The 144179-nt window shown below is 38.5% G+C and overlaps 2 protein-coding genes across 7 annotated transcripts; one reads left to right on the forward strand and one right to left on the reverse strand.

Moving 5' to 3' along the window:
* The first annotated feature begins 238 nt into the window (after window positions 1–238).
* On the forward strand, window positions 239–36278 carry camkvb (CaM kinase-like vesicle-associated b). 3 transcript variants are annotated; one of them, XM_079482555.1, is made up of 11 exons: window positions 239–613; window positions 29162–29269; window positions 29431–29562; window positions 30642–30716; window positions 31226–31364; window positions 31840–31960; window positions 32216–32291; window positions 32500–32636; window positions 32776–32854; window positions 33137–33224; window positions 33298–36275. In XM_079482555.1, exons 1-11 carry the CDS (start codon window positions 462–464, stop codon window positions 33607–33609), a joined length of 1419 nt encoding a protein of 472 aa, XP_079338681.1. In that variant the 5' UTR covers window positions 239–461; the 3' UTR covers window positions 33610–36275. The 3 variants fall into 3 exon arrangements, with proteins under 3 accessions (XP_079338681.1, XP_079338682.1, XP_079338683.1); XM_079482556.1 differs by having other exon boundaries at window positions 249–613; window positions 29167–29269; XM_079482557.1 differs by lacking the exon at window positions 239–613 and adding an exon at window positions 9996–10173 and having other exon boundaries at window positions 29167–29269; window positions 33298–36278.
* A 2331-nt stretch (window positions 36279–38609) lies between these two features.
* Window positions 38610–86971, reverse strand: sema3fb (sema domain, immunoglobulin domain (Ig), short basic domain, secreted, (semaphorin) 3Fb). Of its 4 annotated transcripts, none has more exons than XM_079483302.1 (19): window positions 86578–86892; window positions 84236–84386; window positions 56855–57015; window positions 56440–56502; window positions 55182–55301; window positions 53832–53921; window positions 51920–52013; window positions 49594–49713; window positions 49099–49238; window positions 47108–47222; window positions 44772–44841; window positions 44386–44530; window positions 43957–44179; window positions 43025–43113; window positions 42737–42778; window positions 42081–42217; window positions 41447–41514; window positions 40946–41079; window positions 38610–40822 (listed from the first exon to the last, which is right to left on the reverse strand). In XM_079483302.1, the coding sequence occupies exons 2-19, from the start codon at window positions 84345–84347 to the stop codon at window positions 40403–40405; spliced, it is 2343 nt and encodes a 780-aa protein (XP_079339428.1). In that variant the 5' UTR covers window positions 84348–84386; window positions 86578–86892; the 3' UTR covers window positions 38610–40402. The 4 variants fall into 4 exon arrangements, with proteins under 4 accessions (XP_079339428.1, XP_079339427.1, XP_079339429.1 ...); XM_079483301.1 differs by having other exon boundaries at window positions 42060–42217; XM_079483303.1 differs by lacking the exon at window positions 53832–53921 and having other exon boundaries at window positions 42060–42217; window positions 86578–86971.
* Window positions 86972–144179: the final 57208 nt, after the last annotated feature.

Below are 144179 nucleotides of genomic sequence, written 5' to 3' on the forward strand. Positions count from 1 at the left end.
ATGCCGCCGCTTGCCAGAACCTATGACTAGGAAACCATATGACTACACATTCAATAACCAACAAGCGATACAAGAAACACAGGCACCATATATACACAAGATAACAAGACACAAGTGAAGTGGCAAAGAATCAATTAATAGCTATGGTAACAGATGAGATGGGTGTGGTCTATGATCAAAGTCCATGGTAACAAACAAGGGGGCGGAACGACATTGGAACAAGAGGGAAACTAGGTGCACTTCAAAACAGGCGAGAGACAGACAGGACACACACACAAACACACCGCTGCGTGCTTGCCAAATAAAAAAACATAGTCCTCACATGTCCCTTAACCCAGTTGTTGGCATTAAGCTGAATTGGAATATCGGTAAAGATGCAGAACGTGTCGGGTTAGACATATTTTCCAACTTTTCATTACAAGATGTCAGCTTAGTTGCGGCTCACTTAACTGCTTTGTAAGATGAAGTACTGTATGTGGGTGTCGACGGCACTCAATCTGAGATGGGACGCCGCGCCACTCTCCTCCCCAGATGATAACAGGCACGCATGTGGAACTGCTGAAGCAGCTAGACCTACTGTATCTCCCCGTCACGGCAGCGCCCGCGGCTCACGGTAATCACCTGCATCTCAAATATTCATGGCCCGTCTTCTACTCTGAAAAACTAAAATAACGGATTTCTAACGCAGTGGAAAGAGAAGGGTGATGGATTTCTTTTATGACTTTATAAATGAGAAAAATGGAGTATGCACCTGCGCTGTATTGTCTGTTTCACTTTTTAGTTTTATTTGTTAATCTGCAGTCTGACTCATTGTCCCTAAAAGGCCTAAAAAGAAAAATGTATAAAAAAATATGAAACATTGATCCAAGATTGGGCACATAGCATAATTTAAAAAGACAGTTCACTAAAAAAGTCATCTATTCCTCCTCACATCAATTCAAATTCAAGAGTTGTGAATGTGAATGGTATTCTTAAATTAAACTGCCCCTAAACCTATCCTTAAAAGAAGGTCCACCTCTGATGTTGGCAGGTCTGTCCCCATAATGCACTTCCAGCGGGATTACAGAGACTTAATTGGGCTTCTCACTGTCTTCCCTACAGCAGTCATGTGTTTTCACAAGCTCACGCTCTTTGGGATAATAGAGTAGGCGTTGCTGCATAGGAAAGTCTACAGGAATAATAAAGGAAACAGGGACATATGGGGGATGTGGAAGGAGTAAATGAACTGCAATAAAGAGCATCATTAGCGCCTGGGACGTACTTATGCTGATTGGGTTAAAACAAGAGCCTGCGGACAGCCTTTTGCAACTCGACCCTTAATGATGCTCAGAAACTGGAAGGAACCAAGTGGTGCCTACCCATATAAACATCACAGGCATGATGCTGAGGTGGAATGGGTGGTTGTAGTGTGTTACTTGCTTGGCCAGACAAATTTCAGTGCAATTTGAAATAGTCAATGTTGATCTATAAGCAGAGGAGATACTTACATATGGTTTATATTGGTTATATAGCTGCTGTAATTCATCAAATTATAAATAAAATAATTATTAGGATGCATGTATACAAACGTATACAGATTCAGGTCTAGATTGCAGTGGTGAAGGGATGCTAAGCAGGTAAAGTTTAAAGGAATTTTATAGATTTCAGCGCTTCATTTACACTACACGACCACAATGATTCAGGGCCTTGAAATAGCAAACTTTTTTTGCTGCTATCGACTGTGTAAACTATTAAAAACATACATTTCTGAAAATGGTGAAATGTGCAATTATGTGCGTATTACGCATTTCCTTATCCGTGTAAACTTGGATCCCTTTGACAACATTGCCATCTGTAAGCAAAATGAGGCTGTTTATAATAAAGTGTTTCTAAAACTAAAAACTGAAAACCTTTTATGGGTTTTAGATGTCCGTTTATATGACAACAGCATTTTGGGGGACTATAAACATTTGAAAACCACCTTTCTAAAAAAATACAGATCCTGCCCAAAACACAACGGAAAATGTAATGGATTTAATGGTGTAAAGGGGAATTGTATTGTTTTTAATTGAAACTTTAATGGTCTCTACTGGTATGTGATATCTGGCAATATTGGAACAATGCCCAAAACACAACAAAAATAAACTTGGTAATAATAAACATTTTTGTGATGGTTTCAACTGAGTTACTATTGTATTTTTTCAGCAGGGCACACTTTTTTTTAGTACACCATTGTCATTTAAATGTACACTTTATTCAATCCCTGAAATCCAGGCGTTGTAATAAAACACATTTAACAAACATATTGCTATCCTAATCTGCTCTCCACAAAGCCTAAAACCTGCATGTTGACGTACAGATGCAAATGCTATTATATTTTATCTGTGCTTTGCATGTAGATGAGCAATGGATATGAGAAAGAAGCGATTCTGATAGATCTCTTTGTAGCGTTTTCTCGAAAGGCTTGAAGTAGAGCCCCCGGGGAGCTGAAAATCTCATTTAGATAGATCTATCCCCTAACCTTAAAATCTCTTTCAAATAATGTTTAATAAAGATTGTGAGCAGTTTGTTCTAATACGACCGATGTAGGATTTAATTAGCTACGAGCAATAATAAGCACAGCTTAGTAAAGATGATCGCTCGAGCGAAAGTATTGAAGTGTAATGCTCTTCACCATATTTACATTATCTGCAGTGTGGCAACATAAAGTCACCACGCTGTTGAGTGTCCTTGAAACTTTTCATCTCACCTGTGCGATGCATTCATGTGGAATGCTTGTTTTTAGAGACTGAGGGTTATAATGCTCTGACTGTATTTTGAATGTGCTTTGAATGTTTTCATTTCAGGCTATTTGCACATCTCTGACGTCCTCAGACACTTGAGGAGAAAAGAAAGATGCTTTTCAGCACAGAGACTTCAACCATAGCAACCATTCTTGGAGACAAGATTAAAGAAAAAGATTTCCGTTTTGGCTTTCCTTTTTTAAGAAGAAACAGATTGTGCTGCATTTTAACAACGTTTATAGCCAATGTGCCCCATCCTACGCAAATTACATTTGCAAAAACAGATTTTCCATCTGCAAGTCACGTCATTTGATGGTTGAATTGGAGACATCAGTTACGGAAGGCCGGGAATGTTATTGTGGTCATGATGTCATTCCTCTGGGACAGAGGGACATCGCTGACAAACGAACTGATTTCTGGACCTCTGCCTGAGCAACAGAAGGCAGACGAGTGACTGTTTGGTTATGCAAATACTGATATGCTGCCCAAGATGATGTCAGTGGCTTTAAATGTCCTTTACATTTAGAACCCCAATGAATGACATCACATAATTGGCTTGGCCTAAATCACTCGGGATTTAAACGCCACAGTTCCTGTGAACGATGGTGGTACATTTGTTTTAAAGACTGACCGTGATGTGACCATAAGTTTAGTGATTGGGCATCTATTTTTTATTTTGTTTTGATCTGGTAAACATTGTTTGGGTTTTTGGTCAACTGTTTTGTAGCTTGATGCTATTGTATGAAGATAAAGTCTATTATGACTCCTGCTGAACAATGATGCTGAATGCTGCAGAAAATAAGCTCGGAGATATTTGCGTATATTCTACATGCTGGATTTTAGGCTATAGATAGCACTGTTTTGCTCTCCCTAACGTGTCAGACAGATTCATTTTTTTTCTGCCACAAGATGTTTAGATGTGAAATGTCGCTCAGACTCTAATGGCAAAGCCCGGACTTAACAGCTGGTGCACTTTTTGGATTTCCACATGGTTTCACACTTACACCATCACTTTTTCTCAGACGCAGTTGTGAATTTTGTGTGCATGTTTGACTAAATGTGCTAATGCAGTCAAGCATTCACATGGATAACAGAAAAACAAAAAAAATCTATGTTTCCCTGTAAAAAACAATCATTATGTGCATTACAGTATAGATTTAGTTTGTGATTGATTGAGCAAATACATCTTTAAAAAAGGAATCATGCGTTGGGTCCAGGGCTTCACTGATTCATTAAATCCTCTAGAATATTACGTGCTGTTCTTGTCAAGCTTTGATTTGTCATTTAAAGAAGGCAGTAGGGAGACAGGTTCGTCCCATTTTGACAGTGACATACCTTCACAAAGACAACTTAACACAGTTGTCAAAGTGACATGAATTTTAATGCTCCAAAGGAAGTCACAAATCTGTCAACAACATTAGCGAGCGAGTGCTAGATTTAAAATGAATTGTACCACCTAAAAAGTATTGGCATCAAATTTTATTTGCCGTACACTTTTTAACTTCTAAAATCAGAATACGTATCCAGTATATAGCTGTTAGTTGGGATTACCAGATTTTCAGCTTTTTGCACATTTTGAAAGCATTGCCAAAACTGATGTTCAAAATCCTTTTAATGTTAAAGAGTTTCCTCTTGTTCCAGTTTAATATACAAAAACAATGTTGAAGTCCCTCAAAAAAGTAAACATTGTGAGCTCTTCAAAAATATCAAAGTAGAAACCTGTATAAAAACAATAATATTTTTTAGGGCTGTTAAACGACTTATCCCGATTAATCACATCCAGAATAAAAAATCTTGTTTACATAACATATGTCTTTGTACTGTGCAGATTCATTTTTATTAATAAAAACAAAAACATAGAAAAAAGATGGATTTTTTTATTTTGAAATTATATATAAAGGTTTGTTTATTTTTATATTTTTCTTAAATATATGCGTGTATGTGTTTATTAATACAAAATAAATATGCATTGTACACAGACATAATTAAAGTATTATCTATATATCTGACCTATCTGATCTACAGTCGTCTACTAATTTTCTACTTTCCCCAATAAATATCTTAACTTGGTATACTGTGGTAGGCTAACTGACCTATGCATAGTAGTTCTTCTCTTGCACAAATTGTTTCTATTGTTTTGCCCTACTTTGTTAGTCGCTTTAGATAAAAGCATCTGCAAAATGTCTAAATGTAAATAAACTTATTTCGGATGCGATTAATCGGTTAATAGATTGACAGCCCTATATTCTTTTCAATTCCGTTCGGTTCCATCATATTATTTTATTAGTATTCATTTTACTTTCTTTTTTCCCACAAAAGCTGACCAGGCTACATCCACACGCTGACACTTTATGCCGGTTTGATATATTATGGTATGTTTTGCAGTACACTGAAATACAGGTGCTATTTTTGGAGGTTGTTGAAAATGTTTCTGGGCTTTATTTAACTGTCCTGTGAATCACGGTTGTGTGTAGAGGAGGGGGTGTATTCATCTGGGGTTTATTACACTGCGGTGATTTCTCTAGCAGTTGTAGGGTCTCTCTGGAGATTTGTGTTGGCAGGCTGTGGGTTAAAAAGTGCCTTTTCGCTCACACTTTTAATGAGGCTAAGATCTCCATCACAAATCTGTCCCCGATAAGTGGCCTTTTATTTTGAAAATCTATCTGTGAGTTAGCTTTAATCCGTTTTAAATATACTTATTTAGTCAATGGCACTTTGAAAAGATACACCGATGATGCAATAACATACTGGAGGGAAAGATATAGTCTAGATATCTGTTAAGCAGTCATAGTCTAATCACTGTTTTAATTGTTATGATGCTCCTTTTTCACCGTTAAAGATAAATCAGTGTATTACTGAACTAAATAAAAACCCTACATATTATTGTAATAAATCTATTGTTTATTTATACATTTTCAGAATGGTCCAGAAGCACCTCCGGTTTCAGTTTATTTACAGTATATTCCTTATACATTTTTTATTGTATTTTATGTTTGATTGTAAGGCAAAAATCAAAGTCGGATAAATTAAAAGCACACTTAGTTAGCATCTTTCTCTTGATCCTGATCATTTGCTTTAGCAAATACCAATAGTCATTTTAAAAATTTATCTATATGTGTTTCGGTATTTTCGCACACCGCTATCAGCTGCCAATGCAGAACAGGAGAGGAAAAGGAGGCCTTTATTTGATATGCGGTGGATAAAAATAGACCAGATGATCTTGGCTGTGAATACCTGCAGTGTATAAGCACACTGTGACAGATTTCAGTGATTTGTGTTAGCCGGCTGGTACAAGTTTGCCAGGATGGAACGTTGCGAACTTTATCATTTTTATAGTCGATACAAATAAGCATATCTGCAGAATGTAAATGAGCCTTGATGATGACACTGGAAGCTGGAGAAGGTCTGTCAGCAGACAACAAGTCTGCTGCGGTGACTATTACTTACATCCTAGGCGACGTTTACTCTGTATTTTAGCATTTCATAGAGATAACGGTGGAATTTTCGACCCTTAATGACTATTAACGATTTTGAAATGAGAAAAAATTATTTCCTTTTGACGTATCTTGTCACTGGAATTTGTGGTGTTTATTCGGTTCTTCTTCTTGTGTTATAAATATGGTGCATTTTGTTGTTGTCTTAGACGCGTTGTTTGAACAGGTCCTGTGAAGATCATATCTATGTGGACTACCTTGAGCCTTGTCTTTGCTCACTGTGAAATGCTGCAGGCACATAAACAATGTCAGTGAGTTTCAGGGTGATGCTAACTTAGTCGTTTCTGTTATGCTGTAAATCCCTTTGTACCTACTAGAATTCAACACAAGCATGTTTTGTTTTTAAATTGTTTTGTTTTTAATTCTATAAAATGCACGCTACTTTATCACTTAGAGCTTTTTTGCTTAATTTTACCGCTTTAATATTCAATATATTATTCATTATATGACGTATAAAGACAATTCTCCATGGGCAATGTTTATTTATATCTATAAATTACTGTGACACAGACCCTGACTCAGGTCAACCCATCAATGAAATATTGACTTCTACAAACAATTTGTTTTGTTGGGAGAAATATCTCTCCAATTACAGGCTTAAAGTGCTGATGTATGATATTTTTTTAATTGAAACTTAAATATAAGTTTTTAAAGACACCTAATTGAGCGCTATTTGAGAAAATGGCTGTGGATGATTATAATAGTCAATGCTTGTGTCGAGACCAAACCATCTAAGGTTTGAAGAAGCATTTGAAGAAATGTTTTAAAAACAATACATCTCTTGCAATTGCATTTTATTTCAAGATCAAATCTCTTACAGAGGAAAGAAATTATGATCTGGAGTTTCAGAGGAAATAGTGTGGCACGATAGACTGGCCCAGAGTGATACACTGTGGAGTGGATGATAGAAGGAGAATAATGTTCAGAAATTAGATTTCTAAAATGGGGAGACTGCAGACATCTAAAGTGAAACTTATATCACTTCACAACTCAGCTCACATTTATTCTTTTCCGTACACATTTTGAATTGTGAAAGTTTGAAAAATTGGCTTCTTTCACATGCACAGAAGGTGACAGGTGAGGTAGTTTTATTCACTGAATGCCATGATATGCCTTAAGTGTTGTGTTGTGAAACTCAGTTTCTCTAGATACACAGGAAATCGGTCTCTCAGCAACGTTATTTAGATTTTTTTTGCTTCCACACCACCTATACTATAGTGGTAGTTATTGAATCATTGGCATATGGTTGGCTGTGATTCACAGGGTCAAAGTTGAATTGTTCGTCACAGCTTGTGACCTACATGTAATGTGGCATGGGGGTAGTGCTTTAAATTGCCTTGTAGTTTAATGCATTGCAGATGTATGTGCAGAAGTGACATAATAATGTAAATTCCATATCTACCTAGCTTTCAGTTGAAGCTTTCATTTATGCTTCATGTATTTTTTACCAAGCATTACCTTTGGTTTGCAGTATTGCAAGATCTATTACATAATGTATAATATATCCACAAGTGACCCAACCATAGGTTGCAACAACCCAACACGACAAATCAATCTTAGTGTATTATTATCAGCAAATCATGGATGAACAACTGCTCCCAAATAAGTTTTCCTGTTTTGGCTTTCATAGAAAAGAATCCTTGCACGCAACAGTCCCCAGGGATTGCGATCATGTTGCACACGTTGTTTGGTGGGTTTACAAAATCAAGACGTACACGGAATGTAGTTTAGGAGTGGTGCACATGGGACAGCGGAGCATCTCCCTGAGGCAGATTTCACATGTTTTCCTCATAAATTCAAACAATCTCTTCTATACTACATTCCCCGCAGCTGCTCTTTCACATGGTGATTACGGACTAAGTGAATTCAGGTCGAATTACTAGACATCCAATACGTGGATACTAACTGCATATGCATGAGCTTAAGGCACGTGTGCCGTTTTAATCGTGATAGGCTACAAAACACTTGTGACTTCATCAGAAACTGAAGTATAACATGTAGGACTGAATAAAATAATTTTGGAGGGTTCTCAACTTTGGATTCGAACTCTTTAATTCTGCAATGTGATGCACTTCCAAATAAGACATTTCGATGGCCATTCTATAATCTTGTTGTGAACACTTTTGCAGTAATACAGACAGTCACAATCATCGCATTATATTTCTGAGATGAAAATGTATGATGAAAAAACTATTTTGTCTCCCTTCCATTTCACCAGTCATGATATCCATGCTGTGCATATTTGCCTGTGATAATCCGTAACCATAGTAACACAGGCTTGTGTAATGTGGTGATGTTAACAGTGCATGAGCACTGTAATGCAACAAAAGCACTACCCTATATTGAAAAGCAGCGAGTTAATTCCATCTCTGCTCCACGGTGAGATTTTAAAAGAAAAATTAGGTTTACATCACGACCACAGTCCTAATAAAGTTATTATGGGTCAGATTTCTGGTTTCAGTTCCTATTGGACCTATAGTTATATAGGCCTATTGTTAAATCTGCCCTATATGTAGACGCTAGTGTAGCTGTCCATGGTGCTGAAGTGTAGCTGCCATCAAAGGGGAAGCGCATGAGATCAGAACTAAAGCCAACAGCTGTCCGGTAAACCAGATTGTTGCACCGACACTGTGAAATAAACTGTCCTTTTCTTTCTCCATGTTTAACACGTTTAGCTGTTAGTGTGGATATAAAAATCTGCGATAAACAAATTCAGCTTCAGTGGTAGGAGACGTTGCAAGCTAGCATTGTGACTTGATGTTAAAGACATCATGGATGGACTTACCTTAGCGTAAGGCAAGGTAGCATTCACATGTCTGACTCATGTTCCTTTTGTCCGATTGTACTTTTCTATTGTGAAATGCGATGCATTTCGGTGAACACGAGAAACCACTCAAGCAGACACTATGCACATGTGTTTCATCTAAGTCTTTTAGACACCGAGACCCCGAGGGCCAAGCTCTGCTGCGAAAAGCATAGCTTATTCAGTGAACAATTCCCAATGGAAGCTGCGTTCGACCCCCTCTGCTCAATGTGGTGGCTTTAAAGGAGTAGTTCGCCTTCAAAATAAAAATGATGTCATAATTAATACGCCCTCCTGTGCTTTTAAACCTGTATGACTTTCTTTCTTCTGTAGAAAAGAAGATGCCTTCCATTCACTTCCATGGACACAAAACCAATGCAGGTGAATCGTGGGCGGTTTACTGCATTCTTCATATCATCTTCTTTTGTGTTCCGATGAAGAAAGAAAGTCATTCAGGTTTGAAATGACAAATGATGACAGAATTTTCAATTTGAAGGTTAACAACTCCTTTAAGTTTATATGCCATTGTATATGCTCAATCAATCCTATTTCAATCCAATTGAAGTATCTGCTTGAATCATTTATTTTGCTAAGTAGCCTGTTTTTCTTTGTGCATTTCAAATTGTCCTAAATGTCATCCAAAACGTCATTTGTTATCATATTTTTAGTCAGAAATGAGTGCTAAAGTTCTCAAATAGTGAAAAAAACGACCTTAATGAAATTTAACTTCAGGACAAATATCATTCAAATTAAAATATCCGCGGTTAATTAGATGGACACACCCCTACATACTCCAGTCAGATTAACTCTCGTTATTATCTCCCCCCTCTCTCTCTCTCTCTCTCTCTCTCTCTCTCTCTCTCTCTCTCTCTCTCTCTCTCTCTCTCTCTCTCTCTCTCTCTCCTTGCTCTCGCGCATCTCTATCATCCCTCTCGCGACTGAGAAAAAACCGCCGGCGCCAAACAGATGGGTGAACATCCGCGGAATTCGCGAGCAGTACCGCGCACAGAATAACCGTCAAAACTCAACGTTCACCGACAACAACTTCCGTCCGTCCGAAACACTTGTGGACTGAGGACTTGAGGACATTTTTACGACTCATACGACTAGAAAAGTAAGTTTTTGCAGTCGCGGAGGGCGTTTATGAAAGCTGGGATAAATGTAAGTCTGTGACGTGTATATGCACGTTAAGTGTAATACGTTCAAGAAATCAGTTTAGTAGGCTTTATTCGATAACTTTAAAGTTGCAAAACAACCAGCGTCATTTTGTCTCATACTTTTAATGTGCAGGTTTGCAAAAGAAGGTGCTAAATAATGCAACAAACAACTTCATGGATATGTTGTGAAGCTTCTCTTGATAGGCGTTGATATTACATTTAGTCATAGTAATGTGACACGCACACAAAAGAAAAAGTGTAAATCTCTTGAATTCGTAATAATAGATTTCTTTAAATGAGAAAATATGGTTTAACAATCCTGGTTATCTTTATTGAATGATGTATGTATTTGCTTGTTGTTTGATGCGCTGCGGAAAGACGCACTGCTGCAGATTGCTGCCCATTGCGCGTCTGTACCTGTAATGAGACAATAATATGAGTTGCGATATTCCCAAAGACTGTTATCTGTGTATTATTAGAACAAAACTAATGCCTTGCAGTATGATAATATCAGTATCTTGATAACATTTTGAAATTAGATGAGATCTGATGAGATTACTAATAACTGTTAAAATATGTATTAGGTTATTCATAATAGGTGGTGAACATATAGTCCACTTGTTGAAATCGTGTGAAACTCGTCAGCCATCATTGGGGAATATGTTAACAGACACATGCATTAATTTACAATGAAACCAGTTACCTGTGGAAGTTTCTTTGAGATATTCTGCATATTATGCATTCATGCATGATGCATAAAAGTGGATCGACTGTTTACACAAATAGGATTTTTCTCAAAATTAGGTGCTTTAAAGAAACATTTGTTGATAGATTTACATCAAACAGTAGATGTAGCTACATATAGTAGATATACAGTATACTATATATGATGTCTTAATACAGTACAGTATATAAGTCAGATTGTCTGGCACCAATACCATTTATATATAATTACTCATTCTTATATTTACGGTTTTTATATGTCGAAAAATGGACAGGTCATAATGTGTATACCATTTGTGAAAGCATGTACATTTAAAGTGTTTGTATAAAACTAGCGGTGATATTTGGTGTCAAATAATCAGGTTGCACATAACAACGGTGATTCACTGTACTTACACCTCATTACGGAAAAATGAACTGTGCTTAGTGGGTTAGCACATTCATGATTTTTTTTCTTAAAGATCGCGTATCACAGTCAGTTTCTGCCAATCTCACATAAATCTTGAGTGCCTATACAGTAGTATTGCATACGTTATATCTTCGAAGAGTATTTCGTTTGATCAAAATTTATGAAAGAGTAATATAGCTGTACGATTATTTCCGGGAAAACACGAGGTTTTAGAGGTGGGACAAGTGGGGAGAGTGGGATGGAACCGCAGCACGAGCAAGCAACATATCACATTAACGCCTTCGTGTTTTTTACATTATGCACGTATGCGCGATTGCCAACAAAACACAGACGTATGACTTAGTTTGACTTACCCCGTGCTGTTCATGTCCGGCAACTTTTAGCGCTGGGACCGCGCCATCTATCAGTTTCAAACGATCTTCAAATCATATTATATCCACCATTTATATAACACCCATCACTGAAATGCAGTGAACAAACAAACACACCCAAACTTAACTATCGCAAGAGTAACGAGCTGCAGCGCAGTCCAGTTTGATGCAGCGCCGATATTCTTGATGGTAAGCAGGCTCTTTCTTTCGCTTGCCGTGCTTTTCCGGGAGCATGGCCAAAAAAGGAATAGGATCCCTTTGACGACACAAGGATCCAGAATTATAAAAAAACTTTACGAAAGTTGGAGTGCTGGGGGATTGTATTAAGTACAGAAATAACACGTCATATGTCCAACTCATTTTTTAACAAGTTGACCATGTTAAAGCGTGAGAAGCGAGCATGTTTAACAGCGTAAAGAAGTCAGAATGCATGACACAGCTTGATTCCCAATCTTTAAATGTGTGCAGATGATGTGATGTACTTCTATGCTCCGTGTCATGTGTTTGGCCCCTTAGAACAGATGGGGTCCAACTCAAGTGGTGTTTAGCAAATGCTTGTAGAAATCTGTTGACCGCTTTTGTCACTTTGTGCATGGTGCTTAATGAGTTCCCATGCACAATGTGACAGATGTGAAGAAAACATTGTTTTAAATACATTACATATGCCCATAATTAAATTTCATTGACTGGGAGAAATATTTTTTCCAGTGCTCATTATCTTCTGATGTTCTGTGAGGTCTTGTGCCAAAACACAATCTCTCACTATCACTTCCCTTGTGAAATGGGCCATGACATTCTGACAAAGGTTGTCACAGGAGCAAAGAGATATTACAATAATCACCTTTTGGGTCTTTTGTTTAATTGACATTTGAAATGTGGGCGTTGGGAATGCAGGGAAGTTATGTAATTAGGATTTAAAGGTTTGCTCGGAAGAGGCCACCAATGCAACGCCACCAATGGCAACATGACTTTTGTGAAGATGTTCGAGGATATATGCTTGCCAATAGGCCATGGCTCCAGAGAGTTTTGTGGTTTCATTGACTGAAAGAGTATGCTTAGACAAATGTTCCTTTAGAGTGGACTGCATTTAAGCTTCAGATACCTTTATTATATTTGCTTGCTGGGAGTTGTGCTGGCCAGTTCAGGGATTCGAATATGCACTTTTCACATTACAGTACAAACACACATAGTGTTTATTATTAAAGTCTTGATTTATTGGAATGCGAAAGCTTTAGACTGTACGTATAAGGCTCAAAAGATCATACTTAATTAATCATATCTCTGCAAATGTCTTGCCTTGCTTTTCAAAACTGTGATGAAAGCATTTTAACCTTGTAGTCATTGATAAAGAAAAGTAAACTGAAAACTGCTTTGGCTTCAAAGAGCAACTACAGTATGCATGAGTCCACTGAATAGCAAATAGCTTTCTATCTCTAGATGGATGGAAGTGGTACACTTATGCATATCCCTTTGTTGGTCATTAGTGTTCAGAACCTCAATCAATAAGTAGCTAACCCCCAAGATACCCTGTTTGTTTATTTTTTACCTTTCCGGGGAGAGAACAAACAGAATGATTTACTTTTTCAGTACAGCTCTCTCTCAAACAGTGGATTGATTTTGTGGAAGGAAAAAGACCTCCACGAGCTGAAAAAGTGATATCATCAGCCAATTTTTCGTCTCACTGAATGATTTTGTGTACAGTAGCTTCACCCTTTTATCAAAATAAATATTTTTTGCATTAGTTGGCCAGAATCATATTTGCTTTAGAAACTCATTGAACGTGTTGTTGCTGGTACACCCAGGTATCAGCATTTACATTCATTATTTAGCATTCTGTCAGGGATGTTGGGGGGGTTGTGCTGTAAGTAGTGTCCCTCTAATACATTTCGGTCACCCTCCAATATTTTTTGTATTTTTAGTAACTTAAAGAGCCATCATCACATCACGTATATCCAGGGAAGGAACAACAAGTCCAACGTCTTTGTCAAAGTGATTGTGACAAATTACTGTACTGTATTTCTGTGGCAGGTTAAATTAAAAGAATGATACCTCTGAGCTTCGCTTCATTCACCAGTAGAAAAGATAGAGCTTTGTGGTATTAAATATGTCCCAGCTGCAAGATTTTTTGAAGACTGCAGGATTTGCCACCTCCGGGGACAATGAGCCCGAATTGATCCAAAGTGCGTCAGTCATCTTTTGGCAGACCACCCCTTCCTCCAATGTAAGAAAGCACAATAACAAGAAATAGCCACACAGTTGCATTAACTGTGGATGGATTCCTTTCTTTTCTAGAAAAAGTAATGCAGCCCGCAATGACATCAAGCCCTTCCAGAGACAAAAGGAAAGTAGACTCAAGCATGGCTTTCTGCTGAAAGGGTTACTGGTGGCATCAAGCAACTTCAAAGCCCCACTCCAGCTGATAGCCCCCATAAATAGCGAATTTGAAGGGGAATTTTAAATCAAAAATGGATTAATATTTCACCTCCGCATTGATTCATGCTGCCACGAAAGACATTTTTATTTCTCTCTTGAATTGTTTGTATGAATTATGATAACTTTACTCCAGTGATCAAACGCATTATATGATCTTCTCCATATGGTTTAAAACCTTTTATTTTACGCTGTAAAATTCAGTTACATTAATTCATTTTGCTCACACTTTCATCCAGAGCGACATACAAATGAGAAAGCATTTAACATTTTGTCAATGAGCTAACAATAAGAAGCAAGAGTTGAAACTAGGACAAGAATGTATACTTTGTAACCAAGGCTCCCAAATCAATAAAAGCTTTAAAATTTGACAGAAGTAGAATGAATTGTATACTGTAGATATAATGGTAACTACACTGTAGATTGTTTTACAAAACCGACTGTCTTCGATTGAATTACCACATTGTAGCACATTGAGATGCTCGCCTCTTGACATTTAAAGGGTAAACTGTCTTTTTCCCCCAGTGTTTTTGAGAAGAGATTGATATTGTTTTACTAGAAGTGTCTTGCACTGTCTCTACTGGTGTTCTTCTTCAATGAAAATGTTCTTTGATTGACAGAGAGCTAGCATTAAAATGTCCCTGTAAGTTATTGCCTGTCCTTTTTGTTTTTCTTATGGTTGGCTGTCAACAGATGGTGTGTTTTCATTTCATTTGCAGAAGGACAGTGTAACAGCACTCAATAATCCAGTAGCCAGAGAGTCAACCTTTCAGGTGAAGAACAGTGTAAATTAATTTCCATTACAATGGCCAAGACTCGAGCATTCTGCCTGTGTTAGCACTAATGTGTGTGTAGAGATCAATATGGGGCAATATCCTCAAGCACTGACAGGCTGCGTGTTTGTACGAATTCTTGATGGAGTTACAGCCAACCCCACCCAAGTGTGTAGAAGCTGAGTGAAGTGCCCAGGTTTCACTCTAGCCAATAATTAATACATGCCTACCTGCCCTAGTCTAGCCAAAGGCGATTTTATGGTTCTAGACCTTGCCATGTAGCATAAATGAAAAGTTCTTGTTTGAATCGTGTCATGATTTCATTCTGAGACAGGCCTCTATGCATGCTAAGCCGTGCTTACTTTTGACTAGTATCTCTTGTCTGTTATCATTCATCTATGCTGAATGTTTAAAGGTAATTAATTCAAAGAGGAATAAGACAGATGCACAGTTATGTTTTGAGAAGGAGCCATTTCGATGATTTATAAAGATGTGGTCGACTGTGTCAGGCTGAACATACATCCACAGATGAATTAAGTGTGCGTGGGATATGTCGTCGAATACTTCCAAATCTATTTTAAAGCAAGCACTAGCTCTAATTCAGTAGGATTTCATTCACGTGGTGGTTTGCTTCGTTTCCACTTACCCACACAAGATCTCATCTCATGTGCCTGTCTATGTAAATGTACTATTTTAACCGTCTGATGTTAGATAAAAAGCAAGACATTTTTCGAGAGATAAGTGCTGAAACAGGCGGCTCCTAAATTTAGCCGTGTATAACATCATGCTCCCAAACCATGTGGGTTTTCTTTTTTTCGCTCTCTGATTTACTGGAACAGTAGAGTGAAATGCCATTGAGGGACTTTGTAACCAAGGCAACAAACAATAGCAGAGTGGAATGGTCAGATTAGGATGTAAGAAGTGAGGCGCTTCAACTTAATCGTTTTTTTATATGGGGAGCCATGCTGTGACACTTATTGCTGGCACATTCAGGACCACACCTCACCCGCGGGGGATATATTTGATCAGGACTTGAAAATATCCGTTTGTAATTTTAAACCTTCAAGGAATTCAAGATAATTAAATTGGATGGAAACGGTGACACTGGTTTTTAAGGGCTTATTAGGCAGCAATCGATGCCCGGTTGATGTATTCTTGCGTAGAGAAAAGTTTTTTTTTGTAAGGGGTGTAATTCAGCGATTTTATTGATTTTAATAAATATTAAATATTTATTTCTCTTTAAAGGCCAATCGTCTATCTCAGCTTTTACAAAAATATTAGTATTATTTTCAGACACAAATAATACAATTGTTGACATACAATGAAAGTGTGTTGTAATAAAATTAAAATGGATAGATAAGCTTTAATATTTCATATTGAAATTACACTTTTGAATGAATTTGATACACATTTACATTTATGTATTTGGCAGACACTTACAAAACGACTTACATTGCATTATACTTTACATTTGTATCAAAGTATGTCCATTTACAAAACTTTGTGGGATGTGTTATACCATGTGCTGATCGCCTTTTGTGCTCATTCATGCCATAGAGATTGAACTAGGGATGCAATCGGTCTGCCGCAGATCCGTATCGGAGGATAATCATATTTTGTGACATGATCGGTACTCGCTAAACTTGGACGATCTCACTAACCGTTCGCAGTTTGGTCAACGCATGAGGACATATATGATGCGTGGGGACGTAAAATGTTATGTTTCATGAATAATGTATTATTTGCCCTGTATGTTCTAAAGAATTCTCTCGTTTAGGAGCAGTATCCATATCATTTAATATGACGAACTTGGTATTACTTTATCATTAATTTATCTGGAAAAAGGTTAACATTGATCAGAGAGCTAACATATCAGTTATATAAAGCTTGAAGCATCAGAATCGGGATCCATATCAGCCATCAAGAACAAGAAATCGGTACTCGGAATCGGCTGCAAAAATCGTGATCGGAGCATCCCTATATACGACTGATTATTTTTGGACACAAATGAAAAAATTGCTGAAATACAATGAGAGTGTGGTTTATAGTAGATTTTGGAAACTGATAGATTTGCAAACTTTGTGAGATGTGTGTTTCCACATGTTGATCCCCACTTGAGTGCTGCCTTTGAGAAAAAATATTAAAGAGATTCCATTTTCTTTTTTTCTTCCTGTTGTGATTTTTTTTGGCAGACTTTCCACAGTGTTATTCTAAAGTGCGACCAAACCGTTTCAAAAGATGCTTTTGCATAAGCAACAGCAAAAAAAGCACACTTCCAGGTTGCACACAGCGTGCTAGATCAACTGGAGTGCAGTCAAACGCACACACACAAACACACGCGATGCAATGGTATTAGTGTAGCACGACTAACGGGGGCGTTCTCCACCATTAACCAAGCTGTTTCTCACCTTCATCACTCAGCACCCCTGATCCTCCCACTGTTCTGACCTCTGTCATCCCTTCAGTGACTCATCCCTCTCTTTCCCTCTCTTTCTGCAGAGCCGCGTGCTCCAATCACACTGTACGCTGACAAAAAACACAGACGAGTCACTGTCCAGTTCATCCCAGCACCACAGCAATGCAACGCCGTTTATATTTAGGCAGCGGAAAAGAAAACAGCTCTCACACGCAATTGACTGGGAGAGATAATCGAGCGTGGTGGGCTCTTTCACCCATGTGGGTGTGAGGATGTTGGAATTCAGCCTTTGTAAAGCCTGGTGGGGTTGTTTTGAGCGGTGAAACTGCTTTCAGCTCTATTAACATATGCTGGAGAGGGCATTTTTGTTGGCTCACAATGCCAGTCTAAAAGCTTATGAGAGCGTCTGTCCTTCTTTCATCCCTGCATTCTGCCTCTAATGGCCTTAAATTGCCTCGCTAATAGATAAGACACATTTAACAGCATAAAAGATTGTGATTTATGTTTTTACTTTCCATTGTATGATGGTTTCTTAAAACAGCAGGATGTGCTGGGGAAAACTATGGAGCCACTGTTCTTGTTTGAATGCTGGCAGTCAACCTTTTGAGAATTAAGGACAGATTCATGCAGACAGCATGTGTGAGACATGCATCAGTTCCCAGAACAGTGCGTGTGTGTGCGCATTCGTGTGTTAAATATGGTAAAATGGAGCAGGACACCAGATGAGTGTTTGTGCATCTTTTCGTGATACTCTAATACTGCCTGCCATTTTTAATTAACAATATACTTATTGATAGTACTCCCCAGGACCATAAGCATGAGTCAGTTTTAGTATATACTTCTTTACTCAAAATATGTATATTAAAATATGTATATTAATATTCCCACATTACTGTGAATGTGAAAGGCACATAAGCAACAGTAGAGCTTGCAGAGAAGAGAAACATAAATGTGTTGGCTTGCCTCTGAGGTGCAATAACACTGCAGAAATAATCATGCTTTGAGAATACATAAAAGCTCCAGAAACTTTGTACATTTTGGTCTTAGGCTGTTTTTTGGTTGGTAATGTGTTTGTGGGCTGTGTCCAATCTAAAAAAGCATGTTGCAGCATCCTGGTATGTTCAAAGACAGAACACTTGAGTAGATGTCGACCGATTGATTGGACAGGTGATTGATCGGACAGGTGATTAATCAGGCCTTTTTTGGCGATTATTTTATTAATCACATCGGCCGATTGTGCCACACAAAATTATCTTGCTGCACAAAGATTATCACCGGCATAACACTGTTATGTCCCCCCTCTGCCTGCTAACTTTCCAAGAAAACGGTAAGACTGAAATTATTTTTATCCTTCGTCCTTAATCTAACCTTGTATATTTCATTGATTAAATATGATGCTACTTGAGAATGCAAGTAACCTTTTGGAACTCAATTCTCAGCGAGCCTTCAACCACATAGTTTAGGCTACATGTATGCACGAGTACCAAAATCTGGTGACGAGCCCAGCTGTTCAATTATTTCAGTTGTCCGCATTGTATAGAAGCTAGGTAAACCCTGACGTATCAATACTGTTTCTGTACCAGATCATTTCTCTCCCTCTGACACAGAAACTCACAGGCTGCAGCCATGCCTTGTTAAAAGACGAAACTTGTGGCTAAAACGTGCAAGTTAACTTTCCTTCTTAAATGTGTCTGTGGATCGATCTTTTTATCAAATGGATTAATTAAGTACAAATAAATGTGACTGGGGCAGATAAACATACAGAGAGAAGTGTTTTTTATCTGCTCTGACAGCCGCGAGACACTGTAAATGTGTCATAGAAATCTGAAATGGAGAGAATTCATTCTGCTTGCTTGGCACGTTGTTCATCATTAAACCAAACTTTTAAGTCTTCAGCCAAAGTTTAAATCCTGACTTGTTGTTTCCTCTCGTTCACGCATTATGCCCGTAGGCGTTCTTTTGTGGCTGTTTAAAAGCATTCGACCAAAAGAGCGTCTACTCTACTGTCAGGCTAGAAAACGTCTAGGGCTAAATATAACTAAAAACGCAGTTATGAGCAGCAGGCTGTGTAATTTGAGAGATTTCATTTTAACTTTGATTTTGACCATTTGTCACATTTCTTCTTTATATTAGTGATTAAACATGAAAGTCAATGCAGACAAGAAGGCAAAACCAATGAGTGGCCAGAATGCAGAATTCTATTTTAAAACTAGTTTCTGGAACATGCTCTTTGCAAAGCTGGTGCCATACTCTTAAAACTCAAAGAACATCTTCTGTATGACTCTCTTCAGTTCTGATTTCCACAACTTAAAGATATCAGAATGAAAGCTATGGGGCAACGCTTTCAAGATTACACTGTGGAGATATAGCACATGGCTGCTTCATCTCCTTTTGAAGGGAAAGGCCAGTAACCCTATAATTTGGACCACTGCCAGTTATCACATTGACTCCAGGACATATTTTTGACTTTGAGACAACAAGGGGCTAAACATGCAAATTCACAATGGGACATGATGATCTGCTGTTGTTCTAATAAAAGAACTGTGTAATTTAAGTGATTTTTCACCTCACAAATGCACAAAATACATCTGCGTTTAAAGTGATTTCCAGGTAAATTAATATTTGACACAAAGAGGCAGTTGTTATCAGTTGTTACAGAAACTGTTATAAGGTGTGTATGTCAAGGAGAAACAACTGTGCCCTGTGAAAAATTCCCTTTGTGCTTGACAAGCTAAGATGTATTAGGGGTGCATATTGAACAGGGCAAATGGCAGTGCAATTACCACTGAACAAACTAGAATAGCTATTGATTAGTCATAATATTGACTTCCTCATATGGGACTTTTACCAAAGTGGATGCTTAGATGGAAATGAATACAATTCTTCTTTTAACAGTATCAAACAAACCTTCTTAGATAGCTACACAGGTGAATGGAATAGAGTTTGTGCTGTCAAATCGATTAATTGTAATTCGTGGATTTCAAAATAAAGGTTTGCTTATAATGTATATGGGTGTGTTGTGTATATTTAAGAAATATGTGTTATCGACACTATGCTTATATTTATAAATACGTAGTATTTATGATATTTAAATACAAATGTATATATATTTACATACATATTTGTTAAACAGTATGTTCTTGTGCATGTGTGTACATTAAATATAAATGCACATGCACACTCACACATATTATATAAACACAGACATTTATGTAAGAATCGATTAATCACGAGTAATCAATTTGACAGAACTAAGAATCGAATAGAATACAATAGAACAGAATAGAATCTACCAATAAATGTACGACCCCACATTTGTTCATGCAGTTGTATGAACAACTGTTGTAGTTATATGGTCTAGTCTTTGCCATCTGACACTGTAAAGCACATCTAACTATATATAGAATGTGAGAGACAGATTGTACTATAAAACAGAGGACAGCAATCGGGAAAGAGGCACAGTGTACTATAGCGCTCCTGTCATCTGTATACACACCTGAATAAGGGCATGTATGTGAAATTCACTTTAATTGGAAGAATATTCCATCTTGAATTTTGCAGCCTCGTCAGGTATGGTACAAAACCCTCTTTTGTGCAGTTCCATTCAATACTGTAATATGATGGATGTATCCGTTGTTTTCCTGTGTTGCAGAGAACGATGAAGGGATTATGCTGAGTACATGCGTGAACTTTTATTGTGAAAATTATATTTGAAAGTATATTCCCCGCGCACACACTTTTCATTTGGATGGCAAGCACACCAGAATTTACAGCCTGTAATTTGTCTCCTCCGCATGCAACTACAGCAGTCAGCATTCCAACTGGACCTTCAATTACCGCGCTGCTTGCGTTCACACAGATTTCATTACTATTTATCGGCAGCAGGAGCTGAAAATATTTCTCGTAATATACATTTTATGCAAGCCAATTAAATAGTCTGTAGCTGAAGCATATTAGAAATGGGCCTTTGATGAGATTAGAGCGTGCACACGGTTGTTTAGGCAGGGTGGGGGCATGCTCATAAATATACACTTCGTACTATAATGAAGAGACGTATTTATGGCGGCCGTTTTGGAAAATGTCCTCAGGAGAACCAGAAAATATGCACACATCACTCCTCGATGACCTGAAAGATTAATATGGCCATCCTGCAGTAAAATTGCAGTCAATATTGAGTGCAGCCAAAGATGTGAGAAGGCACATAAAAACAAAGTGAATGCATAACTCTTTCAAATGAGCATGTAAAGTTTGAAAGTAGATTATACATGAGAAGAAAAATGATCCCTTGCAACATGTTACTTGGAAATGTGCTTCTTGTACAAATGGTGTTTAGAAAGCATAGCTAAAGGAAGTATGTTGTTGTCATGGTAATACATGTAAACCATAGAATTATACTGTAACAGTATATTCTGCAGCATAAAATCAGGGCATCTGTCACAGATCTCAGAATTCAAATGATGTTGGTCATGACACAATGTAATGGTTCAGATCTATATTTTGGACCAGCCAAGTTAGAGTCCTGACCTCAATTTCATCTGAATGCTTTGGTGTAAATTGAAACGGGCCAGTCAAGCGAGGCGCCCCAGAAACACACATAAATTGAAACTATTGCTTATTGGGAAATGAGAACAAACTTCTGAAAAACGTTTTACAGTATCATCACAAAGTATCTGATCAGCAGCTACAGGAAATTTAATGTGGGTTTAAATACATAAATTTTCATGTACACTGCCAGTCAAAGTTTAGAATCACTTGACAAAAATGTTGCTCATGATCTTGAAAATCGAAAGGTGTATGTTTGAAAAAACTTCTAGAGACAAAAATATAACTATGCCAAAATATTAATTTATTCAGATTATTAATTTAGATGTTTTTATTTTAAAAGATATTTTTGAAATGGACCAAATAATGAATAAGAACCAGCCAGTTAGAGTGCGGCATAAATTGAAATTCCTTCAATGTTTTTTTATAGGTTTAGCAGGTTGAGTTTATGCTATTTTATGGTTTTGATGGGTTAATGATCCTCCTTTGTTGAAAAAATATAAATATATATAGATACGTTTTCCTAAACTTTACGTTTGCTTTTAAAGGGATAGTTCACCCAAAAATTTATCACTTTTAAGTTGTTCTAAACTTAACTAAAATAAATATCTTTGTTCTGATGAACAGAGCGAATGCTTGTAACCAAACAGTTCTGGGACCCCATTGACTTTTGAAAATTACATTTGTAGTCAAAAGTGCGCCAGAACTGTTGCTGTCCAACTTTCTTCAAAATATACTATTTTATGTTCATCAGAACAAAGAAATGTATACAGATTTGAAACAACTCGAAGGTGAGTAAATGATGACAGAATTTTCATTTTTGAGATCTCTCATTAACCATTATTACATAATTGTAACGGAACGCTACCAAGAAATGCAGACGAGGGCCGGTCCACAGGCAAAACACTTTAAATCGTAGTGACTGTGTAAGACAGATGAAGACGCAAAACAAGAGCATTACATTTAAGACTAGACAATGAAGGCGAGAACAGAGCGATAATATATACGAGTCCATGATGAGGCAGATGACGGGCAGGTGTGAAGATTAGACACGAAACAGGTGAGGGAGCGTGGAGGATTACATTTGGATGTCTTTTCTTACACCGATATACACAGAAACATTTAAAATGCACAAGTATGCAAAGTCCACATAGGTCTATATACAGTATATTTGAGCACACATGTAGGCAACACAAACATATAACCTTATGTGAAGAATTTTCCCTATAGATCACTCTTGTACGGTCAGAGCATATGCCTTTCACACAACTCCCTGCACTCATAACCATATAAAGGATACAGCTGAATTAGAGGATGTTGGATGATTTAAATATGCGGTTCCCATGCATTATTGACAGCTGAACTATACATAACCCTGCAATATTCAAATGATATAAAATCCTTTAAAAGCTTGTAGCTGTAGATTGTTAACCTTAAAAATCACTGATTTTAACAGTGGTGTTGACATGGTATATAACAATGATTTAGAGAAATACTTCCATCCACCGGTCGACTCACATAGAAGTTGACAGAAGCTTGTGCTGCTGTACTCTAGCGATACTTTGATCTTTCACAAAAACAAGAGGAAGCCTGAGAAAAAAGTGAGATTTTCTGTGTTTGATAAACCCACGAAGGTGTTGTTTGTAAATGTGCTTCATGATGCATGAGTTTTATTTTAACAAAACGATCACTGATGATGGAGTTCACCACACCAAAATCAGACAGCGAGACGGAGTGAAAGACATGCCAAAAGAGGGAATACCAATGAGAATTTGGAGGGTTTGACAATGCACAGGGAATAACTGACTGTAGGAGCAAAGGAATGTTCAAGAATCCAGAGGCAGAGAGCTGCACTAGACAGAAATAATTGATAGAGCATCGCTCTTTTATTTCCCCCGGCTCATTATTTTGTTTTGTGCCTTTGTTGGCCCAAAAATGCAATGAGGATTGGAGCTTGACGTGGAGGCAGCGACTCTTTTTGTACCCTGACTCAAACTCATCGCACATTTAAGGATGAGCGACTTTCATTTAAAACTGGCCTCAAAATCTCTGAAAACACACTAATGGGGAAACAAGATAGAATGAAGCGCAAACAAGTGTGTTGATGGACTGTTTACTGGTTTGTGGAAGTACAAATTCGTCAAAGGGAGCTGAGATCTGAGACTTAAACAGTAGACAAAGCTGGTTGAAGATCTTGACATTGTGAGAGCGATGTCGACAGCCTGTCTAGGAGTTTGGAGGAAAGACTACCGTTGTTTAGTCTTAATATGTTTTGTTTTTCTCTGCAACAAATACTTTGAGGCCTTCCTTATTTTACAGGGCATGGATATCTGAACCCTGTAATTAATTTTCACAGACAATGTGCAGGTTTATGAAAATGTTTTTCTAATACATTTATTTTGATAATGTATAATTAATTGTAATGCAATCTTAGCTGCCAACACTAAAATGAAAGTATTTGCAAATGGGTTTAAAAAATAAAGTTGCTTTTCATTTTACATTTTGAAATGTTAAAAACGCCCTAAATTATTTGGAATGAGATGACAATTGGTGACTTTTATTGCCTAAGCTTTGCGAACACAAAAAAGTATTCATATGTTAAAGGGTTAAAGAAATGTGATTACACACGTTTGACCTTTTTTTACAACCAGGTGGCTCTAATCTGCTTTTCAAAGGGGGGATGGATGTAAAACCTTATCTTACCTTACCTCACACGATGCTATAGAAAAAGCTTTTTTGTCTAAATGTTTCCATAAAGAACCTGTAACAAGGTTCAATAGAAGGGAAGGAAGGAAACGGGAACTGGCGAACATAAAATAACCTTTAATTAATAAAATCAAACGTAAATAAGCACACACAAACCATAAAATCCAGGCCTGGTCATTCGTCCTCTTATATGCTCCAGAATCTCCTCCGGGATACGAGACCGGTGCGTGTAGTGTCTGTATAGTGTACAAGTGTCTGTATATATATTATATATTATAGTATCTGTAGAACTGCTAAACTAACAACATGCCTTAAAACGAAGAGTCAAATGCCAGATAACAGATTACAAAATCAAGGGAAATCACTACTGGAGCATTTCCGGCTCCCACACTTTCATTTCTGAGTCATTTTTGTTGGCATTTTCTCAAATTCTGCTTAATTTCCGACCCTGCCCAGTGTGCAAAAGGATCTCACTGCGTCTGGGGATCAGATGTCTGAACCCACCTGCTGTAAAGCAATCTGTGGGTCATCATCACAGACTCGATGATCTCTGTCTCCCCATGTCCTCGGCCATTGATGATCTAGAAACTATAGGCAGATGGGGCTGATGGAGGGAGTCATAGGTTTTGCCAGCTCAGAAATACTATGGATGGTGAATTTATGGGAGGAAGGTAGCCATTGGTTATGTAGTAAGCAGGTTTCCCTGTGCTGATGATTACTATTGTTTCTGTGATCATCAGCAGTTTATTGTTTCAGTTTCTTTCCCTCTGATCAATCCTCCCAACACACTCTTTCTTTTTCACTGTAATACTATACATGAGATTATTATTGCTGTCTTTCTCCCAGTCTGTGTTCCTCTATGCTCTCCAGAAAGGTTGAAACAGAGTCTAATGTATCAGGCACTGGGTTTAATTAGCATTCACAGTGCCTTTGGGATAACCAAGGAGCTTTCATTTCTCTGTCTTAGAAGTTTCCCGTTTCGAATTAAGTTCTGGATCGCCTGATTCCTTTCGAGAGGCAGTAATGAGGAGATGATGTTGCAAAATGCAGTCCTACCACGCTGTGCTCTCTCTCTCACTCTCTCTCTCTCTCTCTCTCTCTCTCTCTCTCTCTCTCTCTCTCTCTCTCTCTCTCTCTCTCTCTCTCACTTTCTCACCGCCCTTGCTTCCTCAAGAACCTCATGAGTTTTTAGTCAATTAAGTTCTTTGCTTGTTACACAGAGGAACGCTTCATGAAAAGAGATGAATACTCTGTGGATTCTAATGTGTTCGGATAGGAACTGGTCTTGCAATTATACAAGCTGTATTATGAATTACTTCATTGTAATTGCATCGTATAAGCAATAAAACTAGGCCGACAAATTGAAGACAAATCACTTTGTTTGTTTATGTTGTTATCTGTAAATCTCTATTTACAGTAAATGCATAATAACATGTTTTTATTATTTATGAAACGGAACTGTACCTGATGTAAATAAATGTAGAAGAGGAATATGAAGATTAATGGGACATTTTTTATAAATTAGGAACGTCGGAATTAGGGCTGTGACGGTGGCAGTTTTTTACCATTTTTTGGGGGGGGAAATATATATTATTTACATAAATAATATTAATATTACTATAGTTGCATGTAGCAACCACATCATGAGTGGAAGAGAAATATAGACCTTTTTTAAATACTTTTAAAAATATTATACTGAAAATACTGAAAACTTATATAATATAAGAAAGTTACATATCAAATAAAAAAGCTTTTTGCAGTGACAACTTGTCCTTAAAAATTCCATTTGAAACAAACTGTTTGAACCGACCTTGCGTTCCTATTCAGATTGACATAAAAACTTTTCCTACTCGTTGATGGAAAACTAACATGTCGACATTGTTCAGATTAAGATGTTCACCGAGGGGAGGTCACAGGTTCGCCGACAGGTAAACCAGGATTGAGAGAGCATCAGATGATCACTAAGAATTATAATTCTGTCATTTTCATTTCATTACAAAGAATATGACCAAGGACTACTATTTTTATTTAAGGAAATTTTGATCAGCACTGTCTAGCTAAGATGGTTTAAACAGCTTTAACACATTTATTGATGCACGCTGTTAAGTCTCAATCATAATAACTGCCATGCTTTACACCAGCAAATAATTTCTGTCCGGACACAATGTTTCATCTGATCCACATCCTTCCTTTTACTCAACCAAGATTGCTCAGAAGAGCTTATCGATTTGAGAAAAAATTTGATTTGAACATTATGCACCAAAAAGGAAAAAATGAATCATAAGAGTGCCAGATAAACCATTTTTTCCAAGTGTGGTCGGCAAGAAATTGCTAATGGTATTGGCTGGAGTTCACAGGCGTCTCAGAAACATCTTAGAGTATTGATCGACATATCTGCTCCTTCTTAAGAAGTGCAGCCCATATTCCTAGATGACAATGCTGCATATATATGTTGTTACGCTTATGCCAAATGGTCCATTACGCAATGTTTATAACATCAAAGGTGTGGAAGGGGTGTGCTATAAATGTGCTTTAAGAGCACAGCCCAGTATAACAGAATGTTTTAGTGCCAAAGAATAAAATAAATGATAGTCAGCAAAAGAACCAGAGAGAAACAGAATGCATCAGAAATGGAAAGCACCTGCTTAGTGAGTCAGTGCCTTAACAGTGTGATTCCTAAAGATCGGGTAACATGCTATTTCATGCATTCTGACTTCTTTATACTGTCAAATGTGCTGGCTTCTCGTCCTTAACATTGTCAACTTGTCAACGGGCTCTCATCCCGCCTTCCTCACCACAGTCTGGATCCCTGTTTCGTAACAGGGATCCTATTACTTTTATTGGACAACTCTCGCGGAAAAGCAAAGCAAGGCGAAAGAAATAGCCTGCCAACCGACAAGTGAAAGTAAGACCCGCTTATCAAGATTGGTTGCGCTGCGTCAAGATCGGCTGCACTGTGGTCCTGCAGCTGCAGCTCGTTACTCTTGCGATATATCATTGATGGATGTTATATAAACAGTGGATATATCGTTTGAAACAGATAGATGCCGTGGTCCCGGTGCTAAAATATGCCTCACTCAGTAAATCAAACTAAGTCATATGTCTGTGTTTGGTTGACAATCGCCGCGTACGTGCATAATGTAAAAAACAAGAAGGGATTAATGCGATGATGTTGTATGCTCATGCTGTAGTTCCGTCCCCCCCTGCCTGCGTCCAGGAGCTCGTCTTTTTCCGGAAATAATCGTACAGCAGGAATTTCTCTTTTATAAATTTGATGAAACTAAATAAACTTCGAAGATACAACGTATGCAATACTAATGAATAGGCAATCAAGATTTATATGAGATTGTCAGAAACTTGTTTCTTTGGTGGATTATTTGCAGGTTATCATTGGCCATTTAAAAATGAACCAGATGGAGACATTGCACAAACACTCGGTTCAGACTTGGCCCGATGCCTTCCTCACCATCAGATACAGTACAGCACCTTATTTAACAGCCAGATAAAATTAAGCTTTAAATCAAACTGACGATCATTACGACTAAAACGTGTTGTTTATATGTGTGACAAATCTCAGTTTAACTGCTTGGAGTTTGCCATTTTTATGAGATCAAACAGAAAAATGTAAGTGTAGAGAACTTCATCACTTGCGCAAAAAACAAAGAAAGTGAAGCCTATGAGAAGGGAGATACGTGTGAGGCAAGAATTGTATATTTCACTTTTTTTTATATAACCAGTATTGACGGTTTCTGCAGCAACAACATAAACAGATGTTATGTGTCGCAAGAATTACAATTGACATATAATAAAATATTCATATAAATTAAAAATAAACTAATTGTTATATTATAACCAACATTTTTGGGCCAGGCACATGTTTCCGCCTTTAACCATCTACAACCAGGACTGAATTCCTGATAAAAAAAATATCTTTGTGTTCAGCAGTGTTCAGGGTTTACATTACAAGAGGGTGAGTAAATGGGTGAACTATTCCTTAAAGCAGTTTAAAATATGAATACGCAATCACTTTTCAAGTTGATGAAAATCTCTTCATCTTTATTACTTTTAATTGCTCTTTTTATTCATATAAAGAATGGGAGATCTCTACTCAGCAGAAATCCAAAAGTTATTTTGTTTCTAATTTTCTATGTACGTTTTCATAAAGGCAGATGCATCTTCTGCCAATTAGTCTGGCTATCAACTAGTCCCACTTGCAGCACAAGAGAGAGAGAGCGTCATGTCTAATTTAATTTATCCTTTCTCTCGAGAGAGAGGAGAAGTACAGTGATTTAGTCTGTAAGTGTGGTAAAAAGCACCCAAAGACCTTTCATTTGTCTTCATCTTACTTTGTCCATCATCACTCAGCAGTTGCTCTTGGCTTGACTTGCTGCTACACTGGAAATTGCATTTTCTCTTTGACTGCTTAACCTCAAATAAACAGTATTTATCTTTTACATCTCTCAATGGCACTCTTAATGTTTGGGACACCAAATTAGTGTGTCACAAAAGATGATAAAAAGTGAACATGCATATAACGTTTTGTCCTAAACCCTCTCCCTTTCTCGCTCCTTCGAGGGCAGGGTGGGCCATGCCATTCGGCTGTTTAAAACCTGGCGAGAAGAAGGACTACACCAGTCCCACAGAAATCACAGACAAATATGATCTGGGGCAAATTGTTAAATCGTAAGTGACGTTTGATAATTGCATAATTCATTCCCTGTATAGATTTTTCATAAATAATACGTAATTTAACGTCTCATACACATAACAAAATATTTATTTAAGTGGGTTCAAATGTACCTTAAATGCAGTTTAGATTAAAGCCAGATTGATTTCTCCTCAAGGGAGGAGTTCAGCGAGATCTTCAGGGCGAAGGATAAGAACACGCTGAAAATGTTCACCTGCAAAAAATTCCTCAAGAAAGACGGAAGAAAAGTGCGGAAGGCTGCAAAGAATGAGATTCTCATCCTGAAGATGTGAGTTAGAAACAGTTTCCTTGAAATGAATAATAGTCTACACCTTTAGAATCATAATCTCATTTGGTTTAAAAAGCACGGGATCATGCCTTTTTCACTTGCAAATAATGTTCCTTAAAGCTCCATTAACCACTCTTTTCCCTCCAGGATGATTGTGCACAGTTAAGCTCACAAATCTATATTGTGCTGATTTAGTTTGTCCTCATTTTCACAACTACACAAAAGATGCATTAAAATATTAGGGGCCCTATCTTACACCCAGCGCAATGTTTTAGCTAGTTTCAGCCCGATCGGCGTGCTGGTCTAAAAAAGTTGTTGCCACATTGCTATCTTGAGGAACTGAAAATAGACTGCGCCATAGACCAACTCAAGTCAAACCTGGCCAAAAGTCAACAGCGCAATATTTTTTTGTTATTAAAAGAGCGTGTTAGTTGAAAATGCGCCTCTGGGATTTGTTTATTTTTTATTTGGTAAGATCTAAAAAATATTGTACTAAAGTATGCCAGTGCACACTAGCTACAGAAGCTTGATTTTACATTAAGACATAGCGTTAAACATCAAAACATTTTAAAGCCTTGAGATGGTGCCAATAATATAAAACATGAATACAATCAGCATCTCTCATGGCACTCAGATCCTGCGGTGGTGCGATTCTGTCCCATCACAACGGCTCATGAATAACACAATAAGTCATTTTTAGACTGAGCATTTTTAATACACTCACCTTTAGTTGCCCTTCTCTTTTGATTGCATAAACACATATAAGAATCTTCAATGCATGAAATCAGCGTATTTAATTAATTTTCTATATACACTGGACTGATTCATTTCCCTTCCCACGGCCACATATTATTGGGGAGCTACACGCTAAAAAGAGAAAGTTGAATGGGCTATATAGTATACAGTCAGTACTATATAAATACATAGATTTCAAATATATACTTTATATTATTATAGAGTTTCGTTGGTTGTAATATTAAAACTGCTTAAATGTTTTGGTCTGCTACATCTGCTATGTGTATATTCCAGGTGTGTATTCTAGCACAAACTTTCTTTTAATGTCAATTTGTCTTCAACAGGGTAAAACATGCCAACATCCTCCAGCTGGTGGACGTCTACGAGACAAGGAAAGAGTACTACCTGTTCCTTGAGCTGTAAGTCCAGACATATGTTTCATATGTGTTATGCACCTGAACTAGATTCCACCGGGCCAATAAAGTTCATATTTTTATATCATCGCAAACTTCATGAGACCAAAGCAGCAGCTATACTTCAAGTTGAGACACATCAGAAATAAACCTTGAGCTCAGACTGTCCTAGCGTGATTATACCACAGCGTCCCTGTCACACTCTTACCTGTCTGTTTGGATTTGCATTCATTATTTTAATTCTTTGTCCCTGCTGTACAGTATATGCGGCATGGATTGGCTGATCCGTGCCTGTTAGAGATGCACAAGTTAATATCTTGAAGGTGCAAATATTGCAGCAAATCAGAATGAATCATTTAGATTTCCACAGAAATAGCCGCTCAGCATGTTGTGTGCACTTGATGTGTACACGATATGCTGTTAAAGGGGGTTGGGTGGTCTGAGCCATCTCCTTTGCTTAGAAAAAATAAACAGGAGTAAAATAATTGATATGTCCTTTTGTCCTGAATCAACAGAGCTACAGGTCGAGAGGTGTTTGACTGGATATTGGATCAAGGCTATTACTCTGAGAAAGACACCAGCAATGTGATCAGACAGGTGATGGAGGCTGTGGCTTACCTGCACAGCCTGAAGATTGTTCACAGGAACCTAAAGGTACTTATGTAGAACTACGTATACTTTTCTATTCAGACTACAAACAACTAAGGATTTGCTGTGAATCCTATTTTTAGTGTGTCTTTCCTTTCATTCTGTTGATTAGGTCATGTTTAAAAATTAATTGTCGTCTTACACCGTATCTACACTGGACGCGACAGGCGTGATGCGACATGACAACCTGCTTGTTCTTAATGGGTTTGTCGCGTCTTGCGGCACCGCAAAGAATGTGGACAACATTTTTAATTATAATGGGTTCTAATGCGATTCTAACGTCTTTTGTCGTGTCGCATCGCGCCAGTCGCGTCTGGCTGACATGGTGTTATTTTTCAGTAAACAGCATTCATAAACTTAGCTCAAGTAAGCGTTGTTTGGTTTACATTTAGATTTTCTTGGAACACAAATGGAAGGTTTAAGACAGACTTTTTTGAGAAAAGGGACTAGCATGTCATCTTGTCATTCCTATTCCCTGTAGCTTGAGAATCTGGTGTACTACAACCGACTGAAACATTCTAAAATAGTCATCAGTGATTTCCATCTGGCAAAACTGGAAAATGGACTCATCAAGGAGCCTTGTGGAACCCCAGAGTATCTGGGTAAGATGCTCTTCAAAACAGACAAAGCCTTTTTGAAAGCTCTCGGGACACTTGCTGCAGATGGTGTTGTTGTTTTATCTTTTTTTTCAACAAAGTGTATAGAGAGAGCCAATACAATTGTCTGCAAAGTATACGATCGTAAAAGGTTAGAATAGACATAGTAGAATAGTAGACAATGGTAACTAGAGTTCTCATGCTGTTAAAAATGATTTGGACGATGTCCTGACTTTTATACCTGTAAATTTCTTCATCCAGCTCCAGAGGTTGTTGGGAGACAGAGATACGGGCGACCTGTGGATTGCTGGGCTCTTGGTGTGATTATGTACATACTGTAAGTTAACACATTTCTTTACATTTTCCTAAAAAACTAAAACACACTTTTGGACTCTTTGTGTGATTTAAATGGTGTCAACTGATGTTTTTTGTAGATATTATGTAAGTTTGTATGCAGTTTGCATGAGACAATCGGCGGGCTATCTGTGGGCACGCCATCTGTAGCTGAGACTACCATTAACTGCAATGATTTCATCCGTGCACAGGCTATCCGGAAATCCTCCATTCTATGATGAAATGGATGAAGATGATTATGAAAACCACGATAAGAACCTCTTCCGGAAGATTCTTGCTGGAGACTATGAGTTTGACTCACCATACTGGGATGATATTTCAGAATCCGGTACATTTAATGACTAACACAGATAAACCTCATGAACTTAGTAGAGGACAAATCTTTCATATTTAAACCTTGACTTCAATGCAATTGTTAAAGATTGTACTTAGGTTTGTTTTCAATCATTGCTGTTACATCTTTTCAGCTAAAAATTTAGTGTCACGGCTGATGGAGGTGGACCAAGATCAGAGATTAACTGCTCAAGAGGCCATCAACCATGAATGGTACTGTAGTTCTAGTATTAAAGGAAAAGTTTACCCCAAAATAATCATTTTTTTCACTTTCATTAAATTCCAAATCTCTATGACTTTTTCTGCAAAACACAAAAGAAGATATTTTGAAGAATGTTTGTAACAAAACAACATGATCCACACTGACTTTTTTAAAAGACATTAGGGTGAATAAATAATGACAGAATTATACAACACATTGCCGTTCCTGTAAAGAAAAGGTTGTTTTTTTCCTTTGTTGGTGTCAGATTTACTTAAACACTTTTTGCGGTTAAGGATTTCTGGAAATGCTGCCTCTGACAAGAACATCAAAGAAAACGTGTGCGCTCAAATCGAGAAGAACTTTGCTAAAGCAAAGTGGAAGGTAACTTGTCGAACAATCTACTGTTGCTTTCTTAGAATGCTCACATTTACCCAAAAAAACTTTTGCTTTATAGAAAGCCGTACGAGTCACGACCATGATGAAGCGTTTGAGAGCTCCGGAACATCAGACTGCAACAGCGACCGCACCAGCTACCGCCAACCCTGCACCAAGCACCCAGGAAAACCCTCAATCTCCATCGGAGGCCTCCGCAGCCCCTTTGGCCACAGCCGAAATCAAGCCCCCTGAGATTCCTAGCACCCAACCAGAACCGGCAACTGGTGCCCCTGAACCACCGGTTGCCGAACAGCCCAATCCCACTTCGAGGTGCAACGGAGAAGCTTCCCCCGTCCCGGCGCCAGACACGGGCGAGGAACCAAGCGGTTAATATCACTTCCTGTCAAATCATGCACACTGTACATAAGCAGCTAGCATGCTAATACTGAATCTGCAGCACAAAGCCTTACACACTTTTAAGAGTTGACTAAAAACACCGGGAGCTCTGCAAACATCGTTTGTTTTGTGTGACTTGTATTGAAGGCTTTGACCACTTTGTAAATGTTGCATAAAATGAAGTAAAAAGCTGTTTTCTGCTTACATTAAGCCAAGATTGGGAACTTTAGCACAGATCTGCTTATACATGTATGTTTTAGGATAGGTAGCAGCAGACATCTATACAGTTCATTTTAGAGAAGTTTGTCCAGCTTATTAGTTATTTTTAGTTAAGTAGTGATGCACCAACATTTTTGGCTGGCAAATAATTTCACTTGCCATGCACATTTATTTATTCTCCAATATTCTTTTTTGTGAAGTGTAAAGTTTCTGTAAATAACTTACTAACCTCTGTAGACTAGACAAAACCAAGACCAGCATGCTTTTTTTTAATCTGCCGTTCAAACCATGAACACATACGTCTATATTTTAGCTTCACAAGTATATTTGACAGCGTGAACAAACACACTGTTTGTTTAACACGGTTTATATGTCAAGTATTATTGCAGCATTTTGCAGCAACAAAAGGCAGAGTTTATCTTTAGTTACTGATGACGGTGTAATGGTTGAGACATGTGGCCCAATAAATGGAGCAGAATAGGTAAATGTACCACATACCTCAAAACTGCTTGGTAGCTATAGCCACATGGACAGTGGAAACAGTAAAGTGATCTTATACTGTATTATAAAATAATTTGCATACACTGTACATGTTTTGCATAATATACCTGTTCATCGTAAAGTACAGATCCACACACATGCAATAGTGATGTTTCGGATATCTGGCTTTCATCCGAGGTGTAAATGCATCTAAAATACAGAGAGGCCATTTTATACCTGCTTTAAAAAACATCTGTTGATTTGAATATATGCTCATATTCATTATTTGATGAATATTCTCTTTAACATTTCTTTAAAAAAGCCATGATGTATTTAAATATATTCTAAGATATATCGAATATATTGTTTTAAAAAACAGAATTACGTATTATCACAGTGTATATCACAGTCAAACACAAAGCTTTTGAATTTGTAAATGCACATAATTTATATTAAATATTTTTTCTCTCTCACTTTAAGAAAGTAATTTAACGTAAATTAAAAATAAGTGACAGTATATTTCGGAATGTAAATTTCTCTGCATTTTTCTTAACAAACATTGTATGCTGATGTACACATTTACTGGTCTGTATGATATGCGACAAGTCTGTATGATATGCGACAATATCCTAACAATTTCAACACAAATAACCATAATCTAACATCAATTATTAAAATATACCTCCTAATTCTAACTTAATCTTTTTAAACCTTTAAAACACAGTCCTTAATAATTATCATTTGTTTTGACTTATGCGAATAATATTACCTTTGCCTATAATATTTTACCGTATAGATATGTCGGTTTCTTCAGCAAACAACATTTTCACTATTTTATACAGATGTTTTATGTACTTTCTCATTTACTGTAAGTAATTCTACCACTGTAAACACATCTGTCACTCACAATTGTAATTTATCTACTACCTGGTTTATTTGAGAGCTGTTTTAAAAACGAAATCTGATTTCGTGCTGTCAGACTTTATATATTTTTGATTTAATTTTTTTATACAAATATCTAATTTAGATTTTTCGCACAAGGGAAAGACAGGTAGGATTTTAGGAAGTTTGAGAAACGGATGCCATCTCATGAGCAATAGTCTACAACTGCGATACTGTGATGCTTTTCTCAATGTGTCAGTGTGTCCGTGTGAACACACGATCTTTGATTGGTCTGTCTGTTAAAGTGTCATAGTGATGTCATAGAGGAAGGCAAGCATTGGTTTAAGACCTGTTTAAATGCCTGTCCTCACACCAATTTAAAATCCTTGCTAATAATAAGTCTTTATAAAAAAATGGATGTAGCCTGTCACAAAAAATTAAAATGACATTACAGGTTTCCCCTCCAGTGGCCAACAATTTGTACAGTCAAGTTGCTTCAAAATCAAGAAGGCCTTGATATGCAATTATGTTCTGTCAGCTGTCTATTGATTTCAGAAAGATACAAGACAACTGTTTGTGTTTGTGCTGTCACAGGTTTCTGCTAAAGTCGGCTTTGATGAAATATTCTTTAGATCTTGGAAGCGTCATGTCATTTTGTTTTTTTCCTAATAAAATATTTCACAATCGGTATAATGCTTTTGTTCTATCTAATCTAAGACTTTTGAGATGTGATTTGTTGTTCTGTTTTTGCTTTTGCTTGTCACATATAACTACTAAAAGCTAAAAGACCTCAAATACAAACATGATAAGCAGTGTTATATTGTATGTAGGTCTGAAGAACTTATTTCTAGCATCCATGTGTACTTAAACCGCAACTAGATACTGTGTACCACGATTAAAAGCAATTTTTTTAATAGTGCTTCACAATTGCCTTTGGTGTTCTGGTGGTCTGTTGGTTTACGCATATTTTCTCTGATGTTCTTCTCAGTGTGGTTGAATGTGAATACACTCCTCCTTCCACCTCTGTATTCTTTCAACTGACTGTCATGCTTTTAAGAAAATAAACACATTCTGAATGATCATATGAGTTGTAATCCTCTGTTGCTGTTCTGCACACATTCCTGTTCTCTTCCTGTACTTTATGTCTTAATATAATGGGTATTAAACTAGTTTGTGTTTTAAAAGATAAAGTTATGCTAAAGGTGACACTGGTGTCTTTAAAAGTTAACAGGCAACATTAGTCGCTCATTAACACTGAGCTAATATCGATATGGTGTTGCCTTGCACTTTAGGTTATTAGGAAATATAATTGTAGTTGAAAATGAAAATGTATCAAGGAAAACATGTTTATGGATGTATGTTGTTTTAATGTTTAATCCTAAATGACATCGTCCATCAGAAAGTGACAATTTATGAGGGAAACAGCATTAACATCAGCCAGTATTTCTACTGTAAAATATTAAAACATTTTGAGAAGCAATAATATATGATTAGTGGCATTAGTTTGTTGGAAGTGTTTGATAAACCCAATCTCGTTTCTTTTTTTGCTCCTTGCTGTCCTGAAATCGATGATGGAATCTTTTGTTCTTTCTATTCTCCTTCCAAATCCAAGTTGTCTTGACAAAAAGGCAGTATACATACAGAAAAAAATATTTAATCTAAATTTTCAGTACTGACTAAACTCATTTCTTTCAATAGAATGTTTAAAAGAAGGTAGATTCACAGGAGAGTGTCCTTGTGTTCATTATTGTATCTAATTGCTTGGTTTTATTCTACATTCTAAATCGAATAAAGAATTCCCATTAAACTTATTTGCAAAATGTATACAGCATTAGGGCAAGACCCAACTAATAGATCTAGCCAAGTTTGCCCTCTACTGGTTGACATTATTTACTACACACGTGAGCCTTAAAATCAAAGAAGCAATGACGCAAGCTGTGATAAATACAGATGCTTTTCGGTCTCTTTGTTGATAAATAATGTTTAATTGTCTACAGCTCCAATAAACCTTCAAATCTTTTTGGTCTCCACCAAACTTTAAGGGATTTGCTATGACATCAGAGACTGCTTATGTCCTGACCACAATACATTTAGGTTTTGTGTTTTGCAGTTTCCCGGACAGGGCTTAAGGCTAGTCCCAGACTGAAATGTTAGAGTTGTCTTTAACGAAAACAATTTACACTGGCATATCTTAAAATATATCAGTGAGATTGTTTCGTCTCGAGATGCACACCAGTGATGTTTAACTAGTGATTTAACTATAAGGCCTAGTCCTGGTTTAAACTAATCCTTGTTTGGGAAGCCGGCCCTAAATGTGATATGAAATTTCCCACCAGTCAATTTCCTGTACACATTTCCTCCCCCTTTGACATCTGTGTCTTTATCTAAAGTCCTTTCTCAAAAGATCTGCACACTCTGGAGGTTCTGCTGTAATGGCGTTGCTGGTAAGTAGATCATTGGCCTCCACTGCGGCCCTGATTCCAGACAGATTAGACCCGTAAATGTCTCTTTCTTCAGATGTGCTTGTCCAAGCTTTTATTGCTACACTTCTAAAAACATCTGCTTGGACAAAATATCAACCAGCAAAAGTTATTCAGGCCCTTTTACCGACCTCAGATGACACGTTTTTGAAACTGTTAACAAGAGTCTTTGTAGCCGTGAATAAAGCCTTTCCAAAATAATGACAGCCATGATGGCACGTTGAAAGGATGAGACCTCCCCACCTCCTCTTCAGATGGGCAGGGAAGATAAGCGTGTGGGTTTTTCGAGCTCAATGTGTTCTGCTATTCGCTCTGATAATCGGCCATAACCCCAGTGGGTGAGAACAGGCAGCCATTGGTGACAGACAGGACTGTGCCCACCATTGGCACCGAAGCACCAGAAACGGCGAATCACGGGAGTCATCAGATAAGACAGAGACAGTAGATTGTCTGTTGAGGGGAACACACGCGTGACAAAAGAGCCCAGTGATGATGAAATGTGGGGGTAACAAGGTTCTTTTTCAGCCTAAATGTGATGCTCGTGCTCTCGAGGAAGAACAATGCGGTGACATGCAGACGCCTGACATTCCGGTACACCGCGGCCGCTGAGGAAACCGATTTCTTTTATAATTTTGTATTACTTTGTATAACATTGTTCACAAAAACATGCATTAAATACCCCCAGAGGAACGATGACTTAAACAAAATATAGTCGAAAATACGAGCTGCTAAATCTTTAGCAACTAAATATGCAAGAATTTGATTGGCTGTTAATGCGTCATCGTTTAGCAGATAGAAAATATATTTTCATTAAAAATATATATTTAGTTTCTCTGTACCATCATTTTTATTTATAGGTTTTTTAAATTAAGTTTTGGGGTAGTCGAAGAAAAAACAACCCGATTAATAAAAAAAACAACAGCGGCATTACTATAAAATATAGAGCTTTAATTTATTAGTTAGCAACAGCCAGAGGGAAAAGAAAAGCATTTACACAATTATCACAGTAACGTCACCTGTGCTTTTTAGTCTCAAACCGATGACAAAATAAAAACACAAACATTTCTAAAGACATCTTAAAAATACCATTAAATTGTACAACCCTTTTTTCTCAATGTAAGACATTGCATTAATGGAAGAAGAACTGGGGTTTATTCTGGCATTTCGCCGGGAACGTGACGATGCCATCATTGTCATTTCGATGTGAGGGGTTGCACTGTAAGCATCTCAGAGGAGGATTCTGCCCCGGCCAACACTGACCTCACAATAAAATATAGGAACAGAAAGAACTGCAACATAGCTATCTTTAATTTTACGACACCACTACATAATCATGCACACAATGAAAAGCCAGCTTTCCCAAGACCTTGAGTAAACTCTGACAAATGTTCTATACAGTGTGGACACGTTTTGAAAATGAAATGTTGCTTGTGTCATATTTCACCCCAAAAGCATAAAAAAGAGCTGAATGTTTTTCCTTTACCACAAACAAATAAAAAAATGAAGCACTTTGCGAGGTTGTATTAACAATAATAGGAGGATGCATTGTATTAACTAACAACGGATAATCGTTTTTCAGCCGTTGTTAATCTTTAATGTTGTTGGTTAATGCCGGCAATAGTTTCATTTAGTTCATTGTACATTAACTAACAGATACAGCTTTGGAATTAAAAAATTAGGCCTATTAGCAATTGCTGAAATGAACTAAGAATAATAAATACTGTGTATGTATTGTTTATTGTTAGTTCATGTTAACTAAACACAACTTATAGTAAAGTGTTACCCAAATACTGTATAACAGTAATGAGAATCACCTCTGAAAATAAAAAAAATGCCCAAATGAATTGGATCCGAGAAAAGTCCCTATAACGACCCGAAACGGATTTCACTGTCTTTTCGGAAAAACAATTCTTGTTTTCTTTCCAGTTTAGGGGTGAAATGTGACTTTATATTCACCCAACTGTGAATTGATGACGTGTGACATCATGGTGGGTTGGTTTGTGCTTTTAGTCTTTTCAAAATTGACGAAGAAACAAACAAAAAGAAGCTTACTAAAAACCCTCAGCAGCACTTTTACATATCCGACTAAACATGTTAGAATCCGTTCACATCGCAAATGACACCTTAACATTTGTGCAATGAAACCAGATGTGCATTTAGTGACATCAGGGAAGACATTATGAGCTGGTGTATCATTGAAATCAATGAGGGACCAGAATGCACTTGGAACTAGTGGTGAGGAGCGTTAAGATGTCCCTTTTTCATGCTTGGCCTTTTTCAAATGTCTTTCTGTATATAGCCATTTAGAGTCCAGTGGGCAACTTCTGCCCAGCCGCTCTTTTTTAACACTTCTTCACCATCTTCGCTCAACTCAGTTCGTAGTCTATGGAGTTATGTCAGTATACGCAACAGTCATCAATGCCCGGAAGATGGAAATCTTTTTTTCTCTTTTGTTTTCTTGTTGTTGCGACAATAAAAATATTACAATAATATTTGCCCGTTTGGTACTTATACACAAAGAGCATTCTTTTTTTCCTATTTAAGTACAAAGAAATCCACAGAATGGTACTATATACAACCTACAATAAATACTGTGTATGATATCATCTTTGTGTTAAAAGGGAATTCCAAAGTTCGGTTGATGGAAGTTTATATTTTCCTTTTCTTTTCTCTAGGTTTTTCTTTTTTAAGAAAGTCCTATAGGGGGCCGCATGTGGCAGACACCCCTCATGTTTCCTCTTCGTCCCCGTGATGTCTGCGATTCCTCGGTTTCTTTTGTTCCTTGAGCTCTTTCAGGTCTTTGGACTTGATGCCTCCTGTCAGCGGGTCTCCGTACTGCCAATAGTCCTGGCAGTACTGATTTATGAGGCCCATCTCGGGCTGACTAAGGATGGTCAGAAGGTCTTTGTACTGTCCGGCGCTGGTGGTCAAAGCGCTGGACTGGAGTGAAGACGCTGCTGGTCGGCCTGTTTCGACAAGTATGTTATTGACGGCCTGGTTGGTCAAAACCACCAGCTGAAGTTTGACCAAGGTGTGCTTGAAGTTCTTCTCCGTGGCTGTGCAGACGTAGATTCCGGAATCAGAGGTCTGCAGGGATCGGAGGAGTAAGCCCTGGTCTGTCTTTAAAACACGGCCATCGCTGCGAACCTGCAGAGAGAAAGCACAACTGTATGATTACTCAAGCCATGTGAAATCTCTTTCTAGTTGAAAGAATACATTTTGGCCAATACCTATCAGTCCCTATCATATATATGTGTGTTCTGTACTTGCCTCTCGTCTCCGGTCACTGTTGTCTCTATGGAGATGCCATTTAATGGCTGCGTGAGGAGATCTGGCCTGGCATTCCAGAAACGTGCTGCTGCCCTCCACCCCATACTGTACAGACTCCAGTGTGTTCTTATTGGCTGGAGAAAAAACAACATGTCATATCTTACACTCCACCACAGAGAGAATGAGAACTGATGATGTAGAATAAGAGAGCTGTCAATCAGACTGCAAAACTATTTCAAATATGCATTACTAGATAATGCGGAAAAAAATTTGCTGTTGTAAAAATGAATGTCCTGGTAAAATTATTTTTCCTTACAAATGTATTTCTTTTGAATGCACGTCTTAAAGATACATAAACTGAAATAATATGCCTCCATCGTCAATGTTTCATTTGTTTGTACAAACTGGTACGAGTTCAAATGACTACAGATGTTGTCAATAAGTCTTAAAACTAACTCGGAACATTACATAAGTTGGCTTTATTGGAGATATTGGGCTTACAGTTGGAGTTGTATCCTCTGCATTGCCGTATGGGGTTCCCGTACTTCACATCCTGCCGGCGACTGCGTCTATAAGACAGCCAACATACAAAACACTTTAACACAAATTGATTCCACCTGTCTCTTGAGCAGATAAATAATAAAATACACTACACAGATGATTTTGGTAAATGAGGTCCCCACATATTTATATTTCGTCAAATAAGGATATCGTGAGATCTGTACAGAACCTGTTGATCCAGATATGGATTACATGAAGTGGACCGGCCAACACCGAGCTCTGACATCAATTCCACTTAATAAAGATGTATTAACTGTGACGTGTCAACATCAGTACACAGCATGACTAATGCTTCTGACTGCACGGAGGTTAAATCAACACTGTTACAACATCTGATACACAATATAGAGGTTTTTTGATTGTAAATAATAACCAAATCAACGTAAATGCTCATGATTGTGGAATGTGATCCGATTACGAGCAGGTGCTTTTAAAATTATTCTTGTTCCTTGAGAGAAAGTTCGCACCGAAACATATGACGTTCTTTCACGGGACACAAAATGAAATGTTAGTTAGAATAATGGCTGATTCAAGTATATTTTGTAATATTTACCTCTTCTGAGAGGCTGAGTACCTAGAGCACGAGGATCCGTCCCAGGCACAGTAAGGGTCCCGGGCCAGACAGCAGTCTGCACAAGCCTCACCATAAACATCACACCTGTGCAGGGCCAGGTGAGTCACTCCCACCTCAGAAGCCACATACAGTTGTTGCTGCAATAAAACATAAACATGGACTGTAATTCAGAATGTTATTCACTAAGAACTGCAATCACCCCTTTTTTGATTTACCGTAATTTAAGAATAAACATTTCAAGATGTAACCATCTTTCCTGTAAAACCAAAAATTCAACCCTACTGTATCTCCACAGTCATGAATTAAAGGTGCGAGCAGGTTTTTAAGATCGGCTGTTCCGAATCAGTTATTCTGGCAGTGCGCTGAGCTGAAATTATGACTTTGAAATGATGTCATACTGTAGCACATCTGCCAACGATCCTAATCGTGATGAAAGGCAAAACTCAAATGAAATGTGCACTTTTCCCCTAACTATTCATATAAATGTTACTCTCATATGAGTGGGGTGCATGAATTATGAGGGGCCATTTCTAGACAGTTTAGCTCAACGCTGCCATAAACCTGTTCATTGTTACCCTTCACATGCATTCATGACTTTAGAAATATCCAATACTATATAAACAAGTCATCAAGTATAGTGACAAGCCAATTCTTACCCTTTTCGAAGAAATCTTCATGGTTGTGATAGCGGTAGGTACCTGGCAGAATAACACGGAAAAATTCCCTTTTTAAAATGAGCCACATGTCAACGACAAAACACATACACTGTACAGTTGATCCATCTTCATCTCAAAATAAGACCCCAACGCAAAGTGTTAGGGGTCCTGAAATGGTTTTCTGACACACTGTATAAAACTTGTTTCTTTATTCGTTTTGATCAATTTGCTAATCTGAAGTGAAGAGAATGGTGCAAAGTTTCCGCTCACTTCAAGAGTTTCTCTCACCTTAAAGACCTCCAATTCCTCCAGGACGAGTTCTTCTGTCTGCAGATCATCTTTAGGCAGTACAATGACCTTATGCACTGTACCTCTGTCTGTTGGCCAAAAGAAAGACACATAAAGAACCAAGTAAGAACTCAAACTTTTCAAGTGCAATGTTATGTTGACGTCTTAAACGCTTAACAAAATCAAATACACCATTTTCAACTACCATTTCCAGTTGTCGTGCATTTAACATCTTTATAAAACTACAAGTCAAAAGAAGCTTCGCCTCACCTAAGCCAGTCTTTCATTACAACCCATTTACCTTTTCCAGCCTTCCTATTTTTCATCCAACCAGCCCTTACTTTCCCAATCCCTCTTTTGTCTTTTGTTTTCACAGCTTTTCACGGCACTCTCCTCTTTCCGTTCAGCTGTACCCTGTCAAACACTGTCTCTGCTGAAACTCAGCACTCGACCGAAGGGCATGTTTGATTCATGCGTGCCCGCTGCATTCCTCTGTGAGATTTATTGCGAATGCAGCAGCACATCTACCCCGAGCTCTGGATGCACTGTTGTTGCAAGTGTTGATATTTAAAAGGTATTATCTTCTCGTACACAAACCAGAAAACCACGAATGAAAGTCGAGCGAATTTTTTCGAGAGAAACAGAATACTTTTTTGGAGTTTGACAACCAAAAGAAGCGTCAGATCTGTTTTACTCCTTTCTTATATTACATCAACTAAAAGGAATGAGACTATTTTTCCTATCATGCTCCATTTTTCTGAAATCTTCAGAATTTCTGAATTTTAGGTAGAAGGTAAGACGATAGATCACTAACAACCCCCTGCCTTTATTTTGTTCCTTGTACAATGCATCTTACTTATAGATTAGGTCCGTGCATAGCAGGTTAAACAAATGTGCACAGATCGAAACATGACTGGTGTTCACAAACTCACCTGTACCCAAGAAGAGCACTTCATAGCTTCCATCAGCAGCAGTCACCTGGTCCACAGCAATGGTGGTGAACTCATAGTCAACATTGGTCCTGACCACCAGGGGGCGCTTGTGCACTGGATACACCGCATTGTACATGGTGGGATGGTTCCTCATGAAGTTGATGACCTCGTCTGGGTAGTCTTTCGTGGACTTCATGTTGGGGGTGAAAGTCCCACCGGGACACTAATGAAGATACAGCAAAATAAAAGCATTAAGCAAAGGTGATTCTTCGAAGACAAAAAAACCCACAATCATCTGTGCTTCTGAAAGGCAGGAGCATCTTGTTTTGATGTTTATTAAGATCAGGTTAATGCAGGTTAATATTAATAAATGCTCTTGCATTGGTCAACAGTATTATTATTATTATGGTTTATAAAGTGGAAACTCACTGTTCCTGGACGAGGGTATGGGATTTTGCCAGTGTAGGCCACCCATTGATAATTGGGGCCTTCTTTGTGTGCAAAAGGTCCGTTGAACACCATCCGAATGTCCGCCATTGAGTACACGCAAACAGCGGAGCCTTTGAATACAGAACTGAAAAAAATACACACAAATTTGTTTTTAAATAGGTGAAGTTGCTATTGAAGCATTCTACTGAAAGTGATGTTTCTAAACTGTTTGATGCGGCGTCACCGAGACTTTTCCGTGAGTTTTGTATGTCATAAACAGTTTAAGAGGTAAACGGGTAAACCTCCCGTGCTAAACGACATCTTGAGTGTTTACACATAACTAAAGCATGTGGCGGAAGACACATTCGTGACACATTCAAACTCACCCAGAGACAGAGAAGACTCCGTAGATGACCGGACTTTTAGTGTCCTGAGTGGGCTGTATATACACATCCCCTAAAACACACAAACAAAGAACAGCTCGGTTATAAAGCCGGAACGCTTTGCTAATATTTGCAGAGCCTAAATGAAACGCATCTACGGATCCGTTCCTCGTGTTTGTAAAACAAAACTTACTGTGACTCATTACATTTCCCCATCATCTCTGATGCAGCGTAACATTTATTTCCCTCTCGTTTCAATTAAGGCTTTTATTTGCAACTTTTGGAGGCTTTGACATATTACATGCATGCTTGCAATATAGAGGAAACAAACAATTTCCTATAAACCTTAAATCAGTGATGCGGATGCATTTAAATTCTTATACAAATAACAGAAAGATTTGATCCAAAGTGCATTCTACAAATGCATTTTGATCAGCATGCGTTTTCCCTGAGAACCAAACCCATGTAAGTCAGCATTAGAAGACATTATGTGTCATTATCGTGAAACGTGCTGTGCTAGCTTGCATAAACACGCATGTGCGTATAAGGATGTTTGTGTGTAGGGGAGAAGCGAGCGTGTTTAAGTGCCCGTAAAGTGCTCCTCAGGGACAACTCGGAGGATAACAATGATGAGGATAGCAAAACATATGGCGCTGTTACCTCACACACACTCATACTGTACAACCTGACATATCTGAGTGTAGCTGTGTGTGCAAAGCAGGGCGAATAGTGTGTGTCTGGATACAGACAAGACAGATTTATAAGACTCATGCGCATTAACACTCGCAGTGATGCACCAGAGCTGTAGTCCAGTGGTTAGCACATATGCCACACTTTTTACCTTTTATGATTACATTTTGATTACATTTATGATTGCTTTTTCTTCTATGTGTCAAAATGAATTTCATTTGATCAAAATAAAGTCGAATTGGGTAAAAAGATCACATTCTCTGCATTTCATGCAATGAAAATGAATAGCAATATCTAATATTTCAATATTAACATTAAAAACATGATGCTGTAAGTTGATATTAATTAAAGGAATAGTTCAACCGAAATTGACAATTTTGTCATAATTTCAGTTATTCATGTATACTGTACACCCCTTCTGTTCTGCTGAACACAAATAAAGATATTTTACTAAAAGTTTGTCCCCAAGCCATTTCGGGTCACCATTGACTCCCATGGTAGTCTTTAGTCCCACTATAGTAGTCAATGGTGATCCAAAACGGCTTAGTAACAAACTTTCATATAAAATCTTCATTTGTGTTCAGCACAACAAAGAAATGTATACAGGTTTTTTAACAACTGGAGGGTGAGCAAATAATGACAACATTTTAATTTTTTGGGTGAACTACTCTAAGCTCTCTCTCTCTCAAATAAAAGCTTAATCTTGTTCATTAGCAGTCTGCCACAACTCATAATCAACTACAGATTTACTACCCTATTAAAATATGTCGACATCCCTCCTTCAACATACACACACCCACCCAGTTAAATCCTCACCTCTCCGTTTGCCTGTATAAACATCCTTCCCACTAATAAAAGAGGCAAACTTGTTTATAAGCACTGAGTGGCACTGCTCGGGAGCCCAGATCTGCTCTCTTTCTATTAGTAACAGCAATAAATTCCAGGCCGTGATCATACCCCGCTATTTCCCTACATCACTGGGGCCAAATAGTCTGGAAATGACTGTAAGTGAAAGAAAAAGAGACCCTTAGGACCGTAATGAACCCAACATTCTGCAGTCCACTTGATCCATCCACAGGGCACGGCCTTCTCACTGGACGACACTAGAACTCCCTGTAGCTCATGGCACATCTCCCACAACTAAACCATAACCACCCCTCTCAAAAAGAACCTTTTGTCCAGACTCAGAGAGGGGGGGGATTCTTCAAAAGGGTTTTAAATAAGCTATTATCCACCTCGGCATATGGAGAGAGTGTGATCCAGGTGCCATATGGTGGAGGTTGAACGCGTCACCTGGTGCTGGACAGACGCAGACTCAGGGGCCCAGGATGTGGTGGGTTGGATGCGGTTTTGTAGTAGGGTGTGTGGGCGATGCTGGACGGGGTCATTGAAACCTGACTAAGCTGGAGTGTATCTTTCTCGTTCACACACTGCTCAAGTGATCCCCGCCTGGCCACCAGCCAATGTAAACCTTCCACTTAAGTATCCAAGATGAAACCTTCCTAATGAAGACTCGAAACTGCAAAAACCAATAGCTTGGAATGGGACGCTTACGTTTGACCAATGGCAGGCTTCATCTTTAACATGAACCGCTGAAGGGTTGTGCGGATGGCATGAGCATACAGAGACAGAAGACCTTAGTGACTTACAGAGCTCGTCGAAGTGCGTTTCAATCCCATCTACCCCCGGGACGGAGCAGATGAGACGGGCTTTCAGGAACGTGCTCCACTTGTTGACCAAACAGCAGTGACCGCCGTCATCGTTCTGTAAACACACATTGAGACACGTCGATTTAAAACAAAACCAAAGGCAGACGAAACGGTTTGGCAGTGAGCCCCTCCACAGGAGGAGAGAGACGAAGGGCAATGTAAAGTGAGCTGTTAATAGACTAATGGCACACAATGTCTCATCTGATCCACATGATGCACTCATCTCCTCTGAAGTCTAGCCAAATTTTTCAAAGAGAGGGTTTTGAGGTTTACGTACTTTCTGACTTCTTAAATCACAATTCATTTGTTTTTAAACTTTAAAGAACATTTAACATTTGAACAGCGGGCCGCTTGCGGCAAACACTCGGCCACTCTTTATCCGTCAGCAAATTTCACATTTGATTTCATGACTCCTAATTATTCAAGTCAACGTGAAATTCGCAACCCATTTTGCTTCTGTAAAGTGACAAAGAATGTGACAGAACCGGGTCATGAAAAGTGGACATTCCATAACCAATTGAACCAAATGAAAGTTTAAGAATAAGGGTTTGGTGACATCAGTTAAAACAGGAGAGTGGTTTAGTCGATTTTGATGGATTACAAAAACAATAAAAAATGTATTTCAAGTGATGGTAATGATAAAGCGTGCACAATTAAAGCGTTTCGTGTATTGCAGCAAGAGTTGTGAGAACGTGGATGGTGACCAGATGGGTGCATATCAGCCGGTTCTCCAGAGGGTGATCCATAAAGTCCGGAGAGCAGGGGGATGTTTACCACATGACCCCGACTCATAAACAAAGACTTTGTGGGGGGGGCACGCACGACGGATACACGCACAAACACAAAACATAATGCATAAACACAAAAAACCCACCCACACACAAAACGCATGCAATGACGTTTAATTTAACACTGACGCACACAAATAAACCACAATGTGGCCACACATATGTAAGAGCTCAATGAACACATGCACATATTACAAAAACATAAAAACATGCACCAACATACACCCAAACCTATCTATACTTGTGGAAACACTACAATGAATGGTCAATTGTAACTTAAATGCTAGACCACCTTTTGATAAATTTACATTCGTTCTATAATGCAACTCAATATTTTTAGTAAATACTGACCTGGACTGTTCGTTGCACATCTGGAAGATTTGACAATATTTCACTGACTATTTTTTTTTCCACTTTTATTTAGTTTTTTTGTTTTTGGACAGCTCCAGTCCCTATTCACTTTCAGTGTATGGAAAATACATTTGTTGCTTTCTGTCATTATGGTGAAAAGAGAGTTCACCTAAATATTTAAATCTAATCTCTTTAACCCTTTTCAGACACATTTGACATTTTAAGAAATGCCATTTGACCCATTCAATTTTTTATCATTTTAATAGTTTCACGATATATTTCAGGACATTGTCAAAACTTTGGCCCACCCAGGTACAACAAACAAACAAAAACCTAAATTAAGACAAATAAGAGTCACCAAACAGCTTTACCCCGTCACTGTGGGCTTCCTCTCCATGTTTGTTTGTATTGCCCTGCTCAATTTGCAGTTGTGGTCTGGCACTACTCTCATTAAAAACTTGTGGTTAAGCTTCACACTTGGGACAAAACGCAGCGATGCTGGCATTTGCGATCGTTTCCACAGCATGCTTTCCTCATCGACAGACTTCTGTCATAGTTAGAACGGCTGACCTGACGGGTCAACAGGTCACAGGTTCAGGGGTCACACGGATAGAGAGACGTATTGTACGCAGGGAGGTCAAATATGTGAGGATTTCAGCACGTCAGCGACAAGCAAACAGAAACGGAACAGTCTAGTAGCCAGAAAGAGAGTTTGGAAGGAATCTCTTTCACAAATGCTGCAGAATTTGATTCAATGACTTTTTGACTGAAAGTGATTTTACAGTAGCTTACCATGCAGATTCGGCCGATGCGAGACTGGGATTTGGGACTCTGGCCCATCCCGGAAGACTTCTCGCGGAAGAAAAAGTAAAGCTTGTCGTCGTTTTTCTCGTTGCTGTCAGGGATGAGGTGCACATGTACAAATGAGGGATCTAAGGAGGAGAAAAAAACATCACATGTCATTTTTCGGTTCAGATGATATTGCCATTAGCAGGCATATATTTGCGACAACATTGAATAGCTATCGTCTGTAAGGCTAAAGTATTTATGTAAAATGCAAAAGGTAATCAAAATAACTATAACAAAAAGTGACGACATAAATGTCCACTTACATAAATACAACAGAAAAATATTATATTATTGTTTAGCTAATTAAAGTCCCTTTGATGAATGTCAGAAAGCATCTACCTAAAGATTTTATAAAGCTGAAAATATTTTTGATTTTGAAATTTCTGATGTCAAAAAAGTTTGTTATTTGTCAGGCAAGTATAGACTTTTTTTATTTACCATTCAGCCATCTGGAGTTGTACTGGTCAGTTCGCATGACAGCGTTTTTTCCCAAAGTTCGGAAAATAGCCGAGTCGGTGCCCATGAAGTCAATGTACACCCCGGCATAGAGCTCTCCATCTATGCGTTACAGAAAAAGAAAATATTACAGAGAAAAAGACCGACATCTTTGAACATGTCAGGATGATAGATTTATAAGCTTTAAATGCCTTTGATAAACCTGCAGTCACACCCTTAACTAAACGTGGGTGTCTCTTAAGCCCAAACATTGTGCCAGGAGATCAATCAGAACGCAGGGCACATAAGGCTGTATATCTGTCAAACGCACCCTACACGCTTTATCATTAACCGACACATTCATCCAAAGTGACTTATGTCCTTGTAGTACAGTCACAGGGGCAAACCCCTAAGAATAACCCCCGTACGGTATCCTGCCAAGGGGAACAAAGGCGAGTTCATAAATCAAACTGTACATTGTTCAAACCTGCAACCTTTTGGTTACCGGCACAGATCTTTCAACCCTAGGTTACACCCCTTTGATCTGCGGCCCTATAAATCCACAGATGCACATAAAAACACAAACAAATACAAGTGAAAACCTGACTACATCTTAATCCTGTGTCAGCCACCGTGAGCCATTGGTTGCAATTCACAACCTCACCGCTTGATGTCGCTAAATTTCATACACTGGACCTTTAAAGAAATCTTAATAATGGCCTTTCAAGAAAATGCGAACTTGCATTATAAAGCGCAGCAGATTAATGCCCGCTGGTTTTCACATGCACGGGTCATTATGTGTATGCATGTGAGTGGTTATTATTGCCTCCGGAGGAATTCGTTCCTTGTTAAGTAGAAGCCAGGCCAAGTGTGTGTGCGTGTGCAGGTCATCTGAGCAGGTGTCCCAGCGTGTAGCTGGCAGCATCCATGGTTATTAAGGAGGGGCAGAGGAACCACGGCCAGGCGGGACGCTGTCCCTGCGCTCATGATTAATTCTCCCTCTGTGGAACCCAGAACACGGGGCCTGTCTGTTTTTGCCCACACTTGTTTCTGTGTACAGTGAGATAGGAGTTCAGTCGGAGCGGTTTGGACAGGAAGCCGACTGGAGTGGAATGACTTGACGGTGTATTTGCTTGGTCCAACTGCGTTTTTTTCCAGTGGCTGGGGAAGTCTAGGTGCCAACCTGTCAGACTGTCTTGTAAATTCGAGCAAACAACTATAACATATGAGGTGGTGGTTAAACATTACCAGGCGACTAAAGTGTTCCTGGAGGACCGGCGAGCTAAACAGTTTGTTAAAACCGGCGTGTCATGTTTGTTGTGGCGTTTAAGGTCATTCCTTGTGTTGGACTGAGATAAATAGCTTTGCAGGCTAAGCTAAGTGGTTTTACTGGTTGTGGGTTTGCGAAGCCGTGCTGTTAAGACTGTTCAGTCAGTTGTTTTTATGGTTCAGGGTTTTGCTGAATAAACTGCTGTGTGAGTGTTGCCAGATTGGGCCTTCGCAGAGTTGTTTGGTCTAGTTCAGGGATTTAGTCAGAAAAATCATCGTCCGCTAGGGAAAAATCTAATCACAGCAAAGTAGAAACAAGCTGCGTGAATTGGGTTTATTATATGCCAAAGTGTAATACCTAAGGTTAAAGATTTGTTCGAATCCCTAAACAACATCACTGCCAAGTACAAGCAATGGTACAATAATTGTGATGCATGCCAAACTAATAAAACAGGCTGCTTTACTTTGAAAATGATCTTTTGAAATTTAACAGATTACAGATAACCCCGGCAAATGCGCAGACTTTATCCAATATTCTGAAATGAACTGTTACCAAATGGTCTATAAAGAGTTTAGTTGGATAGACCATGAATAGTCGAGAATCCGCCGTAGAAGAATTGTTAAGAGATTCCTTACAATTTATTTTACTGCTCAGCTTTCTTTGCCATCTGAATTTTCCATTCTCTTTGTGAGATATCGTGGTTGCTGAAGCGCATCTGATTTCTGCATTTCGTTTAATTTCCACTTTGGTGAAATGATGTGCCGTCTCATGACAACGTGACAAGTTCCACCTCACCTCATGTTGTGCCAGTAAAACAAAGAACAGGGAGGCCTCTCGCTCTTTTAGGCCACAATGAAGCAAGAAAGCGAAGTGGATTGATTCAAAGTGGTTGTTAAAATGAGCAATGCTTGAAGACGAGAGGCGATGGTGCTTTCAACAGCAGGATATAAAAAGGTTAAAAAAAACTCCATGAGAACCTCTTCATGAACTCCACTGAGGTGGAAACACATTTGACAAAGTTTTGAATGGAAAATGGGACCAATTACAGGTGGAACTTACTGATCAAAGCAGAGACGCTGTTCAACTTTGGGTCATATGGACATTTTCCTTTTCCAGAATCCTCTCTGCCAGGCTCTAAGTGGAAGACGGATTCCTTAAAAAGGAAATTGAAAGCAAAGATGCATGTCAATATTTTTATAGAAGCGTTAACACGTTTTTATATCACAGCAAGCATTTAGTTGAGACAATACTGTATGGCGGTGAAGCAAGACTGAATGACAAATAAGAAATGATTATGGAAAATCTAATCTCTACATCGTCACATTCTGCTCGGCTGTATTTTTAAGTTTGATTTGTTTTGCTGTCCAAACTTCTCTGCTCACAAGTAACCTAACTAGTGTGCGCACTTGCACCTGTCTAATCCTGCTCGGAGAACGTGGCGGAATGGCTTACTGACACCGGCCCGTTTGTTCCAGCATCCCTCGGGCGTGATGCAGAAACTCTGACTGACAGGTATTTGGATGTGAGCTTAAAGAATTGCCACCAGCGTGTGCTGACATGCCCTTAAGACTCACCATGAGCCAGATCTCCAACCTCACCCTCCAAGAGAGCAACTTTTTCATCTTATCTATCAACATTCATATGAGGGAAAGTAAAACGGCTGTCAAGCTATTCAGAGCTGTCCAACATTAATAAAAAGCAATAGATAATCTGTCAAAGTCAACACATAGAAATGACGCCTGTTAGCAGCTCCTGCAAACCAAACAGTCAGGGGACGAAGTCCCTTAAAGATGAAGCTAGTCATTATTTATACGTTTGATGTCCAGTTTGAGGTTAAAATAAAGAGATAATTACAAGCAACCAATCGGAAGGCCGATTTGGCTAACTCTCTCTGTGGTGTTATTAAAATCACTTTGTTTGTTGAGCAGATAAGACATTAACGTCAACTTTAAATTAGAAATGTAAAAATTCCAGATTTAAGATTTTAGTGAGGCGCTATAAGTTTCTGAATCGAAGTTTGCACACAGAGAAAACTCAGGTCACAAGAGGGTTAAACGCTTCTACCTGTGATGTGAAATGTACAGTAGGACGGCAGAGGTATTTGAGTAATGTTTAGCTCTGTAGCTCTATTTCTTTGGTTCCTTGCATTTGCTACTGCATTCTTGTGTTTGCGCTGGATCAACTGTCCGAGAGTAAAGGAGGGTGAAGAAATGTGTAGGTCAGAGAGAGAAAGTGTGTGTTTGGCCTTCATTCCATTTCATTGACAGGACCACTGGGGTGGATTATCAAGCTTAAACTGAGAAAGTTGTGTATAGTTCAAATTTACACTTAAATTATAAAACTATAAAAATATGAAATAATATATAAAAACATGATATAAAATGTATACTGTATAGTAAATAAAAGGAAGCATTATTACTAGTGGCCTCATTTTTTTTATCCAAACTGAATAATGCATGACAAACCATAAGACATCCAGTAAATCAAGGAACAAAGCTTTAGAAACAAGAAAAGACATTGCAGTCCAAACATCAGACAGAGATGTGTTAGAACACATGTGACACAGGACAAGCAAACCAGCCTTATCTGTAAATTTTTTTAAATTGAGATTTTTACATAATCTGAAAGCGGAATAGTTCAGTTTTGTTAGGATATGTAGCAGGCCATCCACTCACAAAAATAAAGGTTTTATTTATTTATTGAAGAAAATTTACAAAATTGCTTCATCAAACATGACCTGTACTTCATTTCCTCATGATTTTGCCATAAAAATACAAGTCGAAATTTTGATCCATACACTGTATTTTCGGCTTTTACAAAAAATGTTACCTTAAGCTACTTAAGACTGGTTTTGTGATCCAGGGTCACACATGTGGTGGAACAAAGAAAAACACAAAGAGGAACAAAGAGCATGCAAGTTAGTGTCTATGGACGACAGGAGCTCCAATGGACGCCCAAACGCGGGTCCCACCTGTAGTCCTGTCTCATCAAACACTACTTCGGGTTCGGCCGCACGACTAGTTCTTCCTTTGGTATCGGGCATCTGAAGACTCATGGCCGTCTAAAACAAAACACAGTCACATGACCTGAGTTTTCATCCTCTTAAAACAAAATCCATTTATCCCCAACTAGGCCTCAACCTGTGAAAACGTCTTCCACAATACCTTTATGGTCAAACTATAATGCATTTCAATTAACTTCTCCCAAAATGCACTGCAAGAAAAAGTATCTAGGCAATAGAAAAAGGAGTTACACTGATTTAACGTGTGAAAGATATCAGGCACTATAGATACGCTTAGGTGTAAATCAAAACCCTATTGGGATTATGGAATCATGTGTTTGAGTAGATGTTGGAGTTAACTGTGTTATTATAGCATCCTGCAGTCGGATGGTTTAGGTGTGATGGGATACACATCTAGGTCTCTGAAAAACCCAAAAATCAACACAGAGTCAGCACGTCTGCTGTGGCCACATCTGTTTTCTCGGGTGCAGTCTGAACACGAAGACTGCTAACAAACCAAAGCGTCAACTGCGCAGAGACCTGCCACATCTGGATGTCTTTGGGTTTATGCGTGTCTAAATGTTGGACATGATGTGTGTTGTGCTCATTGGGGCAGACGTTGGGGATGTTTGCTTGGAAGGAGTGCATTGTGGACACAGTCTGTGACCCGGGCTTCCTGTCTGAAAGGAACAGGGAGTTAAGAGGGTGCTATTCCAACTTTGTGCTCGTTTAGCCATATTCACACACATAGGGCATTAAAATAATTCCTGGGAAATGTTCATTTCAGTGGACTCTGGACCTCCGAGACCCTGCTGGCACTCTATAATGGGAGCTCCCATATCACAACCAGCCAACATAAAGCAGCTTTCAGACTTGAATGAGAGGGTAACTGTAGCTTTGGCATAACTGTGTGTTAAAAAAATAGAGGTAGAGAAATTGATTGTTCCCAAACTGTGACTCACTAATACCAAAATCCCAGGACCACCATTAGAAAACAAGAGTCATTTTTGGAGCAACAGGAGCAAAAATGAGGGTCCTGAAAAGGCAAAGTGGGTCTGGAGAGTGATGCCTGACTCGAGCTGAGAAACTCAATCTCTCCAATTAAAGAGTAAAACTAAACATGAGAGTTATAGTGCGTTTGGGAAGGCAGCTGCTTGGCAGCCGACACCTGGAGGGTTTTACTGAAAGGTAAGTGACAAAAGATGGTTGATGAACTGTAAGAGACAGATGTGTGCACATTTCTGGAAAATGGATGTGCATGTCCAGGTGTACCCGCCAATGTTTAAGCCACATCTCCCATATTCCCCTGCGCATATTCACCATGGGTTTGCGTCCACGGTTCACGTAGGTGCACACAGGGTTGTAGGCGCCCGTCCCGCACACGTACAGGTGTGTCCTGTTCCACGGCTCGATCAGACGGACGAAATTACCGCACTCGCCCTGATAGGGGAAATAATGGTGTTAATTATTTTCACAAACTTCTGTGGAACACAACAAATGAGCCAATAGAATGAATATTAAGACCAGATGAAAAGTCTGAAATGTGTATATTTTAACACAGCTACTGTATGTTGGGTTAGCTATATGTTCAACTTTAGGGGACGGTTGAGCAAGCACGGCTTGAGCCTAATAGCATAGAAGACTATTAGCTTGCACACTTGCATTGACATTTAAAATAAGTCAGCATTATTATTATTATCAATATTGTGATGGATATCGTCATAATCATCATCACCACCTATTATTCGTTATTTTGCATGGGACAAATAATAAAGTAGACATCATTTAACTTCAACCCACGTAAAGCCAAAAAGTGTATGCCACCCGCAATTTTATGTTTCAAACAGAGATGCATTGTAAAGGCCAAAGCTTTAAAAGAATCGAACTAAAATGAATAATGCATTTTTTTAATAAGATTCTAAGGACATAACGCAACATGTTTGAGATCAGCATCCTGACCTTTTCAACAATAATGTTATGTTCAAAGAAACGCAAGGGTCAAATCACAAATGTCCTATAGTCCACATGGATACATTTCACAGGATAACCATGTTAATAATTCATGAGCTGTGGTTGAAACCTGTCACGTCCCACGCTGACACAGTGACACTAAGTATCCTACCAGTAAAAAATCCACACCAACCGCCCCCAAGAAACAAACCCAGCAGATGTGCAGACGATCAGGTGATGCATAAATGGACATGTCCTACACTTTTACAGGCCCCCAAAACCACATGTCTAATTCAACATATGAATCTAGAAAGCTGACAGGTTTGAGTAGGTTTCACACTGAATCCGGCATCTGTTTTCCGTGTGTGTGCATTGCTTACGTGTGTGTGGTTTTGGACCAAGCAGATTTCTAACACATACATCGAGACATAGCTACAGCTGTAAATATATACCGGCGGGACTACTGCATGATCTCCAAATATTGACTAATGATAAAGAGAATTTGTGATGGGGTTATTAGGATGATGTCAGAAAAGGGGTTGATTTCAATTTGGGTGCGAAAATAGCCTCACAATTCCAGGTCAAAACAAGCGAAATAGTTTGAGAATAAAAATAAAAACAAACTCACGTGTGTGTCTTTGCCACTTAAAACACACTCCGTCTTCCTCTGTGGCGAAACACCCCAGTGTATCTAAAACGGAGAGAATACGAGAGAGAAGCAAGAGGTCAATCTCATTTGTCACAACAATGACACACTACCTCAGAAAAAAATCCCATTAAACTCAACAACCTATCAATGTAATGAGCTCAACTAGCCAGTGATTGTTCAGCCCGTTCCTTTATAAGACCCCTGGGTTCCCCACATCTAGGCTTTGGTTTTGGATCATTTAAGCTACTTCCCTGCATTACTATAGCAGAGTATCTAAAACAGAAACTACCTTACGGTTCAACCAAAATGTATGACAAATATCTTAACCATAAAATTATTAGGATCTCTACTCTATGTAGGAAGGAGGAAGAGGATAAATTGGTTTGGCTCTTACAATGAGGGGCTCTCGGTTGATGTCGTGGAGGTCGAGGGACAAGATGTAGTCTTTGCAGCCCACGTACATGCGGTCGTGATCCTCGTCCATGCGCAAGATGCGATAGTCTGATGTGTTCAACAGGAAGGAGAAATGATGCGCTGTCTCTGTAGACCTCAGATCTGCAGAATACAGAAAGGCAAAGACGTGTCAGTCATCAAAGAGACAACCCATTTACTGCCATAACTTTGTTTTGAGGAAAATATTAAACGAAAAAAGTGAGTGAAAAGACAGATGGATAGCAATTATTTCCCAATCTCATTCCATTCTTAAATCTTTTATACAGTAATTGGCAAAATAAAAATGCTAGCTTATAACAATTGTCTTGGCCACAATCCACAACAAAGTCTATAATTCACCTCATCAGATAATAGGAAGTTTATTGCTGCAATTACAAAACAATGCAACCGAATCTATAATTATGTATTTTTCCATTGAATCTGACGGAAACAAAAAACATTTGAATCTGAGGTCTAACAGACGCACACTCAAACCTCATTTTATCACATATTTTACAAATACTACGTTTCTAAAGCACACAACACACACTGATAAAGACAGCAATAAATAAAACAAACAAACATTATTTGTTGGAATATCTATACACCAGTGCATGGTCATTGTGTCTACACACCTCTTCAGTATCTCTGCCACTCAGGGAGACCCATCCAGAAATAACCCAATCAGAGATAATGAATACATTTAAACTCTTATCTTAGTAACTTATCAAAACAAATAGAACATAAAATAAGGTCTTTATCTGCCTGACTCAGGGTCTGTGCTTATTACAACAATACACGTGAAATCAATTATATTACAACTGATGTATTTGTATAGTTTGATTGAATAAATGCACAAGCGAGAGTTGGTTATACATGTCAGGGTTTGATTGACAGCTGTCAATGCGTGTGCAGACTCTGTGAGACTATTTGTGTTTAAGCTCAAAACTAAAAAATGTGTCCCTTCACTGAAAAATAGACCATGTGCACTAAAAATGAGACTGAGGCTTTGCAGAAAATTGGCCATTTCAATAAAGCACACTGGAGCGAGAGATGTGCTTACTGCATGTCTGTCAACATCTCCTAAACATCTGTTTGTTTTAAGAGCCCTTCTGACAGACCATCTGCTGGGGTGGATCTCAGTCCGAAAACTTTGTGTGTTTGCAATGGAAGACACGGTTGAGGGATTGACACACAAGTCATTTTATAAAGTTTTCACCATGATGCCAAGGGTTTTTGCTAGATGGCTGATTAAGTCTATTATATTCTGGTCTTTACATATGATTTTGTCAATGTACGTATTATAGTGTACAGTATATGCTTAGAAAAGTAGAAGCACACCTTTCTTTATTAGTCACAAATTTAAAGCACAAAAACATCTGCGGTGGAAGTCCCTCAAACTACATGAGCGAATGCAAGCTACACTAAGAAGTCAGGAGGATTTAAAGGTAAGACCATTCGGCTATTCTATAATAACACATAACCTAAATATAACACGTCTACAGGATATTCACAGTGTCTACTCAATGATTTTTGCAGGGCCAAGCAGCATATCCAGTTCCTGTAACTCTCGAAGAAAACACTTCTGTTCAAAGTCTGGAATGTTCAAAAGGGAGGGGGAAATGCACGTTTACTATTGAAGGAATTCAAGTATGCACTTTGTGTCTTTAAGCGCACAAAACTCAGTTTAGCTCTAAGGCTTGGCATATGGTCGGGGCTGACGAAACCAAAGTAAATATGGAGCCGAGACTGTGCATGCCAAAAGCTAAATGCTACCCCTTATCTCTGTCTTCTCGCGTTCTCCAATTCAACCCCCGTTCTGGTTCGACCTCTTTCTATCCTGAAAGACAGAAAACCACCTGTGGAAACAAGAGCGACTGGCTGAAGATCTTTGTATTCGGAGACCAACAATACCAACAGCTACGTGTCTATCTGAAATCCATCCGGTCACATGATCCAAAATGTTCTCTATTACCGTTTTAAAATAACAAATATTAAATGGGACTTTGAACCTCCAGGCAAAAATACACCCAACAAAAACAGTGTGTCGCAGTTTAACATGTTAAAAAATAGATTTGCCAAATAATTTGAACAAAATTTTCTCTTAAGATTTTCTCTTAACTCCGTACATAATTCGAATTGAATTGCCTTTATTTTAAAAGTGCACCTAATACCTTGCAATATTGTCTAGGTAGGTACCACACTAGTGCCATACAGTGTGAGAGTTATAGAAATATCAGACAGATAGAAAACAAGATACAAGTGCGAAAATATCCTGAAACTTTACAAAAACAAAACCGGTCTCAATGTAAGCTAAGCACTGCCAAACCCACAGCTCTCCTTGACACATTTACTTTCAACCTTTTGGTACAAGACCTGTGAAAATCCAGTCAAGTTAATCCAGCCAGATAACGCCATACCCTACATCATCATACTGTGCAGTCTAAGTAACTCACGACTGGGGGGTCTGATCAACACACACACACACACACACACACAAGAAATGGCCTTTTTTTCTTCACTCCTCTAGCATGAAATGGCCTGTTGGGGAGAAACTAGAACTTGGTGTTGCGAATGACTAGTAACCTGAGCCATACTTTTGCTTTTCAGCCTTTTTTCCACTTTCCACTCTCACGGTTGCATGCATGCCCTGTTTCCCCGCATGAGCGGTGTAGCAGGAAGAATCCACTATGTTCAACAGCAGCGCTACTGTTTTGCTTCCTCTCTTGCACCTTCTCACACGGCCTGTCTTTCTCTGCACCCTACTGACATTTCGGTTCGTTCTGCTGGTGTCCGACCAGCTGTGAACCTTTTCACATCCTTCACGTTGTGTGCCCTGTTAAACCCTGAGAACATGGTAATGGAATCTGGTGCGACTCTGGTGTGGGTGATCAGGACTAATCCTTTGCATGCTCCAGGTGATGGTGCAGTACCAAGATTTCACATCTTCCCTGTACACTTTCTTTCTCTGTGGCTTTGCCAGTTGCTGGTCATGTATGATCACATTTATATCCAAAGACTGAACTTCAGGTCAGCCCTGTTTAGATAGCAGTGGCGGAGCCAGGAATTCTTCATAGGGGTGGCCAGGCAGGGGCCAGTAGTTACTTTGGGGTGGCACAAAAAACATAATTTTGCAAACTTATCCAACCTTAAAATACTTTTTAAAGTATTGTATGTGCCCAAATCACAATGATGTATAATGTACAATAGCTAGTCTACAATGGCCTTTTTTTATTAAAGTTTACCAAAATCCTGAGGTCATAATCTTACTCACCCTCAAGTTATTTAATAAAAGAAAACTTAGGAAATTCACTTTGAAAACAGAATAAATATCTCCCAATGATAATAAAAAGTTTAAAAAGGACCAGAAATGATTTACTGAAGTGAATTTTATTTCAAGTGCAAACTATGAAAATTCAGCAAATTTACAAGCTGTTTCCAAATTACATGTCACTAGTTACACTAGAACAAACAACCTTCAATAGTTTGATTCTACGGTTATTGTGCTTTAAAGCAAATAAGTTTACAAATTCATCAAAGTTCAGAGACTTGGCTCTCCTGGACTCCACACTTAAGACACCTAGATTGCTCAGTCTCTCATCATTCATGGTTGAGCGCAGGTAACTCTTCACTAGTTTGAGAGTAGAGAAGCTGCGTTCACATCCAGCTGTACTCACAGGAATGGCAACAGCAATTTTGCACAATCTAAAGAGCTTGTGAAATACCTCTTTAAGTACAGTCAAATCTACAACACTAGTGGGATACTGTATGCCAGCTTGCACTTTTCTCTCCAGAATTATTTTCATTTGGTTCATCCGATAGTTTCGCAGTCCGAACGTAATCGTTTTGCCATGATCGATCGAGGTAATTTTGATCAAAATCTAAGCAACTATTATTTATTATTTATAATTGATCGCAATTACGATCGGGGTGGCCGTGATTATTTCCATGGTGGCCATGGCCACCTCTGGCCACCCCCTAGCTCCGCCCCTGATAGATAGGCTACAATGAGGTTTATATTCCTATAGCATTACAAGCTGCCAAAGTCAAGCTTAGCGTTCTATAACCTAGTCACATTTAATGCTGATATGATTTTGACATAAAAGTTGGGTGACACAGAGTATAAAAGAAGTACTGTACATACTAAAGGACTTAAATGTTATTGAAAAGCATGCATTAGCTAATTTTCAGAAGTAAAAAAAACTTGTCACCCAAGTAATACCTTCCTTCAAAATAAAAGTCAAGACTTATTTCTTTACTGTTGATAGGTGTCTATCAACACTTTTTACTTTTTCTATGCTAACTAATCTAGAAATTTATGTAAAATGAAACGAAACCTGAAACTAATATCAGGCAGCAATACACGAAGACGACAAAATTGCTATAATATTAACACCTGAACAAAATACACATATATAAAAATAAACAAAAGACCAAAACATCTTATCTAATAAAAAAGTTTGGATGAGAAATTGAAGTTTGCATAAATTGCAATCAAATTCAAATAGTACTGTATCAGACATTATTTGGGAGATAAATTGGCAATATGTGCAACAATATCCTTTATGCCTTTTGCACTGCAGGAACTGTCCTGCTGCGCATTTCTCAAGTTTCAAATTTGGTTAAATAAAAAAGCGTTTGCCAAGTCCTGTGGAGCAAGTTCCTACACGAAACTCAGCTCCCGGGACAAGAGCCGCAAGAAAAAGGAAGAGAAGGATGAGGGCGGTTTGGGATTAGCGTGACACTGATGTATGCAGGCGGACCGCGGACAAAGCCAGAGCCCACATCATCGCTCTCCGCAGCATATGCGTATTTATGCTGGCCCGCTCGCTTGCACGCAAGCTTGACATAATCGAGAGTCACAGGGTGATAACTGGAGTGTTACACACAGTTGTAAGAAAGCCCTCATTTAAACAACAGGTTCCACCTAATGATAAACATCATCAACACCATGTCAATACCTCTAGCGCATGCAGGGTATCCTTTGAACCTTAAAGTCTATCTGGCAATAGTTAAACTGTCATATGGGTGTGTTTGTCAAATGTAAAAAAAAGGAAAAGTAGCCAAAGTGAACAGCTCCACTAGTGATGTATAAATGTATAAAGTATAAAGTGTGTATAAAGAAATCTGGCGTTGCTGTCACCTATTTATGAGACTGGATTAAACATTGGGTAGACAGCTGTGTTTAAGAGCTTGCCTAGCATCTGTTTCAATTTGCTGATTTTAACATTCATGTTATAAAAAAATGCTTTGCATAAGTTATAGTGCAAACTGACATTTTGGAGAGAGAAGCATCGCTTTCTACGACACTGCAACTGCCAACATTTTAGTCGTCATTTTTCAAGGCAAATAGACAAGGGAAGGGAGGCCAAAGGGAGAAATACAAAAACACAACCCAATGAATGCCCTAAAGTGTGTTTACTGTATGTGCATGTGACCCTTATCCATGCACAGTTTATAACAGCTTACTTTGAGTCTGTGTGTGGTAAAGAGAGCATACACACACACACACAGTTGAGATGGCATCAGTCCAGCACATTGCATGCCGCAGTGCACTTGTAGCTCTCATTGTCCTGACAACTCACACATGCTGATTTCCTGTAAGACCCAGATAAGAGCTCAGGGTTTAGAGAAAGGGTGACAGAGGGAGAGAGACCCACACCCAGGGAGAGAGACCCACACCCAGGGAGAGAGACCCACACCCAGGGAGAGAGACCCACACCCAGGGAGAAAAGAGAGCGAGAGATAGCAGTTTTATCACAGATATAGTCTGTCCGGATGTTGCACCTAATTCATATCTAAAGTTGAGGCAGTATGATGTAAGCGGTATCTTTATCAGCTTTTTTTTCATTTATCACAATGCTATGACTTTTTGAGTCAAAAGTTGATTTTAAACCAACAGCATGAACGCCATAAATGAACATGCACTTCTCCCTCTTCTTTATATGCACGCACAGATACGGTTTTGTTGGCCTACGGGATCTAAAGATGACACAACTGTGAAGAAATGCATCCATAACTACTGAAAAGCTTGTTTGGCTTTCTTCTGCTGTTTAGCTTGGACTTGTTTAATCGCAGCGGAGAGCCACTGAAAGACAAAAACAGCGGAATAGACCAAAACCCTTCAAAGAAAATAATTTATGAGCGAGGTTGTGATTTATATGCATGTTCGTGCCGAAGGTTCCAGTTTAAAGGATCCATATTCCATACTTTTGCAGCAAGTACATTTTTCCCTGGAGTTGTATGATTGTTCTTGGTGCAAGAATCCTTTGTTAACTTCATAATAAAGTTTTGCATGACCACAGCTGTCTCTGTGATGCATCAAGAAATGACAGAAATCTTTTTTAAGCTACATACTGCATAGAGAAGAACTTGCTTTCAGGACAAAAAATATCCATAATGAACTCATTTCAAACCACTTCTTCTTGTTTCACATTGAAGGTGAAATGAACGACAGATGGATTGAATATAATCTCAGTAGTGTTTAAAAAACGAACATCTGATGGAAAACCCATTTCCTACACGAAAAGCCTTAATGTCAATAAACCACAGATAGCTTTCTGTCACGGCGTGCAGTATATGTTAAGATGCTCTGATTTGTGATGAAAGGGAATGAGGGACGGCTTGTTCTAAATCAGAGACATCTGTAAAAACACAGCTCTCTATCACCACAGACATGTTTTATTAACAAGCATTCTCTCAACAGCAATCAATCTCGGGCGTAGGCCTCTCACTCATTCTGCCCTCTCGTGCCCTGACCCCAGGAGGGTGGGCTGCCTCAGCTGTCCGGGCATCAGGTGTATGCTAAGAAGAGCCCCCCATCTTTATGATCGGCATTAATATTGCAGAGCACAAAAAGCTTAGATTTGGATTCAAATTTCATTTGATATAGTAAGCAAAAACTGAGACACGAGTCAAGACCAGTTGTCTGACTCTCTCATTCTCAATCTCAGAGTAACACACATTCCCTATAACGCTGCCAATGTAAATACATAAAACCTTCGGCAGCAGGCCTAAGAGGTCACGAGGAGCTCCAGATTAATCCGGGATTAACCCCGGGGTCAGGGTCGCTGGCCCTGATCAGAGCGGAACCAGGAAGCAGACATTGCCGAAGCAAATTGCCATTAATACAAGAAATACAATTGAGGTTTATAAAAGGAAAATTAGATGAACAGAGAATACAACTTTCAATATGCATGCAATATGCAATGTTTTCATTTCCAAAATCAAGCGCCAATATTTTAATTTAATTAAAAAAACACATAAATGTGCTGCCTATGTATTGATTTGCAGCACTTCTTGTTAAAACACAATAAAAAGAATGAAGTATTAAAAGGATTCAAAGAAGATTGAACACTATTCAAGGTACTTAGATCCAAGTTGCACAACAACTGCCAAGCGTTTACAGATCACATCCATTTAAACGGAAGTAAAAGCAGATCATGTGAATCTATAACGATTTAGTTCACTAGAATAAATATTGTTACAGTAAAAACCACACATTAAAGGTACAGTTCACCCTAAAATTTAAATTTGCTCACCCTCCAGTTGTGAAGGTATTTTAATAAAAGTTTGTAACTAAACCGTTTTGGGTCCCCATTGACTCCCATAGTAGGAGGACAAACGAAACCTATGGGAGTCAATGGTGACCTAAACTGGTTTAGTTACAAAATTTGATTAAAAAAACGCTTATTTGTGTTCAGCACAACAAAGAAATGTAGACAGGTTTGTAACAACTGGAGGGTGAGCAAATTCTGACATTTACATTTTTGGGTGAACTGTTCCTTTAAATGTCAATGTTTCAGTTGCTTCGTTGGTAAAAACAGCGTTCAGTACAAACATGATTTATATAAAAAATAAGACGTACATATACTTGAATATGAAAAGACTGCCTTTAAAGAATATATTGTTTTGAAATTCAGCTGCTGTTTTGAATTAGAGCTGCGCATTTAAACAAATAAAATTCCTTACTGCAGCTGACAAGGTTCTGACCGCAAACAGATTTGAATCCTAATGAACAGAGTCATAACTGGAGTACTTCTAGGATGTTATTTGGTCATCTAATATGTCAGGCCATCCTTCATTTACCCTACTTACTCCCAAAACCCAAACACCACCATATCAGTATGAAGATGTTTGACTTGGCCTGGAGCAGAGGGAAGTTTTAATTCAGCAAAAACCATCCTGCAAGCTTCACTGAGGTTTGTTATGAATAAAGAAGTTGTGAAGACTGCTCTGGACGGGTTCAGCCTCAAAAATGTTCTTTTTCCATCAAGGTGTCCAATATGAGGCACTAATATCATTTTGAGTTCGACATGAGAGTCAAGGGGCCGGTTTGAGTCTACATTGAAGCCTATATAAAGAAAAACAGATGACGTCAACACCATAGCCAACAAGAGGCAAAAATGCAGCATCACCAATAGATGAAAACAATGCACCCTATAAATTACAACCGAAGCCTCTAAGAAACAGGAAAAAAACACTTTATCAGCAGCAGAGAATGGGGACACGCGACGCTGAATGTCTGACACAAGCAGGTTTTCCGCGAGAGCTCCTGTCTGTATCCTGAGACATGTCATCGGATAATTTACAGTCCTGGACATCCAGGAAGGTGATCTTTAGTCGCCCTCAAGACGATGGGAACATGCACACCCTGGTGAGAGCTGCAGACTGCCGGGCTATCATAACAGAGGTCAGGGGTCACGGTGAGGCAGAGGTGGCTGAGGAATTGTTCCCCACTTCCTCTGAGGCACGGAATGGAATGCAAAAACTGACAGCAGCCATTGTGAGAGAGTTTTTTCCTCCAACCACACCGCCCGCTGCGAAGTCTTTATAGCGCTGGCTCAGTGTTTGCCGCCCCAACCTATGGGACCTGAAGAGCCTGTATGGCTGGCTGTGGCTTTTGTAAGCGGAAAAGTCTACATATAGAACGGGCTCTCTGGACACACTCTTTTCACAACATTCAATGTATAAGACACGGAGGAGCCAATCAGAAAAGACCTGTGCGAGAAAAAGCCAACGGCTGTGTTGCATTTGGCAAACGCTTTGGTTACGTTCGGTGCTGCATATGTTCCGTTTCCCAGGCCAGACAGGAAGGAAGTGGGATTAGGATTGAGCGTTGGTTTTCTCAGGCTTATGTCAACACGCTCATCTATTTCGCTCTGTTGCATTTCCTTTGCTTAACACGAGTGCTCATCTATGAGCAAGGCGATTAGCCGCAAACAAACATTATTGAGTTTTGGTGCAACGTTCACCCGGCAGCACATACACACTCGCCCCCATGGGAATAATAAGGGCAGATGGTTAACCCTTTCAGGACCGGCTCCGTCACGGCGGGAGGGAACTGATTTTGACAAGAGTTGAACGGACAGGTGTCACAATGACCAAGAGGCCTCTCTTGACCAGTTACGATATGATGGGTTCACAAGACTCTTGCCTTGACTGTGTTAACTTTCAGGACAAACATTTAAGAACTATACTGAATGCATTTGCTAAAACAAATACAACCTGATTTTACAGTGTTACTAATACAATTAGTAAAAGCAAAAATTTCCATCATGTCATTCTAAAAACGTACCATATACATCACAACTCCTCAACGGACATGAACATTTAGCAAACGTAGAGGGAATTTAGCTTTGGCTATAAGAAAGCAGAGAAATGCATTTCTTATCTTTTCATAGCTTGCAACTTGTATTCGATTGTAAATATTAATATAAATGCACCAGGATTTTCATAGAAGCATTCTAACCTGAAGGGCTTTGTCACATCTTTGGTTAATATGCAGAGGGAGATTTTTAACAAAATGCCAAATAGCTATAAGGTACGTTTTCAACCCGGACAAAAGTTTACACCCCACAAGACTTTCCAACCTTACAGCCCTGAGCCTAATGCCGTCAATCTCATATACGCTTTTTGACAAAAAGTTCTCCATTTCCGACACACATGGGAAAAAGAAGCTTGAATCGCGTCCAACTGTGAAACTCAATTATAATCAGAGAAAATGAATTAAACGCTCACATTGAGGGACGGTAGAGACGAAAGAGAACCATTTAAATTACAGGTAGGGAAAATTCAGCCCTATGAATAGTTTACAGTACTGGAGGCGAATGATGTAACCGTGCAATCAGACCTGGCATGGAAGGTAACCGTCATATGATTTACAACCCAGGCTTTGCCAGCTTCAAGACAGAGTGTTGAACAAATACTTCTGCGGCTAAGAAATGATGTGATGCCATCAGTATACCGGGCAGAGAAACATTGCGAAAACAGCGCATTTCAAGATTAGTTGAAATGTAGGATATTTCCTGTTGTTCACCATCAGTTCAGTGTGTTTTAAATGTAGTTTTCAATGAGTAATGAGCAATGAAATGTTTATAAACTTTTATAAAACTAATTCTTTTTAAAACAGGCGTTGAATGAAAGTACAGTAATGTGCAGCTGTGTGGCACTGATGCAGGCGATTCATTCTTTATGGACATAAAGCTTCATTTGTTTCCTGTCAAATAACAGCCAAACAGTCTTTGCAGAGGGCAACAAATCACTCTCCTGTTCTTTGATTCCCGCTGGGTGCTTCCAGAGTCAATCCAGGTTTCTAAAAGCTGCTTTAATCGATGATGTGAAAAGCAATTTCATGACATCTTTTGATTTATCAATACAAGCCCCAGAGCCTAAACAGGACACGTTAAACTCACTAACCTTCTCATCCAGAAACTCAGAATTACTATCGATTTTCCCCATTGCAATGCTACGGCATCAAATAGGGGTTTTATTTTGCTTAAAGGAAGCGTAACACAAAACACTGAAAAGTACAGACGATCTTTCCTCAGCAAGACAACGACTAGAGCATCAACGTTCATTGAGATTTCTTTAAAAACAAAAATACATAAGAAAAATGTATAAATGGTTATGTATTTAAAGTATTTGCTAAACATATGTATGTGTATACGTTTATAAATACAAAATGTATATGCACAGTACACAAAGGTCTTTTATGTAAATACAAACTTTTATTCTGGATGCGAATAAATCTTCATAAATCGTTTGATAGACGTAAATGTTATATATTTAAATAAACAATTAACATTCATGTAAGACTATTGTAGGGCAAGTTAGTGCCACAACTGAAATAAGGGTTTAGTGATAAACAATAAATAAAAAGTATAAAGTGATATTGCTTTATATGGCAAAGAAGTTTATGTTATCTACACGTTTCCAGACAGTAACACGTGGCTATATCAGGGGGGAAAGTTGCAAAATGCCTTTTTAAACATATGGTTTAGGCATGATTTATGCATGTAAATTGACTAACAAGCACTCCCTCATTTAGAATAAACTAGATCCATCAACTTTAAAACAAGGGAAACTTTATGTGTGGACACCTTGTGGAAATTTTGACTGCCCTTTTTGTCCAAGTCAGTAAGAACAGTTGTACATGTGTGTTAGCATATGAGATCCAATGTTGTTGGATAAACTCGATAAATTTACCTCAATCCACGGGACTCTGCGAGTCTCACATTTAATTTTAGATATACAACCCCATTGGCTGTCAGTGAAAGTGAGGTCATTGGGTTATCAAAGTGATGCGTTATGACAGGAGACAGGCAGGGTCACCAGCTAACCCACCCTCGTCCACAGCACATTTACAATAATAGCAGTGTGCTCGCATTACAATCACATCTGCTTATACTGCTGTCTGCTATAGATAAACAGGCTCCATCTTCAACTTTAGCTTTAGATAAAGAATCATCCAGAATGCACTGGGCCGCCGCAATCGCTGCAGGCGCATTAACAAGTGCCAAACAAATCGAAAGACAAATTAGAGGCATATAGTATTACGTTGCCTTTAGTTTTACACAGGAAAAATAACTGTTATGAGATTCACACCTCGATTTGAAAACGTTGCTTGCCTGATACTAGTGATACTTGGATATCTACTGAGCTCCGTGTCTCCCAACATAGTGCTCTTACTGGCCTGTTCTCTGGAAAGAAGAGAGCCAAAAAGGTCTCATCCATCATCAATGGTCTGTCTGGATTAACCAGGCCTCATAACTTCTCAGTGCCGAGCATTGGTGTAAACCTTCCCTCCCCTGCTTCTATCATCCAAATCCCAAACATCCATTATCCGTATCAGTCATTAATGCAGCCCGCCGCTGACCTCACACTTCCAATTATTAACAAAAGAATAAGTCAACACTGCCTTCTTTAAGTGCATGCACAGATGTAATCTATAACCCGAGGTGCAATGGGAGTAGCTGGTAGTTATGAAAAACAGGACCGGTAGAACATGGAGAAGGAGGTGTCCATATGAAAATATGGCTTTGTAGACTCGTTGCTCCCTGGACTCATTACAACACAGGAAGTGTGGGTTCACATGAACCAAAAAGTATGAAAACTTTATAGTAAGATAATATTTAGGAGGTTGACCTAAGAGACTTGCTATAATTCTAGCACACTTTTGCGATAATTATTCGATTTTTTAAATGTTCAAAAATAATCTATTTTATTGTGCCTTCCATGTCATTTAAATAAACTGTTGGGTTGGTTTTAAGTAATAATAACTCAAAATTACAGCAAAAAATATATTTTTATAGAGTTATCCGTTTTTCAAATATACTCTAATATAATGACAAAAATAATTCTCCGCTTGTTAAAAAGATGAGCACACATCTTTTAAACATAATATATGAACATGTATTTGCATTTATAGTATTTATTATACATCTAAGTAAATCATGTAAATAATATATATTTATATAAATATATGTATATAAATATTAATCACACTTAAATAAAACATGCACTATATAACATATATAAATAAACAAGAATAGTTTTGTCTGTTTAAAAACTGCATTCAAAACAATAAATAAAGGAAATAATTTTGTACATTGAAGTAAAGGAAACTTTTGAAATAAAAGGAAGAGTCATATGAGATACAAATAATCTAGCAAAAGTTTTAACCACCACGATACATTCTTTCATACAAATAAGTCATCAGCTTTATTAGAAACCCATCATTAGTCAGAGGAAACATAATTCAGTCCTACAATCTCATATTTAACTTCACATCACTAAACACACTAAAATTTAAACAATACCCATTCAACTGAACTCAACTAAATTCAGCCAGAAACAGTTAACCTTGGTTGGCCCTGTCAGCCATCCCAAAACAAATGCCCCGACTCATAAACCTCCAACCCCTGAGGCTTAAGTCTTGCACGTTTGAGGTGAAAGATAAACAGTGAGGGAAAAGACTGACAGTGCAATAAATTAACACCATCTAAGGAGCTTGTGTATCTCTCCCATCTTTCCCCTACCGGCCATTTTAACCTCCACAAAGCCACGAACCTGTCAGAGCTCATTCCGGCTACATGACTGACAGATGAAACGCCCAATCATGCTTGACTGGCAGGCAGGACATCCTAAACCGTGACCTTACTGTCGACCTTTCACCCCAGCAGTCAGGTTGCCAGACGTAAGGTTGAGAGAACGTTTCAAGTTAGCGTCTCGGTTAACAAGAAAATATTGAAATTCAACCATGCAGGGTTCCTGTCTCATACCGAGCTTTTAATCTATAGACATTCACCTCGGTGTAAGGTTTTCGAACATCTGACACTCATAGAAACAATCAACGAGCCAATATGTGGTGAAAAAGTCAAAGACTTTCAATTAAAAGTGTACTACGATATATAATGAAGTACCTATGGGTAAGATTCCCCAAAGCCCATTGAGATCCAGCGGAGGGGAAAATTAGAGGCGTTTGGAAATCTTGGAGGCGACGATCTCTCTATCTGGATCTCTGGTCACGGTTCAGCAAGATCAAGTGAAGAAGAACCTCCCTCTTTCTCACACTCTTTTGTGGGCTCCAGGTTTTTGAGAATTAAGCATAAAATAAGCGTAACCGGCTCCATTGAGCATGCCCTCTTGTTCATGGAACGAGATTAATGAAATTCCCACACAGTGCCAAAGTGAACAAATGCCTACCATCACTGTGTTAGCCATTAATATGGCTTGTTATTGTTGGCTCGGTTTTGACAACAAAAGACAAAGAGCCTCATAAAAATTTCCATCACAACGCTAATAAAAAGAGGCCATGTCAAGGTAATTGGTGGGACTGACTGCTGTCAAACTAAGTAGCATTGGAAATCTAAACAACTATGAAATAAGAGTCATGATCCTTGATCAATATTGACAAGATCAAGAAAAAAGAGAAACTCTCTGCACTAAACCTGAAATCTCCAAAGTGATCTTCGAAGGTGATATCAGCAAAGCCGCCAGCCGCATCGACTTGTAATCTGTTTTACTCTTTTCATGTTAACATCTTGGCTACATCCATCAGTCAAGATAGCTGTGCACAAAGTGGAAGTTTCTCTGAAGGCTGGGTAATATGCTAATCTGATTTGGGTAAGAGCCAATGATGTTTGTTGTTTTTCAAGCCTTTCCTTTCCAGCTCTTTCAAAGATAACTGTGAGCTACAACACAGAAAAAAAGAAACGGAGAGAGAAAGAGAGGGGGAGAATAAAGACAGAGGGAGGGAAAGAGGGAGCGGGAGAGGCGCCACCCCATGATGTTCAGCAGAAAACATTTTAATTGCTTCGGCAATTAAGCAAGACGAGTCAAAAGCCGAGCACGTCTGAAAACTCCCCGCAGCAAGACGTTAATCTGCTTCCTCGGGCAAACTGTTCCTCAATGGAAAACACGGCAAAAGAAAATCTCACCAAGAAATTAATAATGAGACAATGAAGGCACACAAACGTTCTGTCAAAACTGAAATATGTGCATTAACAAGGTGTTACGGGTTAAGATCTGTTTTATTAAGAAGATATACTCGGGAACTATTGCTGGCAAAAGTAACGTATTATATGTAAAAACCTTCTCCCACTATGCAGGATGCATTTAAGAGCAGTTGTCAAATTTAAATTGAAACCAAATGAACCTCCGAGTCGTGTTAAAATATTTAAACATGGAAGGATTTCACATATGAATTTCACCTGTAAAGTTAAATTGGCCCTACTCAGCCAAGGTGTCATGAAAACACACGAATCGGCTGCTTTAAACGTGCGTATTACAAATGAGCGAGAGAATTAAGGCTAGCCTTAACAGATCGAGTTTGTGGATGTTGGCTATGGATCCTAAATTCAAGCTATTCCAAGAGAGCTCAAATGTGCCATTATGACACTTCTGTATACAGATCAAATACAACCTAGCCATAACATTAACTCTACAAAATGTAATGAAAGACCTAAAAAGGAAACGATTTTTGGTCTGAGGATTTCAATGAAGATATCACGGCTGCTGCCGTGCACTCACACACATGCTACATACACACAGATCTGGATGGTACATTAGAGAGAGGGGAATGATATCGGTCTCCAACATCTTGTTCAGGAGATTACAGCATAAAGCATTTCATTAAAGGGATTAAGCGGTAATTTAATCCTCCGTGGATTCACTGCGGGATCAAGATTATGGAATAAAAAAAGAGCTTTTGGCTGAACATCTTTAAACTGTCATTTGCTTAAGCATTTATACAATATAAAGCTTACGTTTCTCCAAACATGTGACAGCTAAACTTTGTGATGTGACTGTTTTGTCAGTGAATGTTATTCTACAGAAAACACAAAATCAATCCTAACCAAAAACAACTTTATAATCTAAATTAATTTCTCAATTTAACATTCTCTTTTCAAAAGCTGTTTTTAAGTTAAAGACTTAGGATTTATAAAATCTGTTTTGAAGCATCCACTTTTACTCCTGAAGATGTGAGAAATTACTAGTACAACTACTATATCCACATAATGGCCATTTTTGTAAAAGAAAAGATGCCTTGTAGACAACTTTGTAAGATGTAAACACTGATCAAGAGCACTTGCTGTTTCCCTTTCATGTATGGCATTCTTAATACTTACCATTACATACATTTATTAATTTTGCAGACGCTTTTATCCAAAGCAGGAGGATTAAAGATGGAGTAAGCAAGGGAGAGAATGAACAATTGTTTTTTTACAAGACATAAGACAGACCTGTTTTATTTGACTAGGCAATTTTTTTGACAAACCAATAACTGTCTGTCTTGTGTCTTGAAAAAAAGACACTGTTTAGCGTGTTGACAAAACATACACTCCTACTTGTAAGTCGCTTAGGATAAAAGCGTCTGCCAAATTAATAAATGTATGTAAAGGTAAGTATTAAAAATGCAATAAATGAAAGAGAAAGCGGAAATGCTTCTGGACCAGTGTTAACATGTCTTACAAAGTTGTCTACAAGGCATTTTATCTTCTTTTAAATGGCCATTATGTGGATATAGTATTTATATTAGTAATGTCTCACATCTTCAGGAGTATAAGTGGATGCTTCAAAACAGATTTTATAAATCCTAAATCTTTAACTTGTCTTCAAAAACAGCATTAAATTTGCATTTATTTGACTTACCAATAACTATGAAAAAACAGCTCAAAACAAAGTTGTGAAGGATCCTGGTGCTCGGGTGGAGGCTGGCAGTTCATTCCCTCACGGGGGAACCGAATGAGTTAAAGTGATGGAACAACCAGGCGTCGCTCATTTTCAGACCGAAGATGATGGGAGGGGATGTAGACCTGAAGTACTTACACATATAATCTTAAAGATATTCAATCTTATCAATTAAAAGCACGTTCATACAGACTATGGGAGAAAACCGCTCTTGTTCAAATCAAAACAAGAAATGGGTGAACTCTAAATCAGGTCGGCCTCCGACTGAGAAAAGATCTCCCCCAGAACCTGAAGTCTAATCCAAAACAAACCTCCTTTTCAGCGTATGGCCGAGCCATTAAAAAGCTTGACTGGAAACAATACACTCACCTTCTGAGAAAAGCATATTGAATCCTAAGAAACGTACAAACTTAAATTGACAAGTTTTAAAAGCATCACGCTTTCCGCTCCTTTCTGTGACCTCTCACGCTCGGTCTGACAGTCACATGTGATGTGATGCACATTATACAGTTCACACAGCTGGACATTTGTTAACATCGGATTGTAACAACCACAGCATAGGCGATCCATCCAGCTGCATTTGGAGTTTCAACGTGCAGTCACTTCTGTCAGATGGACTAAAGCGGGACGAGGACCTTGGCTAAAGCGGACCGGCACAGGATTTGTGATTTTTCCTGAATTCTAATGAAATGCCATAAATCAGAGCAGACGATGCTTGTTAACGTTTCCTCTCGGCTATTAGAAGGGCTCTGCTGATGCCAGCTTCACAGCTTCCAGTCATTTGTTAGTTTTTCCAGGCAGCTGCCACATGACCTTGAGAGGGCCACATGCTGCCCAAATGTGCCCTGATCACGGAGCAGGCTTTCTGCTTCATCTAAGAGATTTACATGGAAAACCTGATATAAAAATAAACATGTATGCATCCTTCTGTCATACTTTCTATATATATGCGTCAGCACATACATTTATCCAAAGCAAGTATATAATATAAAATACTTGAATGAGCTGACCTCTAAAATTCGACCATAATCGAGAGATCATAAAGAAAGTGTATAAACATGTTCTACTGGAAGTCTTGAGCTTAAGCTAAACCAGATATAGAGCACACCAACACAAACCCATGAATAAACCATGACCTTTAAAGGAGTTCCTCTGACATCATTTCCCCTTGAGTGTCGTTATCTGTTGAATCTCTGCTCATCCATGATCTGCTAATTAGTTACAATCAATTACAGCCGCTCAGTTCTGCATCACCGTGCTGCTATTTTACTCCATGTATTATGAATAAAGGCTGTATGGTTATAGGTCAAATGATAATCACAGTTATTTTGCTCAAAATTGTAATCACTATTAATAACCATGACTATTCTGTCAGTTTAGCATTGGAGATAGATATAAATGTGCTAGTGCAAGTTTGTGCATATACGTGTGAATGTGCAGTAAGGGTTTAAGCAGCAACAACAACAACAAAAAAGTTATATTATGTGGCCCAAACGTAACTTCCGGTAAACCTATTCAAGAATCAATAACTTGAGTAGTTCTAATTTAATGTACAGTAACATTTATATAAATGAATACTAATATGAAATACATTTTTATTATACTAGCCAGACCGATAACCAAACACAGACCAGAAGTTAACATCGGGCCAGGTGCATGTGTCCCATGACACGGTTTATACACTTCATGTATAAACAAAACAAATGTAGTTATTTGTCGCTTTTACAGGTACCTTTCATAAAGGAAAGAAAAAGTAAGTGTAGCCAATGTCTCTACTGTAGCTAGGACCAGTTGACATTATTATTTCGGTCTGGGGAGTTGAAATGTTGCAATGGGTCTCACATTTCTCCAAACATGAGGACATACAGTATCTGACACCCTTGAACTTGATGCAACATGCGAGTAATGACGGAAAAAGTCTTTCTGAAAGTGTTGGAGTGTTTAAACAGCCCACCATCATCACTCCAGCTGTTCAGCCCGCTAATTGATGCCGTTATTACTCATTTCGTACAGAAAATAAACCAAAAGAAGTGGGTGATGACATTCACAATCCCTTGGTAATGGTCACACGCTCACACGTTCACACAAACGCAATCCCTCTGAGTCAGGACGTGTTCTTAATGGGAGCTTGAATAAAAACCACGGCTTACGCGCACATCTGGAGCGCAGCCTGATTATACACTTGCTTCACGGCACCCAAGAGTCACGACCACACGTCCATTCGGCAGCTCGGTATCGTACTGTGTGGATGATAAATTCTAAACATGTCCAGACGGGACGCGAAGAAAACTGAGGCATCAACCTTTGGGTCTAGGGGGAAATCTGACACCGACTGTATCCCCATCCTGGACAACCGCACAAACACACAGCACAGCACAGGGAGCGGACAGACTCAGAGGGCGTGCAAATCAAACTCCTGCCCCCTTCTGTGCATTAACCCTCTCTCGCTGCGTGCATGCGAGTCTATTGCAGTCTTCTCTCTTGCACTCAACCCACGTTTGTCTTTTCCACAAAAAAGGACATGCAAATGCACCGTTTCCCCTCTTCTCTGGGAAACGCCACGGGGCGCTGGGATAGAGAAATGAAACAAAGTCGCTGTGATGCATGCGGCAAAGTGGCAATAAAGTATTCATTAACAGCCATTCAGACGCTAAGCGAGGCGACAAGTGGTCGAGTTAAGAAGTTAAACAGAGACTTTATGCGCTAAAACCTCCCCTGGGCTTATATATTTACAAAACAAAGGAGCTCCATTGACGGGTCCTGCGGTGCGGTGCACCTTGCTCGGGGGGAGACGGGCTCGTGCAAATGGGACGCAGAATCAAGAGCGTTTACCTAAAGAGCGGCCTCACTTTGATGTCAGAGGAGTGGGTAAACAAATACGCACAGGCAAGATTAGCATTTGAAGGACTTAAATGAGTAGATATTGGACCTCTCTAAAGAATTCCTTTAAACTGTATTTCATGCACATGCTGTATGACTTTCTTTCTTTTGCAGACACAAAAGAAGATATTTTGAAGAACGTTGGTAACCAAACAACATTTGCTCCTATTGACTTTCATTGTATGGACAGAACACAAAACCCCTCTTTTGTGTTTCACTAAAGAAAGTAAGCTAAACAGGTTTAACAACACGAGGGTGAACAAATGACGACGTCATTTTTATTTTTGTGTGAATCCCTTGTGTGAATCAACAATTTCCATATATAGCACAACTTCTGCATTCTTTATAAACGTATGCTTATTGTGTGCTTCAAAGTGTGTGTGTGTGTGTGTGTGTGTGTGTGTGTGTGTGTGTGGCACTCATTGATGGCAAAATAATGGCCCAATGCCAGTCACAAGCCCACCCCCAGGTCTCCCAGAACGTGAATGAACTGTTGTGAATGGAACGATGAACCCACACAAATACCCTCTTCCCACTCACGCCCGCTCGCCCGCCTTATGGGATGAAGTGCGGGGGCAAGACGCACCACAAGGACCACAATACGCCCCCCACTCCTGACCAATTCCACAGCCCGCAGGGAACTTGAACAGTTATTGTGGTCACAAAGCCAAACCTCCAACCTTTTCCACCAGGAAGAGGGGTGGGATGTGGGTGAAGGGTTAATGGTAAAGAAGGAGGGCCTGGCACGGCTTCAATAAGAGCAGATGAGAGCTCATCTCCTTCCATGACAATTGCCACCCACCCGAAAAGCACGCAGTGTCGGGTGACCGAAGAATGCAAATCAGCATCTCAATGAGGGCATCAAAGACTCTTGAAGAAGGGGCAGATGAGGAGTTCCTCTTTGGAGGACACTTTACAAACGTTGTGTCATCTCCGCACCCATGGTTGAAATTGAAGGAACATGTTAAGGAAGGTGAAAGAACATTTGAAATTGTGAACAAATTATAGATGCCTGTATGATATTATTACAATTCAAAGGTACGAAGTAAGTAATGAAGATAGACAGATCTAGTGAAAGCATTGATAAATGACTGACACTTTGCTGATTAATGATGCTGAGCTCATTAAATACAGCTTCTCTCGACCCCAACCCACGGAGGGGTCAGACCCTCTCCACATCATCTCTGGAGGGTGTTTACAAAATTACGGAACAGCTCTCGGGAAACAGACTCGAGAACTGGGTTGTGGTGAAGAACTTATAATAGCATATGTTCTGCTCGACAGTTCACAAGTGATACGCTTTGTTTATCATGTAGATGTTATGGAATGATTTTTGGTCCTGTTCATATCTACAGTACAAACTCAACAGATGTGAAAAATCTAAGCACACAATTCAATGAGTTTCGAAGCGTTTAATTTTATGCGTTTCAGAGAATAAGAGCCAAGCCATAGACTTCCACTAAAACCCGAGCCATATCTACAGACTTGAAGAAATAGTTCAGGGGAATAAAAAAAGCCCTTATAATCGATACAATCCTTATGCCATCCCAGATGTACATTGTAAAAACAAAAGTTCTCAAGCTGTGTTCTTCACATCAATGCCAAAGGAGTATCATTTTTTTCACTAAAATAGTCAATTGTTCTTAAAATAACCATTTCTTTCTTAGGTTTTTATTTAAAGAAACCTTAAAAGACAAAAATGTTCTTCTAAGTCAATGTTTAGCATCTTTATTCCGTCCTGCTTGGTTACTTTACATTCTCTTAGAGATTACCATAAGATTTTTTTTTCAAAATTCCCTTTTAGAATTCCATTTGTTTTAAATTGCAATTGAGAAACAAATAATGTTGAATTTATATTCAACTCCGCAGACACAGTAACTGCTGATCAGCCCTGTGGTGGCTGTTAGCCAATGCCCTGGTCAAGACCCAATTAACTCTATTTACGTCTATTTTCCACACAAACACGCACAACACGTGTCTGTCACACACTCTTAATCCAACTGGACCATCATTCCATTCGACACTTTAATCTGAGAACATTAGCATTAAATCTAAATATACTCTGTGTACGGTTGAATTCAGGGGCACATGCGTTTATTTTCAATATTTGAGTATTTGCTTAGGTTTCTTAGACCTCTATAACCAACTACTGTACTGTATAATGCAGCCATTTGATTTAGTTTAAGTCATAGTTCACTTTAAAATAAACGACAATTTACGTTAATTTATTAAGGATACATTAACATTTCATTGAGAATTTTGACTAATGACAATTCTTCTCATCTAAAATGTGCTCTGGAAACATAACTATCTGTTTTCATGGGAATTAGGCTACTTTTATTTGCTAAATATATGGCTAATACAATACAATACAATACAAGCCCTGCTGCCACCCCAAGAATTCTGAATATTATACCTTCCTGAGAATACCCCGTCAACACATCAGATGTGAGGAGACAAAGAGAGAAAGTCACAGACAGCAAGTCCAAATTCTTATTGCTGCAGTTTTGCAACACATCAGACAAGAGGACTGGAATAAACTTGAATAAATTTAGCTGACAGTCACCGATAATTTCTGTCCCCTCAACAGTAATAAACACTTCAGCAAGCAAAATCTGGAGAGTACAAGAAGGAAAATACTGATTTTATTCTCTCCAGGTGCTCGCAATCACATACACATCAACCTCTAGCATCTGCGAACCGACCATCAGTAACTGCTGTGGAACACACAAACAGATCTATGTGCACAACCCAAGACGGAATGAGGACCACCCATGTGACATCTAAAATGCAGTTGCACAGCCACATGTCATATCCCACAATTCCAGCGTCACACAACAGGGAGATCTTCCTCTCTTTCTCTCTCTCTCTCTCTCTACACTCGAGTTGAACCTGCTGACCTGAAGCTCATGTGAAAGGGCGTGATAATCCACTGACCTCACTCCCAACGTTCGCGATGCATGCTCTGGTTTGTGAGGGGTTTTAAATGTCCAGCTGCTGTTATGTCCATGCGCAGACTGATGAGATTCAAACGGGATGCATTACAATGCAGCTGCAGGGATTACGGCAGAGATCGGTGGGAACCCTGAGCTCATCATCATATCACTTTAGATTACTCAATCACGTCGACTGGTGCAGTCAGATACACTACAGAGAATGTGGGTCAAAACGACAAGGAGAAATAAAAACACAAAGGTCATATTTTATATTCCTCTGCTATCAAGTGGCTTAAGCAAGGGTGTTAGAATTAGTGACAAACTATTGTTTTATTCAATTCTCAGAACACCAACTATAGTTTCAAAGCATATTCAGACATATAAAATCAATGATTAGATAAAGTTTTAATCATCAACCAACTGCATTATTGTTAGATACCTTCAACCAACTCAAGGTCTTCAGAACGACTCTTTTTACCTGTTTACGTGCCAGCAAGTTCGTGCTACCTATCTTTATCAACAGCAGCTATTTTAATACCAGGACTATGACCTGGCCCATTTTGCGTGTGAAGGGCAGAAACACCCTCGCAGGGTTAATGCTCTCCCTGTTTGGAATGCCAAAGGCCCTTAAAGTAGATCTGAGCGTCCTGAAACCTGAAGAGCCTCTGAGGAAATGATTTAGCCATTAAGAAGAATCTCCTTCTCTCCATCTCTTTTCTTCTTATCGTGCATCTGTCTATTCATCCGCTACAGATCCCTTCTTGCGATCTGCTTGCAAACTCAGGTCTGAGCGATCTTTACCTTCCCAAACACAATAAGTCCAGTGTTCCTCTTCTGAAAACCGGATACTTTAAGACCTGGAGAACAAATCATCCTCAACTGACTTCATTTCAAATGACCTGATTTAACATGACAGTTCGCAAGGATTGGATGTCGTTCGACACGTATTTGAAGGACAAAAGTAATCACTGTCAAATGGGATGTTTTCAAGAGTAATGTGAAATTGTCAAATGTACAAGCGGCAAGCAAGAGTTGTTAGGTTGGGTAATCCATAAATATTCTAACTTGCCTATAAACTGTCCATATGCGGTAATGTTTTTGACCATAAAAGTGCTCTTTCCTGGCTGGCATACATACGGGTAATGGGCTGAGCACATCAATTATACTGTATTACAGCTATATTTGTTATTGCTGTATTGGCTGTAAATGCCAATGAGACGTGTAATGTTCACGAGCGCTCCGGCCAAAACCTCACGCCTCAAAACCCACTGCTGCTATTTTAAGAAATTAAAAGTGTTAGCGGACAAATATGAGCGCCACACGTTTAGGATACAGAGGTTAACCGAATAAGCAAAAACATGCTGTGGTATTGGGTTTCATTTATTGCACAGAATTTGATGGACAAAACTGATGTCTGTTAATGCAGGAATACAAAATACTTTACTAGCATAAGAAAAGACTAAAACATTTAATAGAAATGTTCATAGTGTCTATTTAAATGAAAGATAAAATAAAGTATGCACACTTCAGGCGACTTATTCGGAAGAATGTTGGTTAACGAACTATGGAGGTACCCATTCACTTATATTATACAGACACAAAACCAATGACAATGGGCACTATTGCTGTTCGGTTACCAACTTTCTTTAAAATGTATTTTGTGTTCTGCAGAAGAAAGTTATACAAGTTTGACAAGAGGCTGAATAAATGATGACAGATGTTTTTTCTACAGGTAATCTAAACTGCAATGACGTTTTCAACAATAAAAACGAAAATGTTTCCTCCCGAATAACATCCTCCATGACCCCAAACCAAAGCATATTTCATGTCATTAAAAGCTTTGTTGGCTATGAAGTAAACTTTGAGCCCTGGTATTGCAGCACAACAGAGTGAACTCAAAGGTGCCACCCATCTCCTTGAGAATGTGTCTTCTCTTTAACCCTATCCTGAACAAGACTTATTCTGATCACCGTCTTGGCCACGGCTTTGAGCCAGCGTGAGGGGGTAACGCCAGACCAAACACTCTGTGGGGTGTACGAGTGTGTGTGTGCAGTTAAAGGGGCCGATAACCCCCTGGAGGTTGGTTGGCGACAGAGATTCCTATGGCTTTAAATCAATTGTGCATGCTGGTTCACCTTTCAGTCTCACCTTTGTGATGCGTGCTATGGTGAGGAATTGGTTTCATTAGGATAAATCACACACTTAAACATTGGACAAGCTTTTATCCTTTTGTTGAAATTGTAGACGATAACCCCAGTTGCTTCAAAATTAACCGTGCATACAGCACAAACAAAAACGGATGTCTGGATGCAATCACCTGAAAATGTATCGTCACCGTATCAGTGACACTTCGGTCACCATGCTAATCCATTTCTACACCAGACCAAACAGGATTGGATTTCTCCTAAACCTGATATGGAAAGGTACCACACATCTGCCTCTGGTTTGGAAGCCCTCACCATTGGCATCACAGGAAGTTTGCCCAGGGGAGCGTGCACAACGAGGGGGGAAGGAAGTTGTGAAGCTCAAAGAACAATTAAGATGTTTTCAATTTACTCTCCGAGTGGGTTAAGGCCGCTTTACTAGAAAAGTGAGCCCCACTCGTGTGAGGGGTCACAACTCCTGACCCCTAAAGTGGGTTGACAGAGCAAATCGATTTGGAATGGCATCGTAGACTGTCGGACGCAAACCTCTTGTTACAACGGCAAACATATCAACTTAACGACAAAAATAGGTTCAGTTTAGCCGTATTTATGAGTCCCAAAATTCTTAAATTATAGCATTGTAAAGTGGAAAGCAAACCTAAAGGTGATAACTTTTTTAAAACCAGTCGACTTTCTGACATGACTTAATGAAACCTAGAGGGGTTGGGTTTTACATCTTGAAAACTTCGGAAGTGGTTAAATGATCATATAATGTGTTTGGACCGATCTCATATGAGATGAGAAGTTTGTACGTCTGGTACCGTGTGTGGTTTTGACATTAATTAGCACATTCCTGTTTGTTCTGCGAGGCGTTATGAAGGGAAAACAGTTGGCCTGCACTTTGGGTGGACGGCAGGTGCTGTCTTATGATGAGGTTTGCGCTCGCTCTCCAAACCAATTAAAAGACCCAAATGTGTGATTGGCTCAGGACCTCTGTGGCTGCAAAACCCAAACTGCTGCGACCAACCTAACAGCACAAAAACAGGCAAGCAAGCAATGCATCAGCTTTTCTTGACAAACACAACTATAAATCCAGTCTCTCGGACGGAAAAGATAGATTACCCCAAAACAAAAAATCTGATCATTAGGTTTTCACTCTCATGTTTCTCCAAACCTGTATGCCATTATTTTTCCCCATGAACAAAAAAAACGCTTAGGTCTCTTGATTGGTTTGGAGAGCGGTAGGCTTCCAAGCAACAAAAGTGCTATAAAATGACAAATATACAACGTTTGCCATGGCTTTCGTTGTAGAAATGTGACAATCACAAATGTAATTTTTGCAATTTACTGTATTTTCTACATAAAGTCATCTTACACAATGTAAAGAATAAAAACTTGATATATTTAATAGTAGTAGATTAAGGCCAAAGATGGAAATTGTAATGAAATTAATATTTGAAATTGAAATCAAACTTCGATGTTCAATTTTGAGACTTCAGTCTAGTTTTCACAGACTGGGTCATACAGAAAATGATCTGTCAATATTCTTATCTGCAAAAATTCCAAAAAAAATGAACGATGAACACAGGTGAGTAAATAATAATAATTAAATTCTCATTTTTACATGACCTATTTCTTTAACCATATTAGATCGCCTATAGCTAAATACAGTACCTTACATTAAAAACCCAGTTTGTACATTGCAGAACTTTCTAATCAAAGACTGCGAGCCGTGTAATGGGCGTTCACAGACATGAAGCGGGTTCCAGCGTCTCACAGCGCCAAATGAGAGACCAATATTTCTAAATCCTTCAAAAATGACTGGATCTACAAACATGCTCAGTGGAGTGTTAAATCCATCTTGATTAAAGCGGAAAAAGCCTTGAATACGAACTGCCCCGGTCTCCGTAATTAAGTCTGCCAGTGCATTCTGGTCTGAGCTTGGCAAACAGTCGTATATCCTGCTCCTTGATCTCAAACATCTAATCGTAGACCTGATCTCCAGCAGTGCAGACCCGCTGCGTATTGATGTGCATGGCTGATCTAGACAATCTATCTCTAGACTGAATTTTTAATAATATGAGCCTCCCATATTATGACTCTATGCATTGACATTGCAATATATCTTACTCATATTGGTTCATACGTCTAATTTTTGTTTTGCCATTGAAATTTGGTGTAAAAGAGGCCAGGCTTTGTAATTCGAATGAGTGAAAATGACTGCAATTTTCCAGACTGCTTTCCAAAACTAGTGGACTGGAACTAGTCAACCATTGTTGTATTATGAACCACAGACTTCAAAAGGTTCACTTAACGGCAAAACACTACCTGGAATATGTATTTTATGGACAATATTCACTATGTGTACTCTATATATCTGTGGAAATCAGTCCCTGAAGGCTCATCTGAAATTATTTCCTCTCCTGCTTTTCATCTGCTATTGGTTATTTCAGAAATGTGCTTAAATACATACTACTGAAATAACTGACGAAGCATGTTCAGTGTTCTGTACATTTTTGTGACCCATGTTGAAGGTTAGGAATGATGTTATTACATCACTTGTTTGTGTTTTTAATTACTCTGACAAAGAATGAAAGCGGATGCAGCTGGATTTAAAATAAACCAACGTTTAACGGCAAAGCCATTAGAGGCGCACCGACAGTTTCCACTCATTCAGCGTTGTCTGCTGAACTGAAGAATCCGTCTACGCTGTACATTTACGTGAACCCAAAACATTTCACCGCCTGCGCTCATTTATCAACTCATCAAATTCATTCATGAAAACCAGAAGGTACCGTGTGGGAAAATTATATTCCAGAACGTCTGCACGGTTCATCAGAAACCACAGGCCCAGACACAAAAAACAAAAGAGCAGTTATAAGAGTCAAAAAGAATTATGCATGCACTTACCTTTGAAGGACAGATAGACCCGGGGGGCATTCTGAGGGTCATTTTCCAAACCCAATGTCAGGACACATAGAGCCAGGAGAATCTGGACTACCCAAGGACTCTCCAGCAGCATGGTGCATCCGTTCAGGCCCGACACGATTCACAAAGGTCACTGAAAAAAACACAATACTCTCAGTTTCATAAACTTCATAACAGAAACAGACGATACAAATAAAGATATTTATTCTAGTTTATTTCTGTCATTTGATCATCTTACTAAGCAGCCACGATCCAGTTTAACAAGTTAAACATTATAATGCATGCCATGTATCATAAATCCACAGCAATATGTCACAAACAAGACTTTCACCCATATACGTTCCAGAGAATTTTAAATGTAAATGTTTTAACTCTGTGATCCGGTGCGCTTTAATAAAAGAATGTAGGAGGCCCTGTACAGTAAACACTTCACCCAAAAACAGGGTTTTGGTTACATTTGTTTGAAACATACAGTAAAGGGATATTCCCCACAGGAGGCAGTTGACAAAGCTCAGTGCCGTCACATACTCCATCTCTTTCAGATGGAGAAGAACAAGCCTGCCACCCATAGAGGGGCCGCGCTCACGTTGCTGAAGGCTGATGTGACATTAACCTTAAAACCCTAATTCTGCGCGGAGATAGTTGAATCAACGTTACCAACCCCACAGTACTGGCATTCATCACGGCTGTAAACCTGATGCGTTTTAAAAAGCAGTGCTGGTGGAAGACGAGTCGTCCAAAAAAACACTGCCGAGCGTTTATGATTGGAAGCAGCTGTTTAAACCTCAGCTATTTGAAGGCAATTTGTTAACTGTCCCGCTGTTTATCTAAATTCTCTGCCTCTTTACCTCACACAAGCCAGTGAAATTAAACAACAATTATATGGACACAAGTGCACAGACACACATTCTCACAAATACACAGAGAGAATTGGACCATACATGCACCAAAGCTTGCTGTTTTAAATACATCCGTAAAGACACTTTATGCAGTGGCTAGTGAATTTGTGGGATCATAGCATACTTTTGAGTTTAAAGTCTCTTTCATTTCAATTTATTTTTTAAAAAACAGCTCTAAGTTTAAAAATGATTGGTTTTCAAATATTCTGCATTTATTCAGAGTATTCCGATATAATAAACTTATTTTATTGCACTTTATTAAATATACAAACTATTTGAATGGATCTAGTAGGCTATTTTATGACACGTTGGACTCCTAATAAATAAATTAGATTAGCAACTAATCAAACTTTCCACAATGCACGCAGTTATTCTAATGCTAAACACTTTGAACAAAAAAAGCACACTGCAGAAGTGCATGATCCACTTTTATCTGATATAACGTAATAAAGCTCCCATGTACACATTAGCTTGCATCTTTTAACAAAGCTGAAAGACTCAGAACTCAATGGACTTAAAATGAACTCTTCTGTACTTGGCTTCATTCCACTTTTCTAGAACATGTTAAGAGTTAACAACTTTAAAGTCTCTTGACTGAGAGATCTGGATATTTTTCAACACGATCATTCGCTCTTATTTTCTACATGTATTGTCAGAGTGTCATTTGTGTCTTATCATAAAGCCACTGCACATGTTATGCACCCTGGTTTTTAAAGTGTATTCGGTCTCGTTCCCTGCCACCCAGGCGAGAATTGGAAATAAACAACATTGACTTAAGTGGCTATTGTGCAGCTAGTTTATATAGAGATGTAAACACGCTGTGCCAGCGCGGATATAATCTTTAATGTTTGAAGAACAGAAGGAACTGAAATGAAAACAGAAGATGAGTCCGAAGTGAAGAAATTACGCAGAAAGAAATATCGCACGATTTAGGAGTCGTTTTGTATGCAGTAATATTGTGATATTGCGCGCAATTCCAGAAAGCCTGCATATTTTCTTTACCGAATAAATATATTATAAAGTATCATAAGAGGGACAACAAACAATACGCGCAATTCTTAAATGAGATTTGCGCGTTACAGTTTTCATATGCGCCAACAAATCATGAAGACGATTAACGTCGTCATTCATTTTGCCCCATTTGACTGATGGGAAATCCATTATTATGACAACACAGGCAGGAGATAAAAAAAACACAGTAAATCCAAATAGTCTAGAAATACAATTTGTGCGTAAAAGTGTCCCGCAATGAAACAATCCTATGCAAATGCGCTTTCCACCAAATTAACCTTGGCTTCACTACAGTTTAAACACGATATCTGTAGTAAAACAATGGCCATACAAATGAAAATCAATAAAGAAAAGACATATATACTATAATAAAACCATCACAACTGTGACATAAAATACGTGCATGCGTTTTACCTGACTGCTCCAAACTGCCCAAAGAAACTTTGAGTCCAGGAGTGAATACAATGAAACGCAGTTGAGTTCTCTGTAGCCTATATGTCCCAGAAGTTATAGTCCTATAGTGAGCACCTGAGCGCGGGGTGCTTCCTATCTATTATAGGTTTCATCTGGTACAATTGTTATAAAATCCGTTTGATATTGGTCTAAGATGCGTCATGGAAGCGTAAAAGCCACTGACAACTCCGCGTTCTTCTTCAGCGCGAGGAATATCCCCAAAGACAAGCACCCTTCTGAGTCCACGCGTTCTCTCGCCCTGACTGCTGCTCATACAGCTTGGCAGGTGGATGCAATGTCCGTCATTTGCATGTGGCACGCCCACGGGGCGGGGATTTCACCTTGGAGCGCCACCCCTTCACCGCAACTGCTGTTATCTTTGAAGCGCCGTGTAGTCGACTCGAGTGGTCCACTAAGGACTGTGGTGAATCATGTACCTTTTCATTACTGTAGGTTAAAGAAACTTAGTAGTTATTCACGACAATGATGATTTCATAAAACCATTTTTTCCTAAAATAATGTTCCTTCAAACTAATATTCTTATACATCTATCTTGGCCAAAACTATTTATATTTTGTCATAAGATACATTATTCATATTTGCAATTTCAACATGATTTTGTGTTGATATTTTGCGTTTGTTTAAATTTAAACTGTTTCGTTGTGACAACTTTAACTTACCCCATATAAAGTATCTGCCATCGAAGTAAAAAGTGTGAAAGTAAAGACTCTTAAAACAAATTCACTTTAAGGTTTGCATGCGCATCCGTTGTGTTGTGAGGGCAGTGGAAATTTCCCATGACCAAAAATGCATTTGTTTACATATTAAAGGTCAGAACATGAGAATATTGTGCAAAATATGAGAGGCTTTTAAACTGCAACAATTTCCCTAAATGGACTGCAGCAGTGACTCCCATGAAACTTTCTGTACTTTGAAAATCAGTATTGTGACTTGAGTTTGTGACAGTAAAATCATTTCCAGTTTTTCTGCTTCTCACAAACAGGTTTTCATTTTGATGAATAAGCAATTATTTAGGCATTAACAGTTTAAAGCCTTAGGTTTAGTTTGTACATGACCGTTTTGCAATAAAATCTTTCTCCGACTTTGCGCTGTCTCTGAGAAAGGAACGAGGCATTATTTTCTTTGATATTAGCGATGTAACACATGCAGAGACGACAACATTCATCTATTGCAAATGATCAAAAAGAGATATCAGAATGCATCTGGTGATATGTATTTTAACTGCAACACATACAATGAAATTAGTTTATTTATTGTGTGTCCATGGTGCTCCAATTCAGTTGTATTTCTCGACATGCACATGGAAAAATTCTAGGTTGTAAGCTAGATTTTGTGATAACTTATTAAAGACAAACATCAATTTTTTTCAGGTCATTGGCAGAGTCCTTACAGAAAATAGCACTTCATTAGGACTGTTGAATTACATGCTTTAATGCAAAATCACTCAACATGTTCAAAAACTAAACTCCCTATAATTCTTCAAACTTTTTAAATGGAACCAATGACCAATTCTGAGTCAGCACATTGTATAGGATGCTCACAGAGTCTTCCAGGCATCCGTAGGATGAAGGTTTTCTAAACTGGCAGTGTACCAAAACAACGTTGTGAAATGATTTGCAAACTTCAACTCGTAAAAAGTCACTTACTATTCTCAAAATAGATGAAAAAAGTGCCGCATGTCTAATGCTACCCACATTCACTTCCAGCTTCCAATTTAATCTACATTATCCTAAAAATTCACATTACAGTCACAATGCGGACTAGATTTGGGCTGAAGAACGTTGAATGGACAGAAGCGGAGAATGCAGGAGAATCTGTCCTTTTCAGTATCGTCGGACCATTCACGACCCTTTCTCACTCTCTCTCCGACCTGCAATAAAACTGCTTTGAAAAAAGACTTGGCAGAGGTCAAATGGAAGAACTCTTTGAATGAAAGCAGAGACTCTGTTTCTCCAGGCGAACTTTGACAACTTCAACAACTTATCTTTTCAGCTCAGGGCAGAGAGGAACTCTGGAGGAGAGGCGGATTCTACAAGACTGTCTCTGTACCCTTCACCTCATCCTTTATGTCTAAATAAAAGACATTTCAGATGTCAGGACTGGATGTGGAGTCTGAACGGGCATGTGAACCTGTTTCCATCAGGCTGTTGTCTTTGATCCGGTTGTGCGGCATCGACTTTGAGTCTTACCTCTTGGGCTCGGCCTCTGATGTGGCTGCAGAAATATTAGGGAAATGTGGCATGACTAAGGCAACAGAAATAATAGGCCTGCGTTCCTGTGGTGCTGTAAACCCCTGAGGCCTCAGGTGTTATTGTGCCTTCGTGTATCTGTGAACTGTGGCTGATAATGAAGGGTGCAGACACTTTAGACACAAGTGCTCACGCTATGATTACCTGAGGGGTCAATAACCTGACACCTTTTCCCACACTGAAGGTGGGTGTAGAAATCCGAGGGCCTCAAAGGTGTGTGCCTGTGAGTTGATACCATGTGTATGGGAGGCATGTTTTAAATCTGTACATCCCCGGTAAAAAAATACACTTTCATAATGTACTTTGTCACACATACATTTTAAAGAGACACCCAAAAATGTGTAAACTTTTTAAAACATCTGAAGTCATCTTTTATTGCATTTGACCATATTGTCATGCATACCAAATCGCTTCGTAAATCTATATATTAGATGTAAAACTACACACTCTTTGTGCTTCTGTTAAGCCTATTTTGTAATTATTGAATCCAACCCCCAGGTCACTTGGTTGACCTTCTTGAAACATCAATCCATTTTCTCATCTCTCTTCGAGTGTCCTCCGGTGATCAGGACAGATAAAGATCTCAATTATGCTCGGTCTTATACAACCTTCTGTCCCCTTACAGAAGTAATGTAGAAAGCAACATTTGTTCACTGCATCATTCTTCTGGACCGGTCTCTTCACTAATGGTCCCGATTAGTCTCCTGTACTGGTTTCCCTCAGATGCCGGGAGATTTGGAAACCAACCTGTGGCCTTTCTCATTCAGAGGTCTGAAAAGTCACTCTTGTCTCAGTGCTTAAGAGGTTTTGGTAAACGGGGGTTTATTTGTATCCGATCAAAGACGATGTATCACACCAGTCATCTGAGTCACTCAGGAGGCATTAGCACTATGAGTGCTCGAAAATAAACACAGCGCTCAAGGCTTTTCTGTGGGGAATACCTATTTTCTTTAGCTTGTGGATATCAAACTCTGTCTCCCGCAGAACATCACTCACTTTTGTGAGTAGGAAAAAAGCATTCCAAGCTCAAGAAAGCTCTCAAAGGTTCTCATCCTTTGGGTCAATACCATTGTGCTATTGTCATAACAATGGATATGGTTGGAAGTTGGAACAGAACAGTCTTTGTTTTTTTAGACACAGCAGAGCTGCTGAGAAACCAATTGTAACCAATCATCGTTTACTTGTGTCGCATTATTGAACTACATTTTAAATGCATGAAACACCTGTTTAAATGAGAAAATATGGCGAAGAAGAGGAAGATATTCTGCAAACCTTTAATGCTTGCTTTAATTCTTTTCTTCAAACAAAGCAATCACATTGTGCATGAGAATGACAGAAGAACAGATTTTCTTTTTAGAGCTTGGCTCTTGTAGTCCCGTCGGGTTTTCTTTTGTTGTGTGATAAAAAGGCGCCTGGAGATTTAGAAAAACATCACATAAGAAGCCATGAGTTTAGAACAACATGATGATTGAAGTTTTATATGTGGGTGAACTATTGCTTCAATATGGATCACAGCTCTTTGTATCTTCTAATGCACGGACCAAAAAAAGATCATTAAAGCATTCTTCAATGATGGACACACATTGAGACACATTCAAGAACTTCAGACACACACAGCCTCAGCAGTACAACAGATTAAATTGTTGAATTAATGAGTGAACATGTAGTAATCTCACAGCCTCAATAGGAACCTTATGCTTTGACAAGATATGACATAAAAAGCCACCTGGCAGCCCGGCGGTGAAGCCGATGTCCTCTCTTTCTCATTAGCATATATATGAGAAAAGTTCTCTCCTCTGCCTCTCACCTTGAGCATTCACAGGTCTTCAAATCTGCTCCAAATAACTCAAAGCAGAGTTTATACATCATTCACAAAGTTCTGATTTTTTTGTCTCATTTTCTCACCGCAGCTGCTTGTCGACTTTCAAATATAAGAAGTTTTATAGAGGCTGTTCTGGCTTGGCAGAATTAAATGTTATGAGTCACTATCACCAAGGTCCAGCGTTCAGGGCAGGAACGTGAAATGTTGGACCTTCAAGGAGGAGAACACTATAGTCATTATGTTTCATCTACGTGGCACAATATTCAAATGAAGAAAATAGAGCTTTAATATCCTTCCAATGGAATTAAGTGTGAGGTCAGTGGATTTGAGTGAGCAACAGAATCATTTGTCATTTTGTGGCACTGTGAACACAGAGTAGGTCTTTCACTCAAAACTGTGTGTTGACATTTAATGCAAATTAATTAATATACTCAGAATGGAGTACAAGCTTACTGAATACTGCGCAATGTCCACTATATACTGCTTACTAAAAACAGTATGTGAAATAGAACACATTGCGACACTAAACATGTTTTGGAAGCATTGCATCATGGGATATTGTAACTTGTTACATGCTGTCTCATTTGTAAACTGTTTTGAATAACAGTGTCTGCAAATATGAATACATTTAAATGTAATTATGAACAAAGCCTTTGTTTTAGACATTTTAAAAACACTTGACTTGGGGCTATGGCCAATTGTTGGTGGACTTGATACATTTATTGAGAATGGATTAAAACCAAAAGAATTCTGGCATTTGAGAGCTGGAATTTTAACGGATAGTTATAAAATCTAATTGGAGAATGTGAAAAGTTCAGATTGCCTTAAATGTTTTCTCTTTCTGGTTCCCCCTGAAGGAAAGAACATCACTGTCCACAGACCAGCACAAACAAACCACACTCCAAAAAAACTAAAACCAGGTCACTGAATGTGTGTATATGTGTGTGTTTAAGTTCAAATGTACAACTTAGTACAGCTACATCAGTGTTTAAAAATCTCTTCAATAAATACACCTTAATTGAATAAAACCACAACTAACTCAACATTTATCTGTAATGTTTTGTTTCAGACCTCATTTTGTGGGATCACACACGATCGGGTTGAAGGTTCACATACACTCATTCTGTGAAGTTGAACACTGATTTATTTCAGTGGAAGTGGAACAACCTTGACAGACAGAGGAAAACACATTTTCTCACTTGTATAAATCCTAGTGGTTTATATTATGATTCATTTATGTGTCATGGTTTGGGTTCAGTCCAACAGAGTCTCCGTTTTATAGCAATCACTTGCCCACTTTGTCCACTGAGCACAAAAATATTCTGTTATTTTATCATCGAGCATAATAGCAGCTGTATTCACTCATGTCAAAGTTTCACCAAATGACCCACACTTAAAGCAGATGTATGCTTGTGACAAATATAAAGAAAACATTCATTTTATAGTAATTGTCGTTTTTAAATGAAAATAAATGTATATTAAATTAATATCATTACCCAGTTTAAGAGGATCGTGTACATGTTAAATGGATAGTTCACCCCAAAGATAAAAATCTTTCATCATTTACTCACCCTCAAGTCATTCCAAACGTGTACAAAATATTTTGAAGAAAGTTAACAAACAAGACTGACCCTCGTTTACTTCTGTATAACAGGGGAGGTCACATCATGTGCCCAATTCATAGCTTAAACAAGATTTGTGCAAGATTTTTAAAACTTTGTCAAGATCAAATTGCAGAAACCGCTTTGCAAATCCCCGTAAAACAAACAAGAGAGTTTGGCAAAATAGGCCTGGGATACATGTGTAATTCTCCCCAAAACATTTCAAGCTTCAACTCAATTGCACGTGTTTATAGAAATGAACAAAAAGCATGTAGGCAAAGGCAACCAGGGTTTTGATGGCTTGTTCAAAATAAACCGACTGAAATAAAAACACTTGGACATGGCTGTGGAAAGCATAATTACCAATTATTATTTTAGCTCTCTTGGTAATACAAAACAACTAGTATATACAACAAGTATATTGCAAAAAACCCCGGGGGAACTCGAGGTGAAACATCTTGCTCAAAGCAATATTTGTGACACATTTGATCACCAAGCTCTAAAAAGGCTATACCACCATACTGAAAATGTTGAGGTTCAAAAAGGCAGGGACAGTTCACCCAAAAATAAAAAGTCTGTCATCATTCACTCACCCTCGAGTTCCAAATCTGTGTTCATTTCTTTGTTCTGATGAACACAGAAAAACATATTTAGAAGAATGCTTGCAACCAAACAGTTCTTGATGTCCATCGACTACCATAGTAGGAATAATGACAATGGTAGTCAGAAGTGCCCCAGAACTGTTTGCTTTCCTACATTCTGCAAAATATCATCTTTTGTGTTGGACAGAACAAAGAAATGTATAAAGTATTTTTTTCTTACTATGGTAGTCAATGGATACCAACAACTGTTTGGTTACAAGCATTCTTCCAAATATCAACACAATTCATCAAAACAAAGAAATGTATCCAGATTTGAGTGTAAGTAAATGATGACAGAATTTTATTTTTTCACGCTGAACTGTTCCTTTAACTACTTAACTTACTTTATTCTTACAATCTATTTTCCTCTATGACTTTCGCATTCAATGCTCCATTAACATGCACCTCCCAAACTCCTCATAGAAACTGCAGGCCGCTCCGTCTCCACTTTCATCTAAACTGCGATAATCTCATCAATAAGAGTTTAAAAAAGGGTGGAGAACACTGTATCAAACAATGTTTTTGGCATCTTGTACCCGTGTGTCATCAGTACAATCTCCCCCATGTGAAGTATAAACAAACAAAGATCTACCTGTATAGAAATTTCATGTGCCATGTGGGTCTTATCAAATCATACTTCATCCCTAAAAGCCTTTTAATTGTAGAGATGGGGCGATTAATGTAAGTCATAAGAAAAAATAAAAGTGCATTACAGAAATTCAAGTAAAGACTTGGGCACGCTCAGCAGGTACTAATGAATTAAATGTGTGTGTGGTCTAAAAATGTTCTTGCTCGGACAAGCAATATAGCATAGTTTACAGTAATGTTTAGATAGATAGATAGATAGAGAGAGAGAGAGAGAGAGAGAGAGAGAGAGAGAGAGAGAGAGAGAGAGAATGAGAGCGATACATTAAAATCAAAGAGGAAAATGGAATATTTCCCCTTTGTGCCTATTCTGTTGCAGTCCTGGCACAGCCAGTTCACTTCCTAAGGATGCAGTATGTAGGCCACGACCCGGTAAGAGGAAGGGCACATGCTATTAGAGTATTTGTTCTCTTCTTAGTTCAGCTGGTGGACTTCCTTTCATTCAGCAATGTGGACATGTGGGTGAGCAGAACTCGACATCAAAAGCTTTGGCTTACGTTCATGTGGACCACTGCTTATGTAAGAGATAAAGCCATGCCAGTATGAACTGAGAAAAATGACAAGCACATTTGCCATGAGTGAAACCTCCAAGCATAACTACTAACATTTCATTAAAAAATAACACGTGCTTTTTAAATGAAGTACAACAAACAATTAAGTAAAAAACAGTTGACTGATAGACAGCCTAAGCGCTTGTTAAATTGCATAATTAAGCATGCACAATTAAAAGCCTGAACAGAGAAATAAAAACAATGACTGCGGTGTTTGAGGTTTTGAAATGGTCTTATCTACGCCTGATAGACAACAAAGGGAACGCTTTTGCGAATTTAAGGTCATTTAAATGGTATGACATCATGTTTGTGTCAATGCAAAATGATGACAAAAAGGACCATCCTGTTTGAAAACAGACACAATGAATGTACTACCTAGAAGCCAGGATTGTTGTCAGAAACCTGTATTTTATGTCTTAGCGAGAGAGCTAACACCAGGCGAGTATCTCTTTCTTTTCCTCTAGTTTTATTTTCCATTTTTCACTGTCTCTAATGACACCAACTACCACACCCAGAACTATGGCGGAAAACTCTCCAAAACACAAAGACTTGGACAAGGTTGGGGAGAAAACCCAAACTCCTGCATGCAATAAAACACAATTAAAGCCATGAGAAGGAAATCGTGACACACACAGACTCACAGCATCATGTGTCCTGTATAATGCCATTGTGACTTCTTGGGTGGTGGTGCTCAATAGCATTGCACACGTGCCTTGAACACGATGGAAGATAATTGATTAAGATGATTATTTGAACGATAAAATACAATTCTAAAATTAATAAATAAGATAAAAAAATAAATAAATGTATGTGATAAATTATAAATTATCATACAATTCATAGTAATATGATATTATTGTAATTATGAACAAAGTAATTATCATATATACATCATTTATAGCCTGTGTTTTAAAACAATCTGTGAGAATTGTATTATTATATTAAAGATGCAGGTCAAACATAAAAAATATTAGCCCACATTTAAAACATTAGGTTAAAAAAAAAAGAATAAATCTGGCAACATCAAGAACTAAGCGACCCCCTATAAATATACTCAGTGGTGCCAGCCAGCCGTCTGTTCGTGTGATGATTGGACTTCATTGTTTTGCTTCTGAAACAAAAACTAAATGATGGCGCTCTATGGTGGCTGGCACTTTGAATGGAAACCTCGGGGCTCTGGCAGCCAGGAGGATTAGGCGTGTTCGAAATGCTTTTGTTACCAGGGCGCTGCGGCTGTTGACTTAGACACGTCTGACGTGCTCGCCCCGTGTTGGTTGCATCAGATCAGCAAGTGTTGAGAAGAGCTCCGGCATTATTGTCGATGGCACTGAAGGATGTGAAGGCATGTTGATGCACAGTGGCGTGTTAATGGGGTGCTCCATCTATCTTTCCCAACATCTTACCCTCCCTTCCTCCCCACCCACAAAACAAAAAAAGGTTCCCACTGTAGTCGAATGTGATGTGATGATGTCACAAGGTGTTTTGACCCTTACAGTTGTCTGACGGCTTTGACACACACCATGCCGGTCGCATCCTGGAAACACACGCAACCATCGAAGCAGGAAAGATGAACTGTGTTTCTAGAAACCATCCTTTTCCTCCGAAACTGCTTTGCTCAGGTACTCTTAAGGCCTTATACTTCCATATTCTGTAATTTCCTGTATTACTGATCCACATGACCACATCTAGAGTTGGTAATGACGTAATGTTGTTTTCTATGGTGACTATACGTTTGCTGTCATGATCGAGGGAGCCTTATTTATCATCCATGGTCCGATTTGATCATTTATACAAATGTAAAATGCAAAGTCAAGGATGTTACTCCTGCTAACGTTTCTGAAAATCATTAGTTTTATATTTTTCCAACCAACTTAAAACATCTAAATATTCATCGCGAGTTGTCATTTACTTCCTAGAAATGGTTGGTGCAACCCACCCCTGGATTTCAATCTTAACCTAACATAAGGCCATCAGAAACCCTTTTACTTCCCTAAAAGCCTCTTAATACCTTGTTTTTCTTTTCAAATCACAGGCTTTTCGACATCAAGGTGATAGCTGCCGAAACATAATTACCTCAAAACAAGCCTGGGGGTGGAAAGGATACCTGAAGACACAGCAACGTTGTCAAAGCAAGAAAGTACGAATATACTTAAAGAACAAATGCAAGGTCTATGTCCTGTCAGCTATAATGCTGGAGGGGTGGAAAGAATGCAAGTCTGGGCACCTAAGAATATAATAATCACTTAAATCTGCTGAAATTGAAAAAAGCGTCTCAAATGTAACATTGATGATGTCATGGGAGTGGCATTTTACTAACAGAGCACATATGTGCACGGATGAAGTAAGAGAGGGAGCGAGAGAGGTGTAGAGAGTGAAGCAAAAGACAGAATTAGAAAGCGATGTGGATGTTTTCAATATTCACTTTCCCTTACTGTACGCTGCTGGCATTGCCAGAAAATTAGCTCGCATGAATCCCTCAAACCTCAAAACACACAAACCCAAGTGCACTGGATTCAGGATGTTAACAACCAGGTCAAGACATGCTCACAGGGGTAAACAAATCAGCCATCACGTTTCTTGGGTAAAAGTCAGGCGTTAGCTCATGGCATTGGCAAGCAGTCAGCCTGTCACAGCTAGTGAGAAGAAAGTTTGAGGGCACTTGAGAGTGAATTCTGTCAGAGGGTGTGTTGCTTCCACTGAGTTTCTTTGACTAGTGGGAGTGGTGAGTTTTGGACGTGAACCTTGTCTGTTTGTCATTCGGTTTGAGTTTGGTTTGGTTGGTGTGTTTCGCACACAATTCATCTGAGAAGGTGAATGACTAACTATTACGATTCAGAAATTAAACTAAAAAGTAATATACACAAATTACTGCTGAAAGACTTTATTAACACCTTCTATGGATGCTGTCTATCAATACTGATCGGGAAGCATGTGGTAAACTAACATTCCAATGTTATAATTCAAACAAAACAACTTTCACAAAATACAGACATGTAGAAATATACGTTTCCTTATGCAACATAACTTTAAAAAACCCTGATGAAAACAAAAAGGTTTCCGTTAAAATACTGTTATGATCCATTAGCTTTTTCCATTAAAACCAATCCCCAAATTCCTTTTTGTTTTGGGCGTTACTCCAGCATGAAGGATTTAATGATGCTCAGATATCATCCCACCAAAGAAATCCACCACATTCCAGTAGACACCATTATACTTTCCTTTAAAACCAATACAATTCCCATTATAGCTTTTAAATTGTCAATTTTGGGTGTTTCGGGCAGGGTTCTGTTGTTTTTTCTCAACAGGGATGACAAAGATTCTTTTAGAAAGAACAAATATTCAGTACAGGCTTTTTTGGGATCCTCCTCTTTTTCAGAACTTGCCCTTAGCCTATGAATTACTAAAACCGTTAAATTCAAAGTAAATTCTCCACTTACGCCGAATGGTTCCAACACCACAATTATGAAATAATTTCCTTGTAACATGAGCAGTTTTAATCTTGGGGTAGGAACACACTGTACTTTACTCTGGGTTAAAATAGATGTAATTGCAGCATTTAACTGGAAAGATCTAACTTGTACGGCTGGAATGTAAAAGTCTTAGATATACCATAAATAGACAATAGACGCAATGTGTCAATAAAAAACACTGCTTTTAGCAGTTCAGTTCACCCGAAGGCATTGTTAACCCAAAACTGAAATATTAAGATATTAAGAATTGAATATAATTTATATTATTTAAGTTTTTAAACATATATGGCTTTCTTTTTTTCTATGGAAAACAAAAGGGTTGATGAAGAGTACTTAAACATTTGAAAGTAAATGGTTTTGATTTCAAATGCTTTCAAATTCGAACTCTTACACAAAAGCGAATAAATAATAAAAGTGATATTATTGTGATTTAATGCAGTTTATGTCTTTGTTTTTGTGTGCAAGTGAAACGTCAAGTAGATCAAGCTGTTCCAATGTCCATTAGAAACATCAATCTGAGATTGATCTTCTGTGTGAACCTCTGCATTTATTTGCTCACATCATGTCCTCATATTTCACTGTATGAAAGCCTTAACAGTTATTGATGTACAGTATAGAGTGTCAGCAGGTTGATAACCTCCAGCTGAACTCATTCAAGCACAATGCAGCAGCGCTGTCAAAAAAGCCGCCTACCGTCTTTAGGGCACCATGCCATCAGCCACCGGCAGCTTGGCACAATTACTAACTGCCACATGGGTTGTTAAGACAGCCTGCCATGACCTTGACATGGGAAGCTCTGTGCATGACACAAACACGAGACTAATGATGTTGGCAGGATTTATCCTCCGGCAAAAACTCTCTTTGTCAAAGAGTTTCCATACAGTTTGCCTGGTCTTGTTTGGTGTTTTTCTGCATTAATAAGGCGATCAAAATCAGTTAAAGTGATTCAAAAGCCCCACCCCAGAAATGTTGCGTGATTGTAAACTCACCACACAGCAATGCGATTTTTTTTGATGGAATAATTACAGTATGTTTTAACATGTGGCATCAATATCGAAATATAATATTCAGAATAATGTGAATAAATGTGCTTTGCATGAAAATACTACACCATTGGAGAATATGAGCTGAAAGGACTTTAAATAAAAAAACAGAGTCGAGATTTAGTATTTACCATTTAAAATGTATGCAGTAACGCAAAACCTGTTGCATGCACATTGGAATGGGTTTCTAAACTACAAACTTTTGAGCAATGCTTGCAAAACTTCAAGTGTTCATAATAGTTTTGGGGTGTAAAAAAAGTTTCTTTCCAGTATCTTTTTTGAAATTAGTAAAAATCTGTCAATCCCACGGGCGTCACGTCGCTGTTTCATGTCCAAAACTTGTGTTTATTGAGCCATTAGTGAAGGTGAAGCAACAGGAAATCACTTCCAACGCATGTGTGTCAGTAAACAAGTCTCCCCTCCAACCGGTCAAGATGAAAGAAGGTCTTTGTTGTTTCCCTTCAGGGCAATGAAAATACTGGAGACCCTGATAACATAAATCTTCCCTCCTGTAATACAGCCCTGGGTCGTTCTGACCAACCCATCACAAGCTCATAATGATCAACGCTGACAATGGGGATTCAAATCAGTGTTCTTCTAACAATAGAGTCAGATAACAATGAATACGGGAAGTCATCTGTTATTACGGGACACGTAATAAAAGAATGAGAGAGAGTGAGATTGGAAGCTGATTAAAATCAAGGGAGGAGACCAGGTAAACCGCATTTCCCTGCCGTCAAAGTTTGGATCTGATAAGGTGCCGGGGCCTTTGTAGGCACCCATATCGCTCAGAGCGGTTCTGAGGTATTAGCGTGAGAGGATCAGGCTTTGGGTTATGGGACAGCACATGTTGTGACGAGATAATTGGGATGGAGATGATACCGTGAGACGCTGATGCGGCCACACAAAGGCTTTGGCGGGGCAGGCTGCTGCTTGGCATGCGAATTATGTCGTGCTCTTTAAAGGGCCGGGACGAAGGCATGCACGATATGTGCATTAGTGACGGAAAAGACCCTCGGCATTCACACACACACAAATTCTTCCAAATACCACCCAGACCATGACGAGGAATCACCCGTATCCTCTATGTGTGTCATCTTGTCGGGTAGATCTTTGTTTAAGGGCAGCAAAACATTTTTGCTCGTATTCAGAAGGGCCACTTAGCTCTGAATAACATGTGGGACAAATACTTTGATGTCATGTCAGGGTATATTATGTCCGTTAAAGCGGTTTTGATTAAAGCTAGTTTAATTGACGTACTGAAAGATGCACAACAACTCATATATGCAAGCAAAAATCTGAACATAGTGGCAGCTTTAGTGATTTACCAGTAAGTTGCTAGACAGACAGTCATCCAAAAACTCATCCTGAAAACCTGTAAAATATTTTGAGAAATGTTTCAGTGTTTTTTTTTTCAGTGTTCTTAAAATGGAAGTCATTTTTATTTTATTTCCAACCTCGTTCGTGACCAGGATAACCCAGAAAATGAATTAACTTTCGCATGATGTCTCCCAAAAAAATATCTAAACACAAGAAACACTTCTAGAAAGTCACCTGTCTCCCACTACAAAAATGTATTAACAATACAAATACACTTTTTATACATTTTGATTTAATGAATTTATAATAAAATGTATAATAAAACCCAAAATAGACCCAAATAATAGCTTTGCATTTCCGCTTTAATAAACCAGCCTTTTAAGTGTTCAACTATAACTTTGAGACACAAAGTCAGACTGAGAAAGGCAATTATTTTCTGTGTCATTGGACATTATGACACAAAATATATATTTTATATAACTCAACTATTCAATTTTCAATAACTATTCAGGCTGGGAAAAATGGTCAGGAAAATATTTAGTAAAACCGACCCCCTCGGGATACATTGAATGAATGTAAGAACATTTTAAAGGCTCTTATAATGTTTAAAGACTCATATACTTACAAGGTGAGTATATGTCCCCTGCTGCTACATGCTGTTGTTATTTACATTAGAAGTATCCCCAGGAGTCTGAGTCATTGACAGAGAATCATTCGAGGCAGGCGTCCTGTGGTCAGTCCTCGCTTATCAAAGCCTTTAATTGGCATTTGTCCCACACACACGAAAACCTGTAAATGTTTCTCGCCCCGTGACTCACTGTGCTTAAGCTTGTCACTTTGAATGTGTAATGCAATGGGTCTTACTGCCCGAGGCATCAACCAGACCACAGCCCGACCTCTGACCTGATGAAACCGGGGATTGCAAATGCTATTTCTGATTTACTCTCTTTTTACATAGCTTTTTATTTATCACATAAAAACGTAGAAATATTACTGTTGTATTGAATAAGAGGGAATATGAGCATTTTTTTCTGTTATTTCTCCATTCCTCATTTTTGGCAAGAATATTTTTGGACATTTGATAGAAATAATGTTAGTAGCGCACAGAATGAAACAAAAATTACATTTTACCCGAACACATACATAAATAGTAAATTTTAAAGTCTCTGAAATGGTCTGTTCATTTTTTCCGTGGGAAAAATGATAAATTACATCACGTTCAAGGAAAAAGTCTAAAAGGACGGATCTTTATCTATTATGAAAGATAATCAAAATATCACTTTGTAAGCATAAAGGATGGATAAACAATGTTAGCCAACATAACTGTGCAGCGTGATATAAAGAAAAAAAATTATTTAAATGTCTTAAGTATCGCATTTTTTCCCATTCTACCAGCCCCTTACCCTCTGCAGAATTATATGTTTGACTTTTTATTTGCCAAAATAAAATCTTGATTCTGTGTAAATGCTTCCATCATTTAGTTCTCGTGTTTTTACTAGTGTCATCTACTCATTGTTCAGCTCAATAAAATGCTTTTAAAAACCAGCTTGAATCAGTTATAAATCAAAAGATTCAATCTGGATCAGGAAAGAAGTAAGGTTGGAGTGAGATCCAGCTGTGGGTGGAGGGGCGGGACGTACAGTATACGCATACATTTTTAAAAAAGACGGATCCGTACTCTCTCTTACTTTCTCAGTGTCTTTGTCCTTCTCTCTAGAGGAGCCCTGCAAAAGGAATATTTGATAAAACAGAAAAAGTCTGCCTTGAAGTAAATTCGTAATGGAGAGGCCTTCCCGCTTCGACTTTCGTGCATCTGAGTGTATTTCTGCATGCAGGTGTGTGTCTGTGACAGTCTCTGTGGTGTTTATATATTGACAGTCAAATTTATTACAAAATCCTGCCAAATATCCCCTTCCACGGCAATAATGCACGCATGAGAAAAAATAAGGGATTTTCATTGAATGGAACAATGGTCCAGACCGTTCTTGACACAGCAAATCATAACCCAGTCAGACATGAGAGATGCTGTCGGTGTATGTGGACGTCAGTCAAGAAACATTTGTCCCCTTCGAGAGCTTTTTTTGTGGCCTGATACTGTTTCAAGCAGCGGTATTTAAGCTCAGTCTGACCCTAAAGCTGATTTGTAACAGCCACTCATACAGACAGCTGTACACAACAATCATCTGCCAAATCTGTGTGAAACGACCATGAAGAAAATAGCGTCGCTCACAAATCCAGTTCACAGAAATCTGCTGACAGACTGTCAATGCCAAGAAGTTGCAAGTTAAAAGCAGGTCTGAACGTTTCATCGGTACTGTCATGTTTAAACATGATTCATCACGTCTATCAAAACGGCGTACGTAGTGTTTCTAAGGACCTTGGGTTCTGGTATCAGAGTTTAATTTGCAGGCCCATAATCCAAAAAAGCATTTTAAAACACAACTTTAGTTAAAGGTCCAGTGTGTAATTTTCGAGGTGATCTATTGATGGAAATGGAATATAATATAGGTGTCTAAGGAGCCTAGACAGTAAAGAGTTACTTCATGAGCTATTTCGGTCTATATCTTTTTTGCCTTTGCGTGAGACAAGAACTCATCTCAACAGAGAACAAGTTCACATCTGAGATGACCAAACAGCAAGATGTCCGAAACCGTCTTTGACACATCAGTGTTGGAACTGAACTGGACAGCGTTGACACTTCAAAGGATCATAATGGGTCTTAATTTACGGCCTCTTCAGTTAAAGAGCCTGGTGTTTTTTCTCTCGTAAACCATCATTATTCACAAGCTTGTCATCCTCCCCCCAAACATGCTTCTAGACCATGAGTTGACATGTTTTAACAACACTAAACCGTGTGTGTGTGTATGTGTGTGCACGAGGCGGTCCCTGCATTTATACCCATACATTTTTTATTCAGTTTTGATTAATACTTTGATATACAGTATAACCACCTAATTGTCTAAACAGCCCGTTTGTTAACCAACTTAGCTCCAAGTATTAGCTACCACTAAAATTACATCACAATGATGTGTTTGTAACTATGTTGCATGACCTCTAACCCAAAAATTTGACCAATACAAATAATTCAAAACCAAAAAAAACATCATTATGCAACACACATCGTGTATGTTATCTCAGCATCAGTGCCTTTTGTCCTTGGTTACCATGCACGCATCTCTGCAGTTATCTGATCAGATATATCTCTCTGCCACTGAACAGGTGGACTGGTTTAGATGTTGATTGAAATCGCCTTTTAACCTTCTCCAGCAATGCCATGAAAAATGCCAATGAGATGCTGTGAGTCAATGAGCGAGTCATGATGTGTATGAACATTAACGATGACTAAATATATTGTAATGTGTATAATATGTTGAAATCTATTAAGTTTATACGTGTTCTCAATTGTCACATTTGGCACTGAACATATGTTGACCTCTAGACTGCTAACAACATGCTGTAGCATAGGGCGACTTCAGGACACACACCCTGCGTGCTTTCCCACGCCCCGGCCTCAAGCTAAGCATGACTGACACCAATCTGTATGAGTGGCTTGTTTCATACGGAGGACAGCTGTGGACAGCAGGCTGGTTCATCTCTGTCCGTCACACATGACGTTATAAAAGATCTCAGTCACACAGCTAACAACTGGAAACACACCATCATGTGGAATCAGATTTACACTTTCACCTGTTGATCAATAGCTTTCACCTATTAAACAATTACTGTATGTGACCGATCGTGATCCCGCTGCAATTATTTGGCGGTGACTGCATAAAAGTCATGCCATCCCAAAAATGAAAAATCTGTCAAGTTTTAAAAAGAGAGACGAAAAGATTTGCAGAATAGTGCCAAGGTTTGGCATGCATGATTCCAGAAAAAGGGTTCGGAAGATCAATGATGACACTTTAGAGTGAACAACTCAAAATGATCCCTAAAAGCCACTTTGAATAAGCATCTGTCAAATGTTAAACATAAAATATACGCATGTTATTGTGTAAACATTTTCGTTTAGGCAAGAGCACTGAATGCTACAAAGCTTTTTTTACAGCTTAATCTAGTCATACCCCTACAACATGTTTCGTGTAAATGAAACCTTCCTCCCTCACATCTTACATAATCTTGCCGAGCTACTTCAATCTAAAGCCCTAAATTGGGGCTCATTCTATTATTGAAGCTCAACTGGTTTAGTTGAAAAGGGAACCCCAGGGATTGTGTATATGCGTTTAGTCTTTAAAGTCTAAACTTTAGCTTAAGTCTCCTCTGTCAGACCCTGATCTCCAAACCCCCTCAGACCAAACAAGTCAAGCAGACCTTATTAGCCGAGCGTCAGACTGGCTGTGGCCGTGGCGTCAAACCACCAGAGAGGATGTGACCTGTGACCTCAGCTTGTGCTTTTAATTAATGAATAGCACTTAGCAATGGCCTTGAGCTGTCTGCATACTCAGTGGCTGTATTTTAGTCTTACAAGTAGTGTTTTTTATCCCCCCCCCACATGGCAGTCAAATATACTGTAGGGACCATCAGTCAATACTGAAACCAACATACTGTATTAACATAAGTATAACGTGTATAAATATACAGTATACCTGTAAGTGTTTTAGTTATGCATACTAACAGGTAGTTTGAACATACTGTCACCGAAGTCTAAAGATGGATAGTGAAGTAATGTGCAGGTGTATTGACACTAAAGATGAAGAAGAGGGTGTTGACAGCAAGTGAATAATGACCGTGCAGGGTCACGTGTGTAAAAATGTTCGTTTTTGGGCGTAACGCCCTTTGCGGGTCACGTTTAAAGGGATTTGTAACGGAAAGGGCAAATATTTTTGAGCGCACTTCCCTCTGGCCTTTTTCAGACCGCTTCCCTGTAATTACACACAACGTCCACACACTCTCACACTTCAAAGTATACTGTCAATGGGTCGATAACAAATAAAGCAACCGAAAATGAAAGGTTCAATCTGAGATCCTATGGGTTTTTGTACAATCCTAAAGTTTTTTAATCCTCAAAGTAAGGCATGTGTTTTACTTAAATATCATGATTTATGAAAAAATATGTGTGTTGTTAACCTGTTTTTTCCCCCTTAAAACAAAAATATTTGCTTTCACCAGAAGTAATATGCATGACTGGCCATGTGATCTCAGACTAACAGCCCTGATGAGGGGCCGAACCCCTTCGTGGAATTTGAAATGAACTCAATTATGTTTTTTAATTGAATCAGATTTTCCACTTCAGAACATCTTTGCGATGATAGATGATGACGAAAAAATCCTTCATTTAAAAAACAAATTGACATCGTTTTATATTCAAATAAAAATAAATATGATTAACATTTTAAATAATACAATAAAATAAAAAACAATGAAATAAAACATGTATACACAAATATAAATATTAAATAAAAATATTTTAATAAAATGATAGATAAATAAAAAATTTAAATGTACAGATATTGCATATTCTTTCAGAAGAGCCCTGGGTTCTTAAAACCAATGCATTGGACTGTCTATTCTGCCGACGGAGGATTTTTAAGAGGGAACAGATGTGTCCTGGCCTGGTTTCTCTGTTTATTTGACTGCATGCATGGTGCGTTAGGACCCCTGGGTTTCCAGAACCTCCCAGCCCTCATAAATTTTCATTTATTAAAGTTGCACTGACATTACCCCAAACAGAGTGGTTTGTACTTCCGTTAGTAAATTTGGAAATGTGCCGTGCACACATTTACACAAACACATAAATAAAAGCACTGTGAAGCAAACCGTATCGCAGGCTATAAAACCCGGCTAGCGTTAAGAAGGTAAAATGAAATTAAGAACACGAGCGGCCACAGCCTCAAAAGTGACTACAACAAAACGCCAACAAAAAGATCTAGCCAAAATTCCATAGAACGATGAATATGAAGAGTAATTTCTCATTATACATGGTGGTTTAGGTTTGCCTGGACTGGTTTGTGTCTAAATAACAAAGGAACAAGGTAAGACAGTGTTGATATTGATCAGAGAATTTCCTGTTTTGTTCTTGACCTCCAGTATCTTTTCTTATATGTGTTAACCGAATTTGGTTAACCGATAAACGGATAAACCGATCATAGATTGAGTAGAGTAAAATGAAGGGTTGGGTAAAGTTAAAAAAGACCACACCCTCAACTCTATGATACTCTGATCTCTAAATATATATGTATATGGGTCTCACCTTCATTATAAATCTGTGGTATTTTTTTGGCCCATTTATCATCCAAAAATAAATCTGCTCACTAACAATACAATTCAACTTAAGGTTCTTATTACAAAGTCCAATTCAATTCATAAAACAACAGCAACAGCAGCGAGAGCAGATATGTAATTGCCAAAGCTGTGAGTGGATATTAGAGAAGAAGAAACACAGTAACAGCAATCTGACCGTTCTTTAAGAATCAAATTCCTCTGGGATTGGAAAAAACCTCATTCCTGCTCACAGTTGTTATTTCAAGAGCATTGCAACATTATATTGCTTATCACCACTCTGAGAATTGGAAATATGGGAGTTTGTCCCGGAAAACTGTTTATCACTACAATAAATTTAAGAGAGAGAGAAAAGAGAAAGAGATTATTTAGGGAAACTCTTCTCCTAAAAATGTACGATCTGCTCCTTGAACAAAATATCATCACTTATCATGAAATAGCAATACTTCCAAGTGCTTCATTAAATCATACAGTAGATTATTTCTACCCACAAAATATTTCCATTTATCACAACCAAAAATGAACATAAAACAACAATAGTTGATAAAAACCAAAGTTTCAATAAAAACTAAGTTTCATAAATTACCAAAATGTCTTGAAAATGTAAAGTTTTGCGGTGTCTGGGCGTGTTTGTTTTTCAGAAGACAGAAAAACCATCCCAGTGTCTCGGTTCATTTATCTCATTCTCATTCTCATTCAGCCAAAAAAAATCTCCCTTCCCTTGCTATTTAAAAACAGAGAGGCTTCCAAAATCATTGGAAACATAAAAGAGGATTTTGAAAGCATCTTTTCTCCACCTGTGCTTGGCTATAACTGATACAAAAGTATCAAATAGGGATATTATATATATAATGCATAAAACTAAACATTTAACACTCCCAAATCAGACATAATGTGCCAAAGCCCAGTGCTGATCTGGCAGCACAGATGGAAGAACTATTTATAAGAAGAGATAAGAAAAGGTGGCTTTGCACAACGAAATCATGAATGAAAAAAATCATAGCAGAGATATAAATCTGTCCTTTCCATTAGTGGAGCGCTCAAAGGCTATCGCCGGTACGACGCCCCATTTCAAGTTGAACTAATTGTTTTACAGGAGTAATTTGATATGGCTGGTAAAACATTGCAATTAACTCGACCCTTTAAATCCGTCCAAAGGAGACACGTTAGTGGTTCTACAGCACCGAATGAAAACCACCTGGGAGGAAACAGACTCGCAGTCGAACAACAAAGCTTGAATCTGATTAGGCTACGAGGACGGATGACAGAATCAGGCCCGAGGCATGTGAATGAGCGCTCAGCCTGTTTGGACAGTCTTAAGCTTGGGAGCAGGAAGGCACGTTGTTTGATTTACTGGAGCTCCTGTCCGACACATCAGCCAACAAAGATGCAGCTAAACTCTTCTAAGAGTCGTTTTGAACAGGAGCCAGCTCGGGATAAGGGTTGTCGAGCAGAAAAATTAAACAAGGGTGGCATGAAAGGTTTGGATGTGAGGGGAAGAAGGGAACTGAATTTCATTACCGCAGTTTAACCGCAAAGACAGCATTATCCAGTAATCAAAGAAAAATTTAGCGAAATCCGCTTCTTTTTTCGGGACGTGCACACACAGTCACATGTGCGCTTAAGGATTCAGTCCTATTGATTGATTCTCCTCAGACGAAACTACAAAAACAGATTAAATTTGAGAATTGAATTAAACACAATTATCGTATTTCTTATTACTACATTGTATCCAAATTATAACGGATTAACAGATTTGATTGCTCAATGCTTGATGTTATGCCATTGAAATAGTAAGAGAATGTGCTGCTTTCGGGCATTTCGGTCACTAAATGATGCATATTTCTATTTTTGTGTCTTACTCTGAAAGCTCATATCCTGGGACTTGAATATCATATCTATAATAAGGTGCCCAATAGAAGAAAACAGAAACTGTTTATTTAAGGACATACCTGCACATGTGTGGAGCATCGGCTAGAGGTGAAAGTCTTCGGTATAAATGTGTTTTAAGATTTCAAAAGCTCAGAATGCTAACCTGAATCTCTTAACTGTATTCTGTATCATCCAATTTACATAAATATATAAAAATAAGCCTTACATGTGATTCAAATACAAGTTTCTCTTATTGGGAATATTTTGGAATGCTTGGCATGCAATGTGTAGAGTCCCAGATGGTTAAACTCATGCTTTGTTTGTGCGTGTGTAATAAACCCACTCAGATGCATTTTAACAGTATGTTATATAATCATTATATAACATCTCAACCAAGTATAATAAGCCTGCAACTAGGCCTAAAGTTTGGATTTCTCAAACAGTTCGAAAAATAAGTCTCAGTCTTCTGTTGCGTACAGGGTCTATGATGCATTGGCATTAAATGTCAGTCATTGTTCTGAACAAATTCATTTCTATTGGTCTCATATTTTAAGACAAATCGGTCTGTTACATCATCTTGTGTGGCCGAGACCGAAGCCAAGACATCCAACGGCCAAGCCAAAGACATCTGGCACAAGGTCGTTTTCACTTTTAATATTACGCCCACTTGTAACAATGGGAACTGTTCTACATCATTAGACTCAGAGCATCTTTCGTTCCAACACACATGTACATCCTTATTTAGGCCTATTTAAAATATGGTTCCACATATTGAAATTGAACCTTTAACATTTTTTTATTTAAGTAATCTTAGATAACGGAATGTATAGTAAAAAACACGTTAGATATACTCAGACATTATAAGGACAAAATCTGCATTGACTGTAAAGTACATACTGCAAAACACTTTAACCTTTCAAACACAGCTAGTCCACTGATTTTAAATAGCTCTTAAAAACACACCGTTTCTTGTTCTTTTGTCGCTATTTCTTGCGAATTGTCACTGTTGTATTAAGGAGTATATCCTGTTTCTCATGAAATTAAACATTGGCTATTTCAGTCTGTATGTGGTTTGGGTCTAAAACTACTGCAGCATCATTTTAGAGCTGCTATTCTGCTGTGAGATGAATGTGTGTTTTTGTCTTGTGTGACTCATTATTTGATTGCGTTTCTCATTAAATCCAGCAGCTGTGTGTTTGTATACATGCTGAGCTTGCACACTTGCAGAGTTTGCTCTAGGAATGCCCTGCTAATATTAAAAGCGCCAAAACTTGTATTTTATGATTATTTTCTGGTAAACATTCATATACAGTAAAATCTATTTTAATACCTCCAGGAGTGCAAATAAATATAAATGGAACAACAGGCAGCGCTGAACTCAATCTGAAGGCAAATAATAAGGCCAAAATTACTTATTTACTTCAAATAAAATGTACCGTAGTTTGACCGGACATCCATGCAAGTAATGGTTAAAAACAGCTTAACAGAAGCGTTTACAGAGAACCTTAAATATTTAATACAGTGTCAATAGGGTCCAACGTTGTTTGTGAATAAAAATAACAGACAATTTTTCACCTTATTTTAAGTTTTTCTGAATTTACTACTTATAGATGTGTGTCTAGGTAAAATGAACAATTTTGTTTAGTTATGTGAGAATAGGAGAAAATAGGCTCAGACCTCAAATACTGAAATTAACATTCAGAATGGTCTCTTAATTTTTTACGCACCTGCATGTTCATTTGTGTTCTGCAGAAGAAAGAAAATCATACAGATTTGAATGAACATAAAAGTGAGTGATCTCTTTAAAACGAACTAGGGAAAATAAATCATTGAATTTTTTTACATTTAGATCATAATTTATAAGTATTACACCTTGTGATTTGTAATGACAAAATATAAATACATGCCAGACCTCTACTTTTATTAACACTGTGTATTATTAAATGACTAATGCAATGAGTGAAAAGGCCATCTTGCGCTGTGTCGAGTGAGAGTAAAGTCACTTTTGGAATAAATTTGGTCCCACCTGAGACCCGTCTAATGTTTAAAAACATATCAGACCCACTGTGGCTAATTAGAGATTATATTTGGAACAAACCACACACAAACAATTAGAAAAGCTGTGGACGATATGGTGCTGTGTGTCTCTGTCTGTCTGCTGGGGCCCGAGAGAATGTTTAACTTTGCTCATCTTAAGTTTGCATCCAAGTCCCTGCCTTGCGTGTATTGATGTGCGTGTGTTGATGTGCGTGTGTGCGAACGCTTCTCTCCTGGGTCACGCGTGTTTACAGACCGGCCGTTTTCCTAATTACCAGCATGTCTGAAGTTAAGTCTCTGATAGTCTCATCGCTCCCCAGAGATAAATCACATTAGTCAGCGATCTCCCTCTCCACTAATTTATCTTAATCTCACCACTAATTTCATCCTTTGGGGGCTTCCCGATTTTTCTTTGTTTACCTTATCTTGCCGTCTTCAAGACCAACTGAAAAAAAGGAGAGAAACGATGTATTGGGTAAAGAATGCAGGTTATGGTTTGCTTTCTCCCTGGGGTGACACTCCGCTCTCTCTCTTGTTTCTCGCACGAGAAAGCAAAGGGCTTTTGTGAAGAGCCTTTGTAGTGGTTGAGAGGATAGGGGTATTTAAGTAAGATAAGGCGATCGTTCAACGGCTGTGTCTACGGATGTCATGCAACTTTGCCTTGCCCGTCTTTGCTGTTTTAAAGCATCCAGATTTTCAAGGCATTTCATTAGTATTGCCTATTTAGGAAAACCTAAGCATTAATATTGCTCTCCTGAATTCTAAGTATTATACTTTGGTATACTTTCCTCTGTGACATAAGAGATACATGACTTATTAGTTGTTTTAATTAAACCCATTTACTTCCCAAAAAAGCCTGACTTCATCTAGGGTCCAGGATCTCATAGAGACTGCGTGATGAGCTCTCTTGACTTACACCTTAGCAACAGCATAGCAATGCCCTAGCAACCACACAGAAAAGACATCTGAATACCATAGCAACCACGTAGCAGCCCTGGCAACCACCCTATTATTATTCTGGTGACTGAAAAAACAGGGAATGAAGTGTTTATTTGCAATACAAATTCATGTTTTTTTATTATGCTATCATGTCTTTATTGTGTTTTATTGTGTTCGTTAGATGTTTTTTTATTATTATTACTTAATCAAAACAACCCAACTGCAGTCTGATTGTAATTATGAATGCTCATCAAAAACATGAAAATTCTTAAAAACTGAATTATCTGTTTTTGCAAATGAACTCTTTGAATCAAATAAACAACTTTATCTCTGCAACTATTTGTACAAATATGTTAAATCAGTCTCTGATATTTTAGAGATAAATTAAATTTTATGAAGATTAGAATGAAAACATCTGGAAAGTGTCATCCTGGTTAGTGTGCATTCCAGCCCACTTGTTTCAGATATAAAGGACTGAAGAATCCTCCCGTGGTTTTCACCAAGTCTTCAAAAGAAGAAGGGTGTAGAAATGTATCTGAACAAAGCAGAAAACACACACACACACACATTATCTTTAAATATAATGTCACCGCAATCTCTGGAAATCTTATCTGGACACTTACAGCACATGTGTGAATGTTATTGCAGTAGATTACAAAATAGCAAACCGCATGTCATTTAATTTAATGCACAAAACACAAATACTCTTTTCAAGCCTAAAAAAACGTTGTTAGCTTTAAAATCTAAATGATATACTGCAGGGCTACATTCTCCGGAGCTTGGTTCCAGCGCTGTTTTTACACACCTGCTTGTCATTTCATATGTATATAAATATATATACACATCTGTGTTTATATGTCTACATTTTCATCAGCATTTTGGACTGAAACAACTTCCTTGACAAGTCGGTATGACGTGCCGTTCGCTTGGACCAAAACAAATCCTACAGATGCCACACATGCCTAACTAATGCAAAGGTTCGGTTTTGAACATAAACAGGATTGCCCTCTGCTCACAGCCCAACGTTACAAAACACATGAGGTCATCTGTGTTTACATTCGCTGCATGTATGAGTCTGTCCCACTGAACCGACACAAAGACGAATGACATATCACACGTACGGCAGTGGAACCTCACACTATCTACTCACTTAAAACAACAACACTCATAGGACGAGAGAACACTAGCTCTCACAGCCTACACTATTTTTCTATTTCCAATGGCAGACAGGGAAGATAATCCTGACTTGATAAATCCAGCTGTGATTGAAGCCAGAAGGAAGCCCGAGCTGATTCGGGAAAGCCGAACTGCGGCCCTAGTTTCCCAGTATTATTGAAGCAGTCCAGAAAACAGCCCCATTATTCTTCTGTCTGCTTTTAATTTACTCCTTAAACCCTGTGCTGATAATCTGTTATCAGCGTACACCCAATCTTACCCAAAGACACGAATCTAGTACGCCACAGAATGGAAACATCAATGGAAATATCCGGCAGTTTAATGAGGTAATGCTCTCGCAATAGTGAAATCCCTTTCATACCCTTTCGAACTGTCATGTTGGTAAATGTAGCCATGTTCTCACCCCCCTCAATGTCAGAGCGGCCGACTCGGAGCGCTATGATGAATGAAGCCGGCAAAAGTCCACGAACCCTGCATTTCGTTCTCAGTTTAAATTACATTATAAAAGGAAAGGACACGACATGCCAGAAAGAGATCGGGGATCAGCCTTGGAAAAATGGGACAGATCAGATTCTGATTTTAACCATTTAGTGATGCAATAACATCGAGATCCAAAGCCAGAATGTAAATTTACAATCTATCAGATGTAACAGAGGATGAGAAAGATCAAGGGTCACCCCCCCAAACGTCTCCATCTCTGTGCCCATCCAGACGAGAGGACAGACAGCAGATTACTATCAGTCTCATCTTTCATAATGAATTCAGTCTGTTTAGTGTAACTTCTGCGTGTGTTTATGCAGATTTTCAAAAATTTTCCTCAGAGGAATACATCTAAAAAATAAAAGTGATCACACGGTATTCAAGCGTATTTATGGAGGTGGGTAATTTGTATGAATTCGTATGTTGTGAATCATACAAAAACGTAAACTGTTAAACATAAACTTTTCCTGCAGCTGGGGCGCCCAAAATCTACCATAAAATATTACATTCTTGTAAATTCTGTAATTTCACGTATTTCAAAAATACGCAATTTCAAACATTTTATCACAAATAATTGTACTATCAAAAAATAACAAAACATAATTTAACATAAAATTATATTGGTTATAACTACAATAACTAATAAAAATCTATTGTCTTAATTTAGTCGCAAGTGTGTATAAGTCTAACAGTAATTCTTAATGGCTCTTTGGTATAAAGTTCTACATGGGATGGGATGCACACGAGGGCATGGATAAGGGCGGATCCTCTTCGGCTCGCCTTTCTTCTACGCATTCCCAGAATGGCACAGTGAGAATGCATAGGATCTCCTTACCGATTCACCCCGAGCCCAAGCATCTGCCCCCAGCCAGTCATCGCCCGGGAACCACGAGCCACAGCGCTCTGGCTCTATACATGACAGAAAAGAGGGTGACACCCAGAAAGACAGACAGAATGCGCAGAAGAAGAGAAAGACAGAAATAGATCGACAGGTTAATAGGATATTAACTCAGCTCATGTCACTAGGCTAAAGCGTTTGTGTGCGTGTGTGGCACTATGTTTATAACAAGATTGAGTTGCTCTACAACTTGTTGCGTGATGCTAAATAAATGCTGGCATGTGTGGCCAGAAACATGACGCTTTGGATGAAAAGGGTCACTCACCTCATGTTCATAGTGCCTGCTGCTGCCCGCCCAAAGAGTCTCTCCGCATTGATGAAAACATATGCAGCAGTTTTGTTCCTCCGCTGGTTCTTCAACACTACAGTATGTAGCAGGGTCGAGCTCTACAGTGCCCACCACTACTATTGGCACCCTTGGTAAATATGAGCAAAGAAGGCTTAAAAATAATAAATAATAAATAATCTAAAATATTACAACATTTCATTAAAGTAAAATAATTTGAAGTGGGGGGAATATCACGTTATGAAAAAAACACTCTCTCAATTATTGGCACCCTTGTATTGAAAACTTTCTGGCACCTCCTTTTGCTCTGAGTCTTTTCTTTTATGACTGACGAGGTTTGAGAATATATGGCAAGTCATCCGAGTCCATTCCTTCATTCAGAATCACTTAAGATCCTTGAATTGTTGGTGCTCCCTCTTCTTTAGTTCATCCCCCTCTTTTTCTATAGTGTTCAGATAAGGGAACTGGGACGTTGCTTTGACAGGATCACATTGTTTGTTGATTTTTGTGTTTATTTTGAATCAGTGTGCTGATGGAAGATCCAACCTCGATCCATTATAATATTTCTAACAGAGCCAGTCAGGTTTAAATTTGTTATATCTGTTGGTATTTGATATAAAACATGATGCCATGTAAAAGTAGGCTCACAACAATGATGACCTGGCGACATATTGAACTGTGGACATGGGGCACTTTTTTATCCCTGTGTGCACCAAACCTATCTTGTGTTATTGCTGCCAAAAAAACTATTTTTTATATCATATGGCCATAGACCCCAGTCCTGCTTGAAGTTCCAGTATGGAAGATTAATATGGTTTAGTTTTTTTTTTGCATGAGAGCAGAAGATTTGTTTCTAGAATAGTGTCCCAAACAACTTGTGGTGATGGAGGTGCAGTTTTGACCCCAAATTGATTACTGCAATTTTCCATCTGTGCTCTTTGAAGAGTCTTTGGCCACTCAAATTCTTCAAAACATTATAGACACACATCCTGTTTCAAGCAGATTTTCAACATCTCCAGTCTATTAAAACTTCTTGCTCATTGCTCTGATGTTGGAACTAGATTTTTTGTTTTAACTATTTCCTCCTAAAACCATTTTGTATTTTGTGTAGCTCAACAGAACTATACTGCAGAACTATATTCTTTGGTTTTATCCATTGTGATAAATGAATAAGGAGGTTAGGGTTTTATGTTACTAATGTTTTTAACCTGTACAACAACAAGTCTGGACAGGATAACATCATGTTTCTAGTCACCTTGATGTGCTAAATAAATGTAAATATCAATGGGAATATACTTGGGAGATATTTTATTCATAAGAATATATAAGGGTGCCAATAATTGTGACCAGGGTGTATAAGAGAAAAATATTTTGCATAAGGTTATATTACCCCCACTTCAAATAGTTTTACTTCAATAAAATGTCGGAATATTGTAGATTTTTTAACAAAAGATCAAAAGATTTATTTTAACAGCCTTCTTTGCTCATATATACCAAGGGTGCTAATTATAGTGGAGGGCACTACACATCACTCTTCTGCTAACAAGAATATAAATTAGTGTTTGTCAAAAATAAGGTTAAAAATTTTATGAGACTGGACTATTTTATCGATAATTTTTGCCAATGATCCATAAAAAATACCGGCTATTGTATTTAGGGAACTGGCTTTAAACATAATGTCAGGTTTATCAAACTATCCCGCTTTATTCAGACATACAGCACATTAAAAGTGTATCATGTATCACATTTTTTTCCCAATAAGTTCAAGTTCCATTCTAAACAACCATTGTCATTACAAATGGATATATTGACCCATCCTAGGCCCATTAGCCTACTAACACAAGGTCACACAGTCACCCGTGTGTTGTTTTCCCCCACTTTGCCAGATCTCTTGTCATCAGGCCAAGTTCATTTACTCTTATGTAGTCTGTGATCAATACGGCCTCTGTAGCAAATCCCCGCTGCATTCCGCAGGCTCTGATATTGACTAGAACAAAGTGAATGTATTATACAAACATAACCATGATCAATGGCTCACAATGCCTATTAGGTTAAGCTAACGGAAGGAGAGTGGGATTAAACCCTTCACTGGACATAATTAAAGAGAAATACCGATAAGATCTCTGAATGGTATCAAGAGCTCAAGGCTGGACTGATGAGAAATACTCTTGATGAATTAATAATGAAGGACATATTCATTATCAATTCATCACATATGTGTAGTGCTGATTTGTCAGTCAATATCAAAGAGTTCAACTATAATGCTTGACTTCTATCGTCTGTGGTCGTTTATACTTACATGCTGTGTAAGTCTTATGATAAATGAAGTAAGTTGATGATTAAAATATAAAGAGAGTACAATTCCATACACTGTTAAAAAGTATATCAAGAAAATCAGTTCAATCAAATAAAATTCCTTCATATTAATACAGTAAATATTGAAATTAGGATTATTACTTCATAGTAATTCCTTAATATTATGCCCTATTTTACAGATTTTTAGAAAGCTTACATCTCATACAAACTATGATTTACAGATTGTAAATCAAAATTGTTCAACCTATCCATTCTGTCATTAACCGATGTTTTTGGATTGCCTCTTTTCTGTATTTGTAATTTTATAAGTGCTATACATGCTGTATTAAGTTTCATTAACCAAGCTGATATCAGTATAACAATTTTAAATAAATCTGTTTCTAGCATCACAGTGAAAACAGCATCCACACCTACATCCCACGTTTATAATCACACTAGGTGCAATGATGAGAAATATGTATGTTGGCATGAACAAGCCAAAAACACCTGCTACAGCAGTGTTAAATTGGGGATGGCTCTGAAATCGCATGCATTACAGCACAGGAAGGAGCGGGTCTCACATCTCAAGATGTCTTATTGGCCTGTAAGCAGGTGTGTATAGATGTGTTCGCATTTTGCTCTGTTTTCTGGCCGGACCACACATCAAACACAGCTGTACATTACAGCTGAAGATCCTGAGACGGCAGCTGTCTGCACCTCTGCCGTGCCATTCTCATCCACATGGAAACAGCTATATGCATCACTCACAGTCACCAGGAGACATCTAAAACCAGACCCTAATGCTCATAACTTACTGTGCTCGTGTGTTATTCCTCCTTTAATCATGAGTTTACAAGAAAGCGGGCACACTTCTGAAAATATACACAAAGTGAGAAGAACCTCTGACAAAATCAGATCGAACCCAATGAAATGTAAACAAGAAGTTTATAATAAAAAAGAAAGCTATTATATGCTTTTCAAGATGTTTGTCTGTATCTGTAAATGTATTTTGTATTTTGTTTCTACAGTTAATAAAGTTTTTTTTTTTTTTAAATATTTAAAAGAAATCTTATTTATAGATAACAAAGAAGTCTCTCGTCATCTTGGCAGGATTTTATTAATGTTTTAATATACATTTTTACAGTATTGGAGCCAATTTTCGTCTCTCCACAAAGACCCACAGCAACCGCCAAACATAACTATTATACAGTAAAAACGGTGTGGTTTTGAATTAGCCTCAGTTTCAGAAGCATTCCCCTATAAATATGTATCTCATTAAAGAAAACCTATTTTCCCTACCACTGAAAAATCACAAAACCCATCCGATGGCTAACATAATATTTGTCTAACTCTGAAGAGAAGTGCTTTGATGGATTGGAGAGATGAGCCCTTGCTCTCAATCTGCCTTTCATTCAGACTTTCTTAGTTTCTCCCTGGACACCTTATTGATGGTTGCCATTATAATGAAGTTACAGCACAATCTGAGGCAACATTAATCATGTTTAAGCTATCATGCAAACCGTTCGCTTGTGTGTGAGCTTAAGGGCAGTTGATGCGAACAGCACGGAATAATGAACGACTATGGTTCAGTTTATGAGCCAAAGTATGCAACCTGAGTACACACCTGCTCGGTTCTGTTCTTCTGGAGACTAACCAGATCCAGCTACAATTAAACCTCATCCAGGACTTATTTCATCAATGCTAACACTGGACTTCAATTCTTTTAGTCTCCAAATGCATCAATTGCAAGTCTGTGGCAAGAACATCAACCACAACAAACCACAATAATATTTTTGGGGACATGCATCATCCCTTACAGAAAATAAAAATCAGCTCTAACATTCAAATATTAGCGGAAGGAAACGTAAGGTATGGTCATACGTTGGCTTTTTGGACATGTAGTACGGTAATACCAGGTACTTTTTGAAACGCCTTGGAGTAGCAAGTTAACACCAGAGTGTAAGAAAACATTTATAATTCAATAATATATATATATATATATATATATATATATTAAACAACTTGAGGGTGAGTGACAGAATTTGAACTATTCTTTTAAGAGCCTCTTTCAAGTTGTCATAAGCCTGCAATTGCCACAAAGTTCATCCCAGTTGGTCCCTTTACTACAACTATACCGGTGCAATAAGTGAGAGGTTTGAATGACCCCCTATAATGATCAAATCAATTCGGGTTACAAATGAGAAGGGGCCTCCCTGGCTCCTTGTGTCTCCGCATGCTCTCCAGAACAATGCACTGTAAAATACCCTGACCTGCCAACTGCTCCTCTTTCCCACGGAGAAGAGCACTCTGCCCTGCGCCCCCCATCCTCCGCATATAAAACAGCCGAATTTAAGGGAGTCCTGCTTAGGAGAAAGATGAGGCGCCATACGGTAACATACATCATAAATTACGGTCTCCACACACATACACACTATAAGGAGTGCGCTCTCCTGTAATGCACAGCCTGCCTTGTTTTTACGGGCTGAGACTGTGACATTGTGCTATAGTTTGACTTGGGCCTCCGGTTATAATTAATGGCTCAGGTAAAGGTGGGGACATTTTGTCATAATTAGGAGTGTTAAGTTGCAGGTCTAAGCTGAAACGTATTAATGGTGATATATAGCCGAGTCTAGGTTGCGATGGATTTTATCCAACCTACACAATATGCTGCAAATCTTTTGTGCAACGGAAGGCGGTGAAGGAAACATTCAAAAACTAGTGTGAAAAAACCTTCGTTTACGTATATGACTTTTTCTGACCAATCAGAAGTTCAGAAAGGCGGGACTAGCTAAGCCTTCTGAGATACAATTTTCTTTATTTAAACGAGTCTTATGCACCTAACAGAACCGTTTTTTTATAGAAACAGAAAAAATATATAAAATTGTGCATGTTACTAAAATTCTCAAACACAAAAGGAAAACATCCAAGTTAATTTACTGTTGCACAGTCATGCAATATTACACAGTCAATACCACAATATGAAACATGACGTGACTCTGGCAACTCGTAATAATTTTATTTCTGTGCGACGTATTAAAGCAATTGTAAGCGTGCACTGGTGTGTATTGCGTGCACATTTTGCGAGAGGACTGAGACAATAAAGGCACTTATTTGTCAGCCAATACAAACTTTAACTTTACAGCTAGGTGCCACTTACACTGTCCCCCGCTTCTATAAAACCACAGAACCATGACAAACGCTCTCGAAAGACTGAATCGTGTTTCAAAGTTGTCCAACTACGCTTTAACCAATTACATGTGTAGGTTCAAAAACTAGTCATACCCCTTTTTTACTTCAGCTACAACTGAGGTCAACAAATGAGCAAATAACGCTGATGCTTGCCAAATGCGTTCAACCACAAATGCTTTTCAATTGACTGCTAATTACTCAACTCACCGTTTCAGCAAATTTCACATTTGGCTCCACGTTTAACTCTTGACTAGGGGATTGTTTACCTATGAGAAGGCTCGTTTTGTCGATTTTGTGTGTATATTTCTCATTCCTGCAGCCTCTGCCATCTTGATTCTGTCAATGTTGACTCTGTGAATGTGGGAAATTTGTCACCGCTTTGGTTTAACTGGGAACTTTCAGTGTCAGGAAAAGTTCCCCGTGACGGACGCCAGCGCACCACATCACTAGACATCAATGCGAATGATTGTTACCTCATCAGCAGGCCCAGTTTCTGGCAGGTTAAGTGATCTTTAAACTGAACCTGCTTGGAAAGTGGTAGAGGGGTGGAGGTCTTAGAAAGGGTGGTGCCTCTTTCCTACGCTTATTTCCTGTCTGCTGATCTCTTGCGGACCCTCGTGCTTCCCCCGCTATCCCCTGATGCCGGCTGACAGGAAGCAGGGCTCGACTGATAGGACCTTGGTACACGTGAACTGCTGACATAGATCACAACTGATCCATCACCAACCTCTCTCCACACTTTTCACCCTCAGCTTCTCTTTCTCTCTTTAGATGTTATGCTCTTCTATACTCACCTTGAGGTAGTGAATGAGTTTGTTGTTTCAGCCATTAGAGGCCAAAACAATATCAGCAAAGTGGCGATGCTGCCTGCAGATAATAAGTCAAGAGATAAGTGAAAAGATCAAATACACATGGAAGATATAGCAACGAAACTTATAACAAAAGTAGAAAGAAATGGAAAGAATGTTAAGCCTACTTTTAGTCAACGCTACACATTAAACTGGGATACAAGAAAGTCTTCAAAGGGATAGTTCACCCAAAAAATGGATCTGTCATCATTTATTCACCCTCATGTCATTCCAAACCTGTATGAAATATCTTTGTTTGTGTTCCAGAAGAAAGAGTCACAGATTGAAATAACATATGATTGAATACATGATGTTTTGGGATGATCTATCCCTTTAAACCTCAAAGAAATTATACTTTTTACCTTAAAGCTCCTCAGTGTCTCATCCTTCTCAAGTCTTTCAAGTATACGTTAAGAGACTCTTCGTATGTAATCTACTTCCTGTAATGAGAGCACGATTCGGTTGATTTGTATCATGGCAGACGATGGATATACTGTCAACTTGCGTACAAAGAGACTCTCTCTTCCCAGTAACCCCTCTCTCTCTCGCTCTCTCGCTCTCATTCTGATTGTAGAGTAGAGATATGGAGCTACAGTAAATGTGAAAGCAGGCGTTTGTTCAGAGTTCAAGGAGATGGGGTGGACAGGTGAATCTGATGAACTGAATCATTTGACCCATGGGAAAACCTATTGAGACTGTTCATTAGCATTACGAATTACTTTCACAATAGTCTCAGAAGAAACACCACTGGACCATTCATGAACCATGCATAATGCACAGAGTAATAACAAGCCTTTCTCAAGCTCCGATCTCATTGGCGGGCTTTACACGAGGGAAACAAAGTTATGTATTCCAACTTTTTTTAATTCATTTGGTATTGTCTATATGAAAATAGAGGCAATATGATTAAACTAACATGTCCATAGATGCCCTTTTTTAAGTAAAAAGAAGCAATGTGGGGATTTTAGGGGCATCTAGTGGTGAGGTTGCGTATTGCTACCAATGGCTCACTCCACCCCTCCATTTCGAAGCACTATGGTGGCTGACACAGGACAAAGATGTGTTTTCGCTTCTGTGCTGAAGGAAATAATGTATTTACGAAACACGCTCTGTAGAGCAGTTTGTCCATTAAGTGCTACTGTAGAAACAACATGGCGAATTACATGTAGGGGGGTTGCAGTGTACGTATGTAATGTAGATAGAAATTGCTCATTCTAAGGTTATAAAAACATAACGCTTCAAGGTCTTATTACACCTCTGAAGACATAGTTATGTATTTCTGTAAATAGATATGCTTAAATATTGCACACAGCACCTTTAACACAATGGAAAGAACAGACTGTCTGTCTAAACGCTGCACAGAGAAATTAGGTGTGAGAGACAAAAACTGTGACATTGAGTCAAACTACACATATGTGCTTTCCTCATCTCTTCCCACAGGACATCAGACTCTCAGTCAAGCAGAAAACAAGTCTTCAGCTGATGAAGAGTGAGAATGTGACTCAACGTGGCTCACCTATTCCCATCAGATTGATAAAAGTCCCACCATTCTCTCATTCCCAGTTTTTAATAAAGAGTATCCAGTCCTCTGTGTCCATGATCATAAATATAGTCAATAAAATAATTTTTTAAACAAACAAATTGGCCGATAGAGGCCAAGCTGATCCAAAGTCTTTCTACAGAAGCTGTTTATTATCTACACCAACTGCAAGAATCCCACCGGCATCACAGTCTAGTTCAATTCCAAGTCTCCTCAGCCTCCAGCGGTCAAACCCTGGAACAAGCTCCATTCAAGACAGAAAACAACAACCTTTGCTTTCATCACAGCCATGACACATTCTTCCATGGGTCTGTGATGAAAGATTGTAGCATCTATAGATCTCCTCTCTCTGCACTTTGAAGATATTCAGTGTCTGTAATTTTTATTTTTTGTTTTGTTGTATTTCTAAGGAAAAGCAGCAAGGGCCGAATCTCTGAAGGCTGCAGAAGAGATCAGACGTGTTTTCCTCAGAGTCAAAAATCCTCAAGTGCGTTTATAATAGACTCGCAATAGACTTTTCCACAGAATGAACATCATAAGACCAGATCTTGTCACTTGGCCCGGTGTGATGTTGAGAGTTGGAGAGCTCAGTCAGCTGGCTGCACAAAATGAGACAGACACACTTTGTAAGAAACACAATATAATTGTATTTTCCTTCCCACAAATCAGACTCACATCATCAGCATCTTTAAGCTAACAATGTTTCAGCCTTTTTACATTTCAGCCTTTACTAAAGGAAATTAAAGCTTATATTTAAATTTATATAAGCAGCAACACAAATAACGGGTGAAACAGACTGTTTTTTTATTTTAAATTGAAACTAATGTCTAATTATTCTTCAGTATAATGCATAATGGACAATACTTATCATTGAATGGTATATGTAATACATTGGAATGTAGCCAAAATAGGTTAAATCAGATTTTTTTTCAGATATTTACAGAAATGTTTTCATATCGACCGTCTAGATGGGCATCTTACTAGAATTATGGAACAGAGCCTGCATATTTAACCCTTAATTTGAGAGGTTTAAGAAAAGCTTGCTTGTGCAAGGCATCACTTGACACCAAAGAAATTAAGTGTATGGTGAAACAGTGATGTAGGGTATCTGGCATGATGCACAAGAATAATTCAGAAGATAATGCGGCTTCAACTGGCAGCAAAGGCAGAAGAGACAGAATTAAAAATAAATTATTGCTCAAGATTAAAGGCAGGTGAAAATTTTCTAATACTTGGAAAGAAAGTCTCTGTGTACACAAAACTGCGTTCACCACAGCCCTGGCTGCATCTCTGGACCGCGGTCAGCGCATTGGAATGTTTAGAGGATTTAACACAGAGTCATTGTTGTTGATCATCTCTCAGAGGTCTCCCTGCTGGACCTCAGTTATAACACCACTGTTTTTGTCCTTTGGGGCCCTCAGACATCCACCGAGCAGAACTCTTGAGTACACACACACGCCGGGCCACGCTTGTCCTCCCTGGCCGCATCTGGAACCCATATGTGAAATTGGGCGTGTCAGACATTACCACAGTAACCCGGTTTATACCACTTTGGGAAAGTTTGGGTAAAAGCGTGTCTGTGACGGTTAGCACATAACACACGCTTTTTGGAATTATGATTATGGGAGAAGACATATTAAAGATTTAATGTCAAGCTTTCTGAAGTTAAACGCTATCTCTTAACGAAATGCTCCTTGAGTATGTGGACTGGGCTATGCATTTCTTAAAGTACACTGTTCGTAAGAATGTTGCCATCGTTTATTCACCCTCATGTCTGTGGAACACAAAAGAAGATATTTTGAGAAATGTCTCCGTGGTCTTGTGTCCATACAATGGAAGTCAATGGGGTTGTTTGGTTACCAACGTTCTTCAAAATATCTTCTTTTGTGTTCTGCACAGGAGAGAAAGCCAAACATGTTTGGAATGGTGAGAAAATGATGCAAGAATTTGTACCAATTCAACTTAAATTCATTGTTTTTTCCCACCAAATACAACATTTACCATTATCCTGATAAAAATGTATTTAGATTTATTTCTACCTTCTCAACATGTTATCCGAGCTGGTTGGGTTTGGAATGCCGCAGTGTTCCAGGAAGCAGTTCTCTTAGGATGTCCCACAGCAGCAAGCGTTTCTCAAACAGAGAGAAAAGAGAGAAAAAGAGAATCGTCATTTCAGGGATCGCAGAAGCAGCTGTATCCCGAAGGTGCCGTGAAATTATCTGGTTACCTCACCGTGGCTCGCACACAAAGACTTATGTCATTAATATAGTGTTGTGAGGCGTTAAAGTGAAGCCATTAGCGGTGGTGTCACCGCGCACAATCCACACAGGTCATCCATCATCACAGGCTTCTCTCAGGAGTTGCTAAAGCTGGAATCTAAGAAAATGAGAGTTGTAGGTCATATCAACATACTGTACAGTGTACACAAAACATAGATGCATAATTTCAGGTTTATATTGAGTATATACATTCTTCTATGGCATTGCTGTGAAGAACATTTCAAGAACCTTTTTTAAGAGTGTACAGGTTTGGGGTCCGAGTAATTGGACGAAAGAAATTGGGGGGTGAACTATCCCTTTTAATGATGTATCTTACCGCAGAGAGCAAGGTCGCTCTTTTATAGTTAAGGAGTATTCACTTTTCTTTAAGTATAAACGTTAAGTCTTCTTGTGAAATTCCATACATTCAATAGAATCAACAACTATTGAGACACACAAACCATAGAGATATTGCAGCTCTTGGGACAAACATGTGGAAGGCTGAAATCTATAGTAGTATTTTGTATTATTTCTGGAGACTGTAAGACAGGAAGGCAATTTTACTATAGATTACTGTCAGAGGAACACATGGAAGAACTTACCCCAGTAGCCAAAACCCACAGGCACACAGACAGTAAACAACGAAGACAACTGACACCTTTGGAGATAAAACTAAAACAAATGCATAAAATAAAGACTTTTTAATTTGACTGTGAAGTTTCCAGATTCGTATTCTCTCACATACAAGCTGTGCCGTCACAGAACATGTCTACAGAAGCAGAGCAGAAATGCTACAAACTGCTAAATGTACCTACTGTGTGTGTGTGTATGAGTGTGTGAACCTCTTTACAAGATCAACCGACTCATGCCAAGCAGAAATTTCTCATAATAGGTGAAATCCAATCCTTGAATTTGTCTCAAGGAAAATTACAGTACTCTGAAAGGAAAAGGCCTTTTAAAGCATTTACTTTAAAAGTGCCCATTTAAAGAATGTCAGGTCATGTCAAATACTACAGGACGCAGTCTTATAAGACAGGAAGTGGAATCGTTGTTAAAACGGGTCAAGGCCAGTTGTACACAAGTCGTGAAACTTAAACTCCTGGGTCGTGAGTGGTCAAAGTTCTGCTGCACTTGACCTTTCCTTAGACTGTAACGCACACTGAGTAAACAGATGAAGGAGACAGAGGTGTATTATTTGCACTCTCTCACTCACACACACCGGCCACAAGTCAAAAACGCCAACCCGTATGATATCATACGGTAGCATTATATTGAGAATGAATAATTATACGTTTCAAAGTGCATGTGGGTGGGCTCTCAAAACCCCTGGAGGTTCTTACATACGTGTGAACGTCTATACAATGTGGTGAGAACGTGTGCCCAACACACACTAAGAGAGAAAGAGAGAGAGAAACGGTTGACAGAGAGAGAGAGAGAGAGTCACTGACCTGGTCAGGATATGAACATCAATGAGTAAAATACGATCGTGTTACTCGGTTTGATTTATGAACAAGCAGCTGCAGTAAAGTCTGAGACCACAAACAAAGAGTAACTCACACACATTACCACTAAACTGTAACACTACTCACTGCAAACCAATTACCCGATATGGTATCTGTATCTCTACACTGTAAATCAATGCATTGCGGTATGTGACCCAAAACACAGGGATGTCTGAGGTTAGAAATAGACTCATCTTTGGTTTTAAAGGGCTCCGTCTTACTCATTCAGTACACACACGTGATATGAAATGAATATGGTAATGCCCCGTGTCTGGACTTCAAAAAGCTTCATAACTTACAGGGGCTCTTCTCAGAGATCTCTTCAGCTGTTTGTGAATAGACGATGGGTAAATCACCTGACGCGAGCAAGATTACAATCCCTTCCTGTTCCTAAAAACTTGTGGGATTAGCACACTGTCATTAAATCAAAGCACTCTCATTACACTGTAAATAATAAACCGCAGTTTTTACGGTGAAAAACTGGCAGCTGTGGTTGCCAGAACTTTACCGTAATAAATACGGTATAACATGTATTGCTATTACGGTAAAAGGGCATTAGCACTGTTGATTTCACGTTTAAGATTTTTATTTTATTCCATATTTTACCATATAAATACAAGGTTTTTCCATAAAAAGAAACACTGTTTTGCTAAGTAATTGGCTAGATACATTTACTTGACAAGTGGCCAATGATGTTTTTTCTTGTTTTACGAAGAAACTATTAGAATTAAGTAAGCAACATTTTTTTGCTTAAAACAGGCACCAAAAATTGCCAATGGGGTGAGGAAAATAATTTTCCAAATTTTAAGGTTGTTTTAAAACGCAAAAATACTCAATTTATATATTTTCTTTCATAAAACAAGACAACATTTTTTGGGTCTAAAGACTTTTTGAGACTAAATATTTTTTATAACCAGACAAAAATGCCTATTTATTTTACCTGTGTCTGTATTTGCAATGTTAATATCTTGTAAGCAGCTTAACTGGTAAAACATCTATAGGGAAAGCATGATAACTAATACAGTGTTTACCTTTTTTTGAAGTTGCAATTCTTCTATCACAGCTTAATACGGACAGACAACTACAAGCAAGTCATTTTTGCAATTATATGTGGCAACAAGTGGGACAGAAATCTCACACTTCACTTTATACAAGCCAATGCTTTATAAGAAATGAGAATAAACTCAACAAGTGGCATTCGTGTCATGTGCTATGAATGTTCTCTGCGTCTCACGAGGTTTAAAAGCAGATCAAAGCATCTGAAGCCTTTACAGTGACAGGCACAGCGCTGCATAAATCTTGCCCTCATGCATCTCTATCAGTCCTGGCTTTGATCCAGTTGGGTTAAACTTGACTGTGATATTTCAACTCAAATGCCTTTTCTAAGAAAAGCGAGCTTTGACAGTCCTGGCACAATCTCTTTTGTCTGAAACTACTTAAGCAGATATACTTACACGCCTGTTGCAAACTGTTTTACACAAGCTATATAAAGTTTAGATTGGCAGACTTGTGATGCGTTAAGCGAACGATCGTGTCACAACAATGGCCGGTGCAAACAGGTTAACATGTGCTAAAGACTTTTTAATCTGCATCTAAGCTCCCGCCCTGGATGTAGTCCATAGCTGAAGACGTCTTTCGATACCCCACACATGCCATTTCTCATACAAATGGCAAAGGCTTCTGCACTACTTAGCATTAAAAATACACCCCTTTGACCCCCCAGGGGGGCACTTACTCGTACTTTTGCCCGGGTTTGGTTTCACACAACCCCGCTGTGAGCTCCACAGCTCTGGGGCTTTTGTTGCTCGAGGTTCCCTGATGCCTGGTCCCCACAACAGACGTCAATGTACTTCCTCATCCTGCTCATCTATAATGGTATTAACTGAAAAACAGGCGGGTGATGGGGGTGTATGCAGTGCTGGAACCCCGTGTTTTGACCTCGAAATAATTTACTGCTAACTCTGAAAGAACACGTGTTGGTCTGAGGATCAGTGGAAACCGCTGAAAAGGCCAGAAGGTTTTAGAGGGGGAATGAAATATGTTGGAAATCATGCTGCCAGAATTGTACGGAAACCACAAAGTTATACAAGAAGTATCAGCGGCAACCAGGAGGTGTATTGTTAGCGCTGCTAATAAAATATAGATTGTGCAAGAAAGGACTAGACCCCAGAGATCAATTTTACAACCATTGCTGAATGATGGCAAGCGTCTCTCTTGGACCGAAGAGTTGAGTAAGACCTGATGTGCCATAGAGAGTTTATCATTGTTTTTAAACCGCTTTGACGATGACTAGATGTAAATCAGACGAGATGTTTATAAGAGAGGTGAAAAGACACAACAAGCTCTTAACAGCATCTTCTACAAAATTGCTTCTTTTAACCCAGTATCCCCTCAAACTCTCAGTCGAACCCTATGGGGTTCATAAACAGAAGTGATATTTTCATAACCCTGCGTCTATGAGGTAAGAAGCTATAAGCGACAGACAGTACAGAGATACACGCTCTCGACAGCTGCCTTCGATGTGACATCTTTCCTGGACCTTGATCTTGTAACACCACGTCGGTTCCTAAAATAGAGGTGTCACACCCATATAACACAAGCGATCGAAACGGTTAAGAGCGCCAACTTGTGAATGATCAGGCCGTCCATGTCGAGCAACTATTGAACCGGAAATTTGCAAGGTTCTGTGTAATTTGATGTAGTGCCAAGCTGCCACTCAGGTGAACATATGTACTTCATCTATCAACACTATTGATTACGTATGTTTATCGGGAAGTAAACTAGGGGTTGGGTGTATTTCACAAATAAATAATATGCATAAAGAGATTATGATTCATGAAACTGCACAATTCAACATGCAGACATTTACAGCGATTGTGCTACATACAGTATGTCAATGAACTGGCATTCAACTATGTATAAATCGCCTAAAGTCTTAAAGTTCACATGACGTTTTAATACAATGAAATTGCATAGCTAAAGGTAATGGTCACATGGCTAGAAAATATTTGAATATGACGAAAATATTCGTCATGTTTTATAGTGCGTGTTTACTGTAACTATTGTTTGTACTCTAAATGCATAGCTTGCTGGAGAAAGAAATAAAAAATATTCTGAAAAACATGCATCTAATCGTGTAGATTTAGATTTAAGGAGCATTAAAAAACTAACCCTCTCTTCTCTCAACAGGTAGTGGTCTAGCTTTTGTTGAAACTAGTAACTTTGTATTAGCACCTATCGTACTGTTGCTCTTTTATGACATTTCGCTTATTGCTCCCCGAACTCTTTGTAAGTCGCTTTGGATAAAAGCGTCTGCTAAATGAGTAAATGTAAGGAGCACGTTGGGTGGTGTCTATGGTTGCCACAAATATGGACAAACCCAACCACTGGTTTAAGTTAACCTAGAATTGTCTATGGACCACTTTGAAAGATATAAACAGTGGTCCAGAAGCACTTGCAATTTATTTATTATTAATATTTGCAAATCTTACACGTCTTCGCTGTCCTTCCGAAACCTGTCCAAATTCACAGTTTTTCAGGAAATTAGAAAACTCTGAACTTTTTAAAGGATTTAAATACTATGTCGTCAAAGTTGACAAATGCTTTTTAATACTATTATTGTTTAGATATTTGCAAAACCCAGTAACAAGCATAAAGGGTGACTAATCATAATGATTATGACAAAAATAAAAGTCACAAAATACTGAGATACAAGGTGTCAGAAGGACAAAAGCGATATGTAATAAAATGTTAAACTAATTTCTTTAACATTTAAAGTCGGTTGTTAATATTCTCTTGGTTGAATTTTGTTCAAAACGTTTGGGTAACTGTAACAGAAAGTTCTTCTGGACCAGCGTTGAACTGTCGTGCCAGTGTTGTTTATGTTTATCTAAAAAAGTCTATGTGTTCTTTTAAACCGATAATTGGGATTGTCTGTATTTGTCCTAAATTGCCAATTTTTCGTATGTCGAAAACTGGTGGTAACGTTTACCACAGTATACTGTATTATCATGGTACAAAAATAATCTGCTGTTAAATGTTACAACTGTAAAACAATGCAGTATGATACAAAGACAAACACCCCAAAACAACCAATAAAAGTGACATTGGTTTCTGTATAACCCTGTGCAAGCAGAAATAATCAAATGCAGGGATAATGGGCATCCATAGCAGTAACAGGTGCTCATGCCAGTATTTTGCCCGGGCAACACAGCTCTGCCAGTCTGCCCAGCGGGCAAGGTGCAAACACATTTACCACTCCCCTGGGCAACATTAGTCCTGCAAGAGGGAGACATGTCATAGCTTGTGGTGACAGTTAACCTTGGCAGAGACAGGGCATCCTGCCAAGCGTAGCACAGCAGAGCCGCAGACAGACACAGGAGAACTTAATGATCTCTGTCCTCAAGCCAGCAGGCCATAGCGTCAGGTGGCTGCTGTATGTGAAATACACCAAACCAACAGAATAAATCCATGCCTGAAACACTATAATACCAACCAGATGAGAACATAAACTTCATGCTTACAAAAGATACATAATAGCTGTAAATACAAAACACACTATAACTAAGAGTGACCGCCACTCATTGCAAGTGTTTTTCCTTTAATTTCTTCATATCATATAATTGTTAATGCCGTAATGCAATGGTACACTATAAAACATATGAAAGCCTAAAGTATGATCAGTTTATTAACAAAATAATACATATAAATCCAAATGGAAAAACTTGAATGAGAGTGCACAGAGACTGATTCAATTACATCATTCACGACGCATGAAGACAAAGCCTGATACACGAGTAATCAGATAAAAGGGAATCGTATCAGCACTGAATGAATCATTTGATATTTGAGGCTTTGTGACTGTCATCATGATGATGTGCGATCTAATGTGTCTGACACACACTGACGCCGTGAGCATAAGTACAGAACAACAGAGCTGATCGGATTTCTGCTTCTCATGTCAGTGTACATTACATGCACATTCTGATCCTGAAACAGTGTTCTACTCCTGAACTGGGAATATGACTCCTGTAGTCTTTAAAGACGGCCATTGTACTTTCAGCTTTCATTCTCTCTATCAGTTTAGGATATCAAAACCATTTTTTGGTGGTTATTAAGAGGTGTTTGTAATTTAATAATCACGATCTCCATGCTTGACAGGTCACCATCATTGTACTCCAAAACTCCAGACATTCCAATACGTTTTAGTTTAGTAAAGAATGTGTATGAAAGAATCATTTCAATTGATCTACAAAGAAAACTCAAGGATTTAAAAATTAGCCTCTTCATGTTTTTAATGTCAAATAAAGCGAAAATGTTCAAGTGTCCAAATGTTCATTCATCAAGGCAGCTGTCATGTACACATGAGAGAAAAATTAAATGCGAGATCTCTTGAATATTTCAATTCTTAAAAGATTAAATGCAGAGCAAATGTAAACTTCGGCTTAAGTTATTACCCCTGAGAAAAAGACCAAGAAATGTTGCAAATATCTCCATTAAAATTTCAGAAGTGATGTTCAGATTACAATTTTAAATATGAACTCAAACATTTCTCATCAAATTTACTCAAATTGAGATATTTTACTGTACAATCTATAAAAAATGTTCAAAAAAACAACGCAAGGACATATTTCAAGTGTGTCTAAAGCAAGTTAAAATGTATCTAACATCTTGATTTTCTGGATAATTATTAACATTATGACTGTGCTGTTTATTAAGTACAGTATCTTTACCTGCCCTGCGCAGCAATATCTGTTCAACCAATAGCATAAGTTAGGGGCGGGACTATCTGTTTTCTGACCAATGGTGGACAAGGGTAATGTTTGAAAACCTGTTTTACAATTCCAACCTTTTGCAAATTAAAAAGCAAAGGAATGTAAAGATCTAAAGATCTTGATGAATGAACATCATTATCAAACGAATCACATAAATCCACACACATCTGTGTTCTCTCAGCACGAAATTACTTTGTACTGAGTGAAACCTGGATTCCAAAAAATATATCACAAACTTCTAGTAGAAAACCGATGATAGACATTATATATCAGCAATGTATATTAGCTATTAATAAGGCTCACGACTGGTGCGCTTGCCCGTTTTCATTTAACGGTCCATGCGGTAATGATATTGTATTCACATCAGCACAATACCCCTATTGAGTGTGTCCAAACAGGCGCTGTCTCCGTGCCAAGCTGTCCACATCTGGTCTCTGTTTTCACCTGTGGATGCATATCAAAAACCCAGCGCCGGGCCCCATATGCTGAAAGTGACCCAGGGGACGAGTGCTGATTTTGGACTGGCTTCACTGTAGTCATATTGTCTTAATCAACAAGGACACGGGGGGTATATTGGCCCTAGTGCGTGATGCTGCAGTGTCATGTGACCTCTGATGGAGGGGAAGGTGGGCTTGGGTTATGGCAACACTCATGGACATGGCTGTGAAAAGGATTATGGGTCTTTCTGCTCAGCTGATGAGGTGAGTGGTGAAGAGGAAGAGAGACAGTAAATTGAAATGTAAGGAAGGGTTAGAAATAATAAAACGAACAAAAAAGATAGTTTTGAAAATCCTATAATAAATGTGGACTGACTATATTGATTTAATAATTATTAGAAATTAGTTATATGAATAATCAAACACAAACTAATAACGACTTATATATATTATGTGATATATATATGAAAACTAATATATTAATTTTCTATATATATTTTTAAAGATTTTCCGCGTCCTGTACACAGGTCTTCATACTGTAGTATTGTACATACACATCATTCTTTCCTGAAAAATTTTCACACAGGCCTTCAAATACTGTACCTCAAAATCTGAGAGGATCTCCCATTCGTTGACCAACATTATTGCCTTACAGCACCAAGAGCCAACGCCCCACGAAGCAAATATTTTTGTATTCTCCCTGTCAGCCATTGTACACATTTTCAAGCAAAATAACAACATTTATAGGGGTTGCATTCAAACTGTGGAGCATCTGGGACCCCTGGGACTTAAGTATGAACCAAGCACAGGAAACAAAACAACCGGCGATGCAGACACTCTCCGTGACAGAAAAGAGAATGAAAATATAAGAAAAGACATAGAATCACATATATGGGGGGTGAGAGATTGAGAGAGCAAACGCAGTGTAAAAGAGAAGCAAGAGAGAGTGAGAAACCTCAAGGGACGTCCCGTGTGCTTATCTCAAACTAAACCTTGAATTAAACCAGCCTCAGTCACCATAAATTAATTCGGGACTTTGGGAATAAACCACTTCAGTTCTACAAAAGACAAATGAAAAAACAGGTTTTTCTTTATTCAAATAATATTTGTTTTATCGTAATATAGAGACCTGTTGAAAAAAAGTCTATTAAAAATTCCTCTCTTGTAATAGGAGTATATTTTGGCAATGTTTCCATTCATCAGAGCCAATACAGAGAGCCGTTCAAAATCACCATCCCAAAGAGAACACAGAAGTCAACACCGTCCAAGGTACGAGGCCATAAACATTTACTGCTGGATTTGATCCTGTATCCGTTAAGCTCTTTAACGCGAACCTTTTCACAGTGATTGCATGTCTACATGCCAGATCATGAGCGTTTATGCCATCATGGGATTAAGGCATTCAGTAATTAAGCTTACTTTTCATTACCGAGTTCTGCTCGCCGTGAAACAAAACCGTTTCAGTGACGACAGGACACCCGAGAAACTTTCACAGTGCAGTCAGAACGTTGGATGCACATCTGTATGTCTGACGCTCCTCCAAAGAGAGAGCAAAAAAGAAAAGATTTGATTTCTACTATGTAGAATATCACAGTCAGTCTACTATGTAAAATATCACATTCTCTATTTGTGGCTGTGGTTAAAAAATATAACACGAATCATTTAAATGATTAAGAAACGGTACAATATTTCATTTAAATATACTTAATTCTGTGTGGTTCACTACCCTCAAAAATGATTGACAATTAGCATACAGTTTAGATTGGTGGTATGGTTCAGTTCTAAGCTAAATTCCCTGCCCATCCATGCAGACAGCATGAATAAGGGAGCGCAGCGATGAACCCCCTTAGGTTAAACAGAACAAGCAGATGTCATTAGTTCTTAAAGATATTTTTAGTGTAACGCATCATTAAAATGTAGTTGAGACTTTTTATATAGGAATAACAGAAGTTGAGTCCGATTGTAAACGTGAGATGGAGCTGGGGATGGAGGAGGGTAATTTGCTCCTGAGCAACGCGATAAGCTTCTATACGCTGAATGAATTTTAAAACAGAAGCTGTGATTGTGTCTATGTAGTGAGGTAGGCGGGACGAGAGCCGGGATTCGAGGCCGTGCGTGAGTGATTACGAGCGCACCGGTCTCGTATCACAGAGGAGATCAGGAGCATAAGAGGACAAGCGACCGGACCGTCATTGAGAGAGGACCAGGCCTGGACTTTATGTTGTGGTTTGTGTGTGTTTATTTACGTTCAATTTTATTAATTAAAAGTTATTTTATGTTCGCCGGTACCCGTCTCCTTCCTTCCCTTTCATGGATCTTGTTACAGTCATATTTCTATAGGTAGAGGAGGATCACCTGATGCAAGCTTGACTCACATGACCAGCCAGAACTAACGCTATGAGTTTGACTTGTTTGTATGTGTCCTTTGTATTGAATTCAGCTTTCATTTTGCATCAGAAATATTTAATAGTCTTCTAATAGGTTATAATGTGGTGACGATATTGTATAATAATTTTGTGTTATATTTGATATTTGAAACTGTTTGTTCATTCACATTCCCTCAAGGTAAAGGAAATACATGTTCCCAGAGAATTTTAAGTGCACAAGCACGTTCAGCTATTAAAACGGTTAAGCCGAGAAATGATAACAAGTTTGAAACTTTAACGCCAGAATACAGGGTGTTCCCAAGTGCTTGGCAATCACTAAAGGAAAATGCATTCCTCTTTCAACGTTCATTCATATAAAGACAAAAAAAAGGTTAATTCTGAATCGGGAGTGTGTTTCGGAAAACAACACCTTTATTTTTTGCACGCCTTAAAGAAATAAAATGACACTTGAGCTGTGTCTCAAATGGCTTATGTGAACATCAGGAGAAAGACATTACCAACATGCCCTGTTTGTTCATTTGCTCCCTCTCTCTTTCTCTTAGAAATAAAAGAAATGTCTATGGAATGACAGACAAGTTTTCCTTCATGCAAATACGTTTCAAAAGCTACAGGAGCATTCATTACTGCTTCCTGTTATGCAGCTGAATGTCCATCAAGCTAAACGAAAGACACGTAATCCAAACACGCAGATATTGTCCACTGTACAGATGTGGCTTCTGGGGTGTCGGCCAAATATTGTTCTACGAAATCAACATTGTTTGATTTGTCGTGTTTCATTAGACTGACCACGCTGTGAAGTTTTGATGGATTTATAAATTAATATTTCTTTGACGGATGAAGACGGATTGTAATTCAGGATATGAACTAAATGTAAACTCTAGTCAAGTTACTTGTTATGTTCAATTAGTCAAACACCCATCAAAGTGAGAGCCACGTCAAAATAAAGATGATTTGTTTGTCTTGCCAGACTTTTGGCATACAATCCTCCAAAAATTCTTCCCCCCAAAAATAATTACATATACAAACGTGGACATATTGATTTTTAGCATTTTTTTACAAAAGTTAGTAATTGACTGGTACGTGACTGGTGCTTTGCTTTCTTTTCTCCTGAAACTGATTTATAAAAGAAAAAGGGAGGTTTGTGTGTATCTTTGCAAATTAAAAAATGACAAACAAATGATGGAGATCTCAACAATGCCTCAAAACTGTCAAAGACTTAAAGTCGAAGAAATATAATCTCAAATACTTCTAACCATCATTCTACACCTATAATAGCATTTTACAATTTCATACTTTTACTCCATGTCTGAATGGTACCTTCCTTTATTCCTCTAAGGAATCTCAAGACATCCAAGATTAATTTGATCCATAAATAAAACATAACTTTGAACTCACTAAAGTCTGCTGAGTTTTAAAATGGGCACCCTTTGGGAAATAACATATTCCTTTGTGGCTTATGTTGCCCACTGCCGTCTGAGGACGTACCCGGAGAGACCGAGGTCTATGCGCTGGTCACAATAATGAGCTCAAACTTAGACAAATGACAGCTCAATAAGTCAGACTGCGATGAAGCCTGACTAGGGGATTTCTAAAACCAGAATACATTCTATCTTGAGTACTAAGACAAACCCATCCATCAGACCCAAGAGGTAACCTGGGACAGTCTCAATGGTCAGCCACAGCTAAGAATGCCGTCCATTTAGCAGAAAGACAGAGGCTCCGGGTGAGAGGTCGACAGGGGGCCTGAGATGGTGAAGGGGGGGCAGGACGCAGACAATGCGAGGACGAAGTAGTTCTTAAGAATGAACGACAAGGATGAGGAGAGACAATGAAGGAGGGGAGGAATAATCGGACCACCAAAGACACGGCTATCACGATGACGTTCCGCAGTGACATCCACCAGGGTGAGCCGAGGTCTAGGGTCTGACCTAACACGGCACATTTTTTTCAGTTTGCATAACCTGACGCAGGAATTTCCATTTGCATCCATGTCAATGGACTACTTCAGCATTCCTGGAATATTTTCAACAAAGATGGCACGTTATTTAACATATCATCACGAATGCTCAGCATAATTCGGACCAATAAGCCATTCGCTCAAACAAATTAAACCGGTCAAGTCACAATGGCGCGAATCATTGCTAGGTCAACCATTACTTTTACTATAGTTCGAAATAAAGGTTAAGGCTTAAATTTGTAACCGTGCTTTGGGGAAAGAGTGTGAATCCCCAAAGAAAATTATTTGAGAAAAGTTCTCTCCATTATCAATGGGGAAGTCAATGGGGTTGTTTGTATGGTTACCAACATTCTTCAAAATATCTTCTTTTGTGTTCTGCTCAAGAAACTAAGTCGTACATCTCTGCAATGAAGTGCAAAAGTAAAATTAGGGGTAATCTATACCCCCATCAGTGTCTCTTCTGGTTATGGTCCTGGAAACAGCCTCCATCGTAGCCAGTTTCTCCTGGGGTTGATGCAATCCATTCAGTCAGTTTGTTAACACAGGTATAAGCGCACATCCCATGAGTTCTGCCTTTACACGCCTATCACAATAGAAATACCTACAGTACATCTGCAATTCCCTGGATGTGCCAATCCTCCCATTCTTATATCAATAAATCAACGCTGTTTCCTAAGAAAAGCGCTCAAACTAGTTTTTAAAAGACACAAACATGACCGATTTTGCACTGTATTTGCCACCCATTCCTTTAAAAAGCCCAAAAATAGGAAAATGAAATTCTTTACTAACTACACAGCCAAGGAGGCGATCTTTCATCTTACACGACGGTGTATTTTGGAAAAGTCTCAACGTCTGTCAGAGAGAATTGGCTGAGTGGAAACCTGCGTTATTAATCCGGGGAAACTAATAAACGCCCCATTAAGCACTCTTGAAATCTGACATGAGAACCGGGATGGCTGACAGGGAAAAATAAGAGCATCATGCATTATTAACTCTGATAACGATGAATATGGCTACATTCGTACGCTTCCCTCCCCGCCCTGCTCTCCAGCATGTCAAAACAGTGTGTCACGTTGAGCGGTTTATGCTGAGCAGCAGTCAGGTGGCTGCAGCGGAGGGCAAATGTATATTTTCTTTTTTCACTTGTGGTCAAGAAGAGCAGGAACGTCTCAGTGAATGCTGCATCTGCTACCAATCCAGATAATTAACCATTATTTCAATTTGCAAAGAGCAGTTCTTTACCACGAGGCTACAGAAAGCCAACGAAGCAGAGGTATTTACTGAAAAAGCAGAGCGCTGTCCTGACTGATGTTTGATCAACATTGGAGGGAAAGTGAGCCAACTGTAACAACAGCCGAGCGAACGCTTGATTTCGATTTAATTGTTTAACAGGCACTAAGCAAACAACGTGTGTTTCGGTGTTGATAATTATGGCAGAATGTCTTGATAACGTAATACAGTGGAAACCTAAGTAAAGATAATGAGATAATTTATAAGTATTTATACATCACGGTGGCTTTTGATGTACTGATGTTTCTAAAGATCTTAATGCAAAAGTCTTTCTTCAAGAAAATCTAATGTAATATAACAATCTTTCAGTGTTTGCATGAGGTCGAATACAGTTCAATACAAATGGGAAATTTGGTGGAATCTACAGTTACCAAAAAATACAATGTGTTGCGCAATGTCAGTTGCTAAAATGCAACTTTATAGGCTGCTTAAAAAGTATGTGTTCGCCAGTAGAAGTTTGCAAAAGGAAGAAGTAATTCATAAACAATTTGTGGTACACCAGGGGAAACCAATAACTAATCTGAAAAGAACATCTGTCTCTGTATTGACAAAAGAACTCATTAAGAAATCACATTAGCATAAGCAATTATGTATCCGTATACTTGAAACACACAAATTAAGAAGAGAGATTTAAAACATCAAGTTACTGTGTTTCCTGTTCCACCAGTCAAAAGCTACACAAAATCCAGCTATCGTCACTTCGTAACAAGAACAACATGAATATAAAGACTATGTCAAAAGACTAAAAATTAATTCTGAGTTCGTTAGAACAGAAAAGAAGATATTTTGAGGTATTTATGAAATCAGTTCCGTTGCAGCATTTGAATTTTTCTACTATGGTAGTCAAAGGTGCCACCAGAACTGTCAGTTGCTAACATTCTAAAAATATATTTCTTTGTGTTTAACTGTACAAAGAAATGTATACAGGTTTGGAAAAACTAGGAGGAGTAATTCCTGACAGAATTTACATTTTTTGGGGAAAGTGTCCCTTGAAGTGTTTGAAGAGAAAGGAGCTTTGGTTGGGTGATGTGGCCAAGACTTCACTGTAAAAGTGCTTCATGATGCCAGCGAAGAACCATTTTCGGCTGAATAGTTCCATAAAGAACCTTTAACATGCAAAATCTTCTATGGCATCGCAGTGAAGATCCTTTTGTAACACCTTTATTTTTAAGAGTGAATCTGGACACTGTGCACAGCGGAATTAAGAAGTCTATATTAATGGCATTGACCAACCCAAAAGAGTGACCAAAAACGTTGAGACTTTCGGCTATTGTAGCAAATGCAAGTACATTGAGAACTTCCTACAGCTTTGTTAAACTTTAAAAAATCTAATATATCATGAAGTCCTAGGACCCCACAATCCAGACTGATGAAAATGCTCTGTTATGGTTCAACTCCTGAAGAGGTGACACAAAACTTCAGCCTCCCCTCCCATTACTTTATGTACTGTTAGCATTTCAAATACTGTAGACGTCGTCTTCAAATTCTTCAAATTATTACATTCGCACGCCCTGCATCTTCATCCCATAACAAATACATTTTCAACATGGCTTCAGAAAATGAACTGTAAGAGAATCCTCCCCACCCTCTGCTTTCCTGATAAATACTCAATCTATATGTAAATATTAGGTACTCCTAAAATATCTGGAGAAATGAAAATGCATTTCCCTTTCCTGTTTGATCCGCGGCCCCGGAGCCAAACCTGTGACTTTTAATGAAAAATGTTGGGCGGATTGAACGGGCAGAAAGCCATCAATGCATAAATACAAAAGAACAAACAGAAAGGTTGACAGGTCGATGAACGACCTTAAATAAAACGACAAATTCTTAATCCAAATGGGTTCACTGGATTTGTAAAGCTCAGCAGCTTCACTTTTAAACCTGCAACAGAGGCAGAGCACTTCACTTTAGTTTCACTGTTAAAATGACAGTCTGAACGCTAAGAAAACCAGGACTAAATATATTTTTAAATGTTTTGGTCTGGACCAAAAGAACCGAACTACAAATATGAACACATCTTTTCCCTCTTATCTCTTATACATTGCAGTCCCAAACTTTTCCCATTGCTTTTGCTCCGGACCAGATGTTTCTTAATGACATTCACAGTGGTTAGATAAACACATACTATTGAGTCTCGAATCATCTTCATATTCCAAACCTAACAAGCTGTTTATCGATGCCTGTTGAGGACGAAAAAACTCCTTTAACAACAACACAACCTACATTGCATTTATGAAGCAGGGAATCTGTCATTCTTGCTTCTCACATGTGATCAGAGCTATAGGAAAATGTGGCTGTGTGGTTAAAGACCTAAAAACTCAAAAATGTTTAAGAAGTAATGACACAAAAGACATTGTTTGGGCCTACGGTACTAATGATAATGCACAAACTCAGTTAAATGACTGAACGCCTCATTGTAAAGTACACCATCCCTATGAACCTCTATTCTCTTTCTTCTGTAAATTTCCTGTAAAACAAACTTCTTTATTTGTAATGTACATAGTGTCCCTGGCTTCTTAAAGTTCTTTGCCAAAATCCATCTGTATGTCTTCCTATTCAGAATATTTCACTTGGTTAAACATTTTACTCCTAAGAAAGGATCAGAGTATTAAAACAAAGCTGCTGAAACCCATTCTCCTTACAAACAAACTAAAAACGCACAAACAGCACAGCCATTTTCACACAGACCTAATGCACGCCACTGACGCAAGACATGAAGGATCTGCATCAAAGAAAGCCTTTAAAAACTGGTGAAAGAATGCTAGACAGGTACTCTCATGATGACTCCATGCACATCAAACCTAAAGATGGAATCTGATCACTTTACTCTTCAATACAAGCAGACCTATTTTTTCTTGTTTGGCTACACATTGACAAAGCTAACATGCTAGCAGGAGATTGTAACATAAGTGCAGCTTCTCATCATGCAGCTTTGCTGTTGAGTGTAAAGATCTTTGATGGTAATGACTCACCGTTGATGGAAGTCAAACTGTACAGCAGGAAGTAAGAGAGCGAACTGATCCTTTAATGCAGTGGTCTCCAACGTGGTGCCCGTGGGCACCTGGTAGCCCGCATGTACTCTGTAAGGTGCCCGCTAAACACAGGGCTCAACAATAATGCTCAAGACAGTTGACAAATCTTGACTATACCGATCAGCCAAGTGCCACATCAACATAATAGTTTATTAGTAGCAAGTGTTAAGCTTTAATATATTCAAGTGCAAAAATATCTGAAAGAAAACTGAATTTGGTTCTGTGAGCCTAAAAACAAGGCATCACATGTTTAAAGTTTGAAAGTATGTTATCAACAAGAAACCCTCTAGAGGATTTTAGATATTTTGGTAGCCCTCGCTTACAAAAAAAAGGGGTTGGAGACCCCTGCTTTAATGACTGCGGCATGAAGCAGCACTTTCTACTTTGCAGAATTGTGATCCTGATCATCAATAAACAATAGGCTATTTCATAGCGTGAGATTGGCAGAAACTGCGCTTTCAACCGGACCTTACATTTTTGATGGTTGCTTTTTCGAAATTATAAAATGAATTACTATTTTATTTAAAAATAACAATATCCAATCATTACAAATTCTTATTATCTTATTTTCCAACGTTCATCACAATGACACAGTTTTGCAATGTAATGCTGTTGTCATGACATATTGGCATCACGATGCCGTTTACTAACTTATAAAGCATCACAGAGATACAGAACCCTTCGCCGGGCTGACCACTTCACTCCTACAAATATCAACAACAGTGGAGACGTCCAGAGGTTACAGCAACTTAACTTAATCGAGTTATCACTGGCAGAACAAACTATACCCTGCAGAACTGGTGACCAAATCTATTTCGTCTAATAAAATACAGGGCCCACGTTTAATGGGCCTTATCAAACAGTGAGCCACACTTCAATGCCTAACATCACAAAAAAACTGATTCCATTAGCCAAAGAGTTTCTTTAAACACTTTGTGCCTTTTGCCGTGAAACGTCAAAGACTTACCAAAGCGAGTCATTGCTGGAGTATGTGGTTCGTAAACTTCCATTAAGAGTGATGTAGACACTTCATCCGTGCAAATGTGTTTGTTGCCTGAAAAACAAAACAAATGCCGCTTCATCGAAATAAGTAAACCACTTTTTAACATTATCTTCCAATTAAATACCATTAAAGCCATTATATAATTTTTCATTATTATACAGTATATCTAACTTCTTTAAACTGAGTAGCTTGCAGTTTCAAAGTAGCTCTCCTGACCTTGCAAGGAAGATACAGCTACAGTTGCATAAGAGGTCAAAACAAAGCACAGGTCCAAATGTTACCACAAGCCTCAGAGAACACCAGCGGGTGTCTCTGCTACTGTCAGAGGAGCACATCACAGCTCCGTTTGGAGTGCACTGAAGAGGAACATTGCGTTCGTGTGAACAGCAGACGAGAGATATGGGGGCTTTTCTCCCCGAGCAGATAAACGAGAGGATGAGAGACAATTTGCAGGGACTCGGAGCACTTCAAGTTCTGGCAGCGGAGGTGAGAGCTTTTCAGCTCGGGCAAAGAGTGAGAAATCACAGCACAGAATAAAAAGGTGTTATCCGTTCACTTTCTACGTTGTCTGGAGGTTAAAGTGAAACGATTTGCTCGCAGTGATGCAGAGAGAAATGAACATCCACGAGTTTCAATAACAAAGTAAAAAGGTTCACCTGCAGATTTTGAGACCGTAAAACTGCATACTGAAAATGATGCATTTGTCAATTTAATAAATACATATGATAGAGATATCGTATTATTTTGCATATTTGATTATATAAATATTTGACATATTGTAATAGTGATGTTTGCTTAAAATGAGGCCGCTAAACATTGCCTCAACACGCATAGCATTTGAACTTTCTCGATTAGACCTGAAATATATCTCCAGGGTCGCCAGGGGAAGTGCTCCATAAACTGTCACTCTCACGCTGTCTTATTATGACAGGCCACAGGCCCTGTGAGAAACCTCGGAGGGGTGAGAGCTCCTCTCCCATTTAGTCTCATCACCATCAGCCGCCTGTCAGAGACCCGCCTGTCCTCCCGCAGCACTCTGCTCCCGCGCTGATAAACTGTAATTAAAGTCTAGGTGTGTGTGTGTGTGTGTGTGTGCGTGCGTGCATGGGTGTGTGCGTGTGTGTGGGGTTGTCTGAGTGTGTTGCTTATGGTGCATGGGGCTAAAACATAATTTCATTTAAATCTGTACTTGTGACGTTTACCTAATGCTGATGCTGAGAATAACTGGTTGTTAGTTGAGCGATAGTTCACCATAAAATGTTCATTCTTTACTCGTTTAATCACCCTCATGTCATTCAAAACCTGTGTGTGACTCTTTCTTCTGTGGAACACAAAAGAAGATGTTTTGAGAAATGTCTCTGGGGTTTTGTGTCCATACAATGGAGTCAAAGGAGGCCGGTGTTTGGTTGCAGCAGTCTTCAAAATATCTTCTTTTGTGTTCTGTAGAAGAAAGAAAGTCATATAGGTTTGGAAGGTTGATGATTCAATGATAACAGAAACGAATTTCCCTTTAAAACATTGACTTGCAATTCTTTAACTTGGTATAAATAAATGTTGCGCACCTGCTTTTGATATTTCAGCACTGGCAGTATATCTCACCTACAGGCCAAATTTACAACCCTACAGTCATAAAGAACTTAAAGAATTTCCCGTATTACAACAACTAGAGTTCATACACACATATTTCAACAAACACCTGGATCCGTCCACAGGTTTACTACCTTACCACCACAACAAAAAGCCAACCAGCTGTTCATTAGTACTAAATGGGATTAATTACAGTGTTTTTTATTGTAATGTTGCTTATGGCCGTCGCAGGGTTGGTAAAAGTCCAGCTGCATGCGAAAAACATGTTGGACTGTTTTGGGACGAGACATCCGTGCCTTTTCAGCTGTTTAAGTCATCATACATTAAAACTGATCGTATTTACTTTTTTCTACATATTTATGTTCGAATTGTGTATGAAACGTTGTCCAAAAATGTCTATCTTCTTGATTTTTAACCCGCAATATTTCTTAATAATTAACAGCAACAAACATTCGTATTTTTTACCACAAGTTTTACAATCCAAACGATTCTCCGTGTATAAAATGACTTACTGTAAGTAAAATGGGTCGCAAACCCTATTTCATGTTGACTTCAATCATAGAGGTCAAAATCATAGAACTGTCATCAGATCACCATAAAGGAAAGCTTACAGACCGGCTATTATTTGCTCTCAAAACGACACATTTTGCTTTTAGTTACAAACATTTGACCTATGACCCTAAGATGGCACTGCACTGAAACACGCTATTGTGTAAATCGTCTTTTGTAGTCTAGTTTTAAACGGCCTCTGGGTTTTTGGATTGGAGAATATGTTTCAGAGCAGGTGTTTGTATTTAACATTAATACATTTTGACAGAATGAATGGATAACATTTGCTGCCAGGAATTTAATGTAACACAGTTAATGCTTCTGACAACCAGACATCGGTGTTTTGTAAGCCACCAGATTTATAAAACTCGTCTTGGACACCTGGACGTGTGAAATTCGAATGATGCTTTAAGTATTTTATTGTGTTGGTTGGGTTTAAGACAGTGATTATACAAAGTTTAGACCCTAGAAGGGGTAAAGGGTTAAAGAAAGATGTAATAGATTAAATAAACAAATACATACATTATGCATTTGCATACCATATTATTTGGATAGAAAAAGGGCACGTTTCTTATACTGCTAAATGCCATGTGTATGTATAATACCTTAACTAACCAGTAAGCCACACTGAGCATATGATTCTTA

Source organism: Barbatula barbatula (assembly GCF_947034865.1).
Source record: "Barbatula barbatula genome assembly, chromosome: 20".
NCBI lineage: Eukaryota > Metazoa > Chordata > Actinopteri > Cypriniformes > Nemacheilidae > Barbatula > Barbatula barbatula.

What these genes read in the sequence shown, in the direction of transcription:
- camkvb (XM_079482555.1), top strand. Translation starts at nt 462, where the DNA reads ATGAAGTACTGTATGTGGGTGTCGACGGCACTCAATCTGAGATGGGAC. An exon ending in GGCAGCGCCCGCGGCTCACG is followed by an intron (nt 614 to 29,161) that starts GTAATCACCTGC and finishes CGCTCCTTCGAG; the next exon opens with GGCAGGGTGGGCCATGCCAT. An exon ending in GGTGTGATTATGTACATACT is followed by an intron (nt 32,292 to 32,499) that starts GTAAGTTAACAC and finishes ATCCGTGCACAG; the next exon opens with GCTATCCGGAAATCCTCCAT.
- sema3fb (XM_079483301.1), bottom strand. Translation starts at nt 84,347, where the DNA reads ATGCTGCTGGAGAGTCCTTGGGTAGTCCAGATTCTCCTGGCTCTATGT. An exon ending in CAGCGTCTCTGCTTTGATCA is followed by an intron (nt 49,714 to 51,919) that starts GTAAGTTCCACC and finishes TGTAACGCATAG; the next exon opens with ATGGAGAGCTCTATGCCGGG. An exon ending in CAGAGGATACAACTCCAACT is followed by an intron (nt 41,080 to 41,446) that starts GTAAGCCCAATA and finishes TTTTTTCTCCAG; the next exon opens with CCAATAAGAACACACTGGAG.